This window comes from Rhinatrema bivittatum, chromosome 13 (genome assembly GCF_901001135.1).
Source record: "Rhinatrema bivittatum chromosome 13, aRhiBiv1.1, whole genome shotgun sequence".
In the NCBI taxonomy this organism is placed as follows: Eukaryota; Metazoa; Chordata; class Amphibia; order Gymnophiona; family Rhinatrematidae; genus Rhinatrema; species Rhinatrema bivittatum.
In genome coordinates, this window is record NC_042627.1 from 3,658,818 (window position 1) to 3,786,366 (window position 127,549).

The 127,549-nt window shown below is 40.3% G+C and overlaps 6 protein-coding genes and 1 pseudogene across 6 annotated transcripts; 4 read left to right on the top strand and 3 right to left on the bottom strand.

Annotated features, from left to right (window-relative positions):
• Positions 1-4,844: 4,844 nt before the first annotated feature.
• Positions 4,845-6,437, top strand: LOC115074791 (annotated as a pseudogene).
• An 11,047-nt stretch (positions 6,438-17,484) lies between these two features.
• Positions 17,485-22,464, top strand: LOC115075307 (olfactory receptor 1019-like). The gene is made up of 3 exons (XM_029575600.1): positions 17,485-17,533; positions 18,500-18,571; positions 21,527-22,464. The coding sequence occupies exons 1-3, from the start codon at positions 17,485-17,487 to the stop codon at positions 22,462-22,464; spliced, it is 1,059 nt and encodes a 352-aa protein (XP_029431460.1).
• Positions 22,465-33,528: 11,064 nt separating this feature from the next.
• Positions 33,529-34,464, top strand: LOC115074792 (olfactory receptor 1009-like). Its single transcript, XM_029574616.1, has one exon. It carries the CDS (start codon positions 33,532-33,534, stop codon positions 34,462-34,464), a length of 933 nt encoding a protein of 310 aa, XP_029430476.1. The 5' UTR covers positions 33,529-33,531.
• Positions 34,465-42,208: 7,744 nt separating this feature from the next.
• LOC115075145 (olfactory receptor 5F1-like) lies at positions 42,209-43,593 on the bottom strand. The gene has a single exon (XM_029575369.1). It carries the CDS (start codon positions 43,396-43,398, stop codon positions 42,442-42,444), a length of 957 nt encoding a protein of 318 aa, XP_029431229.1. The 5' UTR covers positions 43,399-43,593; the 3' UTR covers positions 42,209-42,441.
• Positions 43,594-56,286: 12,693 nt separating this feature from the next.
• LOC115075308 (olfactory receptor 1019-like) lies at positions 56,287-57,237 on the top strand. The gene has a single exon (XM_029575601.1). It carries the CDS (start codon positions 56,287-56,289, stop codon positions 57,235-57,237), a length of 951 nt encoding a protein of 316 aa, XP_029431461.1.
• A 5,806-nt stretch (positions 57,238-63,043) lies between these two features.
• On the bottom strand, positions 63,044-72,740 carry LOC115075151 (olfactory receptor 1020-like). The gene has a single exon (XM_029575374.1). It carries the CDS (start codon positions 66,131-66,133, stop codon positions 65,156-65,158), a length of 978 nt encoding a protein of 325 aa, XP_029431234.1. The 5' UTR covers positions 66,134-72,740; the 3' UTR covers positions 63,044-65,155.
• A 409-nt stretch (positions 72,741-73,149) lies between these two features.
• Positions 73,150-101,234, bottom strand: LOC115075144 (lectin-like). The gene is made up of 7 exons (XM_029575367.1): positions 101,082-101,234; positions 96,578-96,631; positions 91,931-92,049; positions 91,416-91,556; positions 82,698-82,812; positions 76,002-76,074; positions 73,150-73,763 (listed from the first exon to the last, which is right to left on the bottom strand). Exons 2-7 carry the CDS (start codon positions 96,627-96,629, stop codon positions 73,733-73,735), a joined length of 531 nt encoding a protein of 176 aa, XP_029431227.1. The 5' UTR covers positions 96,630-96,631; positions 101,082-101,234; the 3' UTR covers positions 73,150-73,732.
• Positions 101,235-127,549: the final 26,315 nt, after the last annotated feature.

Here is a 127,549-nt window from a genome sequence, read left to right on the forward strand (position 1 = left end):
GCCCCCTGGAGCCTGTCAAACAGCTCTGAAATCAGTAGTAGGGGATAGCGATCCTTTGTAGTGATTTTGTTGAGACCTCTGTAATAAATACAAGGGCGAAGGGATCCATCCTTCTTGCCAAGAAAAAAAAACTCTCACCAGCCGGAGATTTGGAAGGTCTGATGAAATCTTTCTGCAGGTTTTCTTGGATGTAGGCCGACATGGCCTTGGTCTCTGGTAATGAGAGGGGGTATACCCTTACCTTGGGAGGCTCTGAGTTAGGCTTCCGGTTAGTTGCACAGTCAAAGGTTCTATGTGTTGTTAAGACATCTGCTGATTGCTTGGAAAAGACATCCTGGAAGGATGCATATTGAGGCAGTAGGCCGGGTAGCAATGGAATAGTAGGCATGCATGGTGTAATTCTCTTTAGACATCGGTCATGACAGCCAGATCCCCACTGTGAAAGTTCCAGCGTAGCCCAGTTAAACTGGGATGTGTGTTCTTGTAGCCAGAGTAAGCCGAGCACAACGGGGAAAATGGCTTTTTCGAGGACCAGGAAGCAGATAGTCTCAGTGTGTAAGGCCCCAGTGCATAAGCATATGGACTGCGTGGTAAGGGAGACTTCTCCTGGTAGAGGCTCACCATGTATTGAAGACAGCAGTAGTGGAGTAGCCATAGGCATAGTGAAAATCCATAGGTACTCTACTAATCTCTTCAGAATAAATTTCCCGCCAGCACCCGAATCCAATGTCTGGAACTTGAGACTCCCAGAAATGAGAGAGACAGGGAGAAATTGGGGAGGAGATGGTATAGTCAGACCTAGGAAGAGTCATCCAGCGGATCCTAGGTCTGCATGTTTCCCGGACAGATGGGGCAGGTTTGGACAGCATGGCTAGAATGCCCGCAGTACATGCAGAGGCCCATCCATTTATGATAGCGCCCACCCCCCCCCCCCCCGGCGGTCCGGGGGGCGGTCCCGAGTCCTACGGCACAGCAGCTATGCCAGAGGCAGGCGTAACTCCTGCAATAAAGGTAGGGGGGGATTTAGATAGGGCGGGGTGGGGGTAGGTTAGATAGGGGAAGGGAGAGGAAGGTGGGGGGGAGAGGAAGGTGGGGGGGAGAAAAAGGAAAGTTCCCTCTGAGGCCCCCCCACTTCGCCTCCCCACCCCCTGTTACCGCGGCATTCAGAAAGCCGTGCACTGATAGAAAATCCAGCCCTAAGTAACTTCCTAACTCTATTACACCTGTTCCTTCTTCCATTTATTTTTATGGCACATAGACTTCAATAGCCCACAAAAATGAGACAAGAAGGAAACAAATGAGACAGTGGGATTAGTCTGATTTCTGAAACCTGCTCCATTTCTTTTGGGGACATACATCCCATTTGTTTGGGATGCACATTCTTTTTAAATGAATGCACATTTCTAATGTAAGTACCATAGACTAATTAATAGCAGCGTATACTAATGTTCAAAGATGGAAACTAATCATAATCCTGTCTGCAATGATGAAAGTGTTTATGCTGAGGGTGGGAGGAGGAAATTCACCTACTAGATGCAAATGATGGATCATGGCACAAGGATCTCAGCCAAAGTTCTGTTTGACCTGGAGACCCAAACAAGAGAGAGGAAGGTTGTCAAAAAGAAAACAAAAACAAAAATCAAAGCATGAAGCAATTGTAGTTTTGAGCTGAAATCATTACTTCAATTTAATATTGCTTATGCTTTGCCTATCTGACTCCAGGGATATGGTAAACTCCAGGGAGCATGTCCCATATGTACGGTACATAATTTAAACTCTCCAAGAGGACTTAGACATCCGCACATTACAAGTATCAACATTCATGTGAGTGCTGTCTTGTATGTAGATTAGCTGCATAGATATGTGTCTAGATTTATTTTGCTTAGTATGTATTTATATTTGAGACATAAAGCATATTTAACAGTATTTTTCTACATTTATTTTAATAATATTTTAATTTCATTATATTTGTGTCCATCTGTTTATTAATAGCATTACTCTATCTGCTATATACCTCATATAATTGTAGTAGTGTAGGAAAATTGTATGCTTTTTACTATATTCTTCTGAATAATTTTTATTTCAGTTTAAATAAAAGTTATTTTTCACCAGTTTTTAAAGAGTATTTTATCCCTTTATGCTATCATTTAAGAATAAATTTTCCATTGTCTATTGTTCTTGTCTTTTGCCAAGGGTGATTAAATAATTTGTTATAAGTAGGACCGGATCCTAGGTACCAGGACAAGGATCATGCAGTTATTTTCTTTAAGAAACCATAGTTTGTGTGTGCCTCAACCTGTCAAAATATATTTATTTATTTATTTATTTATTTAGAGGCTTTTTCATACCGGTATTAGGAGGGACAGCATACCGGTTTACATTTTAACAGCAGGTTTGAAAATACATAACAGGGACTAAGAAACGGGAAGGGCTCACACAAGGTACAGAGTAGAAGTACAGAGCAACAGCAGAAGAGGTTCTTTAACCATAATGTGTAGAGCAATGATAACCGAAACGTATAAAAGTATAATGCTAGGGTGCAAAACATGGTCAATATAATAATTACATGGCCATATACACAAGGTACAGAGTAGAAGTACAGAGCAACTGCAGAAGAGGTTCTTTAACCATAACGTGTAGAGCAATGATAACCGAAACGTATAAAAGTATAATGCTAGGGTGCAAAACATGGTCAATATAATAATTACATGGCCATATACACAAGGTACAGAGTAGAAGTACAGAGCAACAGCAGAAGAGGTTCTTTAACCATAACGTGTAGAGCAATGATAACCGAAACGTATAAAAGTATAATGCTAGGGTGCAAAACATGGTCAATATAATAATTACATGGCAATATACACAAGGTACAGAATAGAAGTACAGAGCAACTGCAGAAGAGGTTCTTTAACCACAACGTGTAGAGCAATGATAACCGAAACGTATAAAAGTATAATGCTAGGGTGCAAAACATGGTCAATATAATAATTACATGGCCATATACACAAGGTACAGAGTAGAAGTACAGAGCAACAGCAGAAGAGGTTCTTTAACCATAACGTGTAGAGCAATGATAACCGAAACGTATAAAAGTATAATGCTAGGGTGCAAAACATGGTCAATATAATAATTACATGGCAATATACACAAGGTACAGAATAGAAGTACAGAGCAACTGCAGAAGAGGTTCTTTAACCATAACGTGTAGAGCAATGATAACCAAAACGTATAAAAGTATAATGCTAGGGTGCAAAACATGGTCAATATAATAATTAGATGGTCATATACACAAGGTAGTGTCATTACTGGAGGCAACACAGAGTGGCAACAATGCAGCATGATCGTTGGTACAAAGGAAGCGGTGAAAGATTAGGAGCGAAGGGGCGAGGAGGAGAGATGGATTAGTCTGGATAGGCTTGTCTAAACAACCATGTTTTAAGTTTCTTTTTGAAATTGGAAGAGCATGGTTCGAGGCGGAGACTGGTAGGCAGGGAGTTCCAGCGTGAGGGGCCGGCAATTGAGAGAGCATGGTCTCTGGTGGAGGCCAGGTGTGCTATTTTCAGGGAGGGCATGATCAGGGTTCCTTTATTAGCTGTTCTTGTAGGTCGATTAGACTGCACAGCACTGAAAGGGATATCAAGTCAATTGGAATTGTGAGAGTACGTGGCTTTGTGAATAATGGTTAATGTTTTATAGAGAATTCTGGAAGGGATAGGGAGCCAATGCAGGTCTTTAAGGTTGGGGGTGATGTGATCTGTTTTACGGGTGTTGGTGATGATTCTAGCTGACGCATTTTGGAGCATTTGCAGCGGTCATATCGTGGAGTAGGAGAGTCCTACCTGGGATTGTATGACATGAAATTCTCACAAAAAATGAAGAATCATTTATGTTTCCCACTTTTTTCCCCTTTATGATTTTTCATAGCCATTTTCTAGTTGTTGCTGATGAAAATGAACACAGAACATGTTAAATAATATAAATATCAATGTAGTTGGATCACAGAAGATAGAAAACAGTTAAAATAACGAATAAGAACTGGTAAAGCAAAAGATGATTTTTGAGACTGTAAATATTTCCTTGGGAGGAAATGAGATCAAAAGCCAGAGAGAAGGCTCAGGGTACATATGTCTTCTCTGTGGCAGAATGCTAAAGTGAAACATGAACCTATAGTAAAGTGAATGCAAAGAATTTACACTTATGTGAAATGTGGCACTATAGATGAATTCTGAAGATTGCTGGAAGGACGTGATCTGAAATGAAACCTGATGTGATAAAGGGAAACTGAAAAACATAGCAGAAGACAAGCTCAGGTAATTAGAACTTCTGGTGGTAAATTAGCAAACGAAGTACATAAGGGAACGATAGGGGAAAGCAAAGAGCAGTCTGGGCTGACGAAGCCAACAAATGGTCAAGATCTGGACATACAGGGGCAGTAAAGAGGAAACCTGAGCACAGAGAGAACTGAAGCTCCATAGTTTCCAGATGAAGATTGAGCTTTTATGATAGTGAGAATTCTGAATCTGCTAAACTTCATGGTTAAGAAATCCCTGATGCTTATTGCTTTTATGCTCTATATAAAAAGTTAAAAATTGCTTTTAAAATTATATTTATTGAATGATGAAGAAAATAAGCCAAGAGTAATTCTAAAATTTGGTTGTTGTTCAAGATATTTACCTCACAGATCTCTCTGCCTTTTGTTTACTGTAATGTAGCATTCCACTGTCAGAGCTGTCAATTGTACCCTGAGAATTATAAAACAAAATGATTAAATGCACATTGCTCATATCTGATCTGCTTTGATTAAATCTAATTTCTTTTACCAGCAGATATGATCTCTAGAATAAATGGAAGGCAAGAATCAGACCTCAGTGACTGACTTCATTCTCCTAGGACTCACTCGTGACCCCAAACTACAGATTCTGCTCTTTGTGCTGTTCCTGCTGGTTTACATTATCACTGTGCTGGGCAATATGTCTCTCATTGTTATCTCTAGGTTGGATTCAAACCTGCAGACCCCCATGTACATTTTCCTCTCTCACCTATCTTTTGTTGATATCTGTTATTCTTCAGTCATCACCCCCAAAACCCTGCAAGACCTCCTGACAGAGAAGAAAACCATCTCCTTCCTTGGATGTGCTCTACAGCTGTACTTCTATACTGGTATTGCCACTGCAGAGGACTTCCTGCTGGCAGTGATGGCGTACGATCGTTATGTGGCCATATGTAACCCATTGCTTTATTCAGTCATTATGAGAAGGAGATTGTGCATTCAGCTGATCAGTGCAACATATGTGATTGGCTTTTGTAATGCCTTCCTACATACAATTTTTGTTTTCAATTTTTCCTTTTGTAGGTCCAATATAATTAATCACTATTTCTGTGATATTCCTCCACTCCTACTAATTACTTGCTCAGACACCTTTGTCTATGAACTTTTACTTTTTATCTTTGTTGGTTTCAATGTCATAAGCACCTTTCTGGCTATCTTAGTCTCTTACACTTATATTCTCTTCAACATCCTGAGGATTCGCTCTGCTGAAGGAAGACACAAAGCATTCAATACTTGTGCCTCCCACTTCACCGCTGTGCTGATATTTTATGGAACAGTATTTTTCATGTATTTAAGACCTCCTTCCAGTTACTCTATGAAGCAGGACAGAATAGTTTCAGTCTTTTATTCAATGGTGATCCCCATGTTAAATCCTTTGATTTACAGTCTGAGGAACAAGGAGGTGAAAGCAGCACTGCTGAAATTATGGAGACAGCAAATTACAGCATTCAGAGGACTTATTAGGTGAGAAATCAATACTCAATAAGATGGCAAACACGAAAAATAACGGACTGATAAAGCAAGAGGGTAGGCTATCTAAGAAAGCCTTTTGGGCAAAAATGTAGATTAGACACCAAAATAGTCCAAGTGTAAACTTTATTTGAATGGAGACATGAATTCATACCAGTGCCCGACTCAGGCCGAGTTTCGCCCCAATTGGGGCTGCCTCAGGGGCTGGAAACAATAACTACATTATATAAATAATGATAAAAATGCAGTAGGACATACATAAATACATTGAAAATATAAAAAGTTTGAATAACTTTATATCTGAAAGGTGCCACAAATAAGGAAGAACATAATGTAACTTAATCAAAAAAAGAAAGAAACAGACAAGGGTATGGTAAAATGAAAATACAGTGTCAGAACAATGTTTGTACCTGTGTAGAGTTGGTTTCTTTATATATAATCAGAAAACTCTCTTAGGATTACTACACCAAATGTCTTAATAGTCTGGTGGTCTGTGAATCAATGAACAGGGAAATGGTAACTGTAAACATACTATAAAGAAGAAGAATAAATGAGAAAGTTGGCAAAAAATTAAAAATGAGATGTATGGGCAAATTGTGAAAATAGAAACAAGACGCTCTCTAATTGAAAACTCTAGTGGTTATTCTCTTATCTTATATCTATCTTGTGAGTAACACCATATCTATGTTTTTTATGGTGCCTAGTTAAATAAGATAACTACGCAAGCATGCAGACAACCTAGAGCTAGGTTACACTAACTAATAAAAGCAGGCACAAACCTATAGGGATTATTCAAAACATAAAAATGCAAAATGTAAAAACTGAGCCATTCAATTCGGGGCTGTAGAACTAGTGAAGTACATGATAAACGCCTCTCAAAATTGAGAAACGCCGGGAGCTCAATAAGCTTCCGTTCATTGATACTGACTGACACTAAAGTGGTTTGACTGCAGAATTTCTAGGAGACTTAAGACACCAAACAACGGAACCCAACAAATGAAGTACTAAAAAAATAGCACGAAAATCTTAGGTCTGATTTAAACTTACTTTAATGTTGATATAGTGACGTGTAGTCTCCGCACAGATACAGCAAGGACGTTTAAATCGCTGCTGAGACAGTGCGGTTTTTAAATAGAATCAAAAACGCGCCAAAAAGCCTGTCAATCATTCCAATGGGGAGTGGCTAAGAAAGTACCCATATGTTGAAAGACACAGATGCTGTAAATCAAATTAATCTAAAAAGATTTAAAATACATTGGAGTGTGACTAATAAAACAAAATCATATATTAGGAAAAGTCGTGAATAACACTCTGTAATGCTTAAACATCACACATTCTCAATTGGAGAAATCAATTGATCACGCTATTATTGCTTCTTCTGTGAACCATAACATTAGTTTAAGCAAAACCATATAGGTATAAAATACCTTACACCGATAAGTTTTAAAAATATATAATTTAATATAAGGCACATAAATTACAACAAACTACTAAATTGAGCACAACTTACAAAAATATTTTATTACAAAAAATCGAAGCAAATCTGATCGGATGCAAAGGTTATCCACTGAATAATAGTCAGAATATAGGCTTAAAAAAATGCCATAAGTGTGACTTTCTTGATTTTGCAAAAAAACTCTGAACTAATTTGTCCGCGGAACTGTAATTAAAACATTGCGGCTAGCATAGGTGACCTTATGGGAGTGACTTTGAATTGTGTCATAAAATTCTAAACAAATCATTTTTTAGACATTGTAACCAGTTATGGTTACCTATGGTTCGCACACACACAACAATAAGGACATTTAGATCACAACTGAGGCTGTGTATCCTATTCGAAAATATGGTGAAACTCGTCAAAATACTTTTCAAGCGCAAGCAAAAATAGAGTAGTTGAGAGGGTGCTCATATGTTTAGTCTAGGAAAAATGCCCATATTAAAAACAGATGCTATATAAATATGTGCCAGAAAAGAAAAAAAATAATAATAAACGTGGGATGAAAATGAACGGGCAGGACAAGTGTGAAATAATATTGTATTGTAAATATTAATAAACCGAATACTTGTGCCATAGGGGAACTATGTAATGAAAATAAATATTAATGACGATAAATAAAGTAAAAAAAATTTTGAACATTAAAAACAAAGCAAGCTACACATAGTATAAAATGGTATAGGATGAAATCACTGTATATTGATTCACATTAAATATGAAACAAACCTTACTGTAAAAGCAAATTATATCGCAGACAAAATAAATATTAAAATCAATCAAATAATGAAAACCAAAGAATGTACATTGTATATCAATAAAAAATTATCAACAATAAAAAATTGGATACCACATATGATATACCATAAAAATTACTGTGTATTGAGTAACATAAAAGAACAGGTAAAAACATTGATAAAAGACACAAAACATACTGTAAAAGCAAAATGAAAATCAGACAAAATAAAAATACTGTAAAAATCATTAAAAAAACCAGAGTAGTCAAATTTCTAAATTGAGCCCATTGGGTTCCATCATTTTGAATTCAAAAATATATTTCTGCTCTAGCTGTAACAACATTTTGTCTAAGTCGCCGCCTCGCCAATTAGGTGTTAGCTGTTGGATCACACAGAATCTAAAATCATTAAAATTATGATTCATTTGAATTGCGTGTTGAACAAGTGGTTTGGACTCTATTTTCCTTTTAATACTACTCTTGTGTTCTATGATCCGTTTGTTAAATTGTCTGATCGTTTTTCCCACATAAGCTTTATTGCAAGTACATAGTACCAAATACACTACCCCTGCTGTTTTACAATTTGTGAATGATTTCAATTTGAATTCTCTACTCATGCCTGGGATCTGTAGGCAAGTGACTTTCATATTTACAGGGCAGACAGAACAATTACCACATGGGCGATGGCCTGGGGGTCGCTTGTCAATAGGTTTATCAATGGGTAAGGCAGATGGGGAAACTAATTCCTTAATATTTTTCTCTCTTTTGTTTGCAATCATGATATTTTTACCTTTAAAACATGGTAACAATTGCAGGACAGACCAATGTTTTCTAATAATGTTGATAATCTGGAAAGACATGTGTGTATACGTCAATGGACACACGATTCGATCATTCGGTTGTTTATCTTTTTTGGTGAATAAAATATTCCTATCGATTGTAAATGCTTTTTTGAAACTGGCTTCTATATATCTATGTGGGTAGGATTTTTCTAAAAACCCGCTTTTCATTTCTTCAGACCGTAAAAGAAATAATGTTTCATTACCACATAATCTTTTCAACCTAAGAAACTGTGAATATGGTAAATTTCTTTGAAGTGACTTATTGTGGCAACTGGAATAATGGAGCAATTTATTAATATCAGTAGGTTTTCTGTATATGTCAGTTTCAAAAACCCCATTATTAAAAATGATTAAAATGTCTAAAAACGGAATATTAAAAGAATTAAAATTCATCGAAAACCTCAAATTAGTGTCCGTGTTCAACCATTTATAAAAATCCTGAAGAGTGTCTACATGTACTTTCCAGATGATGAAAACATCATCTATATATCGTTTCCATAGTAAGATGTTCTCTTTGTACTGATGTTCAGACAAATGCAATTTTTCAAATTTAGCCACATTTAAGTTAGCGACAGAAGGTGCCATCGGTGAGCCCATGGCAAACCCTTTTGTTTGTAAATATAATTTCTTGTTAAATGCATGGCCTACCACAGCACATCACTTCGGACCGAGGCCCACAGTTCACAGCAAAATATTGGAGGGCACTCTGCAAAATGTTTGGGGCACACATAAACTTCACTTCAGCCTTCCACCCACAAGGCAATGGTCAAGCTAAATGGACCAACCGCTCCTTGAAAACGTTCCTCTGTACCTTCATGGGTGATAAACAGGATGACTGGGTAGCCCTATTGCCATGGGCAGAATTCTCCTATAATCACCACATTCATTCAGCAACTAAAGCCTCTCTCCAAGTGGTGTTCAGTAAGCAACCTAAACCACCTTTGCTTCTTCCTCTGTCTGTACAATCACCAGCAGTTCAGCTCTCTGCCCGGCAGCTCCACTCTCTCTGGGAGTCCACTCAGGCCAACTTGCTACGAGTGGTGGAAGTCGCTAAGAAGGATACTGGTAGACATCGTCACAGGGCTCCACTCCTTAACCCTGGAGGTCGAGTTTGGCTGAGTACTCGCCATATCCGCCTTTGAATCCCCTCGATGCGGTTGGCGCCTAAATACATTGGTCCTTTTGCACTCACTGATCGCTTGGGTTCAGTCTTTCCCACTCTCACCATCATCCACCAAAACCTCTAGACGTGGTTGCAGATGAGGAGCCCATCTATCAGGTAAACAAGATCTTTGATGTCCGGTTCTATCATCACAGATGGGAATACCTGATCTCGTGGGAGGGGTTCGGTCCAGAGGAGAACACTTGGGAGCCTGCCTCCAACATTCTAGATAAGTCTCTACTCCTCCAATTCCATCAAGATCATCCAAACAAACCAAGATCCCCGGGGATGGGGAGTAAGAGGGGGGTACTGTTGGGAAATATGGCCGCGGGCAGCCGTGACTGGGCCCCCCCCTCGCTTACCCGCAGAAGCGGGGGCTCTCTGCCAGTTCCTCCACGCTGGTCCATACCACGGTGAGGCCTCCCAGCAGCATTCTCACCCCACGAGGGAGATGCCGCCAAACTCTGTTGGGGACTCCGCCCCTAGGCCAGCGCGCGCGGCAGGCCAATATTTAAAGGGGCTGCAGAGGGAAATCTCAGCCTGGCCCCCAATCCGATGTCATCCACAGAGGCCTATAAATAGGCCACTTCAGACCTCCTTACTTTGCCTTAGCAAAGTACTCTTTCAGTAGCTGGTTGCTGTCTCTGCATTCCAGCTCCTGTGTTCTTGTTTCTATATTCCTGATCTAGTTCCTGCTCTGCTCCTGCCTCCGAATTCCAGTTCCTGCTCCACTCCTGCTCCTGTGTTCCACTCTGCTCCTGCTTTGGCTTGACTCTCTGGTTCCTGACTTCGGCTTGGCTCTGGTATTCTCTGTCTGCTGCCCGTCCTGACCTTTGGCTTGTTCCCGACTCTGCTACGCTGCTGCCTGCCCTGACTTCTAGCCTGTTTCCTCGTTTCTCACTGCTGCTGCCTGCCATGACCTCTGGACCATCACTGTTTACTCTGCTCTTCTGCATGCCTCGACTCGGACCATCCACCCGATTCCTCTTCGCCAGGAGACCTCCGCCTGCCGGCCCCAGTATCCAAGGGCTCAACCTGCAAGGAATGAGGGTTGGTATAGGTGAAGGTCCTGTCAGGTCTGCTGGTCCTGCTCTGCCTCCCAGCTATGAGTCCTGCTGTGGGTCTTCCTGCAGTGGATCATCCAGTGCTCTAGCCGGCTCAAGGGTCCACATTAGCAAAGGTTTATTTACATATTCTGTGATTTTACTCTTTAGAATAGTTTTCACTATTTTTCCCAGCACTGAATTCAGATTGATGTTATCCAGATAACTCTGAATAAAAGACAACAGCAATAAGTTTTGTGTGTGGATGAATACTATGGAGAGAAACTGAGGAGGGATGGAGGGATTTCTTTTTTGAGTTTGTTGCCAGACACTTTTAAAACCTTAACCAAATCCTCTAGCAACAAACAATTCTGCACCATAATTGACTGAAAAAGTAGTTTCTAAATTGTTTATTAAATCTGAAAAACCATTTATTTTCATGGTGTGTCTCCAAGTCCTAGTCCTATCTGAAAAGATAAATATCTCTTCCATATTAATGGTAAATGGTTCCTACTCTGAAGAAAGAATCATGTTTCGTGAAGTGTCATAGGAATTGATATTGGAACCAGTCCTGTTCAATATCTTTGTGAGCGACTTTGCTAAAGGGATAGAAGATAAAGTTTGTCTATTTAGGGATGATACCAAGATCTGCAACAGAATTGACATGCCTGAAAAAGTAGAGAATGAAAAGTGGTTTAAAAAAGATTGAAGAGTAGTCAAAGATTTGACAGCTGGGCTTTGATGCCAAGAAATGCAGAGCCATGCATCTGGGACGCGGTAATCCATTAGAGCTGTATGTTATGGGGATGAAAGACTGATGTGCATAGACTAAGAGAAGGAATTTGGGTTATAATAACTAGTGATATGAAGATGGTGAAGCAATGAGACAAGGCGATAGCTAAAGGTGAAAGAATGGTGGGTTGCATAGAGAGAGGAATAACCAGTTAGAAAAAGGAGGTGATAATGCCCTTGTAAAATTACTTGGTGAGGCCCCTCCCGTAGTACTGTGTTCAGTTCTAGAGCCCATATCTCAAAAAGGATAGAGACAGGATAGAAGAGGTCCAAGAAAGTGTGACCAAAATGATGTGGTGCCTGTATTGGAAGGCTTATGAGGAGAGGCTGATGGGCCTTTAATATGTATACCCTGGAAGAGAAGTGATGCAGGGGAGATATGATAAAGATGTTCATGTACCTGAAAGGTTGATCTCTAAAGGCTAGAGGAGGAAATGAAGTAGAGAGCATGGGGGTTACTTGTTAGTGCAGCAGTTACTACCCTTAGCAGAAGGTTTGGAGTTTACTACCCTTAACCAATAAGCCTAGATGCTTTCAATGCAACTGCTCCCCCGCAGGAGGGAAAAGGGGAAATGGTTTTCAGACAAAAACAAAGGGCCCCGACGTCTACAGTCTGGAGTACTGATGTTCAGACATAAGGGGAGGCGCACAAGTCTATTTCTATGACCAAGTCCATATGGAAATGAATAAAGGATAGCTTGGGGGTAACTTGTTGGTGTAGTGGTTACTTCTCTTAGCAGAAGGCATGGAGATAATTACCCTTAACCAATAGGCATTGATGCTTTTAATGCCACTGCAATATTGTTCTCTGCTTTGGGGGGGGGGGGGGGGGGGTGTGACAGGAATTGGATTCAAACAACAACCAACTGGGGCCCTGACTTCTACGCTCTAGGGTACTGATATACAGACATAAGGGGAAAAGCACAGGACTGCTTCTAAAGCCAAGTTAATAAGCAAAGCGCATTAAGCAACATTATCTGAATTTTCAAGAAGGCTCATCACCCAGTAAAAATGCTGCTAGCAGAAAATGTTCATGGTTATCATAAGACTTAAGGATAACAGCACGGAATGGCAGTTGCTACCCTTAAGAGAAACATGGGGGTAACCTGAGAGTGTGGCAGTTACTTCCTTAAGAAGCTTGCTGGGCAGACTGGATGGTCTTTTTCTGCCATCATACTATCCTACTTTGTTACTATGTAAACTATCCCACACTATTTATGATGTTATGAGACTTTATCATATTTCCTTTCCATCTTCTCTTGGAAAGCTTTTCTTTATAAGGGAATTATTACATTCATGTATCATTTTTGCTGTTCTCTGTATTTTTCCAGTTCTGTTATTATATCTTTTTTGAGTAATGCAACCAGAATTGCACAGAAACCTCAAGATGTGTTTGCCCCATAGACCTATACAGAGGCATTGCATCATAAGAAGTATTAACAGCAGCATATATTATAACTCTTTTGATGGAAAACGATCATAATAATATGAAGGTATGTTGGGTCGGGGACAAGAGAAAGGGGTTTGAAAAATTCCTTTGGAAGTTGAAAATAATGAATCACAGCATTAGGATATCAGCCCTGATTCTGTTTGAGCTGGAGACCCAAAGAGGAAGGAAAGTTGTTTAGTCGAAACAAAAAACAACCAAAAACTCCATAAAGTAAATGTAATGTGTGCTGAAGATATTAGTTCCATTGTTGAATAAAATTCTTTGTAATTGTAATAATTGCTAATGTTTTCCCTGCCTGACTCTCTGGGGCATTAGCAACTCTGAAGAACATGTCTCAGGTGCCACTGCACAAACTATAAACTCTCCTATAGAATTCAGACACAAACATATTATAGAGGCATCAGGGTCCATGTGTATGCTGTCATATTTATGGTGAGGTCTTTGGGAAAAAATGATTGTGAAACCAGCACAGAACCAGTACAGAACAGAACTATTTTTTCTGCATTGCTGTTTAACTATCACCCTCTTAAATTTGTGTCCTTTAAACTTTGGAGAAATGGGTATTGCTGCAGTTAGGATGAGTTTTTGGAGGATTGGCTATATTACGTAAAGGGCAGTTTGGATTCAGGAAATGTCATGGTAATGAATCATTGTTATTGTCTCTAATGAATGGAGTTTATTATAGTACGGATTGGAAAGTAAGAAATCAGGCATTCTTGTCCAACAACACATCACCTTTTTATATGATTTATCTTAAAAAGATGATTGATAAGATGTGTAACATTGACGTTAGAGAGGTTTTTTTTTTACAGTGGTTTGCATCATATTTACAAGACAAAATGTGACCAGAGTATTTAGAAGGAAATGGTTCTGCCTGGTATATGAATTCAACAGAGATACTTCAAGGTTCAGCATTACCTACTGCATTATTCAACATTTTTATGTATCCTTTAAATAAGCTTATGATGCACTTAAGGTTTAATCTATAAATCATATGTAGATGATGTACAATTCAAAATCCTGAGCAAATGTGGCAGGATATTTCCAGTGGAATTGATTTAACATAATTTTGATAAAGTCAAGAAATAGTTTTATCTTTATCTTTATTATTGATTTATGAATTACCTACTGACAAAGTATTAGGCGATTTACAAATTTGCATAATAACAGCAAGAACATACAACAAAACATATGCAAATTGAAACAAATATACAAGATTTTAATTTGCATGAAACAGAAGCAAAAAAGGAAAAAAAGCTTAAAAGAAAGCCTGGGTAAAGAAAAATGTTTTCAAAACTGATCTCAAAGTCTTTGTACAAATTATTAGCCACAAATTCTCTGATAGAGAGTTCCACTGAAAATACTCTCTCACATCTTGGCAAGACAAACCAACTTTGGGGGAAAAAAAGCCCAAAACACTTCTCTGAGAAGACAGGAGATCAAGTGTTAGATTGTATATTCTCAAAAAAACAGAGCCTAATCTTAACAAATTATGGACTAGCATTGCAAGTTTATACTGAATTTGCTACTCTATTAGTTTAATGATTATAGGTTAGTTCAGGATAAAACATTTTGTTCTTTGGTTGAGTAAAAAGCCTGTTTTGAACTTCCATTAACTGTAAGTATTGATAACTCCCCTTTATATATTTGTGAAGAAGCTCATAACCTAGGAATGATTCTAGATTCAAATCTTTCTTTTCAGGTGCTAGTTATAAAGCTTTCTACAACTGCCTTTTTTTTTAAAGCTGTGTTTGGTTAGAGCTTTAAGGAATGTACATAGAATTTAGGTAGGTGATGCATCTTTGGTGCTTATCAAAATGGATTAATGTAAATCATTTTATGCAGGGCTGCCAAAATTTTGATTAAAGTGTTAAAGATGGTACAAAATGAAACTATGAGATCAGGTTATGGATTACGATGGGGAGTAAGTATTAAACCATATTTGAGAGACAAGAGTACAATTTAAATAACTGATTTTGTTACATAAAGTTATTTAATTCTGAATCTCACTGTTTAGCAGATAAGGTCTCCTGGTATATCTCTTCATGTATTTTGCATTCTTCATCTCAGTTGCAGCTTTTGGTATGATCTTCTATTAAGGTATACTGAATGTGCAGAACTGGGTCTAAAACATTTTCAGTAACTGGCCCTCATTTAGGGAATATCTTACTCTTAAAGCTCAGTGGTGAGCAAGATAATTTGAAATTTCCTAAAAAAATAAAAGCATTTCTTTTTGCACAGGCATTTACTGAATAAGATTAAATATACATTGTTTGATTTATTGAGATATTGTGCATGTTTTGCCATGAATGCTTTTATTATATCTGTTATTGTATTGCTGTTCTAATGTGTTATTTTAGGAACATATATATTTATGTATTTATTTATTTGAGCATTTTATATACCGTCATTCCAAATAATTATCACAACGGTTCACAGGAGATAATCATATAAAGTGGCTATTTGATGAGATATTATAAATTCAGATTTATACGTTCATAAGTCAGTTCAATACATTCAAGAAAACAAGTCAATACATAGAAGAGAAATAGTGAAGAACGTGGCGAGTAAAAGATGTAGATCAAGACATAGGTTGTACATAATTAATCATTCATCACTTTAGGTTGAGAGGATATGATAGGGATATGATTTAAGTTTGAAGTTCATATGGGATTTAAGCTCAAGAATTATTTAGTTCATTTAGAGTCTCTTTTCTTCTAGTTGAGTTTAGATAAGATTGTATGCATTTATGAAGAGCCATGTTTTTAGCTCTTTTTAAATTTTATTTTTATCTGGAATCACTCATAGCATTTTGGGTAGGAAGTTCCACAGATTAGATCAGTAATGGAAAAAGCACGGTCCCTTACCTCTGTCAGGTGTGAGCTTCGTATATTGGGGATAGACAGTAAATCCTTATTTTGGGATCTTAATGATCACTGGAGAATGTAAGGTTGCAATGGTATGGCAATTATAATCAGCATTACTGAGTTAACAATGTTAAATATTAAAGTTAGAACTTTAAATTGGATTCAGTAGTGAACTGGTAACCAGTGTGGAGAGATCATTGAAGGAGGATTGTGATTGAATTTCCTTGACCTAGTAGAAGTCTTGCTGAAGCATTTTGCAATATTTGAAGTGGTTTTAAGAGGTTTTCAGGCAGACCTTGGAACAGGGAGTTGCAATAGTCTAGGCTTGAGAATATTAAGGTTTGTACGTCTGAAAGTCTTCAAAGGCTAATAAAGACTGCTTGTTATAAGCAGATGTAATTATCTCTTATTGATGTCCTTTTTCATCGTGAGGTTCTCATCCAGTTGTATACCCAGATCTCATTCATGGTTGGAGGGCATAATTTAAAAAATGCCATTATCAGACCTTATGAAAATTAGGCTTGCCAAACTGGGTCAGATCAAGGGTCCATCAAACCCAGTATCCTGTTATTAACAGTGGCCAAGCCAGGTCACAAGTACCTGGGAGGATTCCAAGCTGCTTATCCCAAGAATAAGCAGTGGATTTCTGCAACTCTACCTTAATAATGGTTAACTGACTATTATTTCAGGAACTTGTCCAAATCTTTTTTAAATGCAGCTACACTAGTTTCACCACATCCTCTGGCAATGAATTCCAGAACTCTGGAATTCATTGGCTCACCATTTGATCTGTTTTTAAAAATTAGTATCACATTGGCAACCCTCCAGTCTTAAGGTACCATAGATGATATTACTGATAGCTTACAAATTTCCAATAGTAGATCCACAATTTCATTTCTCAATTCTTTCAGCACTCTGGGATGTATACCATCTGTTCCAAGTGATTTTCTACTCTTCAGTTTGTCAATTTTCCCTAGTACATCTTCCAGGTCCACTGAGATTTGTTTCAGAACTTCTGAATCATCATGTTTGAATATCATTTCTGGTATGGGTACAAATCTATTACTTCTTCCTCAGTGAATACAAAAGCAAATAATTCATTTAAGGGTAGACTTTAATAGCCTGGCTCTTACAAATACTGGGAGGTATGCACGTGGCCAGACCGGGCGTGCACCAAGCACATTTTCACAATGGCCTGACCATGCGAGTATCTCCCAATATGTGTGGAAGTTCCGGGCTCTGTAAAAGGAGGGTGGGATTCGGCCCGGACAGCAGCCATTAGGCCCTGTCCCATAGAAGCATGCACCGGCAATCAGCTGGCATGGAACTTACTACTGCTGAAACAGCAGGTAAGTTAAAAAATCAAAAAAATATAGGTTAGTTAAGGTAGGTTTAGGGGTTGGGGAGTAGAGGTTAAACGGGAGGAACAGTAGGTAGGGGTATAGAAAATTTACATCCCAGTCTGCTATTTAATTGGAGCAGACTGGGAGAGAACTGAACAAAAGTCCAATTGCATCGCCATGCCTGCTTTAAAAAATTCCCCCCTGCACACGGCTCTCATTCTGCCTGCACATTCGCACACCGAAATAATAATCAAGCATGCATGTGGGTGCGGGTATCATATTTTATAATATGTGCATGGCAAGAAGCACATGTTATAAAATTGGGGCGTCCATGTGTGTGCCGTGAACTTCGCTCACATGGACGTCCATGCATACATTTTAAACTCCATTGTCTCTCTTCTCTAGCTTTGTCATCCCTAAATGTCCCTTTTACCCTTTCATTATATAGTGGTCCAACTGACTCCCTCTCAGGTTTTATACCTCAAATATTATGATTTTTTTTGCTTATTTTCATATTCTCTCTTTGCCTTCCTTATCAATGAGTTGCATCTAACTTGTCAGTGCTTATGCTATTTCTATTTTTTGAAAGATGTTCTTTTGTAAATTATAGCCTCTCTCATCTCAACTTTTAACTATGCTGGTAGTTTATTTTGCCTTTCTTCCACTTGTTCTAATGTGTAGAATACATCTGGTTTGGGCTTCCAATATGGTATTTTTAAACAACATCCATGCTTGAGCTATACTCTTAACCTTTGCAGTTGCTCCTTTCAGTTTTTTCCTGAACATTTTCCTAATTTTTTCATAGTCAATTTTTTGAACTTTAAATGCTGTTGTAGCAGATTTGTTTTTTTGTGTTCTCCTTAGTTATTAAGTCAAATGTGATAAGGTTTTGATCACTTTTGCCAAGTGGCCCCAACATTGTTACCTCTCACACCAAATCCTGAATTCCATTAAGGACTAGGTCTATAATAGAGTCCCCTCTTGGTGGTTCTTGTACCACCTACTCCAAGAAGCAATCATTTATTTCATCTAGGAACTTTACTTCTCTTGAATATCCTGATATAGGGATGTGAATCATTTTTTGACGATTTAAAATATCGTCCAATATTTTTTAAATCATCATTAATCGTTAAAGAGTGCAATACAATAGAAATTCCACCGATTTATCGTGAAAAAATTGTTAATCGGGTTAGTGCACACTAATGGGAGTTAGGACACAACCTAAAAACCCACCTTGACTCTTTAATACCGCTCCCTTAGCCTCCACCACCCTCCCGACCCCCCCAAAAACGTTTTGAAATTACCTGGTGGTCCAGCGGGGGTCCCGGGAGCATTCTCTCGCTCTCGGGCTGTCGGCCGATAAACAAAAAACCCACCCCGACCCTTTAAAACAGCTCCCTTAGCCTCCACCACCCTCCCGACCCCCCCAAAAACATTTTAAAATTACCTGGTGGTCCAGTTACGTGCATAATCCTTTGAAAATCTACCCCAGTAAGTGTATTTTAATTCTTATGCACATACTTGGGTGCATCGTTTAGAATGTCAGTGTATAAATGTTCATACAGCCATATGTGCATGTGTGAGTGTCCCATCCTCATTTTAAAGTTGCCACCCCTGTGTGTATGCACGAACTCTTATGTGGCATTCATGTGTGCATTTATGCCTACTTAGGAGTAGAAGTAAATGTTTATGCATACATTTACACACATAACAACTCTAGAAAGTTCACACATAAATGGTTTCCCAACCATAACTCCATTCCCAGCAATGCCTCTTTCAAATACGTGTAAATGTGCATGTGAAAATATTTATGCACATACTTTTACTCTGAAAACAAATCGGAAGCTGATCCAGTTAGCTGTGTAGCAGTAAAGATAGCGAAGATCGGTGTATGGAAAAAGCCCTTTATTGAAATCAAGCCAGGGCAAATTTCAATAAAGGGCTTTTTCCATACACCGATCTTCGCTATCCATACTTTTACTCTTACAACCCCAGTATAATTTCAAAAGGCCGATATACTCATGTAAAATGACATGTTATGATTGCACTGTTTTGGAAAAATCACACCTCATGCATCATGGCCTTTTTGCTGTTTCATTCAGGTACTACAGGAATTTCCTTGTCTTCAGACCACTTAAAATATTAATGTATGTATTGAGAAATGGAGATACATCTTTACTCATGTTAAATTCTGGTGGTTGGTAAATACTTTTTAAGCTCCTGGATTTCAGTGGCTTTTATTTGAAAGAAGCAAACAATAAATTTGTTTGTTGGGAAGATGATTTTGAATTGCACAAATTTCTGAATATTTTAGTGTAGTATAGAGATGTGAATCGTGTCCTCGATCGTCTTAACGATCGATTTCGGCTGGGAGGGGGAGGGAATCGTATTGTTGCCGTTTGGGTTTTAAAAATATCGTGAAAAATCGTTAAAATCGTGAGCCAACCCCCTAAAACCCACCCCGACCCTTTAAATTAAATCCCCCACCCTCCCGAACCCCCCCCAAATGCTTTAAATTACCTGGGGATCCAGTGGTGGTCCAGAACGGCGGCGGTCCGGAACGGCCCCCTCAATTGAATCCTTTTGTCTTCAGCCGGCGCCATTTTGCAAAATGGCCACCGCAAAATGGCGGCGGCCATAGACAAAAACGATTCGACGCAGGAGGTCGTTCCGGACCCCCGCTGGACTTTTGGCAAGTCTTGTGGGGGTCAGGAGGCCCCCCCAAGCTGGCCAAAAGTTTCTGGGAGTCCAGCGGGGTTCAGGAAGCGATTTCTTGCCGCGAATCGTTTTCCGTACGGAAAATGGTGCCGGCAGGAGATCGACTGCAGGAGGTCATTCAGCGGCGGTCCGGAACCCCCGCTGAACGACCTCCTGCAGTCGATCTCCTGCCGGCGCCATTTTCCGTACGGAAAACGATTCGCGGCAAGAAATCGCTTCCTGAACCCCGCTGGACTCCCAGAAACTTTTGGCCAGCTTGGGGGGGCCTCCTGACCCCCACAAGACTTGCCAAAAGTCCAGCGGGGGTCCGGAACGACCTCCTGCGTCGAATTGTTTTTGTCTATGGCCGCCGCCATTTTGCGGCGGCCATTTTGCAAAATGGCGCTGGCTGAAGACAAAAGGATTCAATTGAGGGGGCCGTTCCGGACCGCCGCTGTTCTGGACCACCGCTGGATCCCCAGGTAATTTAAAGCATTGTGGGGGGGGGGGTTCGGGAGGGTGGGGGATTTAATTTAAAGGGTCGGGGGTGGGTTTTAGGGGGTTTTAGTGTGCCAGTTTTCCTGCCCTCCCCCTTCCCCCGATTTATGATTTTTTAACGATAAATCGGGGGAATTGGTATTGTATCGTGGCCCTAACGATTTTTGATGATTTAAAATATATCGGACGATATTTTAAATCGTCAAAAAACGATTCACATCCCTAGTGTAGTAAGCATGCTGATCCCTGCTGAAATACTGTAGAATATAACACATTCTTCTACGGCACAGATGGAGATTGTGATGAAATAATTTACCATCCTAGTCTGGGGGATGCTGATAGACATGCTGCTCATTGCTCCTGCCGTTGATGTGTGACATCATAATTTAAGCCACTGTTTTATCCTGTTATGCTTTGTCTATGCTTCAGGTATTAAAATCCACACAGTACATGACGTTATTATGATCCTTATCTGCTATTCTCTCTTTCCATGCTTCTGCTGACTCTCATAGGATGGCAGCATTGTATGGCACTTCCATGGATCCTGCTGCTGCATGCCGGACTTGAATAATCCAATAACCTGCACGATCAATGTTACAGGGGCAGCAGAGCAAGGAAACTTGTGAATCAGTGCTCCGACAAAAGACCACACTCTTGTTTTCTTCAGCAAAGGTAGCAAAGCAATGCACTGTTACTGATATAATCTTTACACTTAGAATCATAAAACAAAAAGGTTATATAAATGGTTCTGATCTGCTTATTTCAATCTAATTTCTCATACCAGCCTAGAATACATGGAAAGCAGGAACCAGACTTCAGTGAATGAGTTCATTCTCCTCGGATTCACTCATGACCCAAAACTACAGATCCTGCTCTTTGTGCTGTTCCTGCTGGCATACATTGTCACTGTGGTGGCTAATGCTGGCATCATTGTTGTCAGCAGGTTGGATCGGAACCTTCAGACCCCCATGTACTTTTTTATCTGTCACTTGTCATTCATAGATATCTCCTATTCTTCAGCCATCACACCCAAAACCCTGCAAACCCTTCTGGCAGAGAAGAAAACCATCTCCTTCCTTGGATGTGCTCTACAGCTGTACTTCTATGCTGGCTTTGCCACTGCAGAGTGCTACCTGCTGGCAGCGATGGCATACGATCGTTATGTGGCCATATGTAAACCATTGCTTTATTCAGTCATTATGAGGAGGAGATTGTGCATTCAGCTGATCAGTGCATCATACATGGGTGGCTTTGTTAATGCCTCAATACATACAATTTCTATTTTCCGTTCATCTTTTTGCCGGTCCAACGTAATTAATCACTACTTCTGTGATGGTCCTCCACTTCTAGTAATTACTTGCTCAGACACCTCTGTCATTGAACTTGTAATGTTTATCTGTGTTGGGTTCAACTGTATAAGCACCATTCTGGTTATCCTAGTCTCTTACACTTATATTCTCTTCAGCATCCTGAGGATTCGCTCTGCCGAAGGAAGACGCAAAGCATTCAGCACTTGTGCCTCCCACTTCACTGCTGTGCTGATATTCTATGGGACACTATTGTTTATGTATTTACGACCTACATCAAGTTACTCTATGGAGCAGGACAGAGTAGTATCAGTGTTTTATGCAGTGGTGATCCCCATGTTAAATCCCCTGATTTACAGCCTGAGGAACAAGGATGTGAAAGCAGGCCTGGTGAAAGTATGGAGACAGTTATTTACAGCAATAAGGACTTTTTAGTTCAAATGTCAATTTTTAGTGAGAAAAATATCAGAGGAAAGTTACCTGCATAAAGGTCTTTCACTCTTATGGTTCTTTGGGATCTTCATGCAGTGTTTTCATCCTCTGCAAGGCAATAAGGTCACCCATGACTTATAGGGAAGAGCTAGTTGATATAGTTTCATTCATCTGCTCCCCATTGATTTCTATGATCTATAGCCTTCAATGAAGCATAGAAATTAATGGGGAACAAAATGAATGTGATAAATAGTTTTAATATTTTTGTGAGTCCTCCATTCATTTCTTGGATCCCACTAATGAAGCAAGTGAGGTCCCATTCATTTCTGAATGCCCATTCATTTTAAAAGAATGCACATTTTTATATTCAGCTAAAATTTAGCAGGGTAAAAGAGGTATTCTGAGGGCATTTTTGGGAAGGACTAAGTTATCCAGCTGAGCCAAATTTTAACTATAACCAAATAATCTGGTGATGTATCAAGCTGCGTTAGTGCTCTAGCATGTGTTATATTATGTAAATCGAGTGATATATGCAATATTTTGCATCTTCCTGCCCAGATACTCTCCCCTATTACAATGACCATATTTGCATATGGTTTGCATGCATGAATAATGCAAATATATGCAAGCAAGGTAATGCATAGTCAATTTGATGTTAATATTTTATTCTGGCTGACAAAGAAGATGGTCAGCCATGAAAAAATAACAACACCTATTTGAAATGCTTTAGACGTGTAGCAGGAGGCCCAGGACAAGCATGAGGATCGCAGACCTCCCCCGGCATATTTAAAGTAGCAAGAAAACAATAAAAGTTGGGAGAAATGGGAGGTTAAGTGGAGAATCAGTACTGGCACTTGTCTCAACTTGGGGCTACTAGTTGAGGAGGCCCTGACTCCCCCCAAAATATAAATAAAAAAACATGCACCCATGTGCAGATGACCCTGCACCCCCCAAATACCACAAATTAAGTAAAGGTTCCAGCTCTATCCAGCCCTTCCCATCCTCTCCCCCCACCCCACGTGATGATGAACACCCTTCCCCACCCTCCAAGTGACAGTGAGGACCCTCCCAATTAAAAACTAAAGAATGGGGTGGGATGGGTTGTGGCCCTGGCAAATGGGAATAGGTGGGATTCAAAGCAGAGAAGGTGTGTGGGGTGGGGGTGGGGAATGACTTTGGGAGAGGGGGGTTCAGTTTGCATAGCCTCTCAGGGTTACACATAATACCCTCTGTTGCCTCAGGTACAAAATTAGATTGTAAGCCCTGTGGGGATAGGGAACTACCTACAGTACCCGAATGTGATCTGCTCTGATGTAAACTCTGAAATGCCAAAAAGCAAAATACAAATAAATAAATAAATACATTGATAAGCATTTGGTGGGGAGGGGAGGGAGAATCGTACCACAACAACCTTTAATTTTTCATTTTTCCTTTGACAGTGCTGCATAACCAGATATCTTTTGAAGATATCATGTTAAGTAGCAAGTTATTTGCTTGATAACAGCTTGATACGTATCCTGTAACATTTTTTAGTTAACCAGCTCCATGTTACTGGATAACATTTAAAAAAAGTATATTCAGTGGCATGTTTAACCCACTGAATATCTGGGGCAAGGATTCCAGATAACTTTAGCCAGATAACTTGTCCACTCACCTGCTTACTGAATATTACCTCATTAATGTTTTCTTCAGTTTGGCAAATGAGTCAAACCAAACAAAAATACATTAAACAAGTTGAAAAAAAAACGAAAAAAAATTGACCCCAAAAAGAAAAAAAAAACAAACAAACAAAAAGTTGGGGGCTGCACATCCCCTCGGCTTTAGAAAAATGCTTTTGGCTGTTGCTAGTCTGCACTACTCTGATCTCACCCACCTTGATAGTGAGCAGAGAGAGACTGTAGCAACTTACTGTTGATTTTTCTCTTCCATGGGGTAAGTGGAGACAGGATCTAGGTGTGGGTGGGAGAGTAGGGAGAGTTACTTGGATGCTACAGAATGATTTGTTTTTCTTTGCCTGGGTGGGCAGCACTAGTCCAGCGAGATGAGCAGTGCACAGAAACTGAAGCATACCAGCCAGGCTGCCAGGCTGTTTTTGTCTGTGGAACCTGTCTATAGTCTCAGCACTTGAGCATGGCACAACACTGTACTGGTTGTGTGTGTGAGAGACAATTCTCCTCACAGATGCACTTTATGTTGTACTGTCAGTTGGTGTACTGTACAGTCAATTATGGTATTACTAATAAAGAAAAAAAATCCTTTTATTTTCCAAATCCAAATAAACAAGGACAAATTCTATCATGTCATGGAAAGGTAGAAGGCAAACTATTGTTAGTGGAGGCAGCACTAGGGGTGTGCATTCGTTTTTGACGTATTCGCAATCCGCAACGTATATATCCCTATTCGTTGTATTCATGGGGTCATGAAACGTATGGTGAACCTTCACGAATACAACGTAACTAACGAATAAACCCCCCACCCTCCTGACCCCCCCAAGACTTACCAAAAGTCCCTGGTGGTCCAGTGGGGGTCCTGACGCGATCTCCTGCATTCGGGCTGTCTGCTGCCGGTATTCAAATTGGCGCCAATAGCCTTTGCCCTCACTATGTCACAGGGGCTACTGGTGCCATTGGTTGGCCCCTGACACATAGTAGGAGCAATGGATGGCTGGCACCATCTTGGTAGAGGAATCCCCAAGCTGATAGTATTCCCTAAGCCCCTTCCAGCAGTCAGGTGGCAGGCCAGAGCCCTCCGCCATGAGTCGGAAGTGACAACCCAGCATGTAGGAAATGGGATGGTGTTTGGTAGCACTGTTTTGGGGCAAGAGGCAGGCAACATCAAAATTTGTAATGAAGAGCATCAGGGAAATGATTGACCAGCCACTGCAGGTAATAGAGAATGTGGGTTTTAAGCATTTTCCGCAGGTGCTAGTCCAGAATTACAAATTTTCTGCAGGTGCTAGTCCAGAATTACAAATCCTAACTGGATGGCCGGCGCCATTTTAAAGATGGTGCCGGCCTTCCAGTGCTCCTACCATGTGACAGGGGCCGGCCAATGGCACGGATACCCTGTCACATGGTAAGGGCAAAGGGCCATCGGCGCCATTTTTATTAACGCAGCCGATGGCCCAAGAGCGGGAGATCGCTCTCCGCGCCCCCACTGGACCACCAGGTAACTTTACAACCTTTTTTGGGGTTCGGGAGGGTGGGGGAGGGTTTTTTGATTATCGGATCGGGCGCAGCCGATAATCAAAAATCAAATCGGGCCGGGCGATAAAAATTTTAAGATTTGGATCGGAACCGGAACCGATCAGATTCCGGTTCCGATTCACATCTCTAATTAGTATAGCTATGTTTAAAAAAGGATTGGATAAGTTCTTGGAGGAGAAGTCCATTACCTGTTATTAATTAATTTGACTTAGAAAATAGCCACTGCTCTACTATTACTAGCAATGGTAACATGGACTAGACTTAGTTTTTGGGTACTTGCCAGGTACTTATGGCCTGGATTGGCCACTGTTGGAAACAGGATGCTGGGCTTGATGGACCTTGGTCTGACCCAGTATGGCATGTTCTTATGTTCTTATGTAGGAGACTTTATCTGCTAAACAGCGAGATTCAGAATTAAGTAACTTTATGTAACAAAATCCGTTATTTAAATTGTACTCTTATCTCTCAAATATGGTTATTTAGTCTTTCAGACTTGCGCGCGTCACTGAGCCTATGCCAAATAGGCTCGGCGCACACAGAAGGGGTTTTAAAGGGTTGTGCATGTATATTACGCGCGTAACCCTTTTAAAATTTGCCCCAATATGACTACAATTCTTTAACTTGTTTAATTAAAAAGACACCAGGTGTGACTGTCCCCTTAGCAGTACTTGTGTGTGTTACTTCTGTGATGATTTAACCCTCAACTCTTATTTGATAATGCTGCTCCTCAGGGTGTGAATAAACAAGATTACTCTACGGGCCAACTTTCAGTTTGGAGTGTGATCTCTCTTGCTTTCTGCCAACCTCACATGTTAAAAGGAGAAGGAAAATCAGTAACCTTGTTTGTATTAATACTTGCAAAATACTGCTGCCGATATGTGTAATGGAATATTTCTGTGAAAATCTCTGAGCTTTCTACATATGTGGGAGTGTTGATTTAATGTGTGTGTGTGTGTGTGTGTGTGTGTGTGTGTGTATGTCCAGCAGAGCTGAATCTATTGTGCAGTTTTGTCTGAGTGTGTGTGTCTCTCTTTAAGGGTTGTTTGAGTGGTTCTCATTGGGTGATCTCTATGGGCTAGATTCATTATTCTTCAAAGAATGATGAATTCAGTGAAAAAGGGGGCAGGGAGAAGGGGAGGTCAGGCCTGCAAAAGGCTGCAGCTGTTCACACCACGGCGGTGCGATTTCGCCGGCCGGAGTGAGGCCAGCTGCAGCCTTTTGCACAAATAGCACCACCGTAAAAGGTGGTGCTATTCGCCGCACTACTACCGGCGATAATGTCCCTCACATTATCACTGGAGGCAGTGCCGCGGCCAAGTCCTCCCCCTCCCCACCATGACTCCTCCCCTACCCATCCCAACTCCTCCCCTCCAGCTTATTTGCATCCTATCGCACGGGAAAAGGCCATTTTCTTGTGCAATGGGGGTTTATCGCATGCGTTAGGGCCTTATCGCATAAGAATAACATTGGAACACAAGGATATCAGTGTACAAGATCTAATTATGTAGTGAAGCACTGTCTTCTTTAGGTAAAAGATTAATAAGATTTATTTGAAATGATCAAATAGTATATTAGTAACATTTCTTTCTTAGATGTTTAGTTAATTTGATTGTTATTGTACTAAGATGCCTAAGGTGCAGTGTGCTGCTACCTGGTGTTTCATACCTATGTTTAGGAATTTTGTTTATACTAAAACAGAATCTAATCTATATCTGTACTGTACTATGTACTCCATGATTATCCCTAGTTTAAATGCTAAGAAAAAAACAAAATTTTTTCTTTTCTTTCTCTATGCTGTAATTCTGGACTAAATTCCAGTTACATTTTTCCTCTGGGCAGAGAACAGAAAAGAAATATTGATAAATATTTAACTTGGCAACAAGATTTTTATTATACATACTAGAAAATCAGCAAAGGTTTTTTTTTTTGTTTAAATGTATTTATTCAAGAGAGGATATGAACATAGTTACATAACCAGAGAAACTAAATATACGTATGAACAGTACATTTCGAAATCATCATATTCCCCTCGTCTGTGTTTCTATGTAGGTAAATATTGAGGAAAAAGGAAGAGAAAGGGGTAGAGAACAGAGAGTAAATAAAAAGATAAGGGAAGAAAAAGGAAAGGAAAAGCAGAGAAGAAAGGAGGGCAGAGAGGCAGGACAGAGGAGAGGGAGAAAGAGGAAAAGGCTTGCAATGAGATAAACCAAGGAACCAGAAAAGCAACCACCAATCACCGCTAAGACAGTGAAGCTATGTAGTTGGTGAGAGGTAGGGATGTGCATTCATTTCATCCATTTCATACGTTTCCTATACAAGCATGCAATATGAAACGTATGAAACATATGAAACGAATGCACATCTAATTGACATGTAATGGGATACGTATGAAATGAATTAAATGAATGAAACGAATGCACATCTAATTGACATGTAATGGGATACGTATGAAATGAATTAAATGAATGAAACGAATGCACATCTAATTGACATGTAATGGGATACGTATGAAATGAATTAAATGAATGAAACGAATGCACATCTAATTGACATGTAATAGGAAATGTATGAAATGAATTAAATGAATGAAACGAATGCACATCTAATTGACATGTAATAGGAAATGTATGAAATGAATTAAATGAATGAAATGAATGCACATCTAATTGACATGTAATAGGAAATGTATGAAATGAATTAAATGAATGAAACGAATGCACATCCCTAGTGAGAGGCTTCCACACTCTACCCCATGATAATATACAATGATATTTAATAGCTATGGCTTGTTCATATTTACTAAATAGACAGATGGAATTCCACCACAGGTGTTCCGAGAGCATATCACTGTGCTTCCAATTAGCCAGAATATTGGGTATGGCTACAGTCAATAAGAAGTCCAACAATTTCCTTGATGGTAGTGGGAGACTAAGGCCTGGATTCACTAATGCCGCAAGACTTAGTGAATCCTGGTGCTAACGGGGGGCAGGAAGACGAAGCGGGGGTGGTCCTGTGCTAGCCGGCAGCGATCGCACCTCCAAGTGAACTAGGCAGCGATACGGCACCTTACCATTTCGCTGTCTTTGCCCCAATTCTTCCTCTTCCTGGGCTGATTCTGCCCCAATGTAGCTAGCACACGTGTGCGCTAAGCTTTCTAGCAAGCGTGCAACTTCTCCTCCAAGAACTTATCCAAACTGCTGTTTGGATCCCCTCTGGAAATCCAAACAGCAGAATTGAAAGGGGGAGAAATAGCCAACCCTCTCAGGTGACCATGCCGCTCATTCCCTCTTGAGACTGTAAAAATTCTTCAAGCTTTTGTGGTTGATGAAAGATATGCATTTGGTTTTAGTATGTAATTTTCATTTGTGCTGAGTACAATAAGCCATATTGGGCTCCCAGTGTGCGTAGCTGAGAGCGAAGGGCTAAAAACGCTTTTCTTTTGGTAGCAGTGGCTTTAGCAAAATCCAGAACAAAGATAATCATGTTGCCTTGAAATAGTAACTGCGCTTTTTGTTTCACCACCGCTAAAATAATGAGAAGTTGGGGATAGTGTAATATCTTAAATATAATGGGCCGCGTGTATTTTGAGTTACGCAGGGGCCTAGATGGAATTCTGTGGGCCCTCTCAATCTGGGAACGGATGGTCGAATTTCACCTGGAGGCAAGTCAGAATCAGGTTAACTAAAAAGGCAATCGCATCAGAGCCCTCTGCCCCTTTGGGAATGCCAAGGATTCTCAGGTTGTTGTGGCGATTGCGGTTCGAGAGGTCCTCTACCTCCTGTTGTAATTGCACCACATAACTGTTGATCTGTAGCAGTGACACAGTAGAAAGTAGGGATGTGCAGAGCAAAAGTTTATGTTCATAAGTCCATAAGTCGAAAGGGGGTCCCATTTGCGGTCAATATGGACATATGGAGAATTCCATAAGTTGAGTCTATGTCCATACGTGCAAATAAAAATTTAAACCCCTCACCCTCCTTAATCCCCCCCCCCCCAAGACTTACCAAAACTCCCTGGTGGTCCAGCAGGGAGTCAGGATGCCATTTCTGAACTCCTTTGCGAGGAGCACGTGACGCGGCGTCACGTGATTCCCTGCACGATCGCTCCGGGGGACCCTCGTTGCACCCAAAAGGAACTTTTGGGTGCAACGAGGGTCACTCCGAGGGTCACTCCGAGGGTCACTCCGACGTGACGCCGACGTCACGTGCTCCTCGCAAAGGAGTTCAGAAATGGCATCCTGACTCCCTGCTGGACCACCAGGGAGTTTTGGTAAGTCTTGGGGGGGGGGGGGGAATTAAGGAGGGTGAGGGGTTTAAATTTTTATTTAGGATCAACGATTGCGATTTCCAACTTATTCAACATAGCTATGTTGAATAAGTTGGAAATCGCGATCGTTTTCGCCTCATCACTTTTTTAAGTTAAAAAAAAAATAAGTTGCGTTTTACATATGCGGTCAAAACGAATGCACACCCCTAATGATTACCTTAGAAAAGGAAGCTGTCTATATATCTCAATGCAATTTCAGTGAGCTTTAAGACAGTCAAGACTGGTTAAGTCTTTCAAAGCTGGACTGGGTTAAGTAACTTAAATAGTGATATTTTATTAATTTAGCAGACATAAATGAATTCTAGGTTTTCTCCAATATGCTTATAATACCTGATTCCATGAGGAGCATGTGTGTATGAGAGACCTATAGGGATTAGATCCCAGAAGTCATTGTATTAAATATAAATCTTCTAAGTCAATGCAAACACTGAGATATCAGAGATGGGAACGAGAGGAGATTTTATTAAGCAGGTAGGATGCGCACTTTTCTGAGAGAAAAAAATCTAATAATATTTATACAATATATTGTAATGTATCAAAATAGTGTAATCATACTTTAGCAGTCTTTAAACATAGAATCGATTACTACAGCACCAGAATGATTGCGCAGAACAGTAAAATGTACTATCCTGCTATGTTTCGCTTTGGTGCACAGAATCTACTTAAGGGATAAACACTGTTCCTTGGCAAAATGTTGAAATAGTACTGTAATAATGTAATTTAGATTATTTGTATTTATAAAATCGCCTTACCTTGTGAACCCAAGTAGAGTGGTAGAAGTAATTTAAATGAGTATGAAGAAAGTATCTAGAAGGCAGGTCTAGTAAAGCATTATTGAGCTGGATAGCCTTCGCTTTCGAAGTCTCCCACTTCTGTGCGTAGGCAGCATGGAACGGGCTTTCCAATCTGGGATTTGAGAAGATGCTGGCTGAGAGCAGCCACTATCAGGGTCCTTGGGTCTGACCCTGCTTGGCTGCTGTTATGCATGTCTGCGGAGGACAAAAGAGTTATAAAAAAGAGGGAGAGGAAGGTTGAGGGCAAACTTAGATGTACTTTTTAAAAATGTCGTAATAAATATGTCAGTGCAGGCAAGAGAAAATAGAGAAAAAGATGATATAGAGAAAAATATAAAAAGTCAGTTAAAAAGAAGTAGACATTTTCACAAAATGATGAAACCAAGAAGGCTAAGCTGCTTGATTATGGCTTACTGAAAGCCAGCTTTAGATTTAAATATGCTTTCATGGACATAGCTTTGTTTTTTTTTAAAAAGATTTTTCAAAGAAAGTTGAATATTTGAGCTAGTTTTTTTAACCTTAGTTCCCAAAAACTCAGCTTTCTAATTTTAGGCCTCACATTTGCCTACATTTAGGAGCCAAAGTTAGGGATCTAGCACGGAAAACTAGTGTTAAGTACCCAACGCACTTCCCTGCCCTGACACCTCCTTGTTAGGTGCCTTAAATTCTTCAAGAGGAATGATGCCTTGTGTTCTCAAATATGAATCCACGGTGCAGGACTGACACAGACTGCATTCTCCAGGCTCCAGTAGATCACAGGAGGGCTCTGGGCACAGCTGATTCATGATTTGAGAGTCAAGGATGAAGATGAGATGCCCATCCCAGTAATATGACTACCCAGGCAGCCTGATGGCATTAGTCAAAGCTTTGGTATGAACTCTCCTCTGGTGTCACACACTATTCCCTAGTAACATAGTAATCATGGCAGACAAAGATCAAATGGTCCATCGAGTCTGGCAGCAATTTGCTTATGGTAGTAGCTGCCATTCCGTGCAATTTACCCCGATTCTGTTAAGGGTAGTAACTGCCACTCCGTGCAAGTTACCCCCATTCTGTTAAGGCTAGTAACTGCCACTCCGTGTAAGTTACCTCCATGAATTCTTTTAAGTGAAGTAATTGCCACTCCATTCAGGTTACCCCCATTCTGTTAAGGGTAGTAACTGCCACTCCATGCAGGTTACCCCCCCCCATTATGTTAAGGGTGGTAACTGCCACTCTATGCAGGTTACCCCCATGAATTCTATTAAGTGTGGTGACTGCCACTCCATGCAGGTTACCCCCATTATGTTAAGGGTAGTAACTGCCACTCTATGCAGGTTATCTCTATGAATTCTATTAAGTGTAGTAACTGCTGCTCCATGCAGGTTACCCCCATGTTTCTGTTAACGTATGGAGTAACCTGCTTTACTATGGGACTCTGGACAGCTGGAGCAAGAACAGAAGGCATAGACAGTGATGTGAGAACTGTGTACTATATGTGCAGTCTCCTAGCTATAGTGGGAGTGAGTGCCTGTTTGCTTCATCATGTGTGAAAAAGCAATTTTCACTGCATGTTTGAGCATCACTCACATCAATGTTTTAAATATCAAGAGGTAGATATTCAGTGGTGCCTGAGTGTCACAGTTATTTATTTATTTATTTATTTTTAATTTTTATATACCGATGTTCCTGTAAAGTATACATATCACACCGGTTTAAGCAGATAAATGTATCTGGTTAACTTTATCCAGATTTTCAGCAGCACTTAACCAGGTAAAGGTGCTCGTGAACATAGCTGGATAAAGTTAACTGGATAAAGTTATCTTATTAACTTTAGGCCTCCTCTTCACTCTGATCAGAATTGGCTGGCCATCCTTAGCCAGACAGTGGTGAATATTCACAAGCTGCAGCTAAGGTTTCACTGCACCTCCAGAACATCTCAAAACCCTCCTTGTCGTATATACATTTTGTTCAGGAAACAAAGATTTATTCAAGTACATTTCAAAGTCAATTCTTTTGACTACCGAGTCCGACCTCTAAGGCCTCAGACTTGCAAACACCCCTATGAGTGTTGCCCGAAGCTTGTTCCGCTGTCCTGACATCACCACCCATACTTTCCAACTCTAAGCCCACCGTACACAGCCTGTTGCTTGTGTATCATCTCCTATACTTTCTGAGTCTGAATCGATCACTAGGACACAGAGAAACATCCTGCTCCTCGTATTTGTATTTGATATGTGCTGTTGTATATTTTATGCATTTTTGACTGATATATTGTAAGCCTTTCTGGGTCCTTTTTGGTGGAGGGCAGTACATAAATTGAAAATGTAATATAATGTAATGCAAATAGGAACCTTCCCCATCTTTTTATGCAAAAATATAATTTGATTCATACATGCCACTATGCCACATTTTGATTTATTCCATTATTCTCCTTACTTCAAAATGTTTATAACAGTGTTGTTTAACTGAAAACAATCAAAGGTTATTGTCTTTGGAAAATGTCCTCAGTGGGAGATTATCTTCTTACTATTTTCATAACCTGCTACAGGAAGTTTGTTTAGATTTAAGAATAAAGAGTTTATAAAGAATAAATGACTTGCAGTGTGACGTGTTCCTCTAATCTAATATACTGTTAAATCCTAGAGAAAATGTGCTACCAGCTAGTCAGAAACATTTCATCTGAACCAGAATTGGAATGAGTTTGGCACTATTAAAAAAAATGGTTTTGTTTCTCTATATTCTAGATGACATTGATTGGGTCAATGGAGTGGATGAATGGAACAGTGACTGAATTCATTCTCTTGGGATTCACCAATGATCCAGTGCTACAGATTCTGCTCTTCTTTGTGCTTCTACTTGTTTATATTATCACCCTACTGGGTAATATTGGTATTATTACACTAATTCATATTGACGTTCGGCTTCATACACCTATGTACTTCTTTCTCAGTCACTTATCTTTCGTAGATGTTTGTTATTCTTCAGTCATTGCCCCCAAAACACTGGAAAACCTCCTTGCAGAGCAGAAAACCATTTCTTTCCTTGGGTGTGCCTTGCAAATGTATTTTTATGCTGCTTATGCAAATGTAGAGTGCCTCCTGCTGGGGGTAATGGCGTATGATCGTTATGTGGCAATATGCAGCCCCTTTCTCTATACAGTGAGTATGAATAAAAGATTCTGTTCCCTATTAGTAACTGGGGCATATTTGGGTGGATTTGTCAATTCCCTGATACATACGACTATGGCGTTCCACTTAACCTTCTGTGGGCCCAATTTGATAAGTCATTTCTATTGTGATGTACCTCCACTGTTAAAGCTCTCCTGCACCGATACATCTGTTAATGAGCTTTTGCTTTTCATAATTGTCACACTAAACTGTACAGCCGCTTTTGCAACTATCATGGTTTCTTACTCTTACATTCTCTCCACCATCCTGAGAAGAATCCGTTCTACAGAAGGAAGATACAAAGCATTCAACACTTGTGCCTCCCACTTCACTGCTGTACTGATATTTTTTGGAACAATTCTTTTCATGTATTTACGACCCAAGTCCAGTTATTCCAACCAGGATAAATTAGCCGCAGTATTTTATGCAGTGGTGATTCCCATGTTAAACCCCATGATCTACAGCTTAAGGAATAAGGAGGTGAAAGGAGCCCTTAATAAAGCAATAAAACATGTGTTTGCAAGGTAACAGTCAATCAGACAAAATGCAATAGACCCAAAAAGTTCAGGTTATATATATGGGAAACATCCAATATTTTATTTATACCTCTACCAGATTTTAAAATAATTTTATATCAGTTCAAATTTTGTGGTTTAAATATTCTAATAGAGTCACTGCATATAATCACTGAGAGTCTGTTTTTCTCTAGTTCTGTTACAGAAGGCCAATCTTAGTGGCCATTTTGTATCTTGTTGGGAAAATGCTTAGTAAATAAGGCCCTTTTGAGGCGGATTTTCTAAGTTCGCAGAACTTAGAAAATCCGGTGGTAACAGGGAGCGGGGATATAAAAGGTGTAGTTATTCGGTGCAAAATAGGCAGCGAAAAGGCTCCTTACCTTTTCGCTGTCTGCGCCGTCTTCGCGGAGTCGGCCCCAGTGATGCCCCAACTCCTCCTCTTCTGGAGTTGACTCCGCCTTGATGTACCCTTCGCAGGCGTGTGCTACGATTTCTAGCTATCGCATTCTTGCGCTGGTAGTGCAAGCGTGCGATAGCCTTAGAAAATAAGGCCCTATGTGCAGTACTGATGTTGCTAGGTGGGATAATATACATTCTTTTTGCAGTATTTCATATTGTATCTAAACAGTTTTCTACCCTATATTGCACTAGCATATTGGTATGCTAGTTATATTACTTTATCCCAGATTTCCATATACTTAGAACAGACCCATAATACCAATGATTGCTTATCCCATTATATACGTTTATGGAAAAGTGTTTATGGGAAAGTGTTTAGATAGGAAAAATTAACTAGTCATATTTAGAATCTTTGCTGCAAGAAATCACTGCAATTGCTTTATAATAAATTCTAACTATTAAAATTTATTTTACCTTTTTTATTACCATTATTATTTAAGAAAATATTTTGTGAAAAAAAAGTTTTGATAGAGAGAAGACTTCAGTATTGGCAAGTACTGCTCTTTTACTCTCTTAATTTTATTTTTAATAAAAATGCTTGAAGTCACTTTCTGTTAATTACTGATTATGGTACTGCTGTGTTTCCAAAGAAAGTTCTTGATACCTTTACTGGTCTTTTCTTTCACACAGCCATGGATTTTAATATCTTCAATTAATATAGATCTTTCATGTAGTGGTATCTTCAATTTTTACAAACTTTGACCATAATTGTAAATTTTCACCATAGCAAGTCATCTATGTTGAATTTTACTTCAGCCCATCTTGAGTTCTGAACGGGAAACCTTCACACCGTTCCAAATAACTTTTCATTTAACTGAACATAGCTTTATATTTATTTATTTATTTAGGATTTTTTTTTATTTTTTTTTTTTATATACCGACATTCTCGATACAAATATCAAATATATGTTCTGTAATGAGTACTTCTTTCCCAACAAGATCCCGACAAGTTTTAGTAGCAAGGCACTTATCTTTTTGCTTGTTACTTGTTGTTTTGGCGAAAGGCATACCATGCCTTTCGCCAAAATGAAATGCTTGTTAACCACTGCCAACGTGGCCGACGTTTCGCTTCAACGCTGCATCAGGGCGGACTCTATAATTCAACAACATAAAATAAATTTATTTATTTGCATTCAACAAATCTTTCAGTTCATGCTTCTGTCGGAAATACTCACAGTTTTTGTCAATACCCTTCTTGTTCGATTGCCGGGCTTAGTCTGAAAAATTTTTTTAACATGGCTGCGCTTTTTTTATCTGGCTGATTGGCTTGAAAAAGACCCAATCATTGTGTCTGTGATGGTACGTATGACACTCTGGCATCAAATTTAAAGGTCTGTAGAATTGCTTGACAGATTTATGCATGCTCATTGATCTCTTTTGATTCCTGGTTCCAGCAAATATGCGTGATGACGCATGATGCACTACGACATCAGATTTAAAAGTCTGTTACATTCTTTTGACAGTTTCGTGTATGCTCAGTTTTCTTTTCTGTATTGATGGGATCTATGTAAGCCCTGTAGTTGTTTAGTGCCATCAAAATGGGTTTCACCGGGACTGCCAGATCCCATTATTACAGCCTTTGAGCATTTAGTATTACGAGATTTGGAGAAGTTGGAACAGACACCTTACCATTGTATAGATAATTTGACGGTAGGGGAATGCAGAGCATGTGATAAATTACAACATGATAATTCAATAACGACCGGCGGATAAGGGAGGGGGGATAGTTGTTATGGATACAGATATGTATAATGAAGAAGTTGAGCGTCAGCTCTCAGATAGGGAATTCTATAGACCTCTGCAAAGAGATCCTACGCAAGGTTTACAAGACAGGATAATGGAGATTGTGGATGTAGCTGTTCAACAAAAATTAATCACTACAAAGGAACAAGATTTTTTGTTAGAATTACAACCATCTATTCCGGTATTTTATATGGTACCGAAAATCCATAAATCATTGGTTTCACCACCGGGACACCCGATAGTGTCCAGTATTCAGTCTATCTTAGAACCCTTGTCGAAATACGTAGACACTTTTTTGACTGCTCTAAGCACCCCGCTTACTCACCTCTCTACCCTGCCGAGGAATATCACCTTAAAAAAGCTCTAGGCACCCGCACCTCGGGGGTCCTCACTTCTCACTACTCCTCGGGCCTCTCCTAACTAGACAACCACTCCTTGGGGGTCTTATCTCTATTTCTTTCAGGAACTTCTACACCTTATGGTACTCGCTCCTCAAGGGCCTATCTGTCCAGTTCCTGCACCACGGACCTTCGGTCCCACCATCTCATTTGCCAGGAAGACATCCGCACTACACTACTGTGAGTACCTCTGCAATCCAGTCTCCAACTCCACCCACCAGGTTGGCTATTCCAGCGCTGCGGTCTCTACCACCTTGAACATCTGGGTGAGACTTCTACATCTGAAACTGTCTGAGCGCATTGGCACTTTGCTGGACTTCAGAGCCTTCCTTCCTGCCTCATACCATCTATCAACAAGCAGTACAATAAAGCTTTCTACCTACAAGTATCTACTCTCTGAGTCTAGCCAATCACTGTGGTTCCCCACGGGGCCCCTCCCCGTGGGAGGAGTTATCTCCAATGTGACCAAGGGTCCACAAGATGCCCCAAACACAACAGATTTCTAACTCCATGGACTCGGCTCAGCTTGTGGTCTTGGCCTAGCCCAACAGATCATGGAACAACAAAAGTCTTTGGAGAGCCTAGCTACTGCCTTCAATCAGTTACATGCTCAACTGAATTCTTCAGCAACTCCTGTGAAAGAATTGCTGTCTCCAGTGGTAACCCTCAAGACCACTGTAACTCTATCCACACCTACCCGTTTTACGGGTGAAGCCAAAATGTGCAGAGGGTTTGTTAATCAATGCAGCATGCATTTTTTATTACAGCCTACCCTCTTTCCCACTGAAGCTTCCAAGACTACCTACATCCTATCGTATCTCGAGGGACGAGTCTTGGCTTGGGCTTCACCATTATGGGAATGTGAAGATCCTATCCTGAATGACTTACCAGGATTTCTAAAACTTTTCAAGTCTAAATCTATGCCTATTGCTTCCAGCCTACCGTTAACTTCCTTAGAAGAGGAGCAGCCTATGCAACTAGGCCAAAGCCATTTAACTTCCAAGGGGAAATGCTTTCGCAAACGCATGGGGTTATGCATGTATTGTGGCCAATCGGGTCATTCCATCCAAACCTGTCCCATCTGTACGGGAAACTGATGGGCCTAGGACCTGCAGGAGGACTTCTCCTGGGCCTCACCTCTCCTACTCCTCTGTTATCCTTACCAGTATCTTTGCTCTGTGTATGTTTTGAATTTCAGACTCTCGCTCTCATTGACTCTGGTGCTAGAAGTAATTTTATTTTGAAGCACTTAGTTGAACATCTACGGATTCCTACCATGCCAATAGCTAAGCCATTGCTATTGTCCTCTATCCATGGAGAACCACTTCCTGGAGGAGTATCACTGACTACCCAGGTCATTGGTCTGCGCACCGGAGCGTTACACTCTGAATCCATCTCATTTCTCATATTGGAAAAGGCCATGCATCCGGTGGTACTGGGATTGCCTTGGCTTCAAGATCATATTCCACAATTTAATTGGACCATGTTGGAACTGTCCCAGTGGGGGCCTGACTTTCATGGTCAGTGCCTCACGGAGGTTTCAACGCTCATTTGCATGCCCACTACACCATCGTTACCTGGCTTACCTCCACAATACGCTTCATTTCAGGATGTTTTCTCAAAGCAAGCAGCAGATGTACTTCCACCGCACAGAGTATTTGACTGCCATAAATCTGAAGCCTAATTCAGAACCTCCCAGTTTACCCTCTTTCAGTAGCTGAAACTAAAGCCTTGCCCACCTACATACAAGAAAACCTGCAGAAGGGATTCATCAGACCCTCCAAATCCTTTGCTGATGCAGGCTTCTTTTTCGTAGGGAAAAAATATGGCACCTTATGCCCCTGCATTGATTACAGGGGCCTGAATGAGATTACCATCAAGGACAGGTACCCCTGCCCTCAATTTTGGCTCCAAGGAGCCAAGATATTTTCCAAACTCGATCTTAAAGGAGCTTACAACTTGATGCGTATCCGCGAAGGAGACAAATGGAAAACTGCTTTTAACACCCGCGATGGACACTTCAAATATCTCATCATGCCCTTCGGCTTGAGTAACGCACCTGCAGTCTTTCAAAATATGATAAACGACATCTTACGGGACCTACTTTATCAATGTGTGGTAATATATCTTGATGATATATTGATCTTCTCTCAAGATCTGCAAACTCATCAGGAGGATGTCAAGAAAGTTTAAGATGCCCCTGAGGTTCCTGCCACAGAGTCTTCAAAAGAGGGCCTGGTGGCACATGCCTAGGAAGACCCGGAGTTGGCGTGGATTGCAGCGGCATCTCGGCTGCCATGAGGAGCCTGGAAGAAGCAGAGGTATGTGGCGGTAGCGGCTAGCCCCAGCCACGAGCATGCCCGGAGAGGAGAGAAGGGCAATAAATGACGTGAGTTGAATTGGTCGCAGCCATCTGCACCAATGATCATAACAGTTCCCTCTTTTGGCACTTTAAGCTGTCGCTGTTTTTTTTTTTGCTCCTTTTACAGTGATTTGGAAAACTCCTGCCAATGCTGATACTCCCTTTATGGAGCCTAAGGCTGTTCATGTTTCTTTGGTGACACTTTTCACAGTCTTTCTAGGTACCTTGGAGTTCTTTCCCCCTCCTGATGATTTCTTTCCACAAGTTCTAAGACAATTGATTGGAAAACCGCAATTTTGGAGCCCAATGCTTCCCCCATTTCTTTTAATGGCAAACAAAAAACAAATCAAATGAAAATATACATTTTGTTTTGTTTTGAAATTGAAGAAATGAATTGGACCCTCATGAAATGAATTTTGAAATTAAACTAATTTTTTTCTCCTGCACATTCCTAAGCACTATGCAATGTCTGGAACTCTGATCTTCAACATGATCAAATCCTAAGTCATCCACTTGAATTTAACAACTCACTTTTGGTCAAGGAGGATCTTATAGAATCTATCCAGGTATTCTGAACTGACTGCAATGGAATTTTCTCTTGGGTAGTTTTAATAAACTGTATGGTAAAATAATTAAACATAGATGCACTATTATTTTTAGTGTATAAAATAAAATTGCATGACATGCCCAATTCTCTAAGAGGCCGATTTACAAACCTTATGCATGGTGAAAAAGAGAAATATGTGTGTAGCTGGGTTGAGCGCGTCCCATGCAGATTTTCTCAGGCCCACAGCCACATGCGTATCTCCCGGTACGCACATTGCAAAGGGTTTATAAAAAAGGGGTGGGCCAGAAGCAGGGTGTGGACGGGGTATAGGTGTGGTATGGGTGGTGTATGGGTGAGGTGGGACAGCACCATTACGGCACAATCCTGCTGAAGCACATGCTGAGAATGATGGACCGGTGTAACCTGCTGCTGCTATGGACCATGAGTAAGTATAAAAACAAAAAATTATAGGGTAGTTAGCGGGGTTTTAGGGGTTAGAGCAAGTTGGGTAAAGGGATGCGGGTTAGGTAGGGTGTTTAGGAAGTTTGCTCTTTTTCTGGAGCAGACTGGGAGAGAACTGGGAAAAGGCTTATCGTGTTACCGCACACATCTACTTAAATCCCCCTCACTTATACACGTGAAACGGCACTAGCACACACATGTGTGCACCGATATAAAATGTGTGCACCGATTTTATATCGCATGTTATAAAATCGGTGATTTTATAACATGCGCATGTTTACGAGTGCATTTTATAAAATTGTAGAGTCCATGTGCAAGCGTCGGCAACCATATGCACATGAACCCCGCATGTGGGTCTTAAAATCTACCTTTATATTAATGATATGCAAAGCATGCAACAGCTAAAAGCTTATGCTAAATAAAGGGTGAAGCCATCAAGCCATCTTCTTGAGGGTGAGTAGAAGTATTCACTAAAAGATTCATAATCTTTCCTGGAGTTGTGGTGGTAAGATGGGGTTTAGGTAACCTAGAAAGGCCCTACTATCTTTGATGGGCAAGTGACCACCTGGTACTTCCCAGAAAGATTTAGAATAAGAAAACTTGGGGTTGGTTCTTATGGGCCATATTCTTGCTTCAGAAATTTGGGTGTTCTTGGTAATGCACTGGAAGTGCCATGTACTGATATAAAGGAGATGGAAGGGTATTTATAGACCACAGATGGACCTTGATTTTTTATTAGGGTGTTGGCAGGGAAGTTGGAGACCCTGCAAGAAGCTGATATTTTGATGGGGAAGGGGATAGTTGGGAGAAAGGTTACAAGGACAGTTTTCATCCTGAGTTGATAGAACACCAGCACTGTGAGCACATTAACATTTAGCATCTACCTCCAAATTCTTGGCAAATTTAGTCTTTAGTGAATAGCGAAATAATATTAATGAGTTCATTATTTTCCTATTTGCATATTTTGCTCGTACTTGCACTTTTCAAAGGAATCATGAAAGAAAAATTAACATATATGTGCCTAAGTAGCCAGTATTTGCATGCATGTTATTTTATAAACATTGACAGTATGTGCATACTTTCAGCTTTGCAAGCACATTTACCGGCATAGCAAAGAGCAGGGTCAACAGGTATGCTCAGTAGTTGCTATTTAATAAGAAATATTCACATACAAGTTATCTAACTTAATTGCACAATTTTGTATCTGCTAATTGACTAGCACAAATGAAATTGGACTTGTCTGTTATCTGCAATTTTTAGCTGGGAGGTCTGAGTGAACTGGCGGGGGTTCAGGATGAAGTGCTAGAAGGTCTAGATAAACTTGAGATGGATTGGGTGAACAAGTAGAGGTATTGGCAAATAGTTCCCCCCCCCCCCCCCCAAAATCAGGAAGGCCCATAACACAATGGCTTGTCTAGGGCAATGGGGAGGGGAGGCAGCATGGAAATTGTTTGCATGAGGTAGCACAATCATTAGCACCATCCCTGGTCTTGTTCCTCTTATAATGAAGTACTGGCTGCTAAATTGGGAATCAGATCCACCATGTATTGACTCATCCTGTGCCTGAAGGAAGAACATGGTCAAATTTGTTTTGTAGTTTTGTCAATGATAAACTCAAGCTATTATTTTAAACCTTCTGCTGTCTGACACTGGTATATTTGAGTAAAGACAGCATTTGTCTAAAATTTATTTAATTACATTTTATGAAACCAGATATCTACCCAGACTCATGTTTATTTATTTATTTATTGAGTTTTATATACCGTCATTCGGTTTCGCCATCACAACGGTTTACAAAGTTTCGATGTTTAACAGGGTGTCCAAAAGATTAATGTGATTGTTAGCATAGATATTGTAGGCTTTATAGATGAGGTTCGGATGTCATACTATACAGGTTCAATTATGTTCTCATCTTTATGAACAATTTCATATTTCCTTAGCACAGTTCATGAAAATTAAAAAATGCAACTGAGAAGCACTATTACTTATTAGAGTTCATTCCTTCTTATGTTAATATAATTATGGCTGGAAATGTTTTGCTTGATGAAAGCATTTTTTTCCCAAGACTTTCTTTAGAGCTTGTTTGACATCATTGTTCCTGAGGCTGTAGATCATGGGATTCACCATAGGGATTATCATTGTGTACACTACAGAAACCGCACGGTTTTTATCCATAGAGTAATGGGAACTCGGAAAAACATACATGAAGATAAGAGTCCCAAAATATAAAACCACTGTGATAAAGTGGGAAGTGCAGGTGGAGAAGGCTTTGTGTCTTCCCTCTGAAGAGCGGATTCTCAGGATAGCAAATACAATGTAAATGTAAGACAGAATTATTGATGTAATGGTTACAATGGTAACAATGGAAGCAAAGGTAGACAGCACAATCTCATTGAAGAAGGTATCTGAGCATGAGAGCTTTAACAGTGGAGGGACATCACAATAGAAATGATTGATCTCATTGGGGCCACAAAAAGATATGGAGAAAGCATTAACATTTTGAATCAATGAATGTACCAAACTAACTATGTATACGATTGCCATTAACTGGATACGGACTCTCTCTGTCATCACAACAGTATAGAGTAAGGGGTTACATATCGCCACATAACGATCATAAGCCATCACCGCCAGTAGCAAACACTCTGCAGTGGCCAGGGTAACATTAACATACAGTTGTATAGCACAATCAAGCAGAGAGATGTTTTTTTTCTCTGCTAAAAAGTTAGCCACTGCCTTTGGGGTGATAGTTGAGGAACAACAGAGATCTATGAATGCTAAGTTGCAGAGAAAAAAGTACATGGGTGTGTGAAGTTGAGGATCAGTTCTAATTAACAGGATAATGCCAATGTTTCCCAGTAGAGTTAGAAGATACATGGCCAAAAACGCAGTGAAGAGCAAATTTTGCATTTTGGAAAGGTCAGAAAAACCTAATAAGATGAAATCAGTCACAGGGGTTTGGTTTTTGCCTTCCATTTCCCAACAAGAGAACACTGGGCATCTGCTGCAGGAATGAGAAATAAATAACTATATTTGATTCTTATTTTTATTCATATTATTGAATTTCATCTTTTACACCATTGGATCTCAACACAGTTCTCAGGACACACCCAGTCTGTCAGGTTTTCAAGATATTCATAATGAATTTGCATGAGATAGACTTGTATGGACTGCCAACATCCATATTGATTTTGGATAGCCAAAAAATCTGACTGTCTAGTTTTTGCTGAAGATTGGGTTGAGAATTCCTGTTTTATGCCAAAGCAAAACAGGTCAGAATCCAAACATTATACATGATGATTAATAATGATTTCACTTTATTATTGATCATTCAGGCTGGATATCACTTTCCATTTTTTTTTAACTCAAATATAGGGTTGAAAAATGCAATAAGCTGAAGAAGCTCCATGACTGGCAGAAAGTACCTTCCAGTCTTGAGTATAACCAGGGCTGGATTTAGGCAGAGGTAAGTTAGGCATGTGCTTCTGGCCCCAAATTTTGATAGGCGCCATTTTCTTGCCAGTGTTGTCATCATCCTTATAGGCAAGCATGCCCAGCCTCCCAAGATTTAAAGGGCCCGCAGCAGGAAAAATGGTCCTGGTGCCCTTTGATGACATTATTGGCTCCCACTATACAAGACTTCTTCCGACCAGCAATAGATGCCTCAGTAAGAAGTCTGCTGCCTAAGAGGAGTGGGTATTGCTCCTGTGTTCCTGTTTGATCGTACGTTCCTGGCACCTGATTCTTCCTGCATTCCTGCATTGCCCAGCCTGCCTTATCCAGCCCCACCTGTCTTGTCCAGCCTTACCCTGCCTAGCCATCTTATCCAGAGTCTTTTGTGTCTTCATCCATCCTTGGCCTGATCTCCTGACACTGACCTTTTGCATTGGACCTGACCACTAATGAATCACCTGCTTTTTCATTACAGTCAACTGAAACCAAATTGGGCAACCCTTAAATCTCCAAATGGCAGGGCTTGAGACATTAGCATCACAAATGTTACACTGAACGAAAGACATTCTGCCAGTAGTGACTAATATACAAGTTGTTAGATTGGTACTTAGATCTTATATTATTCACTTAACTAAAGGGCTTGGAAGAGCTTATCTGATCACAAGCTCAGGTATGTGTGGCTCTGGAGAGACACCATACAACTTATTTTACTTCTATTGAGAAGTGCTGCTCGATGACCCCCTGCAGTACCTGTGAGTCACCAGACCCAGAGGCTAACAGCCAGCCCTGTTTTAAAATTCATCAACAGTTATTTAAATACACACTAGCAAAGATTCTAAAAACACTAACTAGATAAAATATATAGAGATTTTAAACCATGCAAAACTGAGGAAATGCTGAAGAAAAAAGAGCATTGTTAGTAAGGAATAAGTCTATATGATTGACTAATAAATTAACAAATTAAAATTCAGCTTATCTGGCCACAAGCTCAGGTATGTGTGTCTCTGGAGAGGCACCTGTGCAATGTATTTTACTTCTATTGAGTAGTGATCTCTTGCTGATATTGTTCTATTGTCTTCTGCATTTCCTCTGTTTGGCATGGTTTGAAATCTCTATATATTTTATCTAGCTAGTGTTTTTAGAATCTTTGCTAATGTCTATTTAAATAACTGTTGGTTAAATGCAAAAAGGGCTGGTAGCCTTTTGGTCTGGTGACTTACAGGGCACTCACTGCAGGAGGCCAGCAAGCACTACTCAATGGGGTAGATTTTCTAAAAGTGTGCACCAGGCGCAAACAAAAGTACGCCGGATTTTATAAGATACTTATGCGTGCAACCCTTTTAAAATCTACCCCAATAGAAATAAAATAAACTGTACAGGTGCCACTCCTTAGACACACATACTTGAGCTTATGGTCAGATAAGTTGATTTTTAATTTGTTAGCCAATAATATAGATTGATTTCTTGCTGGCATTGTTCTATTTTCTTCTGCATTTCCTCTGTTTTACATGGTTTGAAACCTCTATTTTATCTAATTAGTGTTTTTAAAATCTTTGCTAGTTTGCATTTAAATAACTGTTGATTAATTAATTAGATTTTTATATTCACTTCAAAGTGTACATCAAAGTGGGTTAAACAAAAAGGGTTGATAGACTCTGGTTCTGGTAACTCACAGGGCACTGCAATAGATGTCAAAAAAATTAAACAGGTACCTCTCGAAAGACAAACATACCTGAGCTTGTGACCAGATAAGCTGAATTTTAATTTGTTAACCATAATACTGACACTTCAAAGTGTATAACATTTAGGTACTATAGGACTTACAATCTTCGGTATTTCTAAGTTCTGTATGAATTTTAACACTAATTGTTTGCTTGTACCAATTGTTTTTCTCTGACATTACTTTTTCAAAAGAAGACTCATATACATATAGAAACATAGAAACATAGAAATGACGGCAGAAGAAGACCAAATGGCCCATCCAGTCTGCCCAGCAAGCCTCACACATTTTTTCTCTCATACTTATCTGTTTCTCTTAGCTCTTGGTTCTATTTCCCTTCCACCCCCACCATTAATGTAGAGAGCAGTGATGGAGCTGCATCCAAGTGAAATATCTAGCTTGATTAGTTAGAGGTAGTAGGGGTAGTAATATGCACAATATGCACTAGATTAGCATTAAGGGGGCAATATCGAAAACTATGTATTTAAATATCTGTGTGTAATTTCACACATGCACTGTACTTTGCATTTGCTTCAAGGTAGATGTAAATTATTTGGATACAATAGTATCTGCACTCTTCTGCCAGCTTGCATTTTCAAAGGGAACCTCATTTTCTAAGGGGAGTGACCTTTGAAAATAATCCTGCGCCCTCAGGCCTGCAAGCTCCCTTGGGTGCAAAGTGCCCCCTAGTCCTGCAAACACCCAGAGAAATTGCATCATTGTCCTCCTCCTATCTTCAGTTCTACTGCATATCTAACACACGGATACATGCAATACATACAGGATGGAAAGACTTTGTATAACGTATCAAATTCCACATTCTTTTTAATGTATGCAATCTAATGCAAATCCATAACACTTCCCTGTCTAAAATATTGCTTTATTTTATCTGATTGCTTTTATTCAGATGTCTAATATTGGTCTCAGACAAAACTGATGTGTTGTAGGTGATACCTTTTATTGGCCCATCAAAACAATTATTCTAGTACAAGGGTGGCCATCTCCCATCCTCAGGAGCTACAAACAGGCCAGGATATACACAATGAAAATGCATGAGATTGATTTGCATACAATGGAGGCAATGAATACAAATCAATCTCATGCATATTCATCGTGCATATCCTGAAAACCTGGCCTGTTTGTGGCTCTTGAGAACTGGAGTTGGCCACCCCTGTTCTAGTACATGAACTTTCAAGAGCAGGAAGGTCAAGTTTTCAGATGTGGTTTCAAAATCTGTGTAATGCAATCTCTTTTTTGCTAGATCAATAAAAGGGATGACAACTGACAAAGATCCCTGGTTTTTCTTTTTATTCAGCTTCATCAAAGAAGATTCTGTGGTGTTAACAGAGTCCACATTTTGCTCATAACAACCTATAAAATTGCTAGCTAAAGAATAGTAATAAAGTTAAAACATATCTCCTGAAAGCAAATCCAAGCACTGAATGAACTTCAACACTTGCATGCTTAGTCTAGAAAGGCAAAAGTAGGGCAGCAGATCAAATTCTATTTTGGGAGGGCCCTCTGAAGTGCATTTGGGTCAAATATGAAACACAATCAGGCCGATACAGAAAGAAACGCGGGAGAGCGGGCGAGCGCCTGCTCTCCTGGCGCGCGCACAGGCCAGTGTCCTGTGTACGCGATACAGTAAATAAAATTATGCTAATTAGGGCCCGCTATAAAAGGAGGTGCTAGGGACCCTAGAGCGTCCCTAGCACCTCCTTTTTGACAGGAGCGGCGGCTGTCAGCGGGTTTGACAGCCGACGCTCAATTTTGCCGGTGTCGGTTCTCAAACCCGCTGACAATCACGGGTTCGGAAACCGGACGCCAGCAAAATTGAGTGCCCGGTTTTCAACCCGCGAGCCGCGGGAGCGCACTGTACTGTATCGGCCTGAATGACAAAGTACTCTTGCACATTTTGCAATATTCAGAGTTTGGTGTGCTATGATGTTTATAGTGCAGAGTATTTCTATCTTTGTCCAGATTTAATAAAGAGGCCTATTTAATACACAGTGGAAAATTGTATAAACTATTTAGTTTTATTTTTTTATGCTGTTTTGCTTCCCGGACCCCAATGCAAATGAGCTCACTAGAAAAATAATATTAATTGTTTTGCTACAAGCTTTATACCTCATTGATGTGCATTTAAAATTTTGTGAAATTGCATTCGCAAAGCTATACTTTTAATATATGCTCAGCGTAATCAGTTGCTCTACCTAATTTCATATCAAAGAAAATCTTTAACATTGAATTTAAATACAATTTTTCACATGTGAAACTCTGCATGAAAAATAGCTTTCTGTAAAGCAATTACAATTTGTGTACAAAAAGTGTAAAGAGTACACAGGATGGCAAACACCACAATATGACAAATAACACTATTTTCTATTTTAGCAGGTGAAGCAGACTTTGTGCAAAATCTTGCCCATTTTAGTACTCTGGCCTCATGGTTTACAGCACCCATACTTTATTCTTTCTGTCTCGTTTTAACCTACATTACAGAAATCCTAGTGATTTCTGCAAAATTCTTCTATTTACCTTAAAAATAGATCTTTTAAGCCTGAAGAAAAATTCCTTGTAGTCAAGGCCAGGCATTAATATGAAATCTAGAAATGTTAATAAATCCTATATAGAAGAGAATTTATTGGAAATCTACCATCACCCAAAAATATCCATCTTACCTCGGCAACTAGGAGTGCCTTTCTTCCCAATTAAAAAGTGCCTGAGTCTGCATGAAGGAGGCAACCTCTATTTAACCATTAAATGAGCTTTGGGACCCAAAACCCAAGAGATTCCAAAACTATCTGTGTTAATTAGCATCTTACATTCAGTTACAATATATTCATAAATCTCTTTTTGGGTCTTTAAGCATTCCTTCTGAGATCCAGAATGATGGATGTTGATGGTATTGAGAGGACAGAAGCAGTTCAGAAGAGGATAGCCAAACTGTTGTATTTCTTATAATGCAAACTTTGCATAGGCTTAAGGAAATTAAACATACTACATAGAATGAAGACTGGATAAAGAGAGAAATTAAAGAAGTATTCAGATATCTAACCAGATTCAATAACGTGCAAGGAGACAGAATTTTCCTTCAGAAAAAGCTGAATGACATGGGGGTCATAATATTTAGTTGGAAGGAGGAAGGCTCAAAGGAAACATTAAACAGACTACTTTATTGAGAGGAAAGAAATGCATGGATTACCCAGTAAGAAACATGATGGCAGAAAAAGACTTTATGGCCCATTTGGTCTAGTCATCTTCCCAATCAATTTTTCATCATAATTCCCATCACTTCCTTAGATATCTGCTGTATTTATTCCATGCTTCCTTGAATTCAGATACTGTTTTTATCTCTACCACATGTTGGGGGAAGCCATTCCATGCATCAACCACCCTCTCTGTAAAGAAATAATTCCTAAGATTACTCTTGAGTCTACCTCCTTTCACCCTCATCTGCTTTTCATTGAAAGAAGCTTGCCTCCAGTGCATGGAAACCTTTAAGATATTTGTCTCTATTTTATCTCCTCTCTCTTGCCATTTTTCTAGGGTGTACGTTTAGATCTTTAAGTCTATCCCCATATACTTTAGAACGAAGACCACTGACCACTTTAGCAGCCTCCCTCTGGACAGACTCCATCCTGTTTATATTCTTTTGAAGGTGGGGTCACCAGAACTGCACAATGTATTCCAAGTGAGGACTCACTAGGAACCTATACAGGAACAATATCATCTCCCTTTTTCTGCTTACTATTCTCTCTATGCAGTCAAGCATTTTTCTGGCTTTTGCTGTTGCTTTATCCACCTATTTGGCCACCTTAAATTCATCAGATATAATCACTCCCAGATCCTGCTCTTTCTTCGTGCTTAGAAGGATTTCACTTACTTCACAATACTGTACCTCTTCCTTGGGGTTTTTGCATCCTAAATGCCTTACTTTGAATTTTTAAGCGTTAAATCCTAGCTGCAAGATCCTAGACAATTCCTCGCATTTCTCTACATCACCCCTCATGTTTTCTGCACCATCCTGGCTTTCCACCCTGTTACAGAGTTTGGTATCATTAGCAAAAAGATAAACCATTCACTATGTCACTCACTAAAATGTTGAAAACAACCGGTCCAAGGACCCATCCCTTAGGCACACCACTAGTAACAACCCCTTCTCAGAGAAAACTCCATTTACCACTACTCTTTGTTGCCTCCAATTCAGCCAGGTTCTAACCCAGCCATCATTTTAGGCCCCACACTAAGGAAGTTTGTTATATTTATGAGTCTCCTATGCAGAACTGTGTCAAAGCACTCACTGAAATCTAAGTACACTACATGTAGTGCTCTCCTTTGATCCAAGTCTCTTTTCATCCAATCAAAGAAACTGATCAGATTCATCTGACAAGGTTTATTTCTGGATAGATGGAGTAGAAATAAAACAGTAGCTTCCCCGAATTAATTCTAAGTAATATTTAATGTTTGCAATTTAAACATTATTTGCAAGTTTGGAAAAAGGGGTCAGAACTAGAAGAATGCTCAAACAATAGTTGCAGGAGTATCAGGGTAGAAACACAACAGTGCTCACTAACCAAACCTCCAAACTTCTGTTGGAACAGAGAGACATCCACTGGCCCCACCATCAAAGCTGTCCTACATTCTTCGGAATGCAAGGTGCTAGCCTCACCTTCCTCTTCAGCACTGAGCTTGAAGAAACCTCCAGGAAAAACAATGAATACTCAAAAAGGCAGGAAACACAAGCAGGAGGCATTTTAAGGAGGTACCATATCATATCTGATTAATCAAGTGATGAAAAGGATACTTTGGAGGCATTCTGGGACAGAGTTAAATTAGCCAGACAACATCTGTCTAACTTAGATATTCAGAGAGAGCCAGAAAATGTATCCAGCTAAGTCAGGTTGTGCTTTAAAACATGGGCCCAACCTTGCCCACCCTCCCCCACCACTCCAAAAAAAAGGAACTTTTGTTTTTACAGTGAAGAGTTTATTTTCATTTTAACTTCACTTCTCCTGGGCCCGTACATTAACCTTTTCTTTCTGGACACAGCCCTGAGTAAAGGGAAAGTGAGATTTAAGTGCAGAGTTTTTTTTTTATAGAGGCCTGCTGCACTCATACAGCTTAGGCACCTTAATGTCTTGGCTATTTTTTCCGTCACTGTGTGTCAGCTTAGATACCTTATTAAAAAACAAAATTATCTCCCAGGACTTTTGCATCTGCCCTTCAAAAACAGATAGGTCTAGCGCCACTACTCACAGCAAGGAAAAGGTCTGCATTTCAGGGCTGTACATTTCTCCTATACACCAGTACAGTCTATGTGTCCACATACATGATTACCAGAATGGGGTTGAAATGGGCATCTCAAGCTCTTTTGAGCTTCCTCATGATCTGATCTAGTTATCTCCTCTGGTCTCTTTGTTTTGATCCTCCCAGTTTGACTGCTTCTAGCTGTTTGTACTGTTTCAGGATTCCTCCAGTCTCTTTCTCTTGTCTCATCAAGATGTTTTAGAAAATCCATCATGCCACCATACATGAAAATGCAGGTTGTTGGGGTTTTTTTTTTCCCTGTCCTGAACATCATCTGTTTATCAGAAACACATAGAATAAGTACTTAAAGTAATGCCATATGTCTATTTTCTCCCAGAGCTTCCACTGGTAAAAACATAGTTTTATTCTAGACCAATTACAATAAGTGTTTACTATACAACAGCATCTATTTCTGTTTTAGGGTAGTACTGTTGCCCTGAGGGGGATACATTTTATTATTTTTAAATGTTTTTATTGCAAATACATCCTAAAATTATGATCTTTTATACAATTCCAAAGATACACAAAAATTTGAATTTTCCACAGGGGCATCCAATTGTTTCGTCAAATCAATCTATCTTGGAGACTTTGTCTGTATTTGTGGACTCTTTTTTGCAAGAAAAAGTCCAGTCTGCATATTCATATGTGAAGGACACCATACATATGTTGACTAGATTAGAATCCATGCATTTAGATAATTCTGCTCATTTCCTTGTAACTTGATATTCAACCATTATATACAAATGTTCTGCAGAAAGAATCTTTATCTATTATAGAAAAGATCTTGAAAAGCAGACCTAAACCACATCGTATACCCACATCTTTCATTTGCCCATAAAGGAAACCCATAAAGTCTAATTATTCCTCAGTGTAATTAGTGGAGATAAGTAATTCATTTCATTTAATTTATCTAGATTGCTTGAGATCATTACACCTCGATATCTTTGTTACACTTAAATGGATATGATTCCTTCAGACATCTTTTAGACTCCGGTTGGATCCAAATTCATAGAATTTCTTTATTAGCTTCATTTAGCTTATATCCTGATATCCTACTAAATGTATTTATCACATCTAGCACTAGCCTCAAAGTCTAAGTAAGATCTGAAACATATAGGAGCACATCATCCCACTAACAGTGCTATGCAGTTATCCATTCAAGCAGCCCCAACAATCCCTGAGAATTCAGGATGTTGCCGAATCAGTACTACAAAAGGATCAATAGCTGGGGCAAATGGAAGGGGCAAAAGAGGTCACCACTGCCTCATATCTCTGAAAAGAGGGAAGCTCTGGGATATGAAACCGTTCATTTTAACTTGAGCCATGGGTTCAGTTTAACCTATCTAAGGACCTGATTCATCAAGATCTTCTCTCATAGACACAGAATGGGAGAAAAGCTTTAGTGAATCAGGTCCTAAGAAAGTTCTACCCCAAGCCAAACTTAACCAGGACTGCATACAAGTAGGTCCCCTAACAAATGCTCTCAGTATCCAACAAAACCAGAAAGGACTCTTCTCTCCTACTTCTAACTTTATATATTAAACCTAAGGTCCACCAAACATTATACGATCCTTTTCTACCTTTTATAAATCTAGACTGATCCTTGTTCAATAAACCAGGGAGCACCCACTCCATCTGGCTCACCAATATCTTGGCCAAGATTTTGTTGTCATAGTTTCGTGTTCGTAGAACCATGGGAAATCTTCATTTCCCGTGGTTCTGACCACTTTTTTTTTTTTTTGCTGTCCTGTGCTCTTAACTGTGCGAACTGGGAATGAACTGGTTTTACTGGCAATGGCGTCAGTGCATGTCCCTTCTAAAATTCCCCCACTTACGTGATACAAACACTCAAACACACTAAAGCATATGCCCCAATTGTTTACTTTTCCCCAAAACCTTTAAGTTCTAAAATTTCCTCAAGCTTGATGGTAAAGAGAAAGGGGAAGACTAGCATCTTGCATTCTGAAGAATCTAGGACATCTTTGATGGTGGGACCAGTGGATGTCTTTTTGATCCAATAGAAGGATGGTAATTTAGATAGAGAACACTGTGGTGTTTCTATCCTGATACTCCTAAGGCTATTGTATGAGCGTTCTTTTAGTTCTGACCATTTTCTACTGCCCAATTATAAACTTGCAAATTATGTTTAAAGCACAAATATTAAATATTACTTAATGATTAAAATACTCTCTCAGTCAATTTACTTCCAATCTCCAGTTTAGGGCCCCCACAATTTTAGTTCTACCCGCTCTACTGGGTATTCCACGCATCCTCTTCCCTCTCAATAACGTAGACTTTTCAATGTTTCCTTTCAGCCTCCCTCCTTCCAACTTTATATTATGACTTTCATGTCATTCAGCTTTTTCTAAAAGAAAATTCTATCTTGTACGTTATTGAACCTGGCTAGATATCTGAATACTTCTTTCGTATCTCCCTTTATCCAGTCTTTATTCTTTGTAGTACATTAAATCCCTTAATCTTATGTAGGGTTTGTGTTGAAAGAAAAACAACAATTTTGTAGTCTCTTTGAAACTGCTTCTATTCTCTTAATGACATCAACACCCATCTTTCTGGATCATAGAAGGAATGCTTTAAATCACAAAAATTTATGAAAATGTTTTAACTGTGCACATTATTAACACTTAATTGATGAATGTAACATGTTAATTAACACAGGATAGTTTTGGAATCTCTTGGGTTTTGGGTCCCAATGGTCATTAAATGGTTAAATAGAGGTCGCCTCCTTCATGCAAACTCATGCACTTTTTAATTGGGAGGAAACGCACTCCAGAGGTAAGATGGATATTTTTGGGTGCGGGTAGATCTCCAATAAATGTTTGTTTTTTTTAAATAGTTTTATAGTTTTTGAGAGTAATATAGTCCATTTTTTTTTTATGGGATTTCATACTAAAGCCTGACCTGAGCTACATTTCTTCAGGCTTAATATATCTATGGAAGCATTTTTCAGAAATCACTAGATTCAAACAGTGCAGATTAAAATGAGTCAGAAAGGATAAAGTATGGATTTTGCAATCCTTGAGACCAATAAAGAGGGCAAGATTGCACAACGGCTGCTTCACCAGCTAAAATGGAAAATAGTGTTATTTGTCATAGCATGCCCTAGTTGTCCTTTTGGTGAAGAAGCTTTAATTGTTTTGCAGAAAGCTATTTTTCGTGCTTTGCTTCACATTTACAAAACTGTATTTAAATTAATTATTAATGAGTCACTGTGACTCAAAATTGCTACTGCTTCACTCTGAGCACACATTAAAACTATAGCTTTGCAAGTGCAATTTCACAAAAGTTTAAGTACATATCAACGAGTTGTAAAGTGATTGCAAAAACATTTGTAACAAAACTATTTACATTATTTTTCTAAGGGGCTCATTTGCATGGAAGTCCTGGCAGCCAAACAGCATATAAAAAAAGCCAAAACTAAATACTGCATACAATTTTACACTATGTAGTATATCAGCCTCTTTGTTAAATCTCGAGAAAGGTAGACATACTCTGCACTATAAACAAGATAGCACACCAAACTCTAAATATTACAAAATATGCAATAGTACTTAGTCATTGTGTTTCATATTTGACCCAAATGCGCTTCAGAGGGCCTTCCAAAAATAGAATTTGATCTGCCGCCCTACTTTTGCCTTTCTAGCCTAAGCATGCAAGTGTTGAAGCTCATTCGGTGCTTGGATTTGCTTTCAGTTCTCCATACCATGCCTGAAAGTGTGGTGATATATTTTTATTTTATTACTGTGCTTTAACTAGGAGCTTTATAGGTTGTTAAGAACAAAATTTGGACTCTGTTAACAACACAAAGTCCCCTTTTTATGGAGCTAAATTAAAAAGAAAAACAGGAATCTTTGTAAGTTTTATTGATCTATCAAACCAGATATCCTCATACACAAATCTTGAAACCACATCTGAAGACCTGACCTTCCTGCTCTTGAAAGCTCATGTATCAGAATAATCTTTTTGATGGGCCTACAAAAAGCATCACCACCTACAAAGACACCAGTTGTCTCAGACTAATATGGCTATTAGACATCTGAATAAAAAATATCAGAGAAAATAAAACAATACTTTGAGACACAGAAATGTTATGGAGTTGCTTTAGAATACATGGATTAAAAAGAATGAGGATTATGATCTTGCATAATCACTTCTCTCGTTCTGTATTTATTGGATTTAACACTGTATTGGATATGTAGAATAATAGAAGATAGGGCAATAATTCAACTTCTTTGGGAGCTTGGGGTACTTTGTTCTCATAGGGAACTTGTAGGAGTTAGCACGCGCTAACAAAAAGTAACAAAAAGTAACACAATCTAATGGTTTTTGTTAGCGCGCACTAACCTATCCCTATCAATTAAAAAGCAGAATGAAAATACAAACAAAAAACAAACTTTGAAATGTTTGTATGCTAATGCCAGAAGTCTAAGAAGTAAGATGGGAGAATTAGAATGTATAGCAGTAAATGATGACATAGACTTAATTGGCATCTCAGAGACATGGTGGAAAGAGGATAACCAATGGGACAGTGCTATACCGAGGTACAAATTATATCGCAATGACAGAGAGGAGCACCCGGGAGGAGGTGTGGCGCTTTATGTCCGGGATGGCATAGAGTCCAACAGGATAAACTTCCTGCATGAGTCTAAATACAAAATTGAATCTTTATGGGTAGAAATCCCTTGTGTGTCGGGGAAGACAATAGTGATAGGGGTATACTACCATCCACCTGGCCAAGATGGTGAGATGGACAGTGAAATGCTAAGAGAAATTAGGGAAGCTAACCAAATTGGTAGTGCAGTAATAATGGGAGACTTCAATTACCCCAATATTGACTGGGTAAATGTATCATTGGGTCATGCTAGAGAGATAACGTTCCTGGATGGAATAAATGATAGCTTTATGGAGCAATTGGTTCAGGAACCAACGAGAGAGGGAGCAATTTTAGATCTAATTCTCAGTGGAGCACAGGACTTGGTGAGAGAGGTAACGGTGGTGGGGCCGCTTGGCAATAGTGATCATAATATGATCAAATTTGATTTAATGACTGGAAGAGGAACAGTGTGCAAATCCACAGCTCTCGTGCTAAACTTTCAAAAGGGAAACTTTGATAAAATGAGAAAAATTGTTAGAAAAAAACAGATAGTTTTTGATGTAATGCCTCTATTGTATGCAAATGTATCTCATGCATATTCATTATGAATATCATGAAAACCTGATTGATTGGATGTATCTAGAGAGCTGGGTAGAGAACAAATGGAATTAAAAAAGAGATTTAATAATATGAGTTAAAATCTGAATCAAATATAATTATTTATTTCCTTTCTCATTCTTACAGCAGATGTCCAGTGTTCTCTCCTTCGGAAATGGAAGGCAAAAACCAAACCCCTGTGACTGATTTCATCTTATTGGGTTTTTCTGACCTTTCCAAAATGCAAAATTTGCTCTTCATTGTGTTTTTAGCCATATATATTTTAACTCTACTGGGAAACATTGGCATTATCCTGTTAATTCGAACGGATCCTCAACTTCACACACCCATGTACTTTTTTCTCTGCAACTTAGCATTCATAGATCTCTGTTATTCCTCAACTATCACCCCAAAGGCATTGGTTAACTTTTTAGCAGAGAAAAAAAACATCTCTCTGCTTGACTGTGCTATACAACTGTACGTTTTTGTTACCATGGCCACTGCAGAGATTTTCATCCTGGCGGTGATGGCTTATGATCGTTATGTGGCGATATGTAACCCCTTACTCTATACTGTTGTGATGACAGAGAGAGTCCGTATCCAGTTAATGGCAAGTGTATACATAATTAGCTTGGTGCATGCATTGATTCATACTTGTAATGCTTTCTCTATGTCTTTTTGTGGCCCCAATGAGATCAATCATTTCTATTGTGACGTTCCTCCACTGTTAAAGCTCTCATGCTCAGATACCTTCTTCAATGAGATTGTGCTGTCTACCTTTGCTTCCATTGTTACCACTGTAACCATTATAGCAATAATTCTCTCTTACATTTACATTGTTTTTGCTATCCTGAGAATCCGCTCTTCAGAGGGGAGGCGCAAAGCCTTCTCCACCTGCACATCCCACTTTATCACAGTGGTTTTAATTTTTGGGACTCTTATCTTCATGTATGTGTTTCCGAGTTCCCATTACTCTCTGGACAAAAATCGTGCAGTTTCTGTAGTGTACACAATGGCAATCCCTATGGTGAATCCCATGATCTACAGCCTCAGGAACAATGATGTCAAACAAGCTCTGAAGAAAATCTTGGGGAAAAAATGGCAAGCAAAACATTTCCAGCCATGATTTACATCAACGCAAGAAGGAATGAACTCTAATAAGTCACAGTTAGTTGTATTCTTAAATTGTCATGAACTGTGCTATGGAACTATGAAATTGGTCATAAAGATGAGAAATAGAATATGGGTAGAGGTGAGGGTTCATTAAATGTAATTAAATACATTTTAGGCAAATGCTGTATTTATTCAAATATTCTAAATGTCAGTGAAGAAACCCTTTCAAATAATAGCTTGAGTTTATCATTGACAAAACTACAAAACAAATCTGAACATTATAAACAAATGCACATCGTTATGTGCATTTGTTTATAATGAATGGCACATCCAAAACAATAGGACCCTGTTTATTTCATTCCTGGAGGCCTACAAAACAAATGGGGTCCTTCCCACCTATGAAACATATCCCAATCGTTTCATTCGCTTAGCTCTCATAGATTTCTTTGGCTCATTAAAGTCTATGGAGCCATAGCAAGTTCATGAGAAGTCTATAGAGCAACCAACTCTTGTCTGTGATTCATGTGTAACCTCGCAGTCTTGTCATGAAGTGGGCAGGGCAAGTCAGCAAAGTGACCAGAATGCCAGCATATCACTGAAACCTTTTTCTAATTTAACCTATTGGTGCTCTGTGGACCCAGTGATGCTGATCTTGGGATCTGAGCCTGTGCATTTCTTTTGGACATTGACTGGGAAGTTTGCGCTTCTGGTTGAATTCTCACAGAGTGTTCACCTGTGCTTTGCCTTTTGTTAAAACCAGAAACATTAGAAATGCTTTGGCTGCTATTCGTCTGCTCTGGTCTCACTGTCACACTCACCCACTGAGAAAGGAAGGCCTGTGACAGGCTGTTAGTATTAGCCCTTTGCCACGGCCTTTCCTCTCCCTTTGGGCAGGCAGGCAGGCTTATTCCATGGGCTGGAGAGATTGGGGCCCATTTGCAGTGGCAGTACAGAGTGTTTTGTTTCCTCTGACTGGGTAGACACGGTGTAGTTCAGTAAGCAGTGCAGGTAGTGCAGCAAGAGAGCAGGTTGCCATTTTGTTTGTGGATCCTGTCAGCGGTGCACAAGGCAGAGCATTTCCAGCTGTGCTGTATGTGCATTAGTGATAAAGACAAAGCTGGATTATCTCTGTGTGTGTGTGTGTGTGTGTGTGTGTGTGTGTGTGTGTGTGCGTATGTGAGATCAATCAGTGGTTTTATACACTAACATTACACACAGTTCCATTCAAAGTAGTAAAGAAAAAAATCCCTATTGTCAAAATCCCCAGTAGGCCCTGCAGTGACAAATTAAAGTGAGGGAACACTGTTGGTGGCAAAGGAGACCCTAAAACAGGGAGTTCTCCACCTAAAATGAAAATGGCAGGAGAGGCAGGCAGCTCCAGTTGGAAGAAACTGAAATATGGAGAGGATGTGCCACCACCACCTGATTCTCTCCCTGTTATTTTGAAGGGGAGGGCTAGGGTAGGCAGTACTAATAGCAGGGCAGAAGAGAAAGCAGTGCAAGACTCAAAACCACCAGCAGTGGAATCTTCCTTAATCAGCACTGAAGAGGCAGCAGAAACAGCATTGGCAGGAGCAGAATCTGAATAAGAATCTCCTCTTACAGGATTGCCTGAAGAAAACATTGGAAAGCTATTAGCTGAATGAAGTTTTGGAGGATTGGTTACCAGCGGCTTAGTGGCTTACCCTCCACTTCAGTGATGGAGCGTTACGTTCGCTGGCCGCGGAGCCCCGCAGACCGCCCTACTTACCTCCCGCCACCCATCAGCATCAGCCGCAGTCCCCGGCTCGCTGGCGGGCGTGGGGAGCCGCTGCCGACACAGGACACCCCTTCCCGGGTCTGCCAGAGTCTCCCCTCTGCCTTTGGTGGCCGGGGTGACACAGACTGCCGCCCCGGCACGGGCCTTTCCTATGCATGCGCGCGCCCCCTCTCAGGACTTAAAGGGTCGGCGGCGGAAAAATGCTGCTGGCTTCTCCAGATGACATCATCAAGTCCTGCCTATTTGAGGCTGCATCGGGCTCCCAGCGGGCAGCTTGGCAACAGGTCTCCTCGCTATCTTCTCCAGCATGCTCGCTTGGTGTTCCTGATCCTGTGTTCCTGATCCTGCCTTCCAACTCCTGTTCTGGATTCCTCTTCCCTTGGATGGAACTTGACTCTTCAGCCAGCTTGCTTCTTGACCTCGTCTTCTGCTGCCTGCCTCTGACATCTGGACTGGACCTGACCATGTCTTCTGCCACCTGCCTCCGAACCCTGGACCGGACCCGATCATGCCTTCTGTCTGCCTTGACCCTTCGGTCCCTCATGACCCTCCGCTTCGTTCGGCCATGCCGTCTGGATTATCCATGCAGAGGCCCACCTAAGACCAGCCATCCCTGGTACCCAAGGTCTCAACCTGCGGGGAATGAGGGCTGGTAGTGGTGAAGCTCCAGCTGGCCTCTACTTCCCGTCCGGCCTCACCTCCTGACAGAGGGGATCTGCGGGGGTCTCACTCACAGGTAGCTCCAACATCACCTCGGGCCAAGGGTTCACATTTTGTAACTGATTGCCAAGCCCATGGACCCGGTGGAGGCATCCACCTTGCAGGCCATTCAGACCTGGCTCAGAAGATCCTCGAACAGCAGAAGGTCTTAGAAACCCTTACTACGGCAGTAGAGTGACTTGGGGCTTGTCTGGATTCCGCTGTCTCATCAGGCCAGTCGGTTCCTCCTGCTCTGGGCTACATGGCCTCCATTCTGACTGCATGCCCTGTCATAGCATTCCCTGCTTCTCCACATTTTTCCGGGGACCCGCAACATTGTCGATGCTTCCTGAACCAATGCAATATGCATTTCTGCCTCCAGTCCGCGCTCTTCCCTGATGATGCGGATGATGGGTAATTGCCAGATTCTTGTGGCCTGGTTTGAACTCTGTTGGAAACAGGATGCTGGGTTTGATGGACTCTTGGTCTGACCCAGCATGGTAATTTCTTATGTTCTTATGTTCTTGTGAAGACCACCTACATCATCTCACTCCTGGATGGCATGGCCTTGGCATGGGCCTCTCCCTTGTGAGAGAGCTCTGATCCTGTTCTGCGGGACCTGCAAGGCTTCTTGGCCCTCTTCCGCACTGTCTTCAACGATTCTGGTCGGCAGACTGCCTCTGGGTCATCTCTCCTCCACTTAACGGATTACATTATCGAGTTCTGGACCCTTGCCTCGAAACTCCACTGGAGCGAGGACTGCATATGCTCCTTCTTCCTAGATGTACTGGCTGCCCGGATAAAGGACGAGCTGGTGGCCCGTAAGTTACCTACCTCCCTAGATGCCCTCATAAATCTAGCCGGCCGCATAGACCGCCGACTCCATGAGTGGACCCGTGAATTGCAACTTTCAAAGAGGCATCCACCCACTTCCCAGCTCTCCTGGCATTCTCCCTTTTCCAAGCAGAGCCCCACTCCAACTGGGGCCACAGCAGAGGAACCCATGCAGCTGGTTCGCAGCAAGTTAACCCCAGAAGAATGCCTCCAATGCCGGCTATCAGGGGCCGACAGTCGGCGCCATTTTGAATACTGGCAGCCGATAGCCTTTGCCCTCACTATGTCACAGGGGACGACGGCAATACGTTTCGCTTCCCCATGATTACGGCCCTATACTTTGCGGATCACCAATTCATAGGGAACGAATGCACACCCTTAGATGTCAGTATGGATTGCTGTAGGAATGGCTCACACGTAGTACTCTTACATTCCACCTAGGCTATTCACTTGCATGAGAAAGGGTGGGGGGTGTGAAACTTGCCAACATCAGAACTCAAATATACAGTCTAACATTTCGGAATGAGTTGACATCAGCCTGTATTTCGCACCTTCCACCTGGAGTGGGCCTAATAGTCCAGTTAATTGGGGGTGTGCATGGTTCCTAGAGCTTTAGCTGCCAGGGATTCCAGTTTTAGGAGGGGGGGTTGTGAATGTTAAGAAGCTGCCACTGAATATGGGGATGCAGAGATGGCAGGAATGCAGAGTGGCAAGGACCTCCTAATGCCATCTATGTTGGGGTTATTCAGATAAATGGTTTGGGGAAAAGTTAGTTAGTGCCAACATGTAGCAGATACCCAGTGAGGGCTGGGGGTTGAGTGGTTGGTTTTCTTGGCAAGTGCCTGAGACCTGGTGGCATTCCTAGTTGAGGTTCCCTTTTTCTAGGCACAGGTCTCCTTAGCCTCCTTTCTGTAGATCATATCATGGACAGTTGACATAGAGGCTGCCACTCCATATCCCATCATTTGACACTCACTCTGCAATCTGTATACGCTGGCAGGGTATGGCTACCTGCCTTATGAAAGTCAATAGATTTACTGTGCATATGTAGAGGGAGTGGCACATATCTACTGTATAAACTAGGGGACAGGTTTAGCTTAAATCCTTTGGTGCTTCACTTGTCCACTAACCAACCTTTCCATTCACCACTGCTATTTACTTGCTGACTGCAGGAACAGGGTGTCAGCTGCTGTGTGACAACTGTGGAGGAGTGTGAGAGTAGTGTCATGTACAGAATGCCCATAGATCAAGAACAGAGGGCCTAGAGGGCTGTGGCTGTTGCTTGGGACCACGCAGACTTCCACAGACTGGAAATGGCCTGGCTTGGGGATCTGTATAATACATGAAAGGTAAGGATGACCTACAGGTAGTATCCAGATCATGAAGGCAAGCTACTACAGGGATGGCAGCCAATCATTGGAAGCCTGCCTGGTCCCAAGCAGCACTACAAAAACCCACACTCACTAACCCTCTAGATGTTAATATAATCATAAATGTTTGTCCTTTCTGTTATATTCAAAACCTAATGGTTTAAAACTTCAAAACTTACTTAGAACAACACTTTTCACATTTGAACATAATCACCAAAAGGTTCCCAGAGAAAGATATTTTTCTCTGGTAACCTTTTGGGTTCGCCATGTTTTGAGGTAACATCGGGCAGGGCTTTTGCGAGCCTTTTCAATGGATTTAAGTGAAGTGCAGCAGCTAAGTGGCTTCCCCTGACGAAGAAGAAATGCGAAACTTGGCCTTGGTTGGGGTAAACGTTGCCAATGTCACATCGAAGGTTTGGGGAATCGAGCTTAAGTTAAGTGACTTTAGATTCACCTTTTTGGGTTTTTGAATATTTTTGGCGAACTGTGATCCTCTGTGATGCTTTTCACATTTCTTCAGGAAGCATTTGAAATAATTTAAAAATAACAAAAAAATTATTTTTGAGAAAATAAAAAGGACTCTAGGGTGGACGGTGGTGCTCATGATTAAAAAGCTAAGTAAGGTACATTGGGATGGTGCCCTAAAAGTTTTATGAAGCATCACTTACACTCTTTAAAAATTTTTCTCTGGGAACCTTTTGGTGATTATGTTCAAATGTGAAAAGTGTTGTTCTAAGTAAGTTTTGAAGATTTAAACCATTAGGTTTTGAATATAACAAAAAGGACAAACATTTATGATATATTAACATCTAGAGGGTTAATGAGTGTGGGTTTTTGTAGTGCTATTTCCACTGTGTGTGGATTGGTGGGGTTTTTGGTCCCAAGCAGCAGCAGTAGCCCTCTAGGCCCTCTGCTTTTGGCCTATGAGCATTCTCTACATGACACTCCTCCTCCTCAATTTATTTATAAATTTAGCTCAAGCCTATTTATTGATAGCTCAAGATAAGTTACATTCAAGTACAAAAAGTCATAAGCACACTCCAACGCTATTGGGTTGGCACCATTATAGCAGCATCATAATACAAAGGTGAATCTTGATTCCTAACATTACTCTATACGCATTCAATTGCAAAAAGGAATCCAAAATGTAACATACATATGTTATAAAATATTTCATTTTATTTTATAGCATCATATAGAATGCACAAATACATCAAATTTTGCATCCATTATCGTGCCTTGAAGAAATTATACACATTACGCTTGGATTACCCATAGTTATTTTGGTACACCGACGGATTATTGAATAGGAGAACATCCCCTGAAGAAAGGTCCTGTTGTGGACCAGAAACGTGACTGTGTCGGGTTTTTCAATCATACCAGATAAGTCGGGACATTTAATAAGCATGCTTTCTAAATAATTTTTGGCACAAAAAATATTTAAAAGAAAAAATATGCAGTTTCACCTATGGTGTATGTGACAATCGATCAAAACACTGGATGGAGGAGGTTTGGTTATGCATGGAATGAGTTCACCCATGGGGATTTAATACTCTAATATATGAAACCCTTCCTCTGTCCTTTTAAAAAAAAAAATTCTCGTTAAAAAGGTGAGCACTAGGAGTCAGAAGAGACTCCAGAGCCTTTTGTGAAATTATTTTGACCAATATATGACTCATTGTCTTGAGCACATATAGTGAGTTTTGATTACGTGGATAAAATATATCTATGGGGCATTGATTTTTGATTTGATATATACAAATCTTGTCATTCAATATATTACATCAAACACAAATTAATAAACTTATTATCTAATATAATTTTACAAATGCCATCATTCCTTATATTACCTACCTACTTCATTGCATTGCAAACCCTGTTGAAATTGCACACTTACATCATACCCCACATCATGTCCATTTTCAAATACCATCAAACTCAACACAACAGTTAATTAAAATAATAAACAAGCAGTTATAAAAATTAGATAATCCACTACTTTCACATTGACATTTATACAATTTTGCATATAAAACTCCAAAACGTGTCCAATTGCTTCACCTATCGTGGCTTCTTCAGGGGCATACAATCTCCACGTCCCTTTATTCTCTTAAATCTGATATTCTCCTCCAAATCCAAAAGCATTGTGTATAGTTTAGAACAGTCAGATCTTGGTGAACCATAGACTGCTATGACAGTAATTAATAAGCAATAATTGCTTGTGATCTATCTAATGTTTGGGTACTGGCCAAGTACTTGCGACTTGGACTGGTCATTGTTGGAAACAGGATGCTGGGCTTGATGGACCCTTGATCTGACCTAGTATGGCAACTTCTTATGTTCTTATGACAATTCTTTTCTGGCATGCCTCAGAGTACAAACTCTCACTGCTGTAACCGGATTCCCAATATCAAATCACATCGGTAGGATATATAATATTCTCTCTGTTCTATTCTGAAACCGCTCTGTAAGCTGCTAATCTAAATAAGCTACCAACCATTCCATGACACAATCGCTTGCCATCTTAGAATAAAAAAATGTGTTTATAAAATACTAGGATAAATCATACATGTCACTTACGCACGAATGCAATACCACAAATAGGTTCAGCTATATTTTAATTTTAATGTGTAATTGAACACCTGATTTATTGTAAGATTTCACATGTACTAAGCCAATATGTAGCATGTACATTATAGTGCTTTACTCTATAGTGAATGGGTGCTAAGTGGATAAGTGTTTTTGCCACCCCATGGATGCCTCCATGGCTACAAATATTTAAGTACCTACATTTAGCTGTGTGAGGGAGACAATCATTTAGTCTCCCTGCTCCCTTATTAAGTGGTCAGATGCTGCTGATAACCGGACCATAATGAGTAGTAAGTTATGTAAGTTTTATTCCAAAGAGACTTGTTCCACTGATTATAAAGTACTACCTGCTAAATCAGGAATCAGATCCACTGTGTATTTACTCTACCTTTGCCTGAAGGAGGAACATGGTCAGATGTATCCTGTAGTTTTGTTAATAATAAGCTCAAGCTATTATTTGATACTTTCTCTTCTCCAATATTGGGAATATTTCAGTAAATACAGCATTTGTCTAAAATGTATTTAATTAACATTTTATGAGTCCAAACCTCTATCCATACTCGATTTCTCATCTTTATGACCACCTTCATATTTCTTTAGCACAGTTTATGAAAATTCAAGAATGCAACTGAGGAATACTATTAATTATTAGAGTTCATTCCTTCTTGCGTTGATGTAAATCATGACTGGAAATGTTTTGCTTGCCATTTTTTCCCCAAAATTTTCTTCAGAGCTTGTTTGACATCATTGTTCCTGAAGCTGTAGATCATGGGATTCACCATAGGGATTATCATTGCATACACTACAGAAACTGCACGATTTTTATCCATAGAGTAATGGGAACTCGGAAACACATACATGAAGATAAGAGTCCCAAAATATAAAACCACTGTGATAAAATGGGAAGTGCAGGTCGAGAAGGCTTTGTGTCTTCCCTCTGAAGAGCGGATTTTCAGGATAGCAACAACAATGTAAATGTAAGACAGAATTATTGCTATAACGGTTACAGTGGAAACAATGGAAGCAAAGGTAGACAGCACAATCTCATTGAAGAAGGTATCTGAGCATGAGAGCTTTAACAATGGAGGGACATCACAATAGAAATGATTGATCTCATTGGGGCCACAAAAAGACACAGAGAAAGCATTACAAGTATGAATCAATGCATTGACCAAACCAACTATGTATACAATTGCCATTAACTGGATACGGACTCTCTCTGTCATCACAACATAATAAAGTAAGGGGTTACATATCGCCACATAACGATCATAAGCCATCACCGCCAGTAGAAAACACTCTGCAGTGGCCATGGTAACAAAAATGAACATTTGTATAGCACAATCAAGCAGAGAGATGTTTTTTTTCTCTGCTAGAAAGTTAACCAATGCCTTTGGGGTGATAGTTGAGGAATAACAGAGATCTATGAATGCTAAGTTGCAGAGAAAAAAGTACATGGGTGTGTGAAGTTGAGGATCAGTTCTAATTAACAGGATAATGCCAATGTTTCCCAGTAGAGTTAGAAGATACATGGCCAAAAACGCAGTGAAGAGCAAAATTTGCATTTTGGAAAGGTCAGAAAAACCTAATAAGATGAACTCAGTCACATGGGTTTGATTTTTGCCTTCCATTTCCCAAATAGAGAGCGCACTGGGCATCTGCTGCAGCAATTAGAAAGAAAATAAATAATTATCTTTTATTTTGGCTTGAATTCATATTATTGGCTTTCAACTTTTATTCCATTGGATCTCAACCCTGTCCTCGAAACACATCAAGTCAGGCAGGTTTTCAGGATATCCACAGTAAATATGCATTAAGAGAGATTTGCATACACTGCCTCTATTGAATGTAAATTTCTCTCATGCATATTTATTATTTTGTCTATCCAGAAAACCTGATTGGCTAGGTGTGTCCTGAGGACTGGTTTAAGAACTCCTGTTCTATACAATACTGTGACTACAGGAGCAAACACAAGTCAGAATGCAAAAGTTATATATGTTGACTAAGAAAGATTTCAGCTCATTATTGAACATTCAGGCTGTGTATCACATTCTTCTTCTCATCAGATACAGGATTAGAAAATGCGGTGGGCTGAAGGAGCCCCCTAACTGACAGAAAGTCCCTCCCAATCTCGAGTATAACTTTGTATAAATAGAACTTGAATTAAGGAATTTTCTGAGCTTGATTCATCCAAGTTTGTGATTTATTATTATTATTATTATTATTATTATTTATAATCCAGATTTAGAAGATTTTCTAACAGAAACATATTTTCCAACTTGTCAAATAAAAGTAAACTCATTCGAGGCCCTGAATATCTTGGAAAAGTAGAATAAACCTCTTTTCTTTGCCTTTTTACACAAGCCCTTATTTTGACTACCCTAACAAACTACAGTCTAAAGGGCTAATATTCAGTCTGCTATAGAATAGCTAAGAGTCAGTAGAGAATCCAAGATAAGAAAGAGACAGAAACCTCAGCACAACATTCAAGGGTCTTCTGACAAAAATCTTACATCTACCAATAGCTGACATATGGAATCAGTGACGATCCCAATGAAGAAAAATTAAAACATAATATAATAAATATTTTTGGCAGTACACTTCGTACATAGGGCTGAAGCAACCATTAAAGAAACAGATCTGAGGATCATGGGAAGCTTGGAACATGGAGAAATTAAAAGAGAACACAATGTCACAGCATTTCCTGCCCAAAGGGAAGCTTACAATTATTAAGAAAGCCACCAGTGGTATGTGATGCATACATAAGAGGCAGATGTAATGCTTGTGGAGGGGATTTTATAGTACAGATGGAGGTGGCTCAGTGGTTATGACATGAATATCAGGTTTGAGAACAGGGTTTTCTCTGTATATTTCTCCTTAAGGCTACTGTCACATCTGTGCTTCTCAAGCCTTAGATTAGGGGGTTTAGCATGGGGATCAATATGCTATAAAATAAAAACGTCACTCTATCCTGATACAGGAAATAACTGGAAGAGGGTTGTAGATAGATAAAAAGTAGAGTTTCATAGAATAGAATAACAGCAGTTAATTGGGAAGCACAGTGTCTTTGTTTTGTTGACTGAATCTTTAGAATCATATAGAGAACATAAATATAAGAAATCAAGATGGAATGAACCAATAAAAGTAGTACAGATAAACATCACAATTTCATTAATATAAGTGCTTGCAGAACATTTTTAATAATGGAGAGATATCACAAAAGGAATAGTTGATTGCATTGGTACTACAGAAGGACAAATGGAAGGTTAAAATACTATAACTTCTAAGGCAGACTGCAGGAGGTCTCCTACATATGAATAAATTATGAGTTGAGTTGAGCATCCTTTAGACATATTGAGAGCATAAAGCAATGGATTGCATATTGCCACATAACAGTCATTGGCCACCACTAGCAGTAGGAGGCATTCAACGGTTCCAAAGAGAGCAAACAATATAGTTGTATTGACAACCTGAATAGGCGATGACTTTCTTCTATACTAGGAAGTTGAACAGCATATTGGGGGTGATGGTTGATGCATAACAGAGAACTATAAAGGACAAGTGACTGAGAAAACGTACATGGGGGTGTTAAGGTGAGGATAATCCCAAATTAATGTAATTATGTCAATATTGCTGATCACAGTGAAACCATAAATCAGCAGGAACAGTGGGAAGAATATAATCTGAAGGTCGGGATCATCAGTGAATCCTAGGAGAATAAACATATTTTCTAAGGTCTGATTTGTTTTTCTCATTATTAAATTCCTTTCCTCCTAAGAAGAAATACAACTTAAAAAATATATATAATTAAATGAGTATTTATGTGGATATGATTATGGTTTCTTTATTTATAACCCGCTTAATAAACCTAAGCAGCTCACATAAAGGACATTCAACATAACTTCTTGGAAGAAATCGGTAGCCAATGAGTCTCATCTGATTTAAATTACAAGCACCGGTGACAGTCTTAGAAAAAAATTGTAGGCCATAGTTAAATTGTCCTTTTTGGCTGCAAAAATGTCTTCAGAGAACATGTGCAAATCAACACCTATAAATGAACTTCAAAGCAATTTATAGAACATGTGCAAAATTGTTCTCTTAAATCTCTACAGCTATTGCCACCAGACTGCAGCAGAGATGTGTATTTTGGGTTTCTCTGGGTGGGAATTTCCTTTTGTTATTTTTTTTTCTTTTTTTTTTTGTGTGGGCTGTTTTATTTTATTTTTTTTTTGTTTTATAAAGTTTGAGCATGTGGTGCATGCTTGTACACACATCAGAAGTTATGTTTATGAGCACAACGTATGATGTGCACACACAAAATGCTATTTGTGTGTGCAGCTCTGCACTGATAGCACAAACTTCCAAAAATGAATGCAAGCATTTTCATTGATTTTGGATACTCAGTTGATTGTTCAGAAAAAAATGCATTTATTTGATATAAAAACTTCCTTTTTATATCATCTTAGTTGGTGACCCCTGTGCTATTTAGCTCTCTTCTAAAGTGCACTTACATCAATGCTCTAGCATTTAATTTTTTTAAAAAGCTGCAATACATACATGATTTAAAGGAAATAGTAGAAAGGAAGAAAACTGGAAAACAACTTATTTACAATACTGCCACAGATAGATTAAGATAAGGATTTTTTAAAAATCCAAATGCAGATGGTCTTTTTTTTTTTTTTTTAGGAAATTAAGGAAGAGAAGCACAGATAGGAGCTGAAAAGGTGTTCCCTAATGTTTTCTAATGGCAAAATCATGTTAGCAAAGGATTTATCACACAGAACTATACTTTCATCAGATAAAACCAAATTGAAACAAAACGAAAGCTGGTGTTTTGAACAAATTCTTTCCTTCTTTCTCCCTATCCGCTAGCCGACCTGAAACACCACAGGTTTCATGCTGCAGCTTTTTCTTCTCTTCCAAGTTTAAACTCCAAACTTCACAGGGTTTTATTGTGGCATTGGCCTTCCTTAGAGCCTAAATACTTAGTCAAATCAACCAATCTCATCTTTCTTAAACAAATGTTCCCTCTGCTACTGCTTCAGCTGTGTTACTCTTTACCTTCTTTGTCTTCTCCCTCTCTTGTCTTTACCTCTTCAAGCTATGCCAATGCTATGGAAACTCACTTTCCTCCAGTCCTTCTTTCACAGTTCATCAGTGTCTACTCTTAGTCCAATAATGGCGAATGCTTGATAAAATGATAGGAATGAATGACATTTCAGTACTTGCAAGATTTGAAATAAACCCATGAACATTACTGAACTTCTCTTACCTTCAACCTCTAATACAAAAAAATATGAATATTAGGATACATCTTCATCTTTAGAGCAAAGCTTGCACTAATTATTTACACTAAAAAATTGTATATTGTCTGTATTTCCTCTCAAATTATTATTATTGTAGCTCTCTATAAATCCCGCCCTGTAAAATCAACATTTTGTGAGTTCTTTGTACAGTGAAGTTTATATTGAGTTAAAAGACCTAAGGGAAATAATCTCCTTGGACTTATCTCATGCCAGGCACACAGGGAGTAACAATAGTAAGAATTCCATGCTCTGATGTTTTGATAGAAGTATGTATGCAAATGGATTCTATTATTTAAAAGGAAATACAATCTTTCAACCAAGTAACTGCTTCAGTTATCATAGCACAATATACTCCATTTACAGAAGCAAGGAATATTATGACAGAGAAATTGTTTCAAATTATAGTTATTCAGAAGTATTGCAAATACCCATTATTTTCTCATCTTCCTAACCAACTACAATTAATGAAGATAGTATACTAATAAACAGACACCCCCTCCCTCCATATTCTCCTCAGATACTAACTCTTCTTTCTGCTAAGATTCAGAGAATCAATGACATGAATCCTCTGAAACAGTACTTTCTTGCATGACCCACTGACGACATTGTTCAGGAACCATCATGGAGGTGCACTGTGATGGTTTTGACTGCTCTACTCTTACTACTGGCCTTGCCTTTGCCCCTCTATGTCAGTTCCAATGCTACTCTCTCTCTACTGCCTCTGCCTTCTCCTTCCCTTTAGCAATACAGCTACAGTGGCTGCAAGGAGCACATGTACTTCCAGCCTCAGCTTCTTCTTGCTTGACAATGTCTGTACCTGCCTGTCCCTAGGCCAGTAGTTTCCCCCTGAGAAAACAATTTCTCTCTAGCTTGGGAAGTGAAGTGCTGGTGGTGCTTCTGGTTCTTCCTTGAATGTTATTTGATTTATTTATTTTAAAGGATTTGTATCCTGCACCCTCCGGTGTTCTAGATGGGTAACAATAAACATATATAATAAAAAGAATGATAAACAGCACAAACAATAATAAAATAAAATATAATTCAGCAATATTTACCAGATTTCAAATATCATAAAATACAACTACAGACTAACTGGTATAATCTTATATCATGAACAAGGCATAGGGAAGTGTACACTGAACAGATGGAGTAAGCCTGTCGCAATTCAATGTTTCAGAGGCAGAGCACAGTTTAGCGAGTGTAAGCTTCCTTTCCCAAAGAAGGGAAAGCTTTTGTCTCCATCTGCCATTACCATAGCATATTTCCCTTCCTCTCATTGCCTATGGCATGATGGAAATGTAGCATGCCAATAGGAGTGCCCACTGCCTAAAGAAAACAGTTTGTCTTTTTCAAGTAGCATGTTTGTGCACACTCCACTTTACACTACTTTCACGCATATACACAAGTGTGGAATCTGTCACACATTGTTGTGGCTCACCTTGCCCAGAGGGCGGAGTTAGCAATCTGTTGTAGATCACCCCGACAGGAGGGCGGAGTTAGCTATCTGTTGTACTTAAGCTACAGAGATAGCAATCTATTATGCTTCCATTACGGAGTTTTTTAAACAACTGGATACCAACCGTAGTAATACAATAACAACTCTAATAGAAAAAACTACGTTGATTCAAATGCCAATGATATGTTATATATTTACAACAACCCTCATTCGGGAGCTTGATGTATACACTAAATTGTGTTACATTCTATTCACTTAAGAGTAATATGGGATTTGTAACCCATTATAAAGTGAATTGCTCACCACCGAATATGTATAATCATCGGGTTTGTTGTTATAAATGCCTCATGAAACTGCATGTGTCCAATAAATTCAATTTTTTCTGGGTTTTTTCTTTTTTTGTTTTATACTTTTAATATTTTCTTTTACTTGCACACTTGCTCTTTGGATAACATTAACTATATGTACACAGTCATTCGCATCTACTGTGTGCTTAACCACATTCTGAAGTATATCCACAGAAATAGAAAATACTTATCATGGTATGAAACGGCAGCGGCAGCAAACTTCTATGCCCTGCTTTGAAGACCCGACTTTTTACTGCAGATTAAACTGCTTGCAATGCCCGACACAGCGCGTGTTTCGTAAAAAAGACTTCGTCAGGGGCGCGGGCTTCAACATTACTAAAATGCAAAACATAGCAGATTAAACAATATTACTATTATATTCTTCAAAATGTCTCATTTGTTAGAAAAGAAAACATACTTTTTATTTCCCGGACAAAACTCCTCTCAGCGTTCCTGCATATTTCAAAATGGAGCCGTCAAAGAAACTAATTCGGGGAGGTATTTAAACCATTTGATGGACTGCCAAAAGAACCAATGACAGTTCTTGAACTGACTTTCAATGAACCAATGAAACAGTAGAAAGATGGACCTTTAAATTAAAGACATCCACTCGACAGTATCATTCATACCATTGGGATATTCAGTGTTTAATTTAAAAATCCAATGTTGTTCCTTATAATTTAGAGAAGAACGTATATCACCACCTCAGGGAGGAACAGAAATGTGATCTATAATTGTCCAGCGTAAATCAGTGAAATCATGTCCTGCAGCCAAACAATGTTGCACAATGGGGGCCTCCATATTCTTTGTGTTGAGACGACTCCGGTGCTCCCATAATCGAACTTTAATGGATCTAGATGTTCGTCCCACATACAGTAAAGGACAATTACATTGTATAACATAGATTACATTACAAGTATTGCAATCTGAAAAACATTTTTTGATGAAATTTTCTTTACTGACTGGATGTTGCCAGGATGTACCTACCATAGTGGAACTACACATATCACAACTGTCACACGCTTTATGTCCATAAGTGTGCTAGTTGGCAGCTGCCTTGAGAAGAAAGAAATCCTTGCAGTTTTGCTTGTCCCCTAGACCAGTGGTCCCCAACCCTGTCCTGGGGGCCCACCAGCCAGTCGGGTTTTCAGGATATCCACCATGAATATGCATGAGAAAAAATGTGCATGTTATGGAGGCAGTGCATGCAAATTTTATCTCATGCATATTCATGGTGGTTATCCTGAAAACCCGACTGGCTGGGGGGATCCCCAGGACAGGGTTGGGGACCACTGCCCTAGACTTTAATGGGAAACGTAAACAAATACATTTCTATTCGTTGCCACTGACCTAATTAAAAAGAACTTTCCGGCACATCTAGACATGTTGCCTATGCATATAAACACCCTATGAACTCCAGAAGGCAGCGCTCTTTTGCACAATCAAAGTATTAGAAGGGCATTAACAATAAGTTTGAGAGATTGAGACCAGACTCACTAAACCCTCTCTTTCAAGGGTTCACACGTTCAAGGCATTCACAAAAAATAACCCATTTGGAGGCATTATCCCAAAGTAAATGGAACTTTTATTGTTACATTTTTTTTCTTTTCTACTGATGACAGTAGTCCAATAAAATGGTATCAATCACAAATTATTTGTTGACCCTTATCCTACATATTCGTGTGGACTAACATGGCTGAAAGAGAGAGAAATCCATTGAAAAGGGCAGGTAAAGAGCATTGTGTTAAATTTGCCTGATCCTTAAAATGAGACCTCTGGGAAAAGTTACCCACACACTTACTTTTTATACAAGTTTTGCTCGTGCAAGATTTTGCGGGGAACTTTTTCTTTTCCAGTTGCTGACAAAATTAAACCCATAGGCAAAAGATTTGTTATTTCAAAGTTCTGCAAACATTCTGACTTGCATGTTTTAGCAATTTTTTTTTATCCTATTTTCAATCTGATCTCAAATCTGACCTTACATTATCTTTCTAACATTTTTTTGGTTGTAAAGGTTGAAAATGTGAATATTTCAGTGATGATTATAGCGTATAGTACACAGCTGTTGATCAGTTTGGTGACTGTTTGGCTGCAGAAATCAAAGCTTGTAGTCTATTGTTTCTTCTCTCTCTTTAGCGCAAGGCAAACTTAATTGCCATAGTCAGCGTCACAGCATATCCTGCATGAAGAGAGTAAATAATTAGGAGAGGCAGAGAAGAGGAATGGAGAAAAACAACTAAATAAAAACATCAAGGATGCTATGTGGTTAGGTCTCTGGTTGGAGATTTCTGCCCAGTCCAGGATTTTGAACTTCCATCCCACTGCATTGTGGTATTTGTAGTCCTGCTTCCTCCATTTGTAATCAGTATTAAAATTGACAGAATTCATCAAGAGGGACATCTTATAAACATAGACTAATGTCACCTCTTTCCCTACCGTCTCAAAAATGGGCCAGATCACATGTTTAAAAGACAAAATTTAATTTTTGAACATCAAATATGCAGGAAAGATTTGTCCATATATTTTTACATTCTGTCTGCTACCTACTGTGCATAATAAAAAAAATGCTCAGAGACTCCCCCATGATTCAATATGGTTGCTTGATATGTGCATCTGTTCTCATTCATTTTGGCAGTTTTTTGCAAATACATGTTTTTGCAGGTATAAAATCTAAATTTATGCACATAGGTGCAAACTGCACAAATCAGAGAAAATTTCAAAAGCAATTGTGCACATAAAACCTGTTTGTGAAAATTCATCTAAGCATAGAGGAAGCTTAATAAAGTATGCATAGAAGAGACTCCACAGGTACTTACAAGCGTAAGAAAAGGAAGTGTTCCCAGGGAAAAAGCTGGGCAAGGAAATCATTTACACACATATTTTTGATTTTTGAAAGCATATGTGTAAATGATTTCTATGTTCGGACAGCTGATTTGTGTAGGTAAATATGGGGAACAAGAGGTCACTTAACCTCTCTTTGGGTTATGCTGGTGTGCTTGTGACAGAGATTATTAAATAATTTGCTTTATACCTTTAAGAAAGTGTGTTGAGGGAGATCCACCTGGAGGCGTCTCTCCTTGGGATCAATATAAGATGGTGTTCTTAGAGGGAATTGGAAATTTTTGTGTTCATTTCCCTACGACATTTATTATTAAGCTTCACAGTTTCTTTGAGGGCAGCCAGTCTGTTCAGTCCAGCAAGGACAAGGCGTGAGAGATCTTTGCTGAGATCTTAGGAGGTGCCGATGACAGCCAATGACACAAGAAACTGGTGAAAATCCTTTGGGAAGTGAGAACTGTATTGGTGAATGAGAAGAATTCTGAGGGGTGATGTGAATATTGAATCCCATCTTAAATAAGAAAAAGGGTGAGTATGTTTTGTATGACTCTAAGAAGATTGGAGGAAGAGAGTTTTGTTATTATTGCTGGTACTGCTGTAATAAACTGCAAACCCTGATTCAATTAATGTATTTTTAAAACTCATTAAGCACTGACTGCTGTGGACCTCCACAAAGGACAATAAACGTTTTGTTTGAATATACCCTTAAGTGAGACCTTACTTAATCCCAAGAGTGGGTTTGTACGAGGCATCTGTGACTTCAAGGAAGAAGTTGGGTGCAATCAGAGGAGTCACAGAGGGGAAAACATGTTTTGAGTAAACTTTCCTTATTCAGGCTGAGAAATGCAGCCCATGCATCTGTGTCAGCTCCCTGACACCATCTGCTTAACCATTGGCATCTTTTAATCCTACAGAGACTTGTGCTTTGCTCACAGAGAGGCACCAGACCCTCTATTATTTTATGTGCCTCCCCCAAATAAGAGGTTATACATACATTTAGCCGGATTGATTGAAATCATTCCTGGGGGCAGGCAGATAGTGCAGAATTTCAAATCTGTGTTCATTGTTTTTCAGCAATATTTTTTCCCACAGAAAAAGAAAGTGAAAAGTCTGCATTCTTTGTACCTGTAGGCAGTTTTTAAAGGAAAGCTAGCCAAGTACTTGTAAATATGTAGACTTCTGAAAATGTTCCTCTTCAACCATAATTCATGCTTCTCAAATTATTTTGAACCATTTCCTCCTTGTCACCGCATATTCAATGTTGCAAGCTAAAAGTTGTAGTCTGACCCAAAGAAGAGTGTATTAACTCCCGAAAGTAAGTCAAGAAATGTATCAGGTTTTTATTTAAGTGGACTAACATGGTCGGCACACTACTTAAACTAAAGGTATCATTCATAACTCTTAATTATAGTACATCAAAATAAAGAATCAATTTGACTCATTTATTTCTTCCAGAAACAGATCTGAGCAATCACCAAAATGGTCTGGAAGCTCAAAAGTGTCCATCAACAAACTGTCAGAGAATGAGATGTTCTTGGAACATTCCTGCAGATGAATGAAGAAATGAAATCTCATTTACCTGTTCTTCAGGAGGTATTTACAGACAAATGGAAAGGAGTAACTTGCAGGGTAATCATTCCACGTTATTTGATCTTAAACAAGAAAGAAAAGAATGTATCAGAAGACACAATTTGACTGAATGTACCTGGATTTTGTTTAGGTTGTGCAGTGATATCCTGATGTGAGCATATGGTGCTTGAAAGACTGTATACCAACACTTCAATAAACTTGAATTTTAAGAATAGTCAGACTCTCATATCATGACAACTTTTTGTAAGATGGCTGTTATAGCTTTCTGATGTCTACGTTTATACAGCACTTATGTACAAATGCACGTTGAATAATGTTTCTTATCCAAATTAAAGAGGATGCTCATTTACTCTACCCCAGGAGAATGAGAAGATGAATTGATTTGTCATGATTTGAGCCTGGAAGTTTAGCATTTTTCTTCCCACTACAGAAAATGTGAATTTAACAGTAGTAGGAAGTGATGGCTTTACCTGCTGAAGTGTTCATTAAACTGACGTCAAACATTTCTGGCATCACATCTTAGTATAATAAAAGAATTATAAAATCAGTGATTCCATCTCAAATAATTTTAAGGATGATATTCTGTCTCCTCTCTCAGACTCTGAATATATCTGACATGAGAGCAGCATACCCTGCAGCTATCCTGAAAAAATGAATGACTGTGGCATCTCTAGGACAGGGAACCATCTCTCTGAGAAGCCTGACATAGGGAAAAAAAAGCCTAGCCAGAAGAGGCCAGAATAAGCCAAGGGCTGCTACCTAGGTGGGGTTATTCATGCAGAAAAGCTGAATTCAGCCACTTGAAAGTACACAGTATGGAGTAGAAAAATGTATTTTTGGTTGATACATGAAGACTATGCCAGGTTTTATTTCAATACCTCCTGTATAGGTATGGAATAACCTTGATCCCTCTGAAGTGCTGAACACTGTTGTTGGCTATGGAGGAACAGGAAGTATAAGAATTTAAACATCTTATTTTACTGAGAATGCACATCTGTGTGATTGTTTCTACTGATCCAGAAATGATCCAGAGTAGGTTACTCAGGCTGTCATTCTAGGACACTTCCTTCCAGGAAGGCTCATTCTAAGATGGCCCCAGGAAAGAGAGTGAATTTCACCACCAGGAATGTGAGAAACTAGAACCTTCTCTTCACCATTCAAAGGATTAGAAGGAATCTCAGAATCATGAGTCAGTCCTGGAGAAGCCTGCAAGTGGAGTTTAATCATGGAGCTTCCTACCCATGTGGGTAAGGACTGAGTATGAAAGGGGGGCAGGAAGGGTTAGGGGGATGGGGGATGTTGGGATGGATGGGGAATTAGTAAGGAGATGTAGTGATGGGGGTGGTTGGGAGGTGGATGGAAAAATGGGTAAAGAGATGGGGAGGGCTCTAGATGCCGCCAGTGCTGTTCTGCATATATAGATGCAAAATGAAACGGTAAACTAATCATGACACAGGCAAAATAATGTTTTCTGAAAGTAGGGAAGGAACATAGCTATTATCAAGTTATAGATCTAGCAGTGAACCAACATGCTTTATTTCTATTTCTCATCTATATAGATTGAAGACCTTAAAAAGAAGGTCTGGGAACTGCGCAGAAAAGAGGGTGAGTGGCTGGACAAGCTACAGGCCAACCTGGAGTAGGTTGGGGGGAAGCTCAAAACATGGTTATGAAGGAGAAGAGAACATGCTCTATCGATTTCCTTCTTTCATCACAGGCTCCACCATAGCCCTGCTGAACAACAAGACCCTGTCTCTGCCTTGATCACCAAGAATCACTGATGTAAACAAATATACAACCTTAAAAATCTATGAATCACGACCTTCCCTGTCATGAAACACATGTTATGGACTAACATAACATAAAATGAAGCTAATAGTGTGTCAGAATCATATCCAAGGTATGTAATAGTCTCCCTTTCAACAAGGACCCATTACCTTGTGCCAGCTAAATTGCTGTAGCAGGCTTGCAATCCTATGCAGACTCTTACATATAATTCTCAGCCACTGTAGCAGCTTTATATCCCTTACCTAAATTTTGGCTGAATGCTTAAAAGGTTGCATTTAGGAAAACAACATATGGCAGGGAAACTTTATGAGGGCTGGCTATCCCCTAGAGCAGATAAATGATCAACAAATATGGCTATTATTCATACTCTTGAACTTTGACTTTTATGCCATGCTATCTAACTGTATCAAACCTACAAATAAACCTACTCAAGATGACACTGGCAGATGGATTGATAGACTCTTATCATTTTTCACAGAAAACAGCAGCTAGGAGGAGAAAAAAGAAGAAGCCAGGACCCTCAAGAGCCCCCAGCTCCTCCAGCAGGAGCAGCATCTATTCCTGCTGTAGGAAAATGCCGGCATCCACCACAACCACCTCTAGACCCTGCAACAGCCACCAGCCCCTATACTGTCTGCCCACGCCATAAACAGCAATGGCTACTATCCCTCTCCTCTTCCCCATAGGGCCTCCTTCCCCTTTGGCCTTGGAACCTCAAGACAAATGTCCTGATACTGCTCAGTCATTTCTGTGAGAGATTAGTGGGCAGGTCCTTGGAGACCTTCACCCCGATTCACTGCCGTGCCCTCTTGGCTACAAAGTCTGCATCTAGCATAGGAAGTGCTGTTCCTAGCCCAGAAAGCAGGACAAAATAATATTGGGATAGATAAAGAGAGGACCTGCATGACCTGCAGGCTGACTTTAGAAGGATGGTGGAGGAGATGGAGTAACTCTCCCATGCTCAAGAGGGCTACTCAGCAGATCTTGAGTTGAAGAACATGAGGTAACCATTGTAGCCTCAGACCTCTCAGGACCAAGCCTGTTGTGGTTCTGGTCCCTTTTTTTGTAAATAGTTAATGCCATAAGTTTTCCCACCTCTTTCCCATTTACTGCAAACTGTAAAACATTTTAATACTTTGAACATTTTATATAAAAGTTTTTCTATATTTTCTTTTCTGTGTGTGTCACTGAGGCTAAGGTCTATGTACACTCTCAGTTAAGCCCCTCCCAGGACAGCCAACTGCAACACTCTTTTACCCACACAGTGTCAAGCATGTTGTTTGTCATGCATCTCTGACCTGTAATCTCTATACTCCACTCATCTACCCTTCCAGCTGGCTATGAGTAACTTCTGTATATTTGGATATGCAATGTATACTAAGCTCCCCTGTAATGGACACAAGTCTTCAGAGATTTATCTCTACATTTGGATCTTATCTCTTCAAAATGCCTAAGAGCAGAGGTTAACCAAGCTATGAACACAGAAAAGCCTGTAGAGAGAAACATCTTATATGCTTCCCCATTACTAAATGTACTAAATGAGGAGACTAGGAACACACATTAAATGGCCTTTTCTACTACAGAACAACTTCCAGCAGAGAAGAGTGTCATCTACATGTGTAGGTAGGAGCTTCATTCACTTGAAGCTGTTTGTAGTTAGTTCTAATTTTTCAACTCTATATCTGAAAAGCTGCAAATGTCAATGAAAAGACAAATACTCTTTTTTAACCCAAAGAGATGAAGGCTTACCTGAAGTAATATAGGTGTCTGCTGTATTTATAGAACCAAGCCTAACCTTCTTCCTGCTCATACTGGCTAACCTACTTTGTATGGACCTGATTACCTCCAAGAAGGCTACTAACTTCCATCTGCAAATCCATTCATTTACATGCTCACACTTATATGTAAGAATAAGATTTCAATGGAAATCTGCCTGCAAGACTGGTTTGTCCTTTGTTCTATAAGACATGTAGGAGTATGTCCTATTTGAGGGCTCTCCACACAAAAGCTCCCAGTTAAGAGCTATCAAGGAATCCTTGTTGTTTAAAGTCCGGCCCTCACCCACCTCCTTCTCTTATCCGTAAGGACCTTCACACTACAAGCTTTCAGAGTTTGGCTATTATCTGAAGCAGGATAAGATTTGTAATTTTCCTCAGCTGCTTCCCATTCAAAAACTAAATTTTGTAGTGTAGATGAATCTACACATACCTAGTAGAAACCATCTGGCTGATTATATATTGTAAATGATTTTTATTGTTATAGTTTGATTGTAAATGATTTTTATTGTTATAGTTACTGAGTTACCTTCTGCTACTGGCTCCTCTTCTCCCCAGTTCCAGTACCCTTGTTTTAATGTAACTTTTGCCTTTTCCTCTATGTTTAAGTTAATGTTAACACCCCAGTTCCTTGTAAACTGATATGATATGATCTGTATCATGAATGTCAGTATAAAAAAAGCACTAAATAAAATAAATAAATATATAGAAATACACTATGCACATAAAATTTCCTATCAGATAGTTTGTTGCTATTCCTTACAGAGAAAAAAACAGGCAAAAATATAAAACATTCAGGCTCCTGAAGATGGTTTGGGAGGTTGGATAGCTGCAGGATCCATGTCATCAGGGACAGGAATAACCAGTCGAAGACTTACCCACATGGAAAGCTATAGGGATAAATACTGGACCAGCTCTGAAAGTCCCTAATGAGATAAAACCTTCTGCTATCTCATTTATATATGTACTCTACACCTTGATGTGGAAAATGTATGCATATACCACAACATTACAATGGCTATAAACACATATATTGAACCAATATGCATGAAAATAAACATACATGCATACATTTGCTATCAATTTAAAAAAAATGTATGTGAGTAATTATTACTAGGGATGTGAATAATTTTTCTGACGGATGAAAATATCGTACAATATTTTCTAATCCGTCAGATATCGGGGGGGGGGGGCCAAAAGCGATAGGAAAACCCCACAAAATGTTAGTGTGGTTTTCTTATTGTTTTTTTTGGGGGGGGGGAGGGGGAGAAAGGGCACCCATAAAAACAATGCCCAAATCCACCCCAACCCTTTAAATCAAATTATTTAGAATCCCCCACCCTTCTGACCCCCGAAAAACGTTCTTAAAGTACCTGGTGGTCCAGCGGGCATCCCGGGAGTGATCTTCCGCTCTCGGGCCATCAGCTGCCACTAATCAAAATGGCACCAATGGCTTTTTGCCCTTACCATGTGACAGGGGCTATCAGTGCCATTGGCCAGCCCCTGTCACATGGTAGGAGCAATGGATGGCCTGCACCATTTTTTAAAATGGCGCTGAATCCGATTTTTATTAGTGACCATGCTTATTCAGTTTGTTTGTCCCAATCTGAACAGAAAATATATTCATTCATCATTATTTTCCATTCAGATTAAATCAAATTCACATCTCCACTGGGAACTCACAGCCCGTTGGATGCATGCTTTCTGTGGGAATAATTTTCAAAAGAATTTACATGCTTAAAAATTGGCTTTAAATATGTAAATGGGCTTTTGAAAATTGCTACAATATATGCCATTGAATTGTCCCAAAGATTTACTCCCATTGGTGCACTTTACACTTTTGGTTTTTGAAAATTGATATGATAGTATGTTACATTTGAACATGTAGCTCCTTTGTAAATTGCATCCTGTATGAGTAGGCGAGGGTTTTAAATTATGTATAAAGTGTGTGAGATACAATGGTGACGGTGTAAGGTATAAAAGAATAAGTTGTGAATATAAATTGCAATTAATCTCAAAATAGTAAAAAATATATTTAAAGATTTTAAGCACACTTGCTACAAAGGTTAACGAGAGAAAATTTCAGTTTTAAAATACAAACATTTGTGTCCCCGCTGAGAAATGAAGAATTTGCCATTTTAGTTCTTTGCAAAATTTCAGTAACTGTTTAAAAAGAGTGGAAGATTTTCAAAACATTTGTGGTCTGTTATCTTATACTGTAGAGAAAAGGGGTCATAGCTTTCCTTTCTATCAATCTTATTAAGATTTAAACATATAAAGATGTTCCCTTAAGAAGTAATGGAATCTGAGCGGCTGTTGCACAACTCCAACCTAGGTTTCACCCAACCTCGAGAAGAAATAAATATAGTCAGGTCAGGAATTTAGTATAAATATTTCAATTTGTTTGCACATCGACACAGAATGGCAGGGGGCCAAGTGGGAAGAAAATAAAGCTTATCTGGGTAAGAACAATGTAATGCTTAGGTGACAGCCAAGGTATATCCTTAGCTAAAGCAGCTTAAATAGAATCAACCTGGCAGAATTCAATCTGCGCTTTTTGAGCTTAAGAATCCAACTGTTTCATCAAAATATATGGTTTAAGGAAACCTAATGGAGATCTTGAAAGCTTCCTGAGAAATTATTTCCCATCCCCACCCCACTCCAAAGAACAAGATCTATTTTCTACCTTTACTTTTTAATTTGTTTCAATTGGGAATTACACATCAGGAATTAAAAATAATCTCTGCATTTCTATAGCAGGGCGACCCTGGATCCACCCTTGCACTGCCCTGGCTAGGTATCACCATTGTCTGGTAGCTGGGACTCCATCCCGCAGGGTCCATAAATACTGAAGCTATGGCATCCCCAGCCACCAACAGCTTAACAGGAACAATGACTGCTTTTAGGGAACACTGCCATTGAATAAACAATGTATTACCAGGTAACAGCACTGATTTACTTCGGGACAAGCAAACTATAAATATGGTATGTTTACCTTTCCAGATCTGAAATATGTCAGTGCATTATTGTGAAATATAAAAACTGGCTATGATGGAAATTTGACTCATGATTGAGAAGAATTAGACAAGTGATATGTGAGAGGCAAAAAAAACAGAGCTTACCATTGTCTGGGTACCAAGAGCCAATAAAGTCTTCATCTCCCAAGTTATCTGGTTGTCCAGAGCCAAATGTTTCAAAATCCCATGTAGAACCATCTGTCCACATGTAATTCCCTTCCTTTAAAAAGTAAAGATTTAGTTAGAGACTGAAGAAATAGATAAATCAGTGGAGAAACGGAAAGCATTTGTATAAAATAAAAAGCAGAGATAAAAAGAAAGGCAGATCAGGATGTGTAGCCCCAAAATTTTTATTTTTTAATTCAGTGATTAATATAGAATTTTTTTTTTAGTTCAGTTCATTTTGTAAAATGAACACACACCCCTATCATTAAGCTAGAACATAAAATCTGAAACATTAAAAAAACAGAACCACTAGGAAAGAAATGGTATCCCAGGACCAAATGGCAAAGGCCTGGTATCAAGGCCTAAGCCCATGTCAAACCCAACACTGAGGCCTAGTCCTGCTGCCAAGACCTAGGACCTGCTGAGGCCTGGTCCTGATAGTAAGGCTTAAGCTGAGACCAGGCCCAGTATTGAAGCTTAGGCCCAGTGCCAGGTCAAGCCTTGACCAAGGTCCAGTGCAAAAGTCTAGGCCTGGTGCAAGGGCCCAAAAATTAGGCCCAGACAAGGCCCAGCATCAAAGTCAGACCAATGCCAGGACCAAGCCCTGTGGCTTGGTTCCTGCACTAAAGCCTAGGTCCAGAGCAGACCCAGTACTGATGTCAAGGTCCAGAACCATGGCCCAACCCTGATGCCTGGTTCTTACACTGAAGCCTAGGCCTAGGCCAGATCAAGTACAAAAGCCTAAGACAAGTACTGGAGCCCATTCTGAAGCCTGAACCTGGTTCCAATGACAGGCCCAGATGCCTGGTCCCAATGCTGAGGCCTAGACCAGGGTTGGGCCCAGCCCTATGACATGGACCAAATGCTTAGGCCTAGCCATAATGGTGAGACATTTGAAAAACTATGCTGCCCACCTGGAGGACAGCATCAAAGTTCTGTAACTTTGGCTCCTTCCACCTGTATGCTGGAGACATTTTTATGTACAGCTCTATATTTCAGTGGCCATACATCAAAATGGCACCATTCACTTTGGAGAAAGGTGCTGTAATGATATTATTCTGGTGCCATACTCCAGGTAGACAGCATTATTTTTCAAGTGCATGGATATGGGGGAGACATTTGGAGGTCATGGCCTAGGCCTCAAAAGTCATGCCCCCAACTTCAGTACTATAACCAGGCCTCAGGAATGGGCCCCAGTCTCAGTGCCCACTACTTAGCAAAATAACTATTTTGCTGGATAAATAGTTATCCAGCTAAGTAGTGGCCACTGAACATGACCAAATAAGGGTGGCTCAAGATGATTTATTCATTGGTGGCAATGTTTTCTGGATTCTGGGGATATTAACATTTCATTTATTCATTCATTCATCCCATTCAAATTAGACTATTGCAATGTTTTATTTCATGACCTCTCCTCTTCTCAATTACACAGGATTCAAACATCTCAGAATATGGCAGCAAAATTAATCTTTCATGCCATTTTCTTCTCTCCCTCACTGATACATTAAGATGAGGCCTTGATTTGGGTCAACAATTCTTGGTGTCTTTAGACATTTCTGCAGCATTTGATACAATCGACAACAACATTCTACTTTATAGGCTCCAGGAATTTAGAATTTCAGGTATTGTTCTTAAAAGGTTTCACTCCTATCTATCTGATCATACTCAATCCATCAAACTTAAAAATGAATTCTCTTCAATTCCCACTATAAAAGCCTGAGTTCCACAAGGTTCTGCACTTTCTTCTACTCTTTTTAATCTTTACCTTACTCCTATTTGTAAAATTCTTCCTTATCTGATTGTTACAAACTCTATGCAGATGACATTCAATTTGTTTTTGAGCATACGCCCATCATAGGATGATACACTCAAACACCTCAACATTTGTTTTTCTGCTATTCAAAAGTGGTTAAAGCATCATAAATTTTCATTAAACATGGCCAAAACTGAGTTTCTTGCTGTCCATAGTCCCTGCACTATTTTTAATTTCAGTTCCATTTCGCTTCAAGGGTGCAATTTCATTATTCAAAAGCAAATCAGAAGTCTTGGTTTTATAATAGATAACACCTTATCAATTCACCCACAAATTAGACACGTTATTTCCTAGGGGTGTGCATTCGTTTTGAACTTATAGGTAAAACGCAACTTTTTTTTTTTTTTTAACTTAAAAAAGTGATGAGGCGAAAACGATCGGATTTCCAACTTATTCAACATAGCTATGTTGAATACATTGGAAATCGCGATTGTTGATCCTAAATAAAAATTTAAACCCCTCACCCTCCTTAATCACCCCCCAAGACTTACCAAAACTCCCTGGTGGTCTAGCGGGGAGTCAGGACGCCATTTCTGTACTCCTTTGCGAGGAGCACGTGAAGTTGGCGTCACGTCGGAGTGACGCGGACGTCACGTGATTCCCCGCGCGTTCGCTCCGGGACCCTCGTTGGACCCAAAAGGAACTTTTGGCCAGCTTGGGGGGGTCAGGAGCGAACGCGCGGGGAATCACGTGACGTCCGCGTCACTCCGATGTGACGCCGACGTCACGTGCTCCTCGCAAAGAAGTACAGAAATGGCGTCCTGACTCCCCGCTAGACCACCAGGGAGTTTTGGTAAGTCTTGGGGGGGGATTAAGGAAGGTGAGGGGTTTAAATTTTTATTTAGGGAATCGGTGCACGTATGGACATAGACTCAACTTATGGAATTCTCCATATGTCCATATTGACCGAAATTGACCCCCCCTTTCGACTTATGGACTTATGAACATAAACTTTTGGTCTGCACATCCCTATTATTTCCCAAGGCTTCTATAGAATTTGTGTTTTGTCTAGCCTTAAAAAGCTTCTCCATCTTTGCAAATTTTGTACAATATGTCAGGCTTCAATTTTATTTTATTTATTTATTTATTTTATTTACCCGATTTTCTAGACCGTCGTTTAGTAAAAAACTTTCACAATGATTTACATACTTAAGAAAATGAATACATCTTTGAATATAAAATACTTAAATAAAATAGATAAGAACAGCATAAAAAGAATAAGAGTATTAAGAAGCATCACTCAGCCATTGTTGCGTCCGTCGGTCTACGATGGCTTCGCCCCACCTACCTCTCTCTACTTGGAGCTCCTCCCGCTCACCTTGGACTGATGGCCGCCACGGCATCAACCTGCCGACCTCTCCGGTGTCCCCGGACCGGCTTTGGTGCTGCCTCCCGCCATTCTCCTTCAAGGTACCTCTAGGGCACATGCGCACATGCCGCCCTCATCTTTATTTCCACATTGGCGCGAACCTCAGGGGCGTCCCCCTGTTCTGACGTCACGATTCCAGGGTATATCTGCCTGCAGCATTTGCTAGCTCGTTGAGTTAGCTTCAGGATTTGTACGGATGGGATTCGCTCTCCGTTCCTAAGCTACTCTCCCACTCCAGCTCTAACTGGAACTCTTACTACCCTTCGGGGCCACTAATGGGGTACCCGCTCCTCGGAGGCCTCTCTGCTTCTTTCAGGTGCTATCAGGAAACCGGTACTCGCTCCTCGAGGGCCCATGTTCCCTGTGTCGCTGCCTGCTACTTCTACCTTCTACTTGGAAGAACTAACTACAGTCATCACCTGTGAGTACAGAAACATCTCTCTCTATAGTACAGCTTCGCCAGAACCAGGTACTCGCTTCTCAAGGGCCTGCTCTCTGCTCCAGTGCTAGACCTCTCATTTAGTGGAATCTCTGCCTCTGCTAGTGAGTACAATGCTATTGAGTCTCTCTGCTCTAAGGGATCAGAAAGTCGCTCCTTGAGGACCTGCTCTCCCTGTCTCGGAGCTCTCCTATTTTACTTGGGACTCTGAATGCTAATTATATTGTGTGCTCATAACTCTGTCTCTTTCCACTACAGCATATATATAGATACAAATCTAAATAGTTCAAATTGCCCAAAATGAATGTGTTGTCCCTAAGAAAACCCCAGAAATGTTTTCGTGTTTTGAATTTGGGAAATAGTGTGCACTGTTGGTACGCATTATTTGCTATTTCCTGAGAAAATTCTATTTTCAAAAATTGATTACTGCAACTCTCTGCTAATTGTCCTTCCAACTATCATTACCAAACCACTACAAATGTTGCAGAACTCGGCTGCCAGGATTCTAACCAACACTAGTAGAGGAGAACACATCACACCTATACTAAAAAACCTACCCTGGCTCCCTATCAAATCCAGAATCATATTCAAAGTACTAACCATAACCCACAAGACCATTCATTCCCAAACTTCGCTAGATCTAAGCTTCCCACTTCGTCCTCACGCATCATCAAGACCAGTCAGAACCAGCTACTTAGGCACCTTATATGCACCTCCAGCCAAGTCATTGCTCAAGAAACATGCATTCTCGACTGCCAGCCCCTTTCACTGGAATGCCATCCCCACTGACCTTCGTCTTGAAACTTGTAGTTGAACGTTCAAAAAGAAGCTCAAAACTTGGCTTTTCACAAAAGCCTTCACTTAAAGATCTCTCCCCGAGCCATGACTCAGGGCTAGACTTATTCTCGCATTTCATAATCCCTTACGCTAGATGTCTGATGCCGTAACTATTTCATCTTATAACTTTGCCTCATGATTCCACCTGTTAGATGTACGTTATGCTGCACTCATGCTTATTAAGTCAGATGTAAACCCAACTTTTTGTTGACTGTTATTTGTAATTATTTGCAATTATGGGTACTTATTTATAATGATTTATAATAATTTAATTCTTGTTCTCTGCTTTATCTATAAGTTCTAATAGATAACGAAGTTATCCCTGTTATTTGTACCCACTTGTTTGATGTAATTTCCAACTTTGGTTCTATGTAAACCGACGCGGTATGTACTAGTACATGAACATCGGTATATAAAAGCCTTTAAATAAATAAATAAATAAATAAATAAATAAAATGTTTAAAAATTACTGACCCACCATGACTTGAGGGTCTAGGACTAGCAAAGTGCAGCCAGGGCTTCCCCAGGTTCCTCTGCCCCCTTTTACCCTCTGAGAAATCTTCCAAGTCCAGGCACAAGAAGGAAGCAGAAGTGATCCTGCTTACTCCTGCCCTACTGGCACCATTTTCTCGTACAGCCGTAGGTTTGTATGGCCATAAAAATAAATGCTGCTGTCTGACCCTGAGACTAGCAACATTTGATTTCACACTTGGAATCAGTCTCAGGGCAGAGAGGCACCATTTTTAAAAGATTTGCTTCTTTCCATTTCTTATGCTTGGACCACCACGCAAGGTATAGGTGGAGGTTGAGATGTCCCAGGTACTGGAGAATATCTGAGAGAGGTTGAGAAATGGGGTTGGATGTACGTGCAGAGACCCTGGCTAGGCTTGGCTTAGCCCAACCAGGAAGGCCAAGCCCTAGCTGATTTCTGGGTGATGCAGGAGACTGGGGAGGCTCTAGGAAGCGGTGGCATGGGTCCAGGGAGGCCCCATTTTGTACTATTTTTGTTTGTAGGATTTTTTTTAAGTTTTTGAAATTAAAATGAAAATTTGGTTATATTCTGTCTTTAGAGGACTAAAGATTGAACTTAAGTATTAGGATAGTCAGAAAGCAGAATCTTTAAAGGCATCTGGGAAATAAATTGTTAATTCTTTCCTGAATTCTTTAGGGCACTCAATATGTAAGTGAGAGGGCAAAGAGTTCCATATGGTTGGACTGGTTATTGAAAATGCCCTCTCTCTGGTTAAATCGATCCAGGCATAACGTGGAACTGGAATTGCTAATAATTGTTGGCTTGTGGAGCAAAAAGAATGGCAAAGGGTATATAGAGTAACTTTATGGTGGCTTAATACAGGGCGAAGTAATGTTATGAAGCATGTGTTGATGATGGATGAAATCTTGTATTTAATCCACCATTGAATTGGAAGCCAGTGTAATTGCATGAGTATTGGCTTAATGTGTTCATGTAACTTTGACCCTGCAAGAAAACAGGTGGCTGAGTTATGGATGATCTGAAGAGTTCAGCTCATCATTTTGAGGTATAGTACACATCTTACTTAGTATTCTCTATTCAAAAAATGTCAATAAAAATGTATCTCAATCTATAACCAAACGCAAGTTCATTACTGCAGACACATTTCTTGATACAGTAGTACCTAATCTGCCAAATACAATAGCTCCCAGTATTCAAGAAACTATTGAAAAATGGAATTCAGCCATTACTTCTTCATTAGATTCAATCGCTCCTCAAAAGACAATAAATATATCTTCAAACAAAACTAAATCAAATGCCCCATGGTATTCTAAAGCATTACATTCACTCAAATCCTCACTTAGAAAATTAGAACGCAAATGGAGAAAGAAAAAAACCCCAGAAACAAAAAATGCTTACTACTCCAACCTACGTCAATACAAAAAAAAAAATAAACTTAGCTGAAAAATCCTATTATGCAAACCAAATATCCAAAGCAAATGGCAACCCTAACATACTATTTAACATAGTAAAAACTTTAACTACCATTCAGAAAGAATGTCTCATTAAGTTCGACACTGCCTTATGTAATAAAATTGCTAACTACTTTATGACAAAAGTCACAGATATTTCAAATCAACTTTCTAAATTTCCTTTACTCTCATATAAAGATCTTGAACCCACCTACACATGGACAGAATTCACCTTGGTTACAGAGGAAACCATACAAACTATCATTGGAAAACAAAACCCCTCCAATTCCCCTAATAATCCCTGCTCTGGTGCTTTCTTTAAAGCATTAGGCCCACATGCTAGCAACTTCTTAGCACAATTAGTGAACCAATCTTTAGAAACAGGCTCTTTTCCATCCTCTCTCAAAAAAACCTCCATATTACCGATCTTGAAAAACAAATCTAAGGAAGACTTCGACCTCAGTAATTACAGACCCATTGCCACATTAACATCTTTGGCCAAATTAATTGAATCAGCAGTACTATCCCAACTATCAGAGTATTTATCAGACAATGACATATTACATACAAATCAACATGGATTTCGTAAAGGCCACTCCACTGAGACTCTTCTTCTGACTTCTTTTGATTCTATATTTCGGGCTTTTGACTCTTACACAGATCACATTATCGTTTTCTTAGATATATCAGCAGCATTTGATATCATTGATCACCAAATCCTTATTTCCATTCTTAAATCTATAGGTATTACAGGCACTGTATTACATTGGTTCATCTCATTTCTAACTGACCGTATTCAACAAGTTACTATAAATAATCATTCCTCCGATACATACTCCATTGCATCAGGTGTTCCACAGGGTTCCTCTCTATCTCCTATTCTTTTCAATATCTATCTGTTACCTCTCTGTCACATACTAGCCTCATTAAACATAAAATTCAAAATCTATGCTGACGATATACAATTCATGGTGCCATATAACATCTCCTGGTCCCATACATTATCTTTAGTATCATTATATTTCACAACCATCGATACCTGGCTTTCCCACAACCGTTTGAAATTAAATCCAAATAAAACAGAAATAGTTCATCTTTCATCAATAACTGATTCATCTATAGGCCCCCCCTCTCAACTTATATTCAATGGAACAACTATCCCCATATCAAAATCCGCAAAAAACTTAGGCATAACTATCAATACAGACCTTTCTTTAAAACAACATATATCTGTACTAACTAGGAATTCCTTCTACAAACTTCAACTCTTAAAACGTCTACGTCCCCTACTTTTCTTTCTTGACTTTCGGACTATTCTTCAATCACTCATCTTCTCTGGACTGGATTACTGTAATTCTCTATACATAGGTCTCCCAGAAAACACACTTCATTCACTTCAATTAATCCAAAATGCAGCAGCACGTATCCTAACAAATTCTTCAAAAAAAAAATCATATCACCCCAATACTTCAATCTTTACATTGGTTACCAGTCAAATATAGAATACAGTTTAAAATTCTATCCATTATACACTCTCTTATTCATACCCCTAACTCAGTTACTTTATGCTCCATCCTCTGCATTTACAAACCAACCAGACACCTAAGATCACTAGACAAAAATCTTGATATTCCATCACCTCGACAAGCCCGTTTAGACATCACCAGAAAAAGAGCTTTTTCAGTTATAGGTCCCATTTTATGGAATTCTTTACCAGACTCCATCAGATCCATATGCAACTCCAAACAATTCAAAAAATCATTAAAAACACATTTATTTCAAATTGCATTTCATATACCACCCACCAAATAATGCATCATATTCCCAGCTTTGGCACCTGATCTCGATTCTTTCACTTGTTTACTGATTTGTTTAAATTACCTATTTTATTTTAATTTTTACTTTATATTAATGAATAATTTTTGTAATTTTTATATCTTTTATAACTAAATTATCCTTAAGTAATCCTTACCTTTAGTTTTATTAGTTTTTATCTTTATTTTTATTTGATATTTGTAAACCGTTTTGATTAAACACTGTTTGTAAAGACGGTATAGAAATATTTTTAAATAAATAAATAAATAAAAATCTGCCTCTTTGCCGTTAATATGCTAAATTCAGTATCTGATGTGCCTACTAAATAAATTCAAATATTAAAGACAAAAAGTCTGATCCTGTTCCTGTTCATTCTCTTCAGATTACAGTTTATTATGGACTTGCTCTGAGGTTTCATTAAACACGAAAGTCAGGTTATACCGTGAAAATATCATGTCCTCCAATCCAGTAGGACCGCCCGTCCAAATGGCCAAACATTTTCCCCATAAAAGCAAAAATAAAGTCATTTTCCTCAACAGAATGAATGGAGGCCAGATGGGAATTCTGTAACAGGCATGCTTCCTAGAACAAACAAGAAGGAGACATTTTTATTAGCACAGAGATTTCTTTTTTCAGTAAATTCCTTTTTTTCTTAAAAAGTTAAATATTATAGTCCTAGAAAATGAACTGTAGAATGTGAGAAAAAAAACAAGATTAAATGCATTCACTAAAGACAGACAACAGACACCAAATAATTTGAGATAGCAAAAGAGCTCATTATTACTAACAATATCCTCCAATATCTGAGCTGACATTCAAACTGAAATGTTTTGGGTAAAGCAGAAGAAAACTAGCGATGGTTTGAAACTGTGTTCGAGAGAGAAAGATGCATATTTCCAAAATGCATAGAAATTAACGTGACATTTTTTGCTGGTGAACACTTTTGTGTTTTTTACCTCTGCATCTGCCCACGACATGCGAGTTGTAAAATTCCTATAACAGGCATCTTTGTACTGAACCCAACCTGTGGCACAGAATCCCTGAGCACACAGGCAGTTTTCCGCAGCACAGTTACCTATAATAAGAAAAATAATAAAACTAATAATAATTCATATTCATATAGCACTTGTAACCCCTGGCAGCATATTTCTGATTCATAGACTCCATGAAATTATACAAAGGGGAGAAGAGTTGAATTAGTTAAGTGTATTTAGTTTGCATCTTTTCATTGTAGCTCAAGGCAAGTTAAATTCGGGTACTGCAGGAATTTTCCCGTCCCTAGGACATGTGAGCGCAAATTCCACGTCTGCTGCATAAATCAGGAGATTTTAAAAGGGGAGCGTGCTGATGCTGTTCCCAGATTTCCCAGTTTGTCCCTCCAACCCCTCCTGCTCCGATAGCCATCACTACCCCCAGTTAGCTCCAACTTTTAAAACCTGCAGAGCTTCTGAGTTTTCTTTACATTTTAACTTACACAGCATCCATAGCAGAAATAAAGTTACAGGGCAGGGGAGCTTGGTTACAGCCACACATCTCAGGTTCACTCTGAAACGTCTATGTCGTCCCCCCCCCCCCCCCCCCCCCCCCCCCCCCCCCCCCCAGACCATTCCCATTCCACACCCCTTTTTTGAAAACTTTCAAGATGTTCACACTAAGGTATTTATGTGCGTATTCGGGTGCCTTTTAAAATATGGTCGGCATACAAAAGCCCGACTTATTCACACATCCTCCGACTGATGCGTGCTTGGGGCTTTTAATATTCAACTCTATTAGTTCAACTGAATTACATTTAAATATTATGTCAGAGAGTACCACAGTGTTAAAGGCAAAAAACATATGCTATGATCTTTTGTCTTATTATAGCTCTTTTCTAGTTCAATCATTTGAATGTTAGACCTTGCATTTTACTTGACATTAATAAAAAGCAAACACTGAACCTTTTTAACTGTAAGGACTTAAAATATATCAGTACTCTGTTATAGAGCTGTGGTTTGGTAGCAAGCCATGGTTTCATCACTGCTCAGGTGGCTCTGGCCTATTAAGCCATTTCGGTGAATTCAGGGATGCCACTGTTTGTAAAATGCCCCAGCACTTTTCCCCACTGATACATTTGAAATGGTGAATGCACTCTGTAAAACAGGGTTCTCTTTTGATTCAATGTGCCCCTAGACCTCAGATTTCATGTAAGCCTTCCTTTCCCTCACTGCAGACGTGAATACTACTGCTGCAGGGGCTGGGGTTGAAGGTGGACTGAGAGGCAAAAGGTCAGAGGCCATCCACCGCCTCCTCTTCCTTTGCCCTGACTGTATTGCTTTCTGTCTCCTCTACATGCTCAGTTGAAAACAGCATGCTAGTAACTAATAGAGATGTGAATCGGAACCGGAATCGGTTCGGTTCCGGTTCCGATTCAAATCGTGCATTTTTTTTTGTTCTGCCCAATCGTTTTTTGTTTTATCGGCTGCGCCCAATCCGATAAACAAAAAACCCACCCCGACCCTTTAAAACTGCTCCCTTAGCCTCCACCACCCTCCCGACCCCCCAAAAAATGTTTTAAAATGACCTGGTGGTCCAGTGGGCCCCGGGAGCGATCTCCCGCTCTCGGGCCATCAGTTGCCACTAATAAAAATGGCGCTGGCCATCCAGTGCTCCTAGCATGTGACAGGGGCCGGCCAATGGCACGGATACCCTGTCACATGGCAAGGGCATCCATTGTACCTGAAGACTGGAGGGTGGCCAATGTAACCCCAATATTTAAAAAGGGCTCCAGGGGTGATCCGGGAAACTACAGACCGGTTAGCCTGACTTCAGTGCCAGTGCCAATGCCATCGGCGCCATTTTTATTAGTGGCAGCCGACGGCCCGAGAGCGGGAGATCGCTCCCGGGGCCCACTGGACCACCAGGTAATTTTAAAATGTTTTTTTTTTTTTGGGGGTGGGGGGGTCTAAAGTACAAAATCATAGAATATATAGCTGGAACACAGCCAGCATGGATTAATCCAAGGGAAGTCTTGCCTCACAAATCTGTTACATTTTTTTCAAGGAGTTAATAAACATGAGGATAAAGGTGAACCGGTAGATGTAGTGTATTTGGATTTTCAGAAGGCTTTTGACAAAGTTCCTCATGAGAGGCTTCTAACTAAAAAGTCATGAGATAAAGGTTAAAAGACAGGAAACAGAGAGTAGGATTAAATTGTCTATTTTCACAGTGGAACATGGTAAAGAGTGGCATGCCTCAGGGATCTGTACTTTTCAATATATATAAAAATGATCTGGAAATGGATACAATGAGTGAGGTGATCAAATCTGCAGATGACATAAAATAATTCAGAATCGTTAAATCTCATGCAGATTGTGATCAATTGCAGGAGGATCTTGCAAGACTAGAAGACTGGTCATCCAAATGGTAGATGAAATTTAATGTGAACAAGTATAGGTGAAGCATATAGAGAAAAATAACCCATGCTATACTTACATGATATTAGGTTCCATAATAGGAGTTACCACCCAGGAAAAAGAGCTAGGGGTTACATTGAAATTGTCAGCTCAATGTGCTGCAGAATGTTAGGAATTATTAGGAAGGGAATGGTTAATAGAACGGAAAATGTCATAATACCTCTGTATCTCTTCATGGTGAGACCGCACCTTGAGTACTATGGCCAACACATCTCAGAAAAGATATAGTTGCACTGAAGAAAGTACAGAGAAAGGCGACCAAAATGATAAAGGGGATGGAACAGCTTTCTTATGAGGAAAGGCTAAAGAGCTTAGGGCTGTTCAGCTTGGAGAAAAGGTGGTTGAGGAGAGACATGATGGAGGTCTATAAAATCATGAAGGCTAGAACAGGTAAATGTCGATCATTTATTTACTCTTTCAAAAAATAGGACTAAGGAGCACTCCATGAGGTTAGCAAGTAGCACACTTAAACAAATCAGAGAAAATTCTTTTTTCATTCAATGCACAATTAAGCTCTGGAATTCGTTGCTGGAGGATGTGGCTAGGTCATTTAGTGTATCTGGGTTTAACAAAGGTTTATATATATTCCTGGAGGAGAAGTCCATAAACTGCTATTAATCAAGTTGACTTAGGGAACAGCCGCTGCTATTACTGGCATTAGTAGCATGGGATCTATTTCATGTTTGGGTATTTGCCAGGTACTTGTAAACCTGGATTTGCCATTGTTGGAAACAGGATGCTGGGCTTGATAGATCCTCGATCTGACCCTGTATGGCAACCTTTTATGTGCTTATGCTCCCTAATCCTGCCCCTTGTAGAGAACAGAAGGGGAGTGTGTGATCCTGAAGCAGAAACTGCAGAGCAGACTCAAAAAGAGGGTGAATTAGCACACGTTTGAAGCTCGAGAGAAATAGGGCCATTGGTCAAATTTTGTGTGGCTTTGATGATAAGCACTACAGTTTCAAACCAGTACTAATTCATCTTCTTTTGTGTCTGAAATCCAGGGCCCAGTTTCTGGCAGACCAACCCAGCATGGCATTCTGCCATTGTTTTCCAGGATCCAAGGAGGCAGAATAGAGGCAGCAGTGTAAATTGGTTCTGGCTTCTCTGCGGATGTGGAGCAGAGTTGGAGGTAGTGAGTATCATTTCTGCCCCACCTGTTGCGTGTTCTGGCCTGCAACCGGCCCTGTTCTCCCCTGATGCCCGGGTACCGGACTTGGCCCTTCCTCTCTGGCAGCGGTAGAACCACCTATTTGCTAAGCTCGACAAGTGCTTGCTTGAGAAGCAGATCCTACCCTTCCTGGGCTACATCGTTTCCCAACATGGCTTCTCTATGGATCCCAGTAAGCTACGAAGCATCCAAGACTGGCCCTGACCCATGGGCCTCCATGAACTCCAGGAGTTCCTTGGTTTTACCAACTACTACCGCCACCTCATAGCCAATTATTCTCTGGTTGCCGCACTTCCTAAAGACATGAGCAGCCCCATGGCCTTGATTTTTGTGCAATTTCCTGGCACAATTGAGGAAGCCAAGAAGAATGGCAAAGGTCGAAGTAGCATGTAGTGAATGCCTGTCATCTCCACTGCATCTGCTGCTACTGGGTGTGTTCACATATAATATATCTGTGAGTGTGTGTGTGTGAGAGAGAGTGTGTGTGTGTGAGTGTGTGTGTGTGTGAGTGTGTGTGAGAGTGTGCGTGTGTGTGTGTGAGAGTGTGTGTGTGTGAGTGTGTGTGAGAGTGTGTGTGTGTGTGTGTGTGTGGTAGGTACAGACTAAATTCTAACACTTTAGCTTGTCTGGATTTCCTTTTTCCTTGCTTTTTTTATTGCATTATATTTATAGTCATAATTTAAAACACAGAAATAATATTCTCCATGAGACTGAAATAAAATGATTTTCTTATTCAGGGAATTTATTAAAGGGAAAGTACATCATGTTGGATTTGACTTTCTAACCCTGTGCTCAAGGTATTTTATAATCCCAGCATTTCCTAACTCCAGAAAAGGCAGGAATGGAGAGCAACATTGACTTGCGTAAGCTCACAAGAATCATCAGTGGGAAAAGCAAGATTTGAACCCTGGTTTTCCTCACTCTCAGCCCATTGCTCCAACCACTAGGCCACAAGGATCTTTAGTGCAATATAATCCTACCTCCAGTAATGAAGAGGAGACCCAGAAGACACAGCGATGCACAGACATTCATGTCTAGGGAGAGAAAGAAGGTGTCATGAAAACAGCTACAACATGGCATGGACTGAATGCACTGAAGTGCAATTTCCTGGCACATAAAGACTATAAAATACATCGTAGTCATATTAAATCAGTCCGGGAACATGCCCCTTTGGTAGACCATTGGGTGGCAAAGAATCATTCCCTTAATGATATTCAATTCTTTGTTATTAAACAAATTATATTAAAGAATGAAGGGGATTTGTCTACTGCTCTTAGGAAATCCGAACAGCGTTTTATCTACAATTGGCGTACGACAGCTCCGTCTGGCCTTAATGGGCCTATTGAATGGAACGCATTCTTTTGAATTTCCTTGAATTATCCTTTTGGACTGATGTTGAGAAGACCTATAGTAAGAGGCAGTTCAGTGGGCCTCGGTTGAGAAGTAGTCAAAATAGGTTTGGCGTCCTTAGGATTATGTTTTGTTTTGCTTAATTCCCAGGTTTCTATATATAATCACATAAGTGATTATATTAAGCATTTGTGAGCATTGATTGTCAGGAGTATATAAAGTTTTGGAGGATTGAACTTGATACAACGTTTTGTGCCTGACGTAATGCGTCACATTTAATCATGTGTGAGTATGGCGATCCTGAATAATCGTGTTGGTGTGGAGTGCTGTAAAAAGTAGGTAATTCTTTGGAGTTTTGTTAAATGTGTTATTCATTATTTTCCTTTAAACAGAATTTTTGAAGCACAACATGTGAAGTGAGTTTCCTGAATATCACTGAATATCCCCAGATAAGGTTATCTGGATAACTGGACATCTTTTGAATGTCGCTGGATAGGTTTAAATTTATTTGGCTTCAGGTATCCAGATAACGTTAGTCTTAGCTGCCTATATTCAAAAGAATAGAGACAGTTAAGTGGCAATGGCCATTTTAAAAAAGTGTTGTGCGCAGACCTCATGGTCCAAATCCCAGCTCTTCTCCCCCACCCACCCCCCACTCAGGGCAATAAGAAAGTCTTCTACCAGAATAAGCCCCCAAACCATCCTTTAAACCCTCCGTGTAGAAATCAGAGTTTCCCAAGTGGGCCCCAGCCTCTACCACCTCCCTGGCGAAGCTTTTTCTGTAAGGACGGGCCCCTAATCCTCCCTCCCAGCTGGAACTTTAGACGACCCCTTTGTAGGACCAGGTCGAGGTGCGCTCTGATGTGAGGTACTTTCAATATGGCTTTAACAGCCATGCTGGGAGCGTAAATTTACAGCTTTGTTGCCGCTTCCAGTGTTGCTCTCGGATCAAACACCCATGACCGCAGTGCACCATGATCCCAGCCCTACAAAGGGGTTGATCCCAGCACTACAAAGGGGTTGACTAGGGTACCAGGTGGGTTTGGAGAGTTAGGGTTGGGGTGCAAGGGTGGGTGATTGCCTTCATTTAAGAGTAAAGTTTACTGGATGGGGGGTGGAGCCAGCACCGGCCCATGAAACTTTGATTTCTACATAACACTTGGAGGTGTGGGTGCTTGCTCTGGCAGCAGGATCTTTGAAGGCAGCAGGGGAGGATCAGGCGGTCTGGAAAGATGAGCTGGTGGGTTAATAAGGACTGAGGGATGAAGAGAAACTGGAGGATTATAGAGGGATTGGCTGGGGGTAGGAGGAGAAACTGAGGGGTGAGAGAAGGGGGGGGGGTCAACTGGATAACGGATGAGATTGGCTTACGTAGCGAGAGAAGGAGGGATAGATGATTTGTGTGAGAGAGAAGGGATCGGGAGAGAAGACTAAGAGAGAGCATACAGAACTTTTTAGGGGGATTGGAAATTAGAAAAGGTTGGGATTGGGAATGTGAGGGAGAGCAGGCCTGGAGACAGGGTGCAAAGACTCCAATCCAGATCCTCCCTCTCTCTATTCCATGTTCTCCTATCCCAGATCCTCTCCTCCCTCTAACTCTTGTTTTTTCTTTCCCCCCCCCCCCTCACCACCTCTCACTCATCTCCCCTTCTCCATTCCTCCACTCCTATCTCCTTTCTCCATTTCCTACAGAAATGACTCATAAAACACAATCTTTTAGCTTACGAAACAATCTGCATTTATTTTGTTAATGTCAATGTTCAATATGGTTCGGATGAACTAATCCAGTTTCATTTTTACTCTTAATGTGGGGAATTTTTAAACATTTTATTTCAGATTAGGCAAAGATATTCTGTTTTTCAAATCTAGTTTTTGAAAACAAATGATTTGACTATGAACAAATGTCCATTATTTTTAGTATTGTAAATGTGCTCACAGAAGCAGATAAAGAGAGATGCTGGGAGGGGTATTTTGGGGTCATTTGTCTTACCTGCTTTTACAACCTGCCAATAATGAAGGTTCTTCATTCCCTAGGTAAACTAAGATGTGAATATAAAATGTGCCCTGAACCTCCATCCACATTTTACAAAGAAAACTTGTGTTATGCACACAAATCGTGTTTTGTGTGCATAAAACCCAGTGCACAGAGCATGTTCCGTGCACATTAAACAGGAGTTGTGCTTAAAGGTCAGAAAACATGATTTCTGCACAAATTGTGTTGTATGCGCATGAATCCCGAGTACAGGAACCTTCACACCATGAACCCTGGGATCCGAAGTGGCCGATCTCCTCATCACTTTTATTTTTTATTTTTTTAAAAGCTTTAATAAGCCAGAGAGAGAAAGGGGGTGGGGAGGGGTGGGGAGAAGAGAGGGAAGACAACTTCAAACAAACACCAGCTTCTGCCCTCTAAGTCCTACAAGTCCCCCCTGGGGCTGGAAGCCTTACCCAGGGCTCACTTAACTTGGAAGCACCAGAAGCCTGGCCCAAAATACTGGGTTTCCCAGCCTTTCTGCTTGATTGATAGCAAACCTACTGAAAACTCCTCCACCTGGCCTGAAACCTGGAAGTCAAGTTCCTGCTCATCGGGCACGAATGTCCTGCCACCGGCTGGACACAGGGAATACTGGCTTTTGGTTGGAGCGGCACCGTGGTAACTACGAGTGATGTCATGGGAAATAAAAGTGTTTCCTCCGTCTCCATCTGCTAGTACGGGAAAGAAAACCCACACATTGTGACTGTTGTAGCAGGATGATAAGGAAACATGATTTAAGCCTACGCTCCTTTCCACATTGGGGCATAACAACTAACGCCTTCATTGACGTGGGATTTGCACGGAGGAGCACTAAAATGTGTACAATGTTTTGCTCAAGTCCTTTGTTTAATCGGAAGTAAAGTTGTGCACTGTGTACAATTCTGGTCGCCGCATCTCAAAAAAGATATAATTGCGATGGAGAAGGTACAGAGAAAGGCTACCAAAATGATAAGGGGAATGGAACAACTTCCCTATGAGGAAAGACTAAAGAGGTTAGGACTTTTCAGCTTGGAGAAGAGACGACTGAGGGGGGATATGATAGAGATGTTTAAGATCATGAGAGGTCTAGAACGGGTTAATGTGAATCGGTTATTTACTCTTTCGGATAGTAGAAAGACTAGGGGACACTCCATGAAATTAGCATGGGGCACATTTAAAACTAATCGGAGAAAGTTCTTTTTTACTCAACGCACAATTAAACTCTGGAATTTGTTGCCAGAGGATGTGGTTAGTGCAGTTAGTATAGCTGTGTTTAAAAAAGGATTGGATAAGTTCTTGGAGGAGAAGTCCATTACCTGTTATTAAGTTCACTTAGAGAATAGCCACTGCCATTAGCAATGGTTACATGGAATAGACTTAGTGTTTGGGTACTTGCCAGGTTCTTATGGCCTGGATTGGCCACTGTTGGAAACAGGATGCTGGGCTTCATGGACCCTTGGTCTGACCCAGTATGGCATTTTCTTATGTTCTTATGTTCACAGAAATGTGCAGACAGTCGCATGCTATGAGGACGCGCAGCTGAGGGCAACTTATTACATTGGGGCCAAAATTAGAAAATCCTTCCTGAGGTCTAAACTAAATGTCCCCAGTTATAATTTAAGCCTTAACCCCAAGGAGATGGAGAACAACTGATTCCCAGCCTCTGATCACTGCCATCAGCTCCCGGTTCTGCTAGACAAGAAGAAAACTGCTGTAACCTTCTTAGACAGTCTCAGCTGTTACAGGGAATATCTTTTCTCAGATTCCTGCAGAACATTTTGTAGTGCATTAATAAGGACCCTGGGACAACAGGTAAAAAGAAACTAGCAATATCAGGTGGTATTTATCAAATCATAACAAAACACTTTTCACATGAGCTTTTCAAGCTTTTTTTAAATAATGATATTCAATACATTTCTGATAAGATCAATAACCTTTTCCTAAATGTGCAATCCTGCTCTGCCTTGCTAGAATTACTGATATTCAGAGAAGTTAGTAACTTGTAACTTTAGGGAATTGTGAGAAGTGCAGAGATTTTCTTGGGTGCTAAGATGTTTTCTGTAGAGTGGTGCACAGATCCCATACATCCAGCACAAAATTCAGAGACAATAACCACTCACCTGGTTTTGGTGCTTTAACCTGTAAGAGAAGAGAAATATTTTTGCAGAAGAGTAGAAATGACGGCTCTTCACTGCACTGAAAATTTCTCTGAAGAGTACAGACTAGTCCAGAAACTCCCCGTTTATATCCCCTGCAACTCAAGTGATGTCAAAACAAAATGCAAATCAGGTGCAGGAAGCAGTAAAAGTTTCTTCAGAATAGGCAGGTATGGGATTACTGATTACAACATAGGCCACAGGGTCAGGATTACAGTCAGCAGATGCATTTATGTACTTTTCTGGTATAAGGATTCCTCAAAAATGAGGAAGAACAAAAAAGCATGCATGCACGCAGACTCACTCCCCCGACTGCCACAAATAAAATGCTCATGTGCATGTACACACAGATAAACTGCATTCTGCTGAAAATTCATCCAACTCTATTATCCATAGAATTTATTTATTTAACAGCTTTTCTATACTGATATTAGAGGGTACATCATATCGGTTTACATATAACTGAACAGAAAATACAAAAAACAGGGACCGGGGGGGGGGGGGGGGGAGGGAGGAGCAGGAGGGTGAAAACAATGAGGAAATACTTTGAACCGGTGGAAATACTGAAAAAGGACAGAAGATAAACTAATATAGGAACAGTACCTTGCAGGAAAGCAATGTAAAATGGTACAGGAACTTGCAAACAAACACAATATAATCTTGCAAAAATACAATATAACATGGCGAGGAGTCTCGTAAACGTACAAGGGGAAGAAAAGAAGAGGAGAGGGGGAGTCCGAGGAGAGGAGAAAGAGGGAGAGACTTTCCAACTCATACCAGCACTCAGAGAGGCCTACCTCGGTGCTCCTAGGAGGTGACATCAGCAGGAAGTGCCTGGAGCTATAAGTTGGGGCGACAGACGGCGCACTACCGCCTTCGGTGTGCTACCTAAGCCACGCGCTCCGTAAGGGGCGCGCGGCTTGGTCCGGCTTAGGCCAGCGAAGGCTGAAGGCTGCCGGGACTCTTTGAAGTGCGGTGTGAGGAGGACTCTCTTCAGCTGGAAACTCTTCTAAGTATAGTTTTGGGTAAATTCAGGATAAGTACTATCTTGCATAAGCTGTTTGTCTTGTACCATTACTTCAGTACGATATGCCTCATTCTAAACGTAAAGGAAGGGTCAGACAGGAAGCCTTAACCCCAGTGAGACCAACCTCTATTCAAACAGCTATTACAGGATATTACCCAGTGGCAGAAATGTTAGCCTCAGAGTATCCCATTGAAGGAGGAAGTGGTGAGCAGCCATCTCTCCTTCCGGGAGAAGTAAGTCTAAGTCCCGGGGCGCCATTACCACCTTTCCCCCCCATAGCGCTGCGTCCGACCATGAAATAGGCTCACCCTCCTCACGGAATGCGCTTGGGGGATTGAGTCTGATTAAGGAGTTCGTGGCCTTGGAGAGTCAGTGCATGTTGAGCAGGGAGATGTCATACTCCCTACTTCGGGGGAGGGACCTAGTAGGGTTAGTACACCTACTAGTAGGAAAGATTCAAACTTACCCATGGGGGTTAGTGCTAGACAAGAATCACCCATAAATAAATTGGAAAACCCAGTACAAGGTGTGTTTTCAGGTAGTCCTTCAAATATAACAATGGATACAATCTGGCATGCCATAATCGTTTTACAAAAAAATATTGTAAGTTTAAATACTAACATTAAAGATATGCAAGCTGTTTTGCTTAACATAAATCCAACAGTGACAAGTCAGGCTGAGAAAATGAATAAAATAGAACAAGAAATAACGCAGATAAAATCAGTACAAACAACAATTATTCAAGGTGAAAATCTGTTACTAAAGAGAATTGAGGGTATAAAGAATTCTATCAAGTATACCAACTTGAGAATTGTAAATTTTCCGAAGTGTAAATTAATTTCTCCCTGTGAGCAATTAAAAAACTATTGTTCAGAAATACTATCAATGTCAGGAGAAGATTTTCCTTCAATTTATAATGCCTACTTTATCAGTTGGAAAAATGAAAGTTTAATAGCACAAAATGAGGTAGAAACATCACTTAATGTTACAGAGTTAATAGAATCATCTTTCAGTTCCCAAGTAGAGAAGAGAGGCACTCTGTTGGTTAAATTTAAACAGATGTCTGATAGAGATAAAATTTTGAAAATGTTCTTAGTAAAGAGAACCTCTCTATACTTGGGACAGAAAGTGTGGATATACCCAGATTTATCTAAAGATACTCAATTGAGAAGAAAAAGGTTTTTGACTTTAGTTAATCAGGCTAGGACATTTGGGTTACAAATTAAATTGAGATTTCCCTGTAAATGCATAATGTTCAATGGGGGTGAAAGATATGTATATTATGAACCAGAACAATTGGAGAGATTCTTGGAAGCACAACGAAGCCAGGGTGAAGAATAGAATCTATTACCTATATATGGCATAGTTAAAATGTTCTTTTCCACTCATTCTTATCCGAGATAGTAGTAACAATGTAGCTACTTGTTATTTTTCTTTTTTTTTCTTACTGCTCATATACTGGACTCCCAATTTTTAGTAGTCTGGTAATCTCAGATTTGAAGGTTATTAATTTGTTTGTGTTCTTTATATGTAAAATGTTAATAATGACCAGGTGGTTATTTAACCTTCTTCTCTGTTAATGTAATTCAATTGTAAGATTGAATTTTGTGAAAAATCAAAAAGAAATAATAAAAAAAAAAAAAAAAAGAAGAGGAGAGGGCAAAAGTTACAGGGGAACAACAGAGACCTCTAATAATAGGAGGGGAAGGAAGTGACTGAGAGAGATACAAAAGACAGGGACGGGGAAGGGGGGGGGCAGGGAGGGAGAAATTAATAAGGAAATAATTTGAACTGGTGGAAAAGTTGAAGAAAGAGTGACAGAAAGATTAACTGAGGTAGGAACAGTACCTTGAAGGTAAACAATGAGACATGGTACAGGAACTTGCAAATAAATAAACCATACAATCTTGCAAAAACTACAATATAAAATGGCAATTAGACTTGTAAAAGTACAAGGGAAAGAATAGGGGAGGGGAGGGCAGAAGCTACAGGGGAACATCAGTGCCGTCTAACCTAGGGGCGAAGGAAGAGCAGAGAGAAGAGAATAAAGCGGGTACTGGGGAGAAGAAAAGGGTGAGTATAGGGTTTCCGGGGGAAACAGGGAAATGGAGGGAAACGGGAAATGTTGGGTGCAGGAAAAGGGGGGGGGGGGGGGGGAATAAATGGAGTCCAATTCCGGATATGCCTGTTTAAAGAGCCAAGTCTTTAGGTTTTTATTGAATTTCATTGTACAAGACTCTAGTCGGAGTTCAGGGGGCATAGTGTTCCAGAGGGTGGGGCCAGCAACGGATAGGGCTGAGCACCCTGGTGGTGGTGAGGTGGGTGGTTTTGAGGGTGGGGGTATAAAGGGTACCTTTGTGGGCTGTTCTGGTGGGATGGTTGGAGGAGTAGAGGGGGGCATTGTCAAGCCAAGGAGGATTGTGGTTGTAAAGGGAGATGGGGAGCCAGAGGAGTTCCTTGAGGACAGGGGTGATGTGGTCAGCTTTGCGGGTATTAGAATTCTGGCCATTGCATTCTGCAACATTTGGAGCGGTTTGACAGTAGAGTATGGGAGGCCTAGGAGTAAAGAATTGCAGTAATACATTTTTGATAGTAGAGTCGCTTGTAAGACTGTACGGAAGTCTTGAGCATGGAGCAGGGGTTTGAGTTTTTTAAGAATATGGAGCTTAAAGAAGCCTTCTTTTAAGGTAATATTAATGTGTTTTTTTAAGTTTAGTTGGTGGTCAATGGTGGTCAGTGGAGACCCCAATGGAGACAGAGTGCGGGAAAGAAGTTATGGGGAGGGTGGGGTCGCAGGGGGTGGGTGGCATAAGGTTGTGGTGGTTAGATATGATGAGAATTTCAATTTTTGAAGTGTTTATGGTCAGGTGGAGGTTGGTGAGGAGTGTGTTTATGGAAGCGATGCAGTTTTCCCAAAACTTTAGGGATTTGGGGAGGGATTTTTGTATAGGGATGAGGATTTGGACATCATCAGCGTATAGGAAAAACGTGAGGCCTAGGTCGGAGAGGAGATGGCAGAGCGGCAACATGTATATATTGAAGAGGGTGGAGGATAGGGAGGAGCCCTGAGGGACACCTTGAGATAGGCAGATGTGAGAGGATTTGGAGTTTCCAATTTTTACTGTGTAGTCTCTTTTGTTCAGCTTGGATGTAAACCACAGAGGGCTGTGCCTGTAATGCCAAGTTCAGATAGGCGGATAAGGAGGATATTGTGGCTTATAATATCGAAGGCTGAGGAGATATCGAGGAGGGCAAGGATATAGGATTGCCCGTGGTCTAGGCTCTTGAGAATGGTGTCGGAGAGCGAAAGTAAGAGGCTTTCTGTCTTGAGAGACTTACGGAAGCCGAATTGGGATGGGTGTAGAATATTATGATCTTCCAGGTATTCGAAGAGCTGGGAGTTGACGACATTTTCCATAATTTGGGCTAGAAAGGGAAGGTAAGAGAAGGGGCTGTAGTTGGATGGGTCGGTAGGGTCGAGGGTGGGTTTTTTGAGGAGGGGTTTGATGATGGCAAGCTTGAGGGGGTCAGGGACATTGCCAAGGGAGAGGGAGAGAATGATTTGATGGCAGCTAAAGATTGTAAGGCCTATCCATTTTGTCTGATTCACTTCAATAAATCCCAGTAGATCTTTAATTTTCTATTCTCTTCTTCACAATGACCTATCTTGCACTTTATGGAATTATTTTAATGTGTTTGCAGCCACCAGTCTTTCCATAACAAATATTTTCTGATATTATTTCTAAGTCTTCCTCCTTTGAGCTTCAGATCATGGCCTCTATTTCTACAACTCTTTTCTGCTTTAAAAGGTTTTCTTCTTGTTTATATAAGACCCCTATGACCTTATACCTGGTTGGATATTCTTGGCCTAGCCAAAGCCCTCCTGAACCTCCTAGGAGAGCTCCTTTGATTCTTGGATACCTGGCAACTAGTTCCTCTACCTGGGCAAAAGAGTGTTGAGGGTGAGATTTTTCTCTTTTCTCCAGGAAAAAACTTTAAAAAATGGGTCTGTCAGTAAATATATGTTTTATTAAATTATATAGCTACAAATCAAAGGCACAGCACTAGACTGGCTGCCAGGAGACCCCATCAATACTCCCTAGGGGCCTCAACTCCCCAGGAATTGTCCACTATGGGCAGGGAATGGGGAACTGCTAGCCCCAGTCTGCCCCCTGAAAGCATGCCTTGGAACTCTCTGGATTTGGCCTAGAGACTCCAGAATTTTGAGGGCCAATACCTGAAAACTCCAGGTAACCTGCTGCTAATGAAGGTCCAGAAGAAAAACTGGCTGGAGCAGCGCAGGCCCCATATGACAAGACAAAGATGAAGAGGAACGGCAGACCAGCACAGCAGAGGGAAGAAAATCAGGAGCGGTGGCCCTCACAATGCATGAAGAAGAAATGGGCAGCATTGGTCCCTCTGCGCAGAGGCAGGAAGAGCAGCAGTGTCAGGCTCACATGGAAAATGAAACAGGGGCAGCATAGGGCCCAATGCTGCAGAAGGAGGAAGAAGATGAGCATTGCTTCCATGGGCCTGGGGAAAGAGGAGGCTACTGTGGCTTGAGAATCAAGATTAGGAGAGAGAATGAGTGTGTGGGTGTGAGTGGAAGATACAGAGGAGGGAGGGAGTATGCATGTGTGTGAGACTTTGCTTTGTGTGTGGAAGAGGCAGGAGAGTGAGAGTTCATGTGTGCGTGGAAGTAGGAGAAGAGTGAGTGTACATGTGTATATGAGAGTGTATGTATGTGGGTGAATGAGGAATGAGAGTGAGCATGTGTGTGACAATGAGTATATATATGTGAAAGAAAGTGTGAGTGAACATGTGTGTATATATGTGAGAAACAAAATGTGTGCGCATGCTCCTCCTCTCCCCACTACCCAGTGGCAATCTCAGGTTGACTGAAAATCAAAACACAGATTATCATCAAGAGCTGCCAGCTCATAAGGCTATGCTGAAGGCACAGCACCAACCTGGCAGCTAGAAAGAGAGAGGAAGTAGAATTCACCAGCACTCACCAGGGCTCCTCCAACTCTTTAGCAATTCTCCACTCTTCCTTTGAGAGCAGTTGGCCCTTAAGGCCAAACCAAAGGTGGGACCTCTTTCTGGATAGCCTGATGCCAAAGGGTAGCACCAAAGGGCATGCCTCTTTATAATCTCTTTCATGCCCAATGTTTTGCCCAACCCCTACTACATAACATAGTAAACACCTGCAAAAAAATATTAAGTGAAGGGAAACCACTTAAATATTCTGTATAAGGTACATTTTAATCAGGAAAATACTGTTCAAAGGTTTCTGAATGTGTTATGCCTTTAAATCAAGAAGATGCCATTTAAATGTTCTAATGTTCTGAATGTGATATGCCCCCAGTCGAGAAGATACTATTTAATTTTCTAAATTTGATGTCTCCCAATCAATAGTCCTCACACATGGATGACATCAACAGATGAATTTCCGATACAGAAAACATTTCAAAGTTTCTAGAACTTTGACTTGGTCACCTTGAGCATAACCAGCATGCCCTATAGTATGCATCCACACGGGGTTCCTTTTCAATCTCTTCTTTTCCGTGAAGCTGCAGCATCACAGTCTGTAAGCCTTGAGTTTGGGGCCTAATTTTTGGCCAATTTCAGTAAACATTTTCTTGTGGTTTTCACGTTTTTTTGTGTTGTGTCACCAGCGGTTCCTCGCCATTCTTCCTTTGGCAGCTTAATCATGGTTTTTGATGTTTTGTTGGTGTTTCCTTTCATGTCAAACCCCGGGGATGGTGGTGCAGTCAGTGCCTGCCAGTCATCGACAGCCTTTGTCATCAAGTTTGATTTAACGTCCCTTTTCTTTTGTCCTGTCATGGCCTTGTCCAGGTTTAAGCGATGCTCTCAGTGCCCAAGGACCATATCCATCATGGACCCCATGATGAATGTGTCCTCTGTCTGGAGGCATTGCATGATGACTGGGGTTGCCGCAGATGCACCCAGATGACCGTGAAGGGATGTCCACTTCAACTCAAGAAGATGGAGCGCCACTTCTAGTTGCAGAAATCCGAGCTATCGGCATCGGAGGCATCGACATCAAGGGACCATGGAGCTGCATGGATGGACACAGAGTTCAGTTGTTAATTGAAGAGGATGACTGGCACAAAATGCTGGAAATCCTCCAGTTTGTGGAGCCTCATAAGGAGTTTATGGTGGTCTCATTGCACAACATCCTTAAGGAGTTGCTATTGAGGATCTGAGAATACTCCTTCACAGTGCCTCCCATGAACAAGAAGGCAGATGTGGTTTATCTCATTGAGAAGGCTGCTGGATCCGACAAGTGTCAGCTGCTTCACCAATCAGTGGTGGTCAAATCTGCTCTCAAGAGAGCCAAGTGTTCTCAGAGCCATTCTTCAGTGCCCCCGGAGAAGGATCATATAGCAATGGATGCTCTTGGGTGGAAGGTTTTTCAGGGAGCTATGCACATTGTGAACAAAGCATCTTACCAGCTCTACATGCACCAATACTTGCGGGACATCTGGAAGCAGGTGCAGGAAGTGGCCAAGCAGCTGCCTCAACAACAGCAGGCACCTTCATGTTGCTGGTGCATAAGGGCCTGGATTATGGAAAACCTGAGGTCCATGCAACCTACGATATTTTTGAAATGACATTGATGGTCTCTAAAATGGGAACTGGTACCCACAGAATGGCATGGATGCAGGCCTTGGATCTCTGAAGGAGGTATAGGAAAGACTTGCTGAAGTGCTATGCACTGGAAAGAATCTCTTTGGAGATAAGTTGAAGGATGCAGTAGTCCAGCTCCAGGACCACCATAAGACCCTCTAGCAACTCTCTGCCAGCACTCCAGACCTGTCATCTTCATCTAGGAGGTCTGTGAGATCAGGGCAAAAGAAGCCTTTCTTTCACCAAAGGAAGTACTATCCTCCGCTCTCTCTCACATCCACAATATTAGAATTCTCGTGGCTGTCCCAGGAATAAAGACTACCAAAGGCCCAGCCAGTGCCTCGGTCAATTCCTGGGAAGGGGTGTTGATTGGGTCATAGGAAGCATATCCCGGCCACCTGAACCAGAGTCAATGGCTTCACTGGTTGGGTGAAGGCTTCTGTTCTTTGCAAACCAGTGACTCAGAGTAACCTCAGACCAGTGGGTTATTTCCATTGTCCATCAGGGTTATAGATTAAACCTTTTGGATGCCATGTTAAATTGCCCCCGATCCTGTTTTGGGGTACAGTAGCACAACAGGAGGTACTGCTTGTGGAGCTCTCTTAATGGCCAGAGCAGTTGAGCCCATTCCACCAGGGCAAACATATATTGGACTGATTGTGATCCATAATTTTTCCACTTATAATGGGCAGGGGTTTTTAATGGTGGTTCTGGTATTTGTTTGCTGGGAAATCTCCCATTTTTGCTCAAGTAGCAATCCTTTGTCAGATTACAGACACTCTTCTCTTGTATCACAAATACTCCATGTATGCAAGATTTCCCAAGAAATCAAGAATCCCTTTGCTATACCCTGATATCCCGTTTACATTTTTATGGTCTACTTTTATTGTATTTTTGTCCCCCTTTTTCTATTTTTTTTTTGTTTTTTTTTTTTTTTTATATCATAAGCAGGGGTGCACTTCCCATACTTATCCTAGCCTTTTCCTAGGCTATATTCCCAGGGAATTCCCCTCCCTGTATTTCACCAGGCCCGGTATTTTTCCCAGGAGCCTCGCGCCCTATCTGTAAGCTGCAGGCTGTTACTGGAGCCTTGCGCCCTGTCTTTTAAGCTTCCGGCTTTACTGCCTTGCACCCTGTCTGTAAACTGCAGGCTTTTAAGCTGCCAGCTTTGCTGGAGCCTTGTGCCCTGTCTTTTAAGCTGCCGGCTATGTCAGGTACCTTGTAACGCTGAACGCTTTGATATTCATAGGAACACACAAGTCTCTTGATAACAGTGCAAAAACAACGAGTAAGCACATTTCCCTTAAAGGTCTCAATGTCAGTGCAATACAAATGGGACAGCACAAAAAAAAACAAAGAGAAAAAGACTAAAAATACCTTCAGGGATCCTGTGTCCTGTATTCCGTTCGAATCAAGAGAAGGGCCTCGGGCTGTGCTGTCCTGTTCCAGGCCAGGCCACAACCTGATTCATGGCAACAATGTACCATCTGTTATGAAAAAAGTTTACCAAAGGACAACAGAGACAGTGTATTTCTCCTAATCAAAAGCCTTTATTTCTTATGCGCATAAGGAAGTCAGCTCCTAAGCCTGAGAGACTGACTTGGTTAGATATTGAATTGGCTAGTCTTAAATACAGTTTTGCCTTAGTAATTAAAACAACACTCCTTTGATTTAAGGTCACAAGGTGAAAAGAAACATTTGCTTACATCTGACATTCCAGAGTCCTGGGAAACTAACTAACCTTGAAGATCTACATTTTTTATGACTCTTTACTGTGGGTCTAAGACTACAAAAAGATACATTATTTCTTCTGCTATCTAAAGGGAGACAGTTCGAAAGAAGGCCTCAAATTGCAAGCAGTGCCCCCCTGGAATTCCACTGCACAGATGCCTACCATAAATTTTTTATTATCACAGGATGAACATATTGGAGTAAAGCATTTTTCCAAATCAGCCAATTTTTGCTTGGTAGATCCAGTGATGGTGACTCTTTCTTCTGGCAAGAAAATAAAACAACCATGTATCCAGGAAATTTCATAGCATGAATTATCAAAACGGATAGGACCTCTTACTTAATATGGTTGCATTCTTTTAAATTTCACTAATGGTGGTTAAGCTCAAAAAAGCTTTATTATGCAGACTTTGCTGAAGTACCCCACAAGCGATCTGCATCCTTATAATGTATAATCATAGGTTCTCTATATTTCCGTTCTTTCTTGAATTTTTATGAAATATTAAGAAAAACACTTTTTATTCAATCCATTGATAAACTATTGAATCAGCCAAAGACACTTATCTGGATTGCAACCTGATAGATTTCTGCCCGTGCCTCAGCTTAACCTTTATTTTGCCCAACACAACCTGTGTTTTGAAAGACCTCCTTCCTCAGGGGCTTGAAAGGGCAGTTAATTTATATCTAAAATTCAGAAAAAACTTCAAAATTTGTACATATACTTCTAAAAACCATCCTTTACTCTAATCTAATAAAATACATATGTATCTTGGTTGAATAAGGCAACAACAAACTTCAAACATTGTCCAGGCATTTCCTGGTCGTGTCCGCCATTTTGTGTACCTACATTTATATAAACTGATTGGATCACTGAATGACCAATAGGATGCTGAATTACATTTGAAAGGACCAATGAATGACCAGACAGCAAAAAGGCATTTTAAACCAATGACAAACAATCAAAATTATCATTCAGCCTTATGGGATAACTGTAAATAAATCCACCGTTGTTCTTAATAATTTAAAATACCCTTGAGGTCACCACCTCTATCTGAGGCAACTACTACTTCCAATATAGTCCAACGAAGATGGTGAAAATTATGATTATACTGCAAACAGTGCTTAATTATTGGCACTTCCAGCATTTGTGTAATCAGACGGCTGTGATGTTCCCTCAGCCAGACTCTACAGGTCTCATGGTGCATCCAACATATAGTTGAGGGTAAGTACATTGTAGCAAATAAACTATATTTTGTGTATTACAGTTAGAGTTGAAACATTTTTGTATGTCTTTTTACCAATAAGATGTTGCCACACTATACCTTCCATGGGGTTTATACAAATATCAAATGTGCCACAGGGACGATGACCCTGATATTGAGTTACATCTTTCTCATTTGACTGGAGTGACACCTGAATTACCTGATCTCTTATGCTAGGGCCCTTCTTGAAGGAAATCAAATGCTCCTCCATGAAAGTAGAGTAAAATTGAAGAACGTGCCAATGGTGCTTGATACTATGGGCTATAAAAGTAGCTCTCTCAGAATGTTGTAGAACACAAACTGTTTGTGGCGAATGGTCTTTATTGTGATATTCTAATCAGGAAGAACTGGGAGAATACAAATCCCTCTTATATGCTGCTCACATGACTGACAACAGATATCCTCTTTTGAAAAAGTGCTTTGCTAAAATATATGCTTATATTTTAAATTCCATCAAAAAGGAACAATTCCTTTGAATACAAAAAAATTGGCTGACAGGGAGACCATTTTTAAAGGTTCATGGATGAAAATTATGGTATCTTAGTAAATTATTCCTGTCAGTTGATTTTTGAAACACCGTAGTTTCCAATGAATTCTCTTTTTTTAATATTAGTATGTCTAAAAAAGAAATTTGATCCAAAATATGATTAATAGAAAACTTTAAACGGGGGTCACTAGTATTAAGATGATCAAAAAATTATTCTAAAGATTCCATTGTGGAATTCCACAGAAAGTACAAGTCATCTATGTACCTGACCCAAAATGTGATGTGTGAAAACTGTGGCAAAGGATAAACAAATCGGTGCTCCAATGCATTCATTACAAGGTTGCCTGGACAATAGCGGTTGTCTAGGTTAGTGAGGACCCCGAAGGGAAGTTGGAAGCGAGAGACCCCCGAGGAGCAGGTGTCTAGAGCTCCTGCTGGAGCGAGGCCCATAGCGAAAAGAGGCATCTAAGCTAGCAGCTTAGAGCAGGCAGAGTAGTGAAGCGAAGTCTTTGCTAACTCAATTTTGTAGCGGAAGTGGAGGCTAGTTAAACCCGGAGGTACTGACGTCATGCGGTGGGGCCGCCCCCGAGGTTCCTGCCATGACGTGTATTTGAGCGTCAGAGCTGTGTGTGCTCATGCCCTAGGAGGCCACGGGAATAAGCATGGTGGATGGGACGCCCATGCTGATCTGAGTACGCCGAGGCCCGCGGTACTTGGCATCAGAGACAACCATCTTGCCCAAAGAGAGAGAAAGGGAAGAACAAGAGGTAAGGCAGAATGGTTGCCCTTTACAATGGTGTCAAGCACAGTTTGTGCTTGACACCATTGTATCTCTGCAGTTGTGACATTATTTCCTACTATTCTCCAGTTCCAAGCCAACACTGTGTGATCTTGAGCAAGTCATTCTCGAATGTACCTGAATTATGCACATTGTTGCAAGTCTAAAAGCACCTTCATTAACAAATTGGAACAGACCTGCTACCAATGTTTTTGGATTCTAGTTGGTGTCAATCTGAATGAGGTATGAGATAACTACATTGTTTCCTGTCATATGACAAAAACGTTTTTACCCAAAAACTGCCCAATCAGTGTATCTCATAACATACCAAACCTCAAAACCACACCAATGAATTTGGGAATAGAATTATACTTTGTAAGACCTCATATATTGGATCAGAGAGCTTATAAACTCAATAGCTCTCACTGAAATTCAGTAGGAATTTACCACAATTATTTTCATCTGTGGTTTTACCATATTTATAATCATAGGTCTTGATTATACCTTTTTTATAATTTTTTTAGTGAATAGCACTTATCACACTTATCTTATAGGTTGAGTGACCAAGAACGCTGAAGGAGTGATCATATATCCTAATGCCCGACACGGCTCGTGTTTCTTTTAATGCTTCATCAGGGGCAAAAATTCAATATGATTGCTTTTTTGTACTGTCACCCTTTCCGTGCTTTCAGCGGCTCCCAAAAGTGATCCTCCATCTTGTTATTCTGCGGCGGTATTTAAACCAACCTACGGATTCTGACAAAGCCGATAGGAACTTTTGCGTCCATGTCAAACCAATGCTGCAACGCGCTGTGTGTGTAATGTCATACTAATGTTGCCCAATCCACTGCATCGTTCATGCCATGCGGGCTTTGGGCGGATAATGTAAAAATCCATTTTTGCTTGATAAAGTTCAATTTAGTTTGAATATCACATCCTCGAACGAAGTACTTTACTTGATCAATAACTGTCCATTTTAATTGTTGAAATTGATGATCTTTCTGAACACAATGTTTTACCATCGGAGCTTCAATATTTAGCGTGTTGATCTTGCTGCGGTGCTCTCTCAGACGAATCTTAATCTGCCTGCTTGTGCGTCCTATATAAATGGACGGACACGGACACTGGATTAAGTAAACCACATTGGTGGATAAACAGTTAATCACCGATCTTTTTTTATATACTGTGCCTGACATTTTGTTCCTTTATGCTTCTATTAAATTGCAGTTTTAGCAGCTTGATTTGTTTTATATGTGTTTAAACTGTTCCCTACAGATAGCACATCTTTTGTTTTTCTTGGAGGCTCTGTAGGTTCCTTGTTATAGCAATAAACTTCCCCCTGAGGAAACCGCTTGTGTGGTGAAACAAATGGCCTTTGTTGAGGCAAGAGGACTCCTTTCAGCAATAAAGGAACTGGTTTGACAAGAAAATGGAGCAATTGCATTTGTCTTTGTGCATAACTTTATCATCAAGGAATCATTTCTATGATAGTCAAACGGTCATGCAGTACTAATATTGTAATTTCTTTTAGCACAGTGTGACAGCAGCTAACAGCAAAGAGGATGAGAACAGATGGGATGTTTCTCTTCTTCTTGAACCAAAGCACAATTAATTCAGAAAACTCACTGTAATAATGCAGAATTCAAAGACAACACAGAAGCAGGATGCATCCAACCTCCATGACTGAGAGACAGAATCCAACTGAAACAGTCAGGGATTGCAAAGCAATACAAAGGATGGAAAGTTCAGTGATTCACTGATTTAGAGAAATGCTTCCCTCTGATATGTTCCCTTGATTTGTCACTCTGGTTTCCTTGACAACAGATCCTGATTCTCCACTGACCAGTGTTGTTTCTCACTTATCCAATATCCTACTGACCAGAACTCAGGGAGAATTTATACTGGCTGGCGACTTTAACAGTATTCTAGATCGGAATCTACATAAGTTACAATTGCCCAAAAGTTTTAAAACTTTTGGGCAATTGTTATGCAATTCTGGGGTTATGCAATTTTGGACCCGTCTAGGGCTTCTGGATGTTTGGAGTCTCTTGCATCCCGAAATTCAGGAATATACACATGTCTCCAGAGCACATTACACCATGTCCAGAATTGATTATATTTTAATACCCACTACTTTATTTTCAAGCATAGCTGAGGCGGATATAGGATTAGGATCTATTGTGATCACCGACCATGCTCCGGTATGGATTGACTTGTGGCTGTCCACATCTCGCCCTGGTCAAAAAGTTTGGCGTTTTCCTGGCCATTTAAATGATAAGGAGTTTCACCAGTATATTAGGCAGAAGTGGGATGAATATGCTCAACATAATGTGCAACACTGTAATGACCCTTCTTTATTTTGGGAGGAGAGTAAAGCAGTGCTTAGGGGGGACATAATCGCCTATTCAATTATGAAATGTAAAAAATTAAATGCCACCATTTTAAAATTAGATTCTGAGCTTCAGGCTGCAAAACAGTCACTGGCCACTTCCCCAATGGCGTCTCACAGAGATACTTATAAAGCGTGTCTGCATGCTTTAAATGCGCATCTTCATATATGTGCCCAACACTCTCTTAAAGCCTTGAAGCATTTCTTCTTCTGCTACGGGAATAAATCTAGTAAGTTATTAGTGAGACTAGTGGCTATCCAGCAGAAGAAGATGTTTATTGGCAGTCTTAAATCCCCTACTGGGAAAACAGCCTTCACGAGTACGGAGATTTGTGAAATATTCCGTTTGTTTTATGAAGGGCTATACAGTGAAGATAGATTGGGGGGTCAATCGGAGGAGGACTCTTTTTTTAAAGATTTTAAACTGCCGCAAATTCCAACAGTTCACAGGGAGCTGCTGAGTAGACCTATATCAGAAGGAGAGGTGCAAGGGGTAATTTTCTCTAGTAAAAATCATAAGTCCCCGGGCCCTGATGGCCTTACTTCAGAGTATTATAAGATTTTATGTTCTTCCCTTACGGGCCCTATGGTGTCTTTTTTTAATCATGCCTGTGAAGTGAATCATTTTCCCCACAATTTAATAAAGCCTATATTACGGTTTTACCTAAGCCCGGGAAGGATCCCCCTTCGGGCCATCCATTGCTCCTACCATGTGACAGGGGCCGACTAATGGCACCGGTAGCCCCTGTCACATGGTAAGAACAAAGGGCTACCGGCGCCATTTTGATTACTGGCAGCGGGCGGCCCAAAAGGGGGAAATTGCTCCCGAGACCCCCACTGGACCACCAAGGACTTTCGGCAAGTCTTGGGGGGTCGGGATGGTGGGGGTTTGTAATTAATTACATTTGAAGGGTTGGGATGGGTTTGGATTTTATTTTTTTTTTAATGTTCCCTTTCTCCCCCCAAAAAAAATAAATGATAGGAAAACCACACAAAATTTGATGGGTTTTCCTTTTGTTTTGTCAGTCCCCGAAATGCAGCAAAATAGGAACATAAGAAAATGCCATACTGGGTCAGACCAAGGGTCCATCAAGCCCAGCATCCTGTTTCCAACAGTGGCCAATCCAGGTCTTACTCTACCAGAACCCACTGTAATCCAGTTGTTCTTGGGGTCTTGTATGCTCTGTGTAAGTAGGGGTGGACATGTGAGCTGCACAATTGTGAAGAATGGGTGTCTTTGGGACACAGGTCTTATCCTACCTAAGCCCACAGTTAACACCTTTTTTGGGGGCTTTTAATTTTTCTGTGGTAATGGGAAAACAATTCCTAAATTCTGTAAATTTGGAGAGGATTTTTTGGTGGTTTCCGATACTTTTTATTGCAGCTAATTCAGTTTTAATTTGAGCCAACTCCTTCTACATGAAAGAGAGCTCTGAACAAGTGGGGCAAACCCTAAGCTTCCAGATAATTTGCCTCAAAATAAAGGCTCCACAGATGTTACACTGGATAGTCCTCATTTTGCTCAACTGAAATGATAGAGAACATCTAAGGAATTACCAAATTTACAAATGATCTTGTTTTCAATTATGTATCCAGGCAGACAATATTAGAAAAACAAACCCAGGGGTGAGGTGGGAGAGAACTAAACAGTTAACACTTGTCCATGGCTGTTCACCAGACTCTGTATCTGCTATTGAGTTTGAACAGCCCCTCCCCCAGACAGCTGGCTACCAAGAAAAATAGAGATTACAGGTCTTGCACTACATACATGCAGAAAAATATCACCAGAAAGGAGTCTAACATAAGGCCAACTGGCTTTTTTAATTAATTGGCTACAATAATCTGTAGTTATGGGTGTCTCCTTGAAATCCATAGGAGACTGAGGAGTTCTTAATGGCCCCAGTAATGAACTCCCAAAGGAGAAATGCCCAATGCAGACACTTTTGCAATTAAACACCACAGGTAAACATATAACAATGAGTAAAAAAAAAATCACATAGCGAGTTCTGGAAGGCTACCAGCTCACTGGTCCAAGGACCTAGCTTCCCCTCAGCCCAAGTCCAAATACCTTGCTTCTCTTCAGTAAAGAGACTTGTGTCCCGGCAAAACCAGTTGTTCCTTCCCCACACTAATCAGTTGCTAGGAGAATAGGCTATTTCCTCTCTCAGCCCCAGAAAAAGCACCCCTTTAATTTCCAGTTTAAAAACTTCCCCTCCTATCACCAAAGCAGACATTTTTACAATTAAACATCACAAGTAAACATCTAACGAGTAAAAAATCTCTTAGCGAGTTCTGGAAGTTACTGATCTAGATCAGCTCACTGGTGCAAGGATCTAGCTTCTCCTCAGCCCAAGTCATAAATGGGTCAAACAGGAATGAGTATAAGGGAGGGATGTTGGCATCTGTAAGGAGGAGAATGGTATATAGATAAAGGCTCGAATAAAGGCCAAGGGGAAGAAGGATGTCTACTGATAAGGGTTCTGAAAGCCAAGGAGGATGCCTTTGTTATGAGGATTATATGAAGGCTTAGAAGACTAGACATTCCTTGGCTTGTTTTCTATAGTTAAGGTATTACAATTTCAGCAGCTATGCAGTCTCACCATGCCCTGACTACGACGCCTCCCTACCAGCAGAGGCCTCCGTGAGCCCCGCTCAGAACAGTTCTCATCATCTGATCCCTGGTCTTGTGACTCAGCCTGCCTTGCACTATCTATCACCTCCACCAGGGGGCATAAATGAGCTTACACCCCAGGCTGCCCAAGCTCCTCCTTCCTGCCTGCACCACATTCAGACTCCAGCTCTACATAAACCTGCCTTACCAAACCCAAGATGCTTCTGCATCGAGTCTTTCTTGGTTCCTTTTCCTAGCCACAGTTACCTTGCGCCTTTCAATCTCAGGCCTATCCTTGTTTTGCCTTGTGGCCATCTGGCATTCTCACTCCTTGTCTCACTTTGTGGTCATCAGGCATTCTTCATCGTAGCCTTGTCTTGTGGCCTAAGGGGCTCCCTGTTCCTTGCCTTGCAGTATAAGGGCTTTCTGCTCTTGCTTTACCTTGTGTCTGTCTAGGCCTGCCTCTGATCTCTGATCTATCCAGGCCTTAACCTTGCTCTGTGGCCTATCTAGGCTTCTCTTTGTCTTGCCCCTCAGGACCTTCTGCCTAACGTTGCCTTCGAAATTTCATGTTCTGTGTTGCCTTCTTCTGGCCCTGTCCTATCTTAGTCCAAGCCTCAGTTCCAGTCTTACCTGCATGTTCTCCCTGTCTAAGCCTCGGCTCCAGTCTTACCTGCATGCTGTTCCTATCCAAGCCTCAGTTCCAGTCTTACCTGCATGCTCTTCCTGTCTAAGCCTCGGCTCCAGTTTTACCTGCATGCTGTTCCTGTCTAAGCCTCGGCTCCAGTTTTACCTGCATGCTGTTCCTATCCAAGCCTCAGTTCCAGTCTTACCTGCATGCTCTCCCTGTCTAAGCCTCGGCTCCAGTCTTACCTGCATGCTGTTCCTATCCAAGCCTCAGTTCCAGTCTTACCTGCATGCTCTCCCTGTCTAAGCCTCGGCTCCAGTTTTACCTGCATGCTGTTCCTATCCAAGCCTCAGTTCCAGTCTTACCTGCATGCTCTCCCTGTCTAAGCCTCGGCTCCAGTTTTACCTGCATGCTGTTCCTATCCAAGCCTCAGTTCCAGTCTTACCTGCATGCTCTTCCTGTCTAAGCCTCGGCTCCAGTTTTACCTGCATGCTGTTCCTGTCTAAGCCTCGGCTCCAGTTTTACCTGCATGCTGTTCCTATCCAAGCCTCAGTTCCAGTCTTACCTGCATGCTGTTCCTATCCAAGCCTCAGTTCCAGTCTTACCTGCATGCTCTCCCTGTCTAAGCCTCGGCTCCAGTTTTACCTGCATGCTGTTCCTATCCAAGCCTCAGTTCCAGTCTTACCTGCATGCTCTCCCTGTCTAAGCCTCGGCTCCAGTTTTACCTGCATGCTGTTCCTATCCAAGCCTCAGTTCCAGTCTTACCTGCATGCTCTCCCTGTCTAAGCCTCGGCTCCAGTTTTACCTGCATGCTGTTCCTATCCAAGCCTCAGTTCCAGTCTTACCTGCATGCTCTCCCTGTCTAAGCCTCGGCTCCAGTTTTACCTGCATGCTGTTCCTATCCAAGCCTCAGTTCCAGTCTTACCTGCATGCTCTCCCTGTCTAAGCCTCGGCTCCAGTTTTACCTGCATGCTGTTCCTATCCAAGCCTCAGTTCCAGTCTTACCTGCATGCTCTCCCTGTCTAAGCCTCGGCTCCAGTTTTACCTGCATGCTGTTCCTATCCAAGCCTCAGTTCCAGTCTTACCTGCATGCTGTTCCTATCCAAGCCTCAGTTCCAGTCTTACCTGCATGCTCTTCCTGTCTAAGCCTCGGCTCCAGTTTTACCTGCATGCTGTTCCTATCCAAGCCTTGCTCCAGTCTTATCAACCTGTTCCAGCCTTCCTCCAGTCTTTCCAGCCTGTCCAAGACTTGCTTCAGCTTTGTCATGCTGTCCTGTGCCACTCTGAGGGTGGTGCTCTCTCACTCTACCTGATTCAGAGCCATAACATAAGGTAGTTTGTTTCAAGACAAAGAGATATTGCGGTAACTTATTCCAAAGTTTTGGTGCATGACAGCTGAACGCCCATCGTCTTGTGCAGGTGAGTTGAGCAGTAGTCAGTGGAGCGGTGTAGAACAGAGTTCTCTGCTGGGCATATAGAACGACAGAAGTTGGGAAAGATACTGAAAGGCCAGATTGTTCACATATTTGAGGAATAGGCAGAGCGTTTGTAACTATATCAATCAGGAGCTAGTACAGCTCCCAGTCAAACACAGGAAGTCAAGGTAAAGCTGGAGCTCAGTGAGGTCTGGGTTATTGAAGCAGGAAGGGGAAATGGGCAGGGGACTGTCAAATTATATTGGTTTATGTTTATGAGTCAAGGCAAGATATGTTCCCCTCTGTATACATACAGTAACATCAAATATCACTGGATAAGAGCATCAAGATAAATGGGAAATTCTATCTTCCTCTAAGGAATTCTATTACACTGTCTTTAGCTATTACCATTTAAAGTCTTCACAGTGAATAAAGCTTTGATAACAAGACAACAGATGTCATAACTTAACTGAAGCAGGCAACAGTTTTCTATAGAAATTGTATCTATCATTTTTAATATCAGTGTTTCCTGTAGTTTTAAATTAATTTAAATGCACACAGAAAGACTCATTATACTAATGATATTGTTTGATAGCTTGTTTCCTGCTTAATTCATTAATGTTCAAAAGTTTTTCCAGATATTTATTAGAATGCTTACTGTACTTCTTAACAATGCCCACAGGAACTACTTTGAAAGTTTTGTAATTGTCTGTAATTATACACTGGCTTTTAATGGTGCCCAGGGGCATGTGCTATCATTAACGACTCATAGTGAGTATTTTCTCAGCAGCAATCTCAGTTGATAAAAAAAGAGATGCATGAATTTTCATATTCAATTGTTTTTGTAAAGAGCAATCATTAACAATTAAACTGTTATGGTCACATTTTCATGCCCATGTAATGCATGCTAGAATTATTCTAGACCTCAGTACTAAACAGAAGTGGAAGGGTTGTGAAATAAGCACTGGAGGAAACGCTGAGTCATGTATTGGCCTTATAGTCACGCTTACAGGTTCTATGTGATGTTGCACTGGGAAAAGCAGAATTATCTGAATGCCGTTCTATCAAACATTGTTGAATACTGAGACACTTCACTTGTAATAATCCATATCTGCCCCTCACCTCGAGTAACTAGGTGGACCTCCTATAGAGGTATAAATACCGAGGGCCTTATGGCTAGGCTCTCTCTCTTCCTCCTCCCCCTCCCCAGTGGTGGTAGGTAGCTTAAAAGACTAACAATGTTATGTGCTGTAAAGCCATGTCGCACAGCTTAACGCAAATGATAAAGGTGTAGTTATTTGCTGCGTTAAAACTGTGCAATATGGCTTTGCAAATTGCAAAGCCAGCCCACTTGGCCAGAAATCCTGCACCAAAAACCACCCCTTTTCTAAATTAGCATCGCACCATGCGTTATGGTGCGTTTCACATGTAAAAAATGCCTTGACGCAGGCAAAAAGCCCATAACGTAGCTTGGAAAATAACCCCCTTAGTAAGCTGCCTGAATATTATCCTCCACTCCTTTATGTGACTCAAAGTCTGTTCACACCATGCACGCCTTTAACCACATCGAGAGGGGGTGTTCAGGTCAAGGAAGGAAAAGGACAAGGGTAGATTGCATTTTCAACTCTATGGTATATATTTTCATAGTAGCAAATATGTGCATAAGTAGCTTGTATTTGCATACATGCTATTTTATAAGCAAAAAATAAGTGCAGCGTTTTGGTTCCTTTTGAACTTTTACTTGCACAAAATAGGGTCGGTCTTGGGAAATTTTGAGGCAAGTCAAAGAGGAACATGTGTAAGTTGCTATTTTATAAAAGAGTTATGCAAATACATTAGACAACTTATTTGTGCAGTTTTACACCTGCCAATAATCAAGTACAATTTATATTAGACTCATCTGTTGTCTGTTATATGATAATGACCATAATCATAATCATATCATAACAGCATAATTACCCGTATCATGACTTTATAATTATTATACATGTTTATTATAAACATAATTGTAATTTTTTATCAGGTTTGACTAAAGATAATTACTGAAGTTCTTTTGAGTTTATATCCCCTAAGGTTACCAAACCTGTTTCAAAAACTCATGAAATCAGGGTGCTTTGAAGTCCATAAGGAGACACTTGCTGGTTACTAAGGTACGTTAAATCTTTTTTGTGTCCAATATAACATCCTAAGAAATATTCATTATTGTGTCAAAAATACTTCTTGAGAGAGACCAAATGACACCGTGTGCAGACACTTCCAGGCTCATTTTTCAAATCGCGTTAAAGCTTCAACGTGCAATATTAGGCTCTAATGAACGTTATATCTCATTTATCGCATGATATATGCAATATTTTGCATGTCCTTGCCAAATAGCCTCCCCTATTACAATGACCTTCTTTGCATGTACTTTGCATGCATAAAGAATGCAAATACATGCAAAGAAGGACATTACTAGGTTATTCTATGCAGATATTTTATCATGACCGACTGAGAAGGCGGTCAACCGCAATAAAATAATAACACCTCCCTGGTATGCGTAAGATGTGCTGTGGGATTCCTGGGACCCTAACGCAGGTCTCGACGCTGCCGCCACACATTTAACATGGCAGTGAAAAAAATTAAACACAGGACTGGGGAGGGGTGGCCGTCACCACTGCCGCCACGTGCTTACTGTCAAAGTTATTTTTCTTTTAGGGTAGTGGGAGCACCTCACCTGACAATCCGGATTGAAACAGGGGTCATTGCTGAACCCCACTCAACCTCTCCATTTGGCTTTGTTTTTTTCTTGGCGGCCAGCAACCCTTTAAGATATTGGCAGTCCCATGAGGTTGGAGCCGCCATCGCATTAAAGGGCAACCTGCTGCGGTCTTTTGTATCATGGTGTTCGGCTGAGATACAAAAGAAAGCATCATGAAGCCATGATGTATTTTCAGGGGAGGGGCCCCTCAATCTTGGCAATACCCCCACATAATAGTGGGACACTTCCTGTGAAGACACATAGACATTTGATGAATCTAGGCCTTGGTTAGGAGCTCTGGTACGCTAAAAAAACATTTTTGGTTTTACCTGATTTTTTTCATTGGTCTGATGGTCAAATGGTGGGGGAATCCCTCTCCTCATCCTCAGCCAACCCATCTGGGAAATGTGGTGATACCCGAGTTTCTCCAAGTTCCCCCATTGTTGTTGTTGGTGGTTGCTGCTTCAGGTATTGTCGAGAGAGAGATCCACCTGCTGGGAAAGGATTCTTATGTGCCCCTGATCCTTGACAACAGATCCCCCCCATCCCACATTTTGCCACGATGGCATCTTCACTGTGTGACCTGGATTGTCAGTGACCCAGATGATAACATTGGGGAGCTGCAGATACCTCTGAAGTTCATGGCAGCAGAAGTAGCTGTACAGAACATAGCAGATACAATGCTGTCGACTATTGAAGTTGGTTGTTCAGTTTGTGAGACTCTGTCTCCGGTGAGTGGGGTTCCAGCTGCTCATCAGAATTTGCCGGCTTCACTTACTTTGTTTAAACTTAGCAGTAAGCCATCCCCCTTTACACTAGACAGTATTTAGTAAGGGTGTGCATTCATTCCCTACGAATTGGGAATCCGCATACGTTTCAGAACCCCACGAATGCAAAGAATAGGGACCTAAGAAGGGATGTAGCAAAGTTTGAGGAACAGTCTAAGATCTGGCAGCTAAGATTTACTGCTAAAAAATGCAGAGTAAAAACCCAAGGGAAATTTACAATATTGGAGGTGAAATTCTTCTAAGCACAAAGGAAAAGTGGGATCTAGGGGTAATTGCATCTGGTGATCTTAATGTGGACAAAAAGATGGATAAAGAGATGATAAAATTTATTTATTTATTTAGCATTTTTTTATATACCGTCGCTCAGGTTCCATCGAAACGGTTCACAACAGGTTAAAATAACATTTTCCTAGTACCTAAAATACATTGTAAACTTCTAAAAAAATACATAACAAAATAGCAGAATTTCCTAACTAAAACTATGACATATCTAAAATCAAACATAGATTCAACTCAAAATCCTTCGGATAGTACATTAGAATCCTATCCTAATTAAAAATAACTAAAACGCATTTTGTTACAATCTAAAATGACTTTTCTAATAAAAACTAAAGTCAGCACTGGTACCTTAAAATTCATTGCAGGCGATCTAAGGTGACTTAAAAGCCAGATAGATGCTTCACTGCATAGGGAGAGGAATGGTCAACAGTAAAAGGGAGGTGATTTTGCCTGTATAGGTCCCTGGTGAGTCGTCCAGAGGGTAGTTATTAAAATGGTCAGTGTTTTTCATTCTAAAGGCATATGGGGACAGACTTAAAAATCTAAACATGTAACCTTAGAGGAAAGGAAAGTTAGGGGAGATATGATAGAGACATTCATATATCTTAACAGTTTCCATGCACAGGAGGTGAGCCTTTTCCAATGGAATGACTCTTCTGGTATGAGAGGTCATGAGATGAGGATGAAAGGGGGTAGATTCAGGAGTAATCTTAGGAAATATTTCTATAAGAGAAGGTGGTGGATGTGTGGAACAGCCTTCCAGTAGAAGTGGTGGAGACAAAAACAGTATTTAAATTTAAAGAAATATGGGATATATAGAGAGAATCTCTATAGAAGTGATTCTATATTAATTGGATGGATGGGCAGACTGGATGGGCCATACAGTCTTTTTCTGTCATCATATTTCTATGTTTCCCCAATGCAGCTTGTGACAACCGTTGATGCTGCTTGCCTGCTCCTACAGGACAGTGAGTTGGGAATACATCCCATCGGCTCCATGGTAGCTGGGAAGGGGTGGCTTAGGAGATTGACTTCCCCTGTTCTAGAGATTTCCTACTGCTACTGTTTCTCAGACTGTCAGGATCCGCAGACTAATGCTGGTGTCCTTCTCTGAAGACCACACTACCGAGGGTTCATACAGCCTGCCACTGTTTGTAAGGTGCCCCTACTGATGGACTTGTAGTTGTAACAGTGAATGAACTCTACATAATGCAGGTCCTCCTTTGCTCTGAAGTGCCCCAAACCTCACCCTTCATACAGGACTTCATATCCTGTTCTGCAGGTTTGGGGGTTTCTCCTGATGGGGCTAGGGTTGAGGATGGGCTGAGGCAGAAAAAGACATAGGCATCGCACAAGCCACCTATTTCTCCTGTCTGTGGGGAATTATTTGAAGCTAAGAAAAGTATTAAAGCACTGTTTTTAAAGATGCTTTTATGATAATTTGTTATATTTATGTTGTTAAAGTATTTGTCATGATTTGTGACTATTTTAACTGTAATCTACACTAAACAATTTTATTGGAAGGCACAGAATATATGCTATGTTAATAACTAAATAATCTGTATTGCTTTCTCTCTCCTCTACCTGCGTAATAGAAGATAGCTTGCTAGTAAATAGATATCCCCCCCTGCCTCCATATTCTCCTCAGCTACTAGCTCTTCATTCTCCTCAGATTCAAAGAATCAATAACATGAATCCTCTGAAACAGTACTTTGTTGCGTGACCCACTGCAGACATTGCTCAGGAACCATCATGGAGGTGCACTGGATAGTTTTGACTGCTCTGCTCTTAATACTGGCCTTGCCTTTGCTCCTCTATATTAGGGCAAATGCTACCCTCTTCTACTGCCTCTGCCTTCTCCTGCCTCTTAGCAATACAGCTAACAGTGGCTGCAGGGAACATATGTTCTTCCAACCTCAATTTCTTCTTGCTTTATGATGTCTATGCCTGCCTGGCCCTAGGCCAGTAGTTTCCCCCTCAGAAAAAATTTCCTTTTAGCTTGAGAAGGAGAGTCCTGGTGGTGCCACTGGTTCTTCCAGATGTCCTGGGATGTTATTTTATATATCTACTTTAAAGTATTTGTATCCCACATACTCCAATGTTTGGGGCTGTTAACAATAAACAAACATAATAAAAACTTAAATAATAAAAAGGAAAAATAAACAGGATAAACAATAATAAAATAAAATATAAGTATGCAAATAATACAAAAAACAAGTACAGACTAACTGGTATAATCATATTATGAAAGAGGCATAGGGAAGTATACAGGGAACAGATGGAGTAAGCCTTTCACAATTCAATGTTTCAGAGGCAGAGCACAGTTTAGCAAGTGTGAGGTTTAGCAAGCTTTTTCTCTCCATCTGCCATAACCACAGCACATTACCCTTCCTCTGTGGCATGATGGAAATGTGGCACGCCAATAGAATGCCCACTGAATAAAAAAAAAAGTGTCCTTTTACAAGTAACATGCTTGAGTGTGTAATCCACTTTACACTACTTTCATGCACATCCAGACACCTAGAAACATAAGAACATAAGAATTGCCTTAATGGGTCAGACCAAGGGTCCATCAAGCCCAGTATCGTGTTTCCAACAGTGGCCAATCCAAGTCACTAGTACCTGACAAATACCCAAATATTAAATAAATCCCAAGCTACTATTGCTTATTAATTAATAGCAGTTTATGGATTTTTCCTCTAGGAACTTATCTAAACCTTTTTTAAACCCATTTACACTAACTGCTTTAACCACATCCTCTGGCAATGAAATCCAGAGCTAAACTATGTGCTGAGTGAAAAAGAATTTCTTTGATTTGTTTTAAAAGAGCTACTTGATAACTTCATGGAGTGCCCTCTGGTCCGTCTATTATCTGAGAGAGTAAATAACCTATTTACATTAACTTTTTCAAGTCCTTTCATGATTTTGTAGACTTCTATTATATCCCCCTCAGTGGTCTCTTCTCCAAACTGAACAGCCCTAACTTCCTTAGCCTTATCTCATAGGGCAGTCGTTCCACGCCCCTTATCATTTTTGTCACCCCTCTCTGCACTTTCTTCAGTGCAGCTATATCCTTTTTTAGATGTGATTACCAGAATTGCACACAGTATTCAAGATGTAGTCTCACCGGGGAGCAATACAGAGGCGTTATGTCATCCATCATTTTATTTGCCAATCCCTTCTAAATAATTCCTAATTCTATTTGCTTTTTTGATTGCCACAGCACATTGAGCTGATTTAAATGCATTATCCACTATGAAGCCTGGATCTTTTTCCTGAGTGGTAACTCCTAAGATAAAACCTAACATTGTGCAAATACAGCAAGGATTATTTTTCCCTATGCATCACTTTGCACTTGCCCATGTTAAATTTCATTTCCCATTTTGAAGCCCAGTCTTCCAGTCTTGCAAGGTCCGCCTGCAATTTATGACAATCTGCTTGAGATATAACTACTATGAATAACATTTTTTTTTATTTATTGTTAATAAATTTAATAAATATTTTCAAGAAATACACATCTTGAATGAAATCAGAGATACATAATGTCAACCAATATACCTCAATAAAAGAAACATGTAAAAAAATTAACATCTCTGTTAATCAAAGTCCTCAACATGGGAGCCTGTACCACAACCTCAGGTATATT

Bases quoted from the DNA above. Each gene is read 5' to 3' on its own strand.
- LOC115075307 (XM_029575600.1), top strand. From the start codon at position 17,485: ATGCACCGGCAATCAGCTGGCATGGAACTTACTACTGCTGAAACAGCA. The intron at 17,534-18,499 runs GTAAGTTAAAAA...GGTCTATAATAG, and splicing joins TACTACTGCTGAAACAGCAG to AGTCCCCTCTTGGTGGTTCT. The intron at 18,572-21,526 runs CTCTTGAATATC...ACATGGAAAGCA, and splicing joins TTCATCTAGGAACTTTACTT to GGAACCAGACTTCAGTGAAT.
- LOC115074792 (XM_029574616.1), top strand. From the start codon at position 33,532: ATGGAGTGGATGAATGGAACAGTGACTGAATTCATTCTCTTGGGATTC.
- LOC115075145 (XM_029575369.1), bottom strand. From the start codon at position 43,398: ATGGAAGGCAAAAACCAAACCCCTGTGACTGATTTCATCTTATTAGGT.
- LOC115075308 (XM_029575601.1), top strand. From the start codon at position 56,287: ATGGAAGGCAAAAACCAAACCCCTGTGACTGATTTCATCTTATTGGGT.
- LOC115075151 (XM_029575374.1), bottom strand. From the start codon at position 66,133: ATGCCCAGTGCGCTCTCTATTTGGGAAATGGAAGGCAAAAATCAAACC.
- LOC115075144 (XM_029575367.1), bottom strand. From the start codon at position 96,629: ATGAATGTCTGTGCATCGCTGTGTCTTCTGGGTCTCCTCTTCATTACT. The intron at 76,075-82,697 runs GTAAGCTCTGTT...TTCTTGTTTAAG, and splicing joins CTCTTGGTACCCAGACAATG to ATCAAATAACGTGGAATGAT. The intron at 73,764-76,001 runs GTAAATGAGATT...CTCTTCATGCAG, and splicing joins AAATACCTCCTGAAGAACAG to GATATGCTGTGACGCTGACT.